The sequence below is a fragment of the Salvelinus fontinalis genome, chromosome 18 (assembly GCF_029448725.1).
Source record: "Salvelinus fontinalis isolate EN_2023a chromosome 18, ASM2944872v1, whole genome shotgun sequence".
NCBI lineage: Eukaryota > Metazoa > Chordata > Actinopteri > Salmoniformes > Salmonidae > Salvelinus > Salvelinus fontinalis.
The window spans coordinates 5,225,638-5,369,816 of NC_074682.1; the positions used below are offsets into that span (position 1 = coordinate 5,225,638).

The 144,179-nt window shown below is 44.3% G+C and overlaps 2 protein-coding genes across 12 annotated transcripts in view; one reads left to right on the forward strand and one right to left on the reverse strand.

Annotated features, from left to right (window-relative positions):
- LOC129814842 (inhibin beta B chain-like) overlaps positions 1-2,771 on the reverse strand; it is a 9,617-nt gene extending 6,846 nt beyond the window's left edge. Inside the window, exon 1 of the mRNA XM_055867918.1 lies at positions 1,917-2,771. Coding sequence (XP_055723893.1) covers positions 1,917-2,415 — 499 coding nt within the window. The 5' untranslated portion in view covers positions 2,416-2,771. The remainder of the gene's footprint in view (positions 1-1,916) is intronic.
- Positions 2,772-20,943: 18,172 nt separating this feature from the next.
- LOC129814844 (R3H domain-containing protein 2-like) lies at positions 20,944-87,170 on the forward strand. Of its 11 annotated transcripts, none has more exons than XM_055867920.1 (26): positions 20,945-21,455; positions 21,637-21,718; positions 58,994-59,258; positions 59,402-59,630; positions 61,198-61,239; positions 62,283-62,490; positions 62,916-62,994; positions 63,459-63,518; positions 65,641-65,781; positions 65,991-66,099; positions 66,411-66,506; positions 66,938-66,969; positions 68,089-68,142; positions 71,978-72,213; positions 72,393-72,583; positions 72,788-72,865; positions 74,184-74,480; positions 76,983-77,121; positions 78,597-78,760; positions 79,337-79,509; positions 80,255-80,352; positions 80,684-80,853; positions 80,979-81,126; positions 84,911-85,002; positions 85,146-85,230; positions 85,544-87,170. In XM_055867920.1, exons 4-26 carry the CDS (start codon positions 59,436-59,438, stop codon positions 85,915-85,917), a joined length of 3,261 nt encoding a protein of 1,086 aa, XP_055723895.1. In that variant the 5' UTR covers positions 20,945-21,455; positions 21,637-21,718; positions 58,994-59,258; positions 59,402-59,435; the 3' UTR covers positions 85,918-87,170. The 11 variants fall into 11 exon arrangements, with proteins under 11 accessions (XP_055723903.1, XP_055723902.1, XP_055723895.1 ...); XM_055867921.1 differs by having other exon boundaries at positions 21,640-21,718; XM_055867923.1 differs by having other exon boundaries at positions 20,945-21,054; positions 21,640-21,718.
- The last annotated feature ends 57,009 nt before the right edge of the window (positions 87,171-144,179 follow it).

Consider the following 144,179-nt stretch of genomic DNA (forward strand, 5'->3'; position numbering starts at 1 on the left):
TTCTGAGATCCCCAAAGATTGGAAAGCTGCGGCGGTCATCCCCCTCTTCAAAGGGGGAGACACCTTAGACCCAAACTGTTATAGACCTATATCCATCCTGCTTGCCTTTCTAAAATCTTCGAAAGCCAAGTTAATAAACAGATCACCGACCATTTCGAATCCCACCGTACCTTTTCCGCTATGCAATCTGGTTTCCGAGCTGGTCATGGGTGCACCTCAGCCACGCTCAAGGTCCTAAACGATATCATAACCGCCATCGATAAAAGACAGTACTGTGCAGCCGTCTTCATCGACCTGGCAAAGGCTTTCGACTCTGTCAATCACCACATTCCTATCGGCAGACTCAATAGCCTTGGCTTCTCAAATGACTGCCTGGCCTGGTTCACCAACTACTTCTCTGATAGAGTTCAGTGTGTCAAATCGGAGGGTCTGTTGTCCGGACATCTGGCAGTCTCTATGGGGGTGCCACAGGGCTCAATTCTCAGGCCGACTCTTTTCTCTGTATACATCAATGATGTCGCTCTTGCTGCTGGTGATTCTCTGATCCACCTCTACGCAGACGACACCATTCTGTACACATCTGGCCCTTCTTTGGACGCTGTGCTAACAAACCTCCAAATGAGCTTTAACGCCACACAACACACCTTCCGTGGCCTCCAACTGCTTTTAAATGCTAGTAAAACGAAATGCGTGCTTTTCAACCGATCACTGCCGGCACCCGCCCGCCCGACTAGCATCACTACTCTGGACGGTTCTGACCTAGAATATGTGGACAACTACAAATACCTAGGTGTCTGGTTAGACTGTAAACTCTGTAGACTCACATTAAGCCCTGCCTTATCTCAGCTCACTGGTCACCATAGCAGCACCCACTCGTAGCACGTGCTCCAGCAGGTATATTGCACTGGTCATCCCCAAAGCCAACACTTCCTTTGGCTGCCTTTCCTTCCAGTTCTCTGCTGCCAATGACTGGAACGAATTGCAAAAATCACTGAAGCTGGAGACTTATATCTCCCACTCTGACTTTCAGCGTCAGCTGTCAGAGCAGCATACCGATCACTGTACCTGTACACAGCCAATCTGTAAATAGCACACCCGACTACCTCGTCCCCACATTATTACTTACCCTCTTGCTCTTTTGCACCCCAGTATCTCTACTTGCACATAGATCTTTCTATTTTTCGTTTGTGTTATTGACTGTACATTTGTTCGTGTAACTCTGTGTTGTTGTTGTTTTTGTCGCATTGCTATGCTTTATCTCGCAGTTGTAAATGAGAACTTGTTCTCAACTGGCCTACATGGTTAAATAAAGGTAAAAAATAACATAAAAAACTAAAATACAGAGTTTACAGAGGTGTATAGAGTGCAGTGATGTGTCCTTTAATGAGCATTGGTGGCAAATCTGATGGCGGAATATTAAAGAACATCTAGCAGCTCGAGAGCACCCTTACCTGCCGATGTATAAATTACATCTCTGTAATCTAGCATGGATAGGATGGCCATCTGATTAACAAATACAATAAGAACGGTAGCATATTAAACTAAATTGAGGGTCTTCAATGTAAGTACAGAATAATACAAAATATTCTGAGACCAGGTTGAATCACGAAGTTCATTTGAATTTCCTGACGCATCTGGAAAATGATTGCCAACAAAATAGTGATCAAGTTAAGATTAGACATCTGTAGGCCTACCTTGATATTCCCCAGTTATCTCAAGTCAGGGTTTCAATGTAAATGTCTGAGCTCAGTATTTTAATTGACATGGCTTATTTCCATTTTTCCAAAAGCGCTTTCGATTCAGTCAGTAGTCTACATCGGAGGTAATAACCAAACGCCCAATAAAGTCCATAAGAAAGTAAACAATAGTGACACTAGTGGAGGCTACACTATAATGTTCAAAATAACTTAACTTACCAATTTCTGCGAAGCTCACCATTTCATATCCCTGATCTTTTGTATCATTGATCTTCATTTCAAGTTCAATGGTGCCGTCCGGTCTGACTCGCCCCGCGTGCAGTTTGCGGAGAGCCGTGATAAGCGCAGCGCGGGGCACAGTCGAGGTGATGTTCGGTCTCTCTTTCAGGTGCAGCTTGTTCAAGATCTGTTGCTTGGCGATCTCAACCAGGAGCCTCTGCTCCGAATCCTTCTCCATCGGCGGAATGCCACAAGACGCGCAACCAGGCGTTGTAGCTGCGGTGGTCGCAGCCTCCAGTTCCTTCACCAGCAGAGACGTCATCAATGAAAACATTAGAAATGTGGAAGAAGAGAATAGCATGTTGGTGGGCTCTCTAGACACATGGATACTATGCATTTTAGAGGCAGGCGCAAGTGTAAGAACCGATAATATTAAACAGAGCATGTTTGAAAATGTTGTTCCACGAGTTCCTTTGGATGCTGATCTATTTGCATTCATCAAGTTCCTGAACTGTTCTAGTCAGAGGGACCTTGTTCCTGCAGGTGGTTACCTCGAAGACAAGGATGAGAGAGCGTGAGTGGTACTTCAACAACTAATGATGCTTCACATAACTGGGGTAATCCACCAAAAGTTGTGACACGTTATAGGGACACACCAATGAGCGCATCAAGGAAATGACAGCACTGTCTCTGACTCTCTCTGACAGGACACACACACACACACACAAACACAAAAAAAGAGAAAGACGGCGGATAGCATGGCACATGCGCTTTAGCGCACAGTGATCAAATTGGCCACATTATTACGCACAGTGCCTTGAAGGATAAGAGAGGGTATATTATCGATCACAGTCATCACTACACTATATCACCGAATAATAAACTCCAATTGCCAAACACTTGTGGCATGCCACGTAGACCAGTAAGCGTAGGCAACTTTGACGCGTCATTATTTGAATAATGGCATGGAGCCAAGGTATTACTCAGCGCGACGCGTCACGAACTGTGAACTTTACCCCAGGTAGTTACCCCTCTTTTTACTCCAGCTCCATCTGGTCAGATAGCTTGATAATGCAAATCAGCACATATAGGCCTACAATAAATAGGAAGGGGCCAGTATTGATAACTGAAGTACTCTCTCAATTAGAATTTGAAATTGTACTTATGTTAATCGAAGTCTTGTATATTCTATTCTATACTTTTTCTGTATCATGTATTTAACCATGTGAATCATTTGCTTTATCTTGGCCAGGTCGCAGTTGTAAATGAGAACTTGTTCTCAACTAGCCTACCTGGTTAAATAAAGGTGAAATGAAACAGAAATTAAACGTTTTTTGGCCCAATGCCCATTGCCAGGGTCTGAATTGGATGGTCATTATTATGGGCTATGTGTACTGTAAAACAAGGCTTGCCTTTTTAGCCAAATGCAACATGGTGTCCAATAAACTCACAATACACAGTTCGAAGTTATTAATGGCTCCATGGTGAACAAGCATTGCTGCAATTGGCTTGAAATGGGATTGACAGAGATAAGCAGCTATTCATACAATGTTAGCGCAATATTAGCCTGCATCTACAAGAAGAGATTATGAATAAAAGACAGATTTTGTACCAAGCATATTTCGGTGTATGTAGGCCTTGGCCAATAGGCCTGCCTCTGCCTGCCCACTCACTGCACACTAACACCACAAATAACCTATCTGAACCAGGTCAATGGCATTCACAATAACAGCTCAATAGAAGACACTCACATAGTGTAAGGAATGATCCTAAATCGTCGGCCTATGTGTCATCGAAATTCAAAAGTATTATCTTGGTGGATGAACATTGGCCAAGATACTAATTTCTGATTTGAACCCGAGTGGAACCAGGTGTGTAGTTCTATAATAATTCACATGGTTATTTTATCACATCTCAATACTTGCCTTGCATGATTGCCATCCCTGTTCAGATTTTATCACATTCCACTCCTTGCTACTCCAAACATTGGTCAAATGATTCTTTGGCAAATGACAGGAATGGATTGGAGTGGAATGTTCGCTGAAGAGACTGGTACCCAGACTAGTACTTCCTCGCCACCTTGTGGGGAGTTGTGGATACTAGAATGAAACTACAACAGGCATCGCAACACTAGAGGCTACAACAGTACGGTACACATTTTTATTAGTGTGGCTTGTGAAAGGACATATTTTTTGCTCGCGCTACAGACAGCTAAATCGGTCCGCTAATACGTGACTAGTAAATGCCTAGTGCACAACTTTTGTAAAGAAAATATGTATCACAAACATTTTGGGGGGGATTTCCAGGGTGTGCTGCAGCACTCTCGTCACCCCTACTTCCCGCAGCTATGCACTTCAATATTGTAAGAATTATTTCTGACTGCTTATTGTTATTGTGGGGCTTGCGACGCAAAAGCCCCAGCTTCAATCTTCGAAATTCTTCTTCTCCTTTAGAGCGCTACTCCTCTTACACAGTTCAATCTAGAAACGCCGTTCAAACTTTAAAAACGTGTAGAATGGTCACGCTTAAGTTGCTTGTATACAACTTTTTGATATATTTTCTACTTTTTTTAAATATGAAACGTTTTTGTCCTTTTTGACCATCCACTTTCATGGCATTTCCTCAACATTCTAAAGCTCCCCATTGTGACATGATCACTTCCAACTTCCATCCACTGTCAATGTAACTTTCGATGCATATCATTTACTTTAACCACTTGGCAACAATTTTGTCAAAAAGTTAGAGCGTTTACATATTTGTCTACTTCTCTGTTAATCAAATCTGGCGTTTGAACAAAAAAAATGATATTCTGATCAAATGTCACAGCTGTTTTAGTAACCCTATCAACAACTTTTTCTGTAACTGTTTTACAAACAACTGCTGTTTTCACCAGTCCCCCAAAAAGTCAGACAAAAACAGAGAGGGTCTGTTGCACCAACATGCATTTACTCTTAAACTGGGTTAACTCAAGGTTTATCTATTCATCTTGTTGCACCACATTTTAAACCTAGTTTTAAATGAATCCAAGTTAAATTCAATCCTTCCTCTAATCTAACTTTAGTTTTCACTTACAACTTAGATTCATTTAAAGCCTGTTGCTCAGTGAATAAAAAAATATATATATATATATATATAAACTTAGCTTGGAGATTAATTCTAAACTGCCACTTGAGGTAGTTTGACTGATAAAATGGCAGCATATCTACTGTGGAGAGACCATAACGGCAGAGTTCCTCAGAGAATAACTAGAGACAGGTTGAATCCTGTTGAGTTTTTTGATAATGGTGAGTTTTCAAGGAGACACCGCTTCTCCAAGGTCTCTGTAATGCAACTGTAAAGAAAGGTTGCACCAACCATTAAGCATGGGAGTGATAGGAACGCGGCTGTGCCCCCACTACTTCAGCTCTTGGTGGTCCTACGGTTCTATGTGACTGGATGTTTCCAGATGGTGGATGGGGACCTTTCTGGACTCCACAAGTCAACTGTCTGCAGGATTGTAGTCAGAGTGTCCATTGCTTTTGCCAGTCTGAAGAATCAGTACATAAGGTTCAAGCCTACATAGGAAACAGCAGCTGGATTTTACAGGAGAGATAGATTCCCAGGTGTACTAGGGGCAATAGACTGTTCACACATTCCTATATCCAACCCTGGTGGTGAGAATGGAGAACTATTCCGTAATCGGAAAGTTCACTGCTCCATCAACGTGAAGGCTGTCTATGACTGACAAAGGTCAGCTGGCCAACATCGTAGCTAGATGGCCAGGATCCACCCATGACAGCAGAATCTTTGACAATGCTGGAAAGGGGGGCATATGAAGGCCACCTACTCGGTGACAATGGATATGCCTGTCGTGGGTACCTTATGACTACCCCTTTTAAAACCCCAGACATCTGAAGAGAGAGAATACAACACCTCTCATATAGAGAGTTTTTGGGAGTGTGGAAAAAAAGATTCCCCTGCCTTAAGGAGGGGCTCCGCACGAAGATGGACACTACCCTGACAATCATTATTGCAGTGGCGGTTCTGTATAACTTTGGCAAGTGACAAGGAGACGAGTCACCTGAGGAGGCTGAGGAGGACCTACCTGAGGAGAATGAGGAAGATGGCCAGGTGAAAAATGCTGCCAATGCAAATGGGAATGCTGTGAGGAGAACCTTGATTGAGAACCATTTTGCAGCCTAAGGTGTGTATAATGTAACATTGGTAACATGTAAAAAGCAATATTATATTTTGATCGACACTTACAATTCCTAATTAGGCTTTCTGTAATCAAATGTATTATTAAGACTTTGTTATTCTCAATACCATACAGGGTGGAACTGGAAGCACCAGTACACAAGAGTGGGGACAAGACTGGAGGACTCAAAATTGCTTGGGAAAGCATTGTTTTAATAAATTATTGTTTAAATAAATAAAAAGATCAGCATTCTTTACAGAGTGGGCATTTGTTACCCTGCAGGAGTTTCGGTTTCTGAATTTGCTCTTTTTGTAAATTCAGGACCTCAATCTGCAGTAGATTTTTCTGCACATCTATCACTCCAGTGTTATTAATGCTATATTGTAATTATTTCGGCACTATGGCCTATTTATTGCCTATATCCACAGTAAAACGAGTCCTATATCGACATATCCTGAAAGGCCGCTCAACAAGGAAGAAGCCACTGCTCTAAAACCGCCATAAAGAAGCCAGACTACGGTTTGAAACTGCACATGGTGACAAAGATCGTACTTTTTGGAGAAATGTCCTCTGGTCTGATGAAACAAAAATAGAACTGTTTGGCCATAATGACCATCGTTATGTTTGGAGGAAAAAGGGGGAGGCTTGCAAGCCGAAGAACACCATCCCAACCGTGAAGCACGGGGTGGCAGCATCATGTTGTGGGGGTGCTTTGCTGCAGGAGGGACTGGTGCACTTCACAAAATAGATGACATCATGAGGCAGGAAAATTATGTGGATATATTGAAGCAACTTCTCAAGACATCAGTCAGGAAGTTAAAGCTTGGTCGCAAATGAGTCTTCCAAATGGACGATGACCCCAAGCATCCTTCCAAAGTTGTGGAAAAATGGCTTAAGGACAACAAAGTCAAGGTATTGGAGTGGCCATTACAAAGCCCTCACCTCAATCATTTCACGACTTCTGCCGAAGTCGTTGCCTCTCCTTGTTCGGGCGGTGCTCGGCGGTCGTATATCGACATATCCTTGAGCTTGTATCTGGCCACGGCCAGTACCATCCGACCGGGAGAAGAGTTGCGACGGAGATACTGCTGGCTGCCAGGGTTTCCTCCTTAAACTGAGCTTGTATCTGGCCACGGTCTCCCCAGTACCATCCGACCGGGAGAAGAGTTGCGCCCTCGTCTCATGCCTCACCGGGAAAGTCCGGGAGTGGTCCAGCGCTGTGTATAGAGAGGAGGATGCGGCGTTGGACCATTTTGAGGAGTTCACCTGTCATTTCCGGAGAGTATTCGACCACCCACCCGAAGGCAAAGTGGCGGGTGAGCGCCTCTATCATCTGAGGCAGGAGACGAGGAGTGCACAGGAGTTTGCTTTGGAGTTTAGGACCTTGGCTGCCGGCGCTGGATGGAGCGACAGGGCCCTGATCGACCATTACCGTTGTAATCTACGCGAGGACGTCCGTCGGGAGCTGGTCTGTAGAGACACCACCCTCACCTTCGACCAGCTGGTGGACATGTCCATCAGGCTGGACAACATGCTGGCTACTCGTGGACGTCTAGATCGGGGTCTGGTTGTTCCATCCTCCCGCACCCTCTCTCCCGAACCTATGGAATTGGGACGGATGGTGCGCAGGGAGACCGGAGGGGGTTCCCGCTCAAGCACCACCTATGGTCGCAGAGATCACACTGCTGGTCCGTGCCGGGTTGGTTCCTCTGGGAATAGAGAAGGCAGACAGGGCACTCTGGCATCACCCCAGGTGAGTAGGCACCATTCTCATCCAGAGCCCTCTGTTGCACTAATGTTTGTCTCTGTCACTTTTCCGGATTTTCCCTGCATTCCCAGTATAAGGCGCTAGTAGATTCAGGCGCGGCTGGGAATTTCATTAATAAAATTTAGCTCATAGTTTAGGGATCCCTATTGTTTCTGTGGATATGCCTTTCCCTATTCATGCCTTAGATAGTCGACCATTAGGGTCAGGGTTTATCAGGGAGGTCACCGCACCTTTGTATATGATAACGCAGGAGTGTCACAAGGAGAAGATTAGTCTTTTTCTTATTGATTCCCCTGCGTATTCTGTGGTGCTAGGCCTACCCTGGTTAGCTTGTCATAACCCCACTGTTTCTTGGCCACAGAGGGCTCTCACGGGGTGGTCGCGAGAGTGCTCAGGTAGGTGTTTAGGGGTTTCCGTTGGTGCTACTACGGTGGAAAGTCCAGACCAGGTCTCCACCGTGCGCATTCCCCCAGAATATGCTGATTTGGCTCTCGCCTTGTGTAAAAAGAAGGAGACTCAATTACCACCCCATCGACGGGGGGATTGTGCCATAGATCTCCTGGTAGACGCTGCATATCCCAGGAGTCACGTGTATCCCCTGTCGCAAGCGGAGACGGTGGCTATGGATACATATGTTTCTGAATCCCTGCGTCAGGGGTTCATTCAGCCATCCATTTCACCCGTCTCTTCGAGTTTCTTTTTTGTGAAGAAGAAAATAAAATAAAATCACGGTGAAATATAGTTACCCGCTACCTCTGATAAATACTGTTATTGAGTCAATGCACGGGGCACGCTTCTTCACAAAATTGGATCTCAGGAGTGCGTACAATCTGGTGCGTATTCAGAAGGGTGATGAGTGGAAGACGGCATTTAGCACCACCTCAGGTCATTATGAGTACCTTGTCATGCCATATGGGTTGATGAATGCTCCATCAGTCTTCCAATCATTTGTAGATGAGATCTTCAGGGACCTGCACGGGCAGGGTGTAGTGGTGTATATCGATAATATTCTGATATACTCCGCTACACGCGCCGAGCATGTGTCCCTGGTGCGCAGGGTGCTTGGTCGCCTGTTGGAGCATGATCTATATGTCAAGGCTGAGAAATGCTTGTTCTTCCAACAATCCATCTCCTTCCTAGGGCATCAGATTTCCACTTCAGGAGTGGAAATGGAGAGCGACCGCATTACAGCCGTGCGTAATTGGCCGACTCCAACCACGGTAAAGGAGGTGCAGCGTTTTTTAGGGTTTGCCAATTACTACCGGAGGTTTATCCGGGGTTTTGGTCAGGTTGCTGCTCCCATTACCTCACTGCTAAAGGGGGGCCCGGTGCGCTTGCAGTGGTCGGCTGAGGCGAACAGGGCTTTTGGACACCTGAAGACTCTGTTTACCTCGGGGGCTGTGTTGGCTCATCCGGATTCCTCTTTGCCATTCATATTGTAGGTGGACGCATCCGAAAGCTGGGATAGGAGCAGTGCTCTCTCAGCGTTCGGGTGTGCCTCTGAAGCTTCGCCCCTGTGCTTTCTTTTCGAAGAAGCTCAGCCCGGCGGAGCGAAACTATGATGTGGGGGACCGGGAGCTGTTAGCTGTCGTAAAAGCCTTGAAGGCGTGGAGGCATTGGCTTGAGGGGGCTCAACACCCTTTTCTCATCTGGACTGACCACCGCAATCTGGAGTACATCCGGCAGGCGAAGAGACTGAATCCTCGCCAGGCAAGGTGGGCCATGTTTTTCACTCGTTTTGTGTTTACTCTTACTTACAGACCAGGCTCCCAGAACGTCAAGGCAGACGCATTGTCTCGGCTGTATGACACAGAGGAGCGGTCCATGGATCCCACTCCCATACTCCCAGCTTCGTGTTTGGTGGCGCCAGTAGTGTGGGAGCTGGACGCGGACATTGAGCGGGCGTCACGTGCAGAGCCCTCTTCTCCTGAGTGTCCAGCTGGTCGTCTGTACGTTCCGTCTGCTGTCCGCGACCGATTGATCTATTGGGCTCACACGTCACCCTCCTCTGGTCATCCTGGGATAGGTCGGACGATGCGCTGTCTTGATGGGAGGTACTGGTGGCCCACTTTAGCTAAGGACGTGAGGATTTATGTTTCCTCCTGCTCGGTGTGCGCCCAGTGCAAGGCTCCTAGACACCTGCCCAGAGGTAAGCTTCAACCTTTACCCGTTCCTCAACGGCCGTGGTCGCACCTGTCGGTGGATTTTTTGACTGACCTTCCACCTTGACAGGGTTACACCACGATCCTGGTCGTTGTGGATTGGTTTTCGAAGTCCTGTCGTCTCCTCCCTTTGCCCGGTCTCCCTACGGCCTTACAAACTGCAGAGGCCCTGTTTACACACGTTTTCCGGCACTATGGGGTGCCTGAGGATATAGTGTCTGATCGGGGTCCCCAGTTTACATCAAGGGTCTGGAAGGCGTTCATGGAACGTCTGGGGATCTCGGTTAGTCTTACCTCAGGTTTTCACCCCGAGAGTAATGGGCAGGTGGAGAGAGTTAACCAGGATGTGGGAAGGTTTCTGCGGTCCTATTGCCAGGACCGGCCGGGGGAGTGGGAGAAGTTCGTGCCCTGGGCAGAGATGGCCCAGAACTCGCTACGTCACTCATCCACTAACCTTACTCCTTTTCAATGTGTATTAGGGTATCAGCCGGTTCTGGCTCCTTGGCATCAGAGTCAGACTGAGGCTCCTGTGGTGGACAATTGGTTTCGGCGCGCTGAGGAAACCTGGGAGGCAGCCCAAGGCGCCAGAAAATTGGCGCAGACCGTCGCCGCAGTGAGGCCCCGGTGTTCGCACCAGGGGACAGGGTCTGGCTCTCGACCCAAAACCTGCCCCTCCGCCTGCTCTGCCGGAAGCTGGGTCCGCGGTTTGTGGGGCCGTTTAAAGTCCTGAGGAGAGTGAACGAGGTATGTTATAGGTTACAACTGCCCACTAATTACCGTATTAACCCCTCGTTCCATGTGTCTCTCCTCAGGCCGGTGGTGGCTGGCCCGCTCCAGGAGGCTGAAGTGCGTGATGTTCCTCCGCCTCCTCTAGACATCGAGGGGGTCCCGGCGTACTCTGTTCGATCCATTTTGGATTCGAGACGTCGGGCGAGGGGCTTTCAGTACCTCGTGGACTGGGAGGGGTACGGGCCGGAGGAGAGATGCTGGGTTCCGGTGGAGGACGTGTTCGATCCTTCCATGTTAAAGGAATTCCACCGCCTCCATCCGGATCGCCCTGCACCTCGCCCTCCGGGTCGTCCCCGAGGCCGGTGTCGACGCGCTGCTGGAGCCACGCGTCAGGGGGGGGGGGGGTACTGTCACGACTTCTGCCGAAGTCGTTGCCTCTCCTTGTTCGGGCGGTGCTCGGCGGTCGACGTCACCGGTCTTCTAGCCATCATCGATCCATTTTTCATTTTCCATTGGTTTTGTCTTGTCTTCCCACACACCTGTTTTCAATCCCATCCATTACCTGTTGTGTATTTAACCCTCTGTTTCCCCTCATGTCTTTGTCAGAGATTGTTTATTGTTAGTGTTGTGTTTATGTGTATAGGTGCTAACTTCTGACCCACAGGGAATGTGATGAAAGAAATAAAAGCTGAAATAAATCATTCTCTCTACTATTATTCTGACATTTCGCATTCGTAAAATAAAGTGCTGATCCTAACTGACCAAAGACAGGGAATTTTTGCCAGAATTAAATGTCAGGAATTGTGAAAAATTGAGTTGAAATGTATTTGGCTAAGGTGTATGTAAACTTCCGACTTCAACTGTATAAAGCCCTTTTTACATCAGCCAATGTCACAAAATGCTATACAGTGTCGTGTCTTTGGCATCATTAAACTGAAGATGAATCTTTATCAAAAATTCTCTGTAATTATTATTACGCGATTAAACTGATTAATCATGTAGTCGGGGCACCAAGGAAAATATTCAGATTACAAAGTTATAATTTTCCTAATTACTTTCAGATATGTTAATATCTGATCACTTAGTCTTCTGATTAATGACGTATTCTTTACCTCACGTTAGTCTCATTCCAAAAGTTGTAAATTGTTGGTTATCTGCTCGAACCCAGTCTTCACTATGAGTCATCCATACATCAATTGTCTTAAAATCATTTATTTACTAACTAAGTAATTCACAGAAATGCATAACAAACAGTAGATATGTTTACAAGGAAAAGATAGGAGAATGTGCCCTAGTGGGCTAAACCGGCATGGCGGCTTGTTAGACAGAGTGATAATTATAACAATTGAAATGCTAATCCTTTGCACAATCAATATATATATTTACGCTCAGTGTGTCGTCGGGATCTCTGTTGAAAAGTTAGTTTCTGTTGGAGAGTCTGTCCGCCCTCTCTCTGTCATGGTTAGAATGGATAGTTCAGAGTGACATTCATTCATGTCGTTATAGAATAGGTGTTTCGGCAGTTGTCGGTCTTTGTGTTCAATGATACCAAAGTCCTAGCTGCAGACTAGTAATTAATATCAAAGACTTGTTCTTATTCTGTCGGTATCGATAGTCTAAGAGTTTAACCACGTGGTGTGGTTAAAATATTCAGCCATCTACTCAAACCTTAGGTTTATGGTCTCCTCTCAAACCTTGGCCCTCTCGTTATCGAGGTAAGCTGGTCTGGTGATAGAAAACCCGGGTGGGGGTTTTATTCAGAAGAGCAGAAAAGGGCCTGTCCCAGGATGCCCGACCATAACTGTGCTCATGGGCGGTCCTCTGATTTAGTTAAACTCCAAAGGGAATTGGAGTTTCCTTCATTAAACAGTCCAAAATCACATTACACAATTTGACAAACAGTATCATCCTCACTCATTCATCATATACAACAATTAGATGTAAGCCTCATAACTGAGGCTATTATATAAACAGCGTTTTGGTAATGTGGCCGTATTGTCTCTCATGAGTTTCACAAATTGTACCAAACGGACCAGTTCATAGCTGGATTCTTCACCGATCTTTTATACGTTCTCCAGAACATAAATACTGTTCGGACCTCCAGTTCTGTGAGGTGGAAGAAATTCCTTTGTTCTCTCTATGACACTCACTCTCTCTCTATACTGTCTGGCCATGAGGCAGGATCTTCCCCAGGAATTTATGACCTCTCTGACCACAGCAGCCTGGTTGTAGGAGACAGAGAGAAATGGTGCTGAGGTAGGGGGATGTGCTTGCTGTGTCAGCGAGCAATGCAGATGCAGAAGCAGGGTGGCTAGGAAAAATTCCCTAGAAAGGTAGGAACCTAGGAAGAAACATAGAGAGGAACCAGGCTCTCTTCTGGCTGTGCCGGTTGGAGATTAAAACAGTACATGACCAAGATGTTCAAACGTTCATAGATGACAGCCGGGTTAAATAATAATAATCACAGTGGTTATTACCTCAGGAGTAAATGTCAGTTCATTCAGAGTTAGAGACAGCAGGTGCGGTAGAGTTATTTATTCTTATTTATTTATGCTTACTAAATATTGGTGGTTCTACAGTAGTTGTCCGTCGACATCATAGGGGTTATGGAGAGGTGCAAACTGCTGGGGAATCATTTCGCATATCTTCTGAGAGAGTGGATCAATTACCTTGGACGGAGGCCCCCCTCCGGTCTGAAATAGCCCCCGCCTCTCCTCTGCCACATTCTTTTTGGTTTTCAGTTTGAAGTTTTTTCAGCACATCTTCATCCGATTTGGGTCCATCTTCGCTTTAATCTGTGTCGATTCATTAACTCTTCTTTCTTTTTGACAGTCGTGTTGTCTGTCTTTTCATCCTCCAGTACGTTACTAAATTCCTCCATCAGCGCCGACAAGAGTTTTTCTTTCATGAGCGGAGAAATGTGAACTTCTTTGACGTGCAATGATCAGGTGGCTAGGGGACAAATAATAAAATGCCTTAATAACATTAAGTAATGACAACAATAAATTATATTTTATGCTATTTTAGTTTATAAACTAGCTGCTGTAGCTACCGTTAGCTAACAAATACATTTTTGGTCTAGTACTGGCAAATAACGGATTTTTATTTCAAATCAGCCAACCCATGATAACCTTTCACGATGGAGTTACAGTAGTTCTAACATCATTACATTGTTATTAATCACAGTTTAAAACCGTTAATCATAGATTTACTCATCCAGATTTAAAATGAAGTGGTGCAACACATATCTGATTAATTATAAACTTAGATTTACAAAACCTAGATGAGCTCTAATCTTAGATTAATTTAAACCATGTTGGTGCAGCCCACCCAGAGGGTATGACATTTTCCTCTGATTTTCAAAGCAGAATACATTTTAGCAATAACTTGTATCAATCAGTAGATAAAGCTGTTTAGCTGTAAATTCCTGTAAATTCCAAATAAAACTACATCACGTTTTGAATTTCACCTTCCTTGCGTTGTCTAAGAACACTATCATGAATCTTGCAAGTACGTTTTGTGGGTCAGAGTGCAGTATTTATTTAGTATTAAAGGCCCAAAATACTGTAAGTTAGCATGTTTCTTACACATAGGGAGCATTGTTACCAAGACAATTGTTGCCTAGCAACACTTCGGTCAGCAGGAGAGAACGTCAGCAGGAGAGAACGTTTTCATAGCTCGACAAAATCACATGATCGGTGAAACGGCTTTAGACCAAATAGCTATTGCAAAGAATTCGAATGCTTCCCCGGTCTGGATGACCTGGAATGATAAAGAGAAGATATCTCATGCTCACTAGCTTAATCCTCCTTCTCAGGATCGTGCTCCATGCTCTAAATAACTCAACTGTACCCCTCTGATTGGATAGAACAGATTAGGAATAGCTTCTACCAAAAAACAGTTACAGCTGTTTGTCGGAGTTTAGAGTGACAAAAGTGGTTAGCTAACGTCTACTAACTGCTCTCTGTGTCATCATTAATTAAGCAGCCCGAACAGAGCCGTTGCTATGGATACTCACAGACAGAGGGCAAAGGTTATGACGAGGGTGAAGAGAGTGACCACAATCACACAACTTCTGACTACACAACTACTGACCACACATCTAATCACCACAACTACTGACCACAACTACCTGGCCACAACTACCTGGCCACAACTACAACACAACACGACTGACCACAACCACAAAACTACTGGTCACAACAACAAACCTACTGACCACATCTACTGACCACAACTACTGACCGCAATTACTGACCAAAACCACACAACTACTTACCACAACTACTGAACCACACACCTACTAACCAAAACAACTGACCACACAAATGCTGAACCACACAACGAAGGACCACAACCACATAATTATTGACCACAACAAAACAACTGACCACAACTACACAACTAATGACCACAACTACTGCTCAGCACTAGCTCTTGTCCAGCTCTGGTCCTGGGCATAGCTAGCTAGCTCTGGCTCGCACTAGCTTTGGTCTAACTGGTTTGCACCATAAATTATAACTCGTTAATATGTATAAATGAGCATACAATACCTAACAACAATAATTGTAACTCTTGAACCGTTCAAGCTAGATACACCAAACCAACTTTCATATGTTCGGGCTATCCTAACTTATCATGTACCTACTTTTTCAAATATAACACAGTTACCACAGTTACTACCGCAGACACTACCACTACGATAATGTTTTTCAAAACCATACATACTTTAAAACATTTTTGCTTTAAATAGTAAAAGTAAAAGGTTTTAAACTTCCACCACAAAAACACTTTTAAAGAGCTTTAGCAAGCCCCAGAACTTTACATGTAAAAAGTTATTGTGAAGCTTGCAAATCAAAATCTCCAGCTTCAATCATTTGACATACTTCTTCTTCTTCGTCTTCTTCTTCTTATTTAGCACGCTACTTCTCTTACACCATTTCAGCTAGAGATGCAGCTCAAACATTAAAATGTGCATAATGGTCATGCTTGAGTTGCTCGTATACAACTTGTTGAAATCTTGTATACTTTTTGAAATATTAAACTTTTTGTCCTTTTCGTCATCCATCAAAAAGGCATTATTGCAGGCCCCATTGTGACATTATCACTTACAACTTCCATTCATTGTAAATGCAATAATGCCATTTTTGACACAATTCAGCTACTTTGAGCGCTTTGCAACAACTTAGACAACATTTTGAACGTTTACATCTTTGTTTACAATCTCTGTTACTCATATGGTGTTTCAATCCCAAAGAATATTCTGATAAAACATTACAGCTGTTTTAGTAACCACATCAACAACATTTTCTGTAACTTTTTTGCAAACAACTGCCATTTTGACCACTACCCCAACAAGTCAGCAAAAACAGAGCATTTGACATTTTAGGAATAGCTTGAATCAGACAGTAGATAGAGCTGTTTTAGTTAGCCATCAACTACTCTTTTTCTAGATGCAGCAAGTCATGTCAACAACAGCTGCAACAACAGCTACAAATTCCAATAAAACTACATCACGCTTTGAAGGTCACTTTCTTTGCTTTGTCTAACAACAGTATCATGAGTCTAACAAATACGTGCAGTATTTATTTATTTAGTATTAAATCACAAACGTACTATATGTTAGCATGTTTCTCACACTTGCTTTAGCCATAAGGGAGCAATGTTTCCAAGGCTACTGTTCCCTAGCAACGCTTTGCTCGGCAGGAGAGTACGTCTTCATAGCTAGACAAATTCCCATGATTTATGAATCTGTTCGGACCGAACAGCTAGTGCTAAGATTTCAAATGCTTCCCTGGTCTGGACGACCTGGAATGATAAAGATAATATTTCTAAGGCTCAATAGCTTTGTCCTCCTTCTCGGGATCATGCTCCATGCTCTAAATAACCCAACTGGCTAGTTTGCCTGTCTCTAAAGACACAGGTGGGCTGTACCCCTCTGATTGGATAGAGCGGATTAGGAATAGCTTCTAGAGTGACAAAAAGTGGCTAGTTAACATCTACTAACAGCTCTCTGTGTCATCATTGAGCAGCCTGAACAGAACCGTTGCTATGGATACTCACAGCCGCAGAAGGCAACAATTATGGTGAGGGTGAAGAGAGTGACCACAATTACTGACCACAACCACACAAATATTGACCACACAACAACTGAACCACACAACTGCAGACTGCAGTCACACAACTACTGAACACAATTACTGACCACAACCACACAACTACTTACACAACTACTGACCACAACCACAACACTACTGACCACAACCACAACTTCTGACCACAACCACACAACTTCTGACCACACAACTACTGACCAAAACCATACAACTTCTGACCACACAACTACTGACCAAAACCATACAACTTCTGACCACATCTAGTGACCACAACCACACAACTACTGACCACAATCACACAACTTCTGACCACATCTAGTGACCACAACCACACAACTACTGACCACAATCACACAACTTCTGACCACACATCTAATCACCATAACTACTGACCACCACAACTACTGACCACAACCACCTGGCCACATCTACTAACCACAATTAATTACCACAACCACACAACTATTGACCAAAACTACTGATCACAACCACACAACTACTGATCATACACCTACTTATATAAACTACTAACCACTACTGAACACAACTATTGACCACAACTTAACAATTACTGACCACAACTACTGACCACTAAACTAAGGACCACAACCACTGAACACAACTACTGGTCATTTAGCTATTTTATTTGCAATTTTAGGACCCCTTTAGGTATCAAAATTAAATATAAAAAAACTATTTGATAAAATATAGATTTTGGTCTTTACTTCTAAAGCCCATAGAAACACTTTCAATGACATTAAAAAATGGCAAAAAGGATAGTAAACCCAAAAAATCTAAAGAAACAAGGTTTTGAAGTGTCTGTCCTAAATCTAGAGGTTATAAAAAAACTAATTTCACACATATTTAACACATTTTTGGGGTAGGCACAAAACTACCTTTGTTCTTCCATTAATATAAAACAAAAAAACTGGTACTGGTTACCTTCAGACCCGTGTTCCGTGACACTTTTGGGGGTCGTAAAGCAAAATGGAGAACACCATCGTGTTCGTGAGAATCTCCTCTTATTGGGGTCCCATTATTTTGTAGCCCAAATGGTTCGGACGCTACCAAACAGAAGTTGGCACATCGATGGTACCGACTTCTGACACTTTTGGAGGTCGTAAAGCATAATAGTTTATAGGTCAAACCTTTCAGACGCTACAGACGTTTTTGTGAGGAGACCGATTTTCGGGATGTCTCATGGTCTGACAAACACGGCTCTAGCTCTGCCACCTTTCACCGCAGATGCGGAAGTGCATCATTGGCAGATGTGGGTGATTGAGACCAGAGGAGGCTGGTGGGAGGAGCTATTGGAGGAGGGGCTCATTGTAATGGCTGGAAAGGAACCATTGGAACAGAGTAGGTTCCGTGTGTTGGAAGTGTTTGTTACCGTTCCATTAATTCCATTCCAGCCATTACAATGAGCCCATCCTCCTATAGCACCTCCCACCATCCTCCTCTGATTGAGACACATCCAATGCAAAACCCCCAGATATATCTAGCTTAAACCGACAGATTTTGATGGGGATTTTTTTGTTATGTAACTTAGATGGATGCACCGGTGTGTCAATCAACTCTAGGTTGTTAAATAGTAAAGTAAAATTTTTAAACTTCTACCACAAAAATACTTTTAAAGAGCTTTAGCAAGCTCCACAACTATACTTGTAAAGTTACCATCTTGTTATTATTACAAGTGCTCAGCACATATGGGAACTCCTTCAAGACGGTTGGAAAACCATTTCAGGTGAAGCTGATTGAGAGAATGCCAAGAGTGTGCCAAGCGGTCATCAAGGCAAAAGGCGGAGAATCTCCAATACTTTCTCAAACACTTTTTTGGTTACATGATTCCATGTGTTATTTCATGGTTTTGATGTCTTCACTATTATTCTACGATATAGAAAATAGTAAAAACAAAACAACTTGAATAAGTAGGTGTTCTAAAACTTTTGACCGGTAGTGTAAATTTGCAGAAATTCGCATAAAATAACCAACCAACAGTAACTCTTGAACCGTTCAAGCTAGAGACACTAAATCAACTTTCACATGTTCAGGCTATCCTAACTTCAAATTATTTAACACTTTTATCAATTATGATTGAATAAATGTGCATACATCGGCGTGAAATAACCCACAAACAGTAACTCTTGAACCGTTCAAGCTACAGACACCAAACCAACTTTCATATTTTCAGGCTACCCTAACTTTTCATCTATCTACTTTTTTCAACTAAAACCAGTCACCACCATTACTACTGCAGACATTAGCACTACTATAACATATTTCAAAACCATACATGCTTTATAACAAGCTAGCAAACACACCACATTTTCTTCAGGAAATGTACTTTTCAGTGATCACCTAAAGATCACTGTTACCTAAAGAGTTTACGAGACAGAGCTACAGCTAGCTATCAGTAGGTCTACATACAAACCTGTTGGTCCCATGTTTCATGAGCTGAAATAAAATATCCCAAAAAATTTACATACTCACAAAAAGCTTATTTCTCTCATATTTTGTGCACAAATTTGTTTACCTTGTTAGTGAGCTTTCTCCTTTGCCAAGATAATCCATTCACCTGACAGGTGTGACATATCAAGAAGCTAACTAAACAGCATGATCATTACACACGTGCACCTTGTGCTGGGGACAACAAAAGGCCACTCTAAGATGTGCAGTTGTCACACAACACAATGCCACAGATGTCTCAATTGCGGGTGCTATTTAATGAAGCTGCCAGTTGAGGACTTGTGAGGCATCCGTTTCTCAAACTAGACACTAATGTACTTGTCCTCTTGCTCAGTTGTGATCCGGGGCCTCACACTCCTCTTTCTATTCTGGTTAGGGCCAGTTTGCGCTGTTCTGGGAAGGGAGTAGTACACAGCGTTGTACGAGATCTTCAGTTTCCTGGCAATTTCTCGCATGGAATAGCCTTAATTTCTCAGAACAAGAATAGACTGACGAGTTTCAGAAGAAAGGTCTTTGTTTCTGGCCATTTTGAGCCTGTAATCAAACCCACAAATGCTGATGCTCCAGATACTCAATCTAAAGAAGGTCAGTTTTATTGCTTCTTCAGCTTCGTTTTCAGCTGTGCTAACATAATTGCAAAAGGGTTTTCAAATGATAATTTAACCTTTTAAAATGATAAAGTTGGATTAGCTAACACAAAGTGCCATTGGAACACAGGAGTGATGGTTGCTGATAATGGGCCTCTGTACGCCTACTATGTAGATATTCCATTAAAGAAAATCTGCCGTTTCCAGCTGCAATAGTCATTTACAATATATTTCTCTGTATTTCTACATCTACAGTGTAGATGTATTTCTACATCTACACTGTATTTCTGATCAATTTGATGTTATTTAGATGGGAAAAAAAGTTTTTCTTTCAAAAACAAGGACATTTCTAAGTGACCCCAAACTTTTGAACGGTAGTGTACATTTTACAGACACCGTATGTTTTACATTTGTTATCTTGTTGTTATTAGTCCCACCCTTCAGCTCCATTCAACCCTTAACACCATCCATATTGGATTTCTTTTTGCCATATATTTTTTAACTGTGCTGCTTCACAAAAGTACTGTACCTTTCTATTCTCATAGTTTATACAGATTGTAAATTAAAGATACATTTTTTTGCTAAAATAATTATTATATTATTGATCGATTGACTATGACTTTTAAAATCACCCAGTATTGCTATCTGCAATTCTTCAGCCATTCCTAGGCCTGTGACCAAAAACGAGCTACATATGGACAGTACCAAAATAAATGATCTAATGACTGCCTCCTCACAGGAAAATCTGCAGAGCTGGGAAGAATAAGAGTTACAAGATGTTTGAATGATAGTGACCCGTCCTCCCAGGCTGCTGGCCTGGAGTAGGAGCAGATAATTTGTGGAATAGTGGTGAGGTTTTAATGGGTACTGGGTTAGTTGGTAGGGCAATTTTTCACAAAGTGTAACGAATTCATCCTACACAATAGAGTAGGGGGCGGCATGCACCTATACCATTTGTTTGTGGACCGCAATAATACAGAAGAAGATGAAGAAGTGTTCGAGGGTAAAGGCTGAAGGGGGGCGTTCCTGTAGAGAATGCACATGCAGGAACACCCCGAATTGCGGGTCGCAATCACACAGTATTGGAAGCCGGAGCTGAAGGGAATCTCGTTTTTCTTTATTTTATCTAAAGTGTAAGGTTCTCGTTATTTCCGTTTTAGAAGTTATTGGATGCTTTCTCTCTGATTTGATCTTCAACGTTCGATGTAGATACCTCTCACGTGTGTGCGGTTTTGAGTCGATAGCGTTTGACAGTGCAGTGCCTTTCACCGTGAGCCAACTCAGCCAGGGCAGCGTTTGGTTAGCCATGGAGCCAACGTTACTAATTAACTAGCGATTTATTGTTACCATTATTAGTTAGCATTGGGTAAACCATTCGGAGGGTGGTTGACACGCGGTATCGCTAACGAACCGCATACATATTGGCATTTCTTCAATTGGCTCATAACCCATGATCCTGTCATTGATATTTTTTTAATCGAATTTGTTCTTATGTTAGCTAACGTTTTAGATAATTAGCTAGCTAAAGGAGCAGGTGAGCGGACACCTTGTTTGACAGCTAAGTTACTGTTACCGTTAGATAAGAAGAAAAGGCTAACTTTGTTGCTGCGTATTGTCCGTTTAGCTAGCTAACGTTAAACATTTGGGAACTCAGCACTACACTAGCAGCTGCTGCTAGCTTACCCTACACTAATGTTAACCTGTCTGTGTACCAGCAGTAGCTAACGCGTTAGCAGCCTTCAACTCGGGAAAACAAACATCGAAGAAGCTTTCATTGAGAGAAGACTCATCTAAACGGTAAACGAGAGTTTATTCTATATTCTACCAACCACTGTAAATTAGCTAACTAGCTAGTCTACCTAATGTACTTGCCAGAAGATACCGACCCTATCGTGAAGCTATTTTACACTGAGATGCACTGAGGTCTGAACTCAGTCATGGTTACTACATTATTAAGACACAATGGAGCTGGTGTGAGATATGGGTTGGAAAACGTACCTCAATGCAGGGATGGGATATGCCACTGTACTCCTCATCGTACCTATAATCAACACTGCTCTTTAAATACTGCTCGTTTTTCCTGAAAACTGCCCTTTTTGTCCTCCATGTTAACTAGCAGTAGCCACAGCATCCATTATGAAATTACATGTTGGGTTGAACAACAAATGAGCTGATTGGCTGACACTGCCACTATCAGGTGGCTCCTGATAGTTAGCATTATGACGAAAAGGGCAGTTTTCCTGGAAAACCAGCAGTATTTCAATCTTCTCGATGTGGACGAAGTTAACTTGGAGTACAGTGGCATATCCCATTCTTGCATTGAGGAAAGTTTTCCGACCCATATCTCGTGTCGGCTCCACATTGTCTTTAATGTAAACATGATTGCATTCCCGAACGCCGTGTTTTTCAATGTAAATGAGCATAACGGTAGGGTCGTTGTCTTGACATGCGGCACTTGGGGTGGACACCCACCTCAATCAATGAGAGAAGATTTGAAATAGACAAAATGGTGACGAACACATTGGATTACCTCATGGAGCAAAACAAATAATTCGTTTAATAACGGAGCATTTTTTTCACTTCAAATGAACCCCCTGCTACTAGACATTGAAGTTTAGAAGATGTTTTGTCTTCCAAGTCACTGTGCTATGCTTTACACAAACTACTTTGTAACGGCTGTATGGAAAGCATAGCTATATCTTGTTATGGTCTCAACATATGCAGTGCCAAGCACTGTGTGTGTGTGTGTTAGTCATTGCCCCTCTACCTGTATTTGTGGGAGAATAGTTGATTTCTGGATGCTTTGTTGGATACCCTACATATCAGACAGTGTACTAGGAACTGTGTTGTGGGAGAGATTGAAAGCTTTACTGGAAATATAGCCTCAGCCTGAGCCTACATGTTTTGGGAAGCACTATTAAAATACTCTTAGTTGTAAAGGGGATCAAATACCCATCATATGCTATACAGCCTAAACTAACAGTACTCCACAATCTGGTTTGAATATCACAGAATAGCATGGTCTATTAGATTAGTTAATGTAGCCAACTTCAGTCCCCTCCCTCCCTCAACTCATCTTGCCTAATGAGCACATAAGAGCTTGGATAGGAAAAGCATGTAGTGCAGATGACTGTACGCTGCTCACTCTCTGTGCAGCAGCAGCATATAGTCAATTGGTGTCCGAATGTTATGGGTGGGGCATGTGGTTTTTAGAGAATAGCTTGTGTGCTTTTAGGAGCAGGCTTGTCTTCGATGGGTGAACCATTGATTCAACAGTCTGCTCCTAATGAAGCGGCGGTGTGGTGGGAGCTGCCTGCTGTGGCTGCCTGTCTCTTGTCATCCCACCTCAATTTGCTATTGCACTGGTGGCTGTACCCTAACTATCATTTGGTACAGAAACACACATGGAAATATGCAGTTTCCCTTGTCAATTTGTCCTTATTTGAGCCTGTGTAGTTGACTTTTTTTTGATTGGAACGTGAAAAGGCTCAAGAGGCATTTGATTTTCTATCCTTAGTTTGTACCATGTGTTATCTAGCCACATTAAAAAAATGATAATAATAGATGAACGGGTTTGACTAGATTAGGCTATAGATGGAAGTAGTATATCATAAATATAATTTTTTGAGACGGAGATTTGATAGCCCTGAGTAAATGTGATTCCAGTGATGAGTCATCTCATTCTGTTCTACCCTGTTCAAAGGCACTTACATATTTTGTCTTGCCCATTCTCCCTCGGAATGGCACACATACACAATCCATGTCTCAAGGCGGCTTAAAACCTCTTCTTTAACCCGTCTCCTCCCCTTCATCTACACTGATTTGAAGTGGATTTAACAAGTGACATCAATAAGGGATCATAGCATTCACCTGGTCAGTCTGTCATGGAAAGAGCAAATGTCCTAATGTGTTGTACACTCAGTATCCTATCTATCTGAAGAACTAAAAATCACCGAAATTAAAGCTAGACGGGGAGATCTGAAAATACCCATATCGGTGTTAATTTTGTTATGTTTGAGCAAAGAACACAGCATAAGCCATGGCAAAATTCATTGAATTCAATTGAACTTGCTTTAAAACTGCATTTTTCTCTCCGATGCATTGCAAAATGGGAATTATTGCAGGAAATCAGCTTTAAAAACAGAAAAGAAAAAAATCTCTGCTCCATGGATACATTTGCAGAATAGCAGGAAGCTGGCTTAAAAGTGCAACTGTTTCTATACCTTTTTGATGCGGATAAAATCCTGGGGTAGATTCACCGCCATAGAACCCTATCCCTACTCATCAGTTTGCCTACCTGAGATCTGCTTCTGTGTTTGCAGCAGTGGAGATGGTGGCTTTTGCTAGAGAGATGTGAAGAGATATTTATAGATCTTTGCCTGAGCACAGAGCTGGTGCTACTGCTGCTTCCCCCCCCCCCCCCTCTCTCTTCACCCTCTCCCTCCCTCTCCTTCTATCTACCCCCTCGATTTATCTGTATCTCTCTCCCTCTAGCTGTCTTTCCCTCCACGCCTTGCTAGATGTATATAATCCTTCCACTGCTTGCTAGATGTAAATAATTGATCAGAACTGGAGGCTGGGAGGGAATAGGTGACTGGTTGCAGGGCTCTGGGTCCAGGTTGACATTGGACATGTGTGTGTTGGTGGCATGGCTGTGGGTCCAGACTGGATCAGACCTGTCATTACTTTCAGTAGCTTGACTTACATCCAATTGACGACACATTTTAATGCGAATATTCCAAAATCTGTATGAAAACATTATGCACATTGTCCCACAAGATGTTTCCATCAAATGTACTTTTTGCAGATGAAAGGCTGTGCGTGATGATGTAGTGCATATGAAAAGAAAAAGAAATTGTGGTTAAATTCCCATGTACTGAATTAAAAAATACAAGTTACAGGGGTTTCCATCGCATTTTCAATTCTACTGATAGTTTTATCCCAAAAAAGGTTGCGTTATATAGCGACTGTTCCCACTCTGGTCTTGGCACGTGCGCTCTAGCCAACAGCTCACAGATACAGTGCAGGTATAGCCTACATGATGACATTTGTTATGGACAAAGTAGCAAGAGCATTTTTTGTTGTTGTCAAACTGCAGTCAAGAATCGATCGTCATGTCACCAGAATAAGACCCTCGGTATTTATTGGAAAGGAGCATCAAGCTCATCGCTGTGCACTTTCCCCACCCTGTGAAGTTCATCACTTATTTAATCTGTAATTTGTAGCCTAATAAACTGCATACTTTCCCAAGTCGTGGGGGGGGGACCCCACAACATATCATCGCGTGACTCCAAGTTACTTCGGTATGATGGTTATTATATAAATATTTGCACATAAAATAATTTCCCACCGCCAATTCTCGCATAAATAATTTTCCAGGCAGAGAAAGATCCCACCTTGTCTCGTGTATTTTATTTTGTTGACATTAGCTGTTTGTCAGGCCTGTCGTGACATTATTTTATTCAACATGTACTGTTATCGCATAAAAAGGTTGGAAGGCAGCAAAACCCTCACTGTGAGAAGACGGGAACCAGTATCGAGGGGGAGAGAAACTGGATCATCTGTCATCACTATTAGATGTGATATTTCAGTCACAAGATGTCCAAACAAAAGCACGCAATAAATCCATTGTTGTGAGATGTATACATTTGGGGCAGCAAGTAGCCTAGTGGTTAGAGCGTTGGGCCAGTAACCGAAAGGTTGCAAGATCGAATCCTCGAGCTGACAAGGTAAAAATCTGTCGTTCTGCCCCTGAACAATGGCAGTTGACCCAGGCCGTCATTGTAAATAAGAATTTGTTCTTAACTGACTTGCCTTGTTAAATAAAGGTAAAAAAAAATGTTTAAAAATGAAAGGAAGAAATATATGTACTAAAAAATAAATGGCAATAAGATTTGGCTACAGCTGCTGGTTGTTCTGTGTTTTGGGGGATTGGACATGTTATGACTACGCTAGGAGTGTGAATGGTTAAACATTAAAACGAAATTGGGATATTAACTTTCAGAAAACAACGGAAAAATGTTTCTTCCGCAAAATGAAAGGTGCCGTTATCACGAAACTACCAATAACAGGTCCCGAATCATCATAAAGGGAAAAATAAAAATGTAACATACCTAATGCAACAATGCTGTAACATTAGTATGAGATTAGCATCTTTCAAATGAAATGCCATGAATATAAGGTGCGTCACGTTGTTATTTTTAAAAATGGCAGTATGTGACAGCAGCGAAACAGCCTGCTCTGCCCCCAGTACAGTATCGAGTCTGCTGCTGCTCTCTGTGCTTTTAGCTGACCCCGTAGCTATATATCTTTATATATTTATATCTATATACTGTATCGAATTTTATTTCTATGTACTGTATACGTTTTTCTTTCCTCCGCTCCTGACTGCATAGGCTGCTATAGAAATTGTATGACTAGAACGTACATCCCATTCAAGTCAGTGATGGCATAATGGGTGGTTATAAACGGTTATGACAGTTTTATTTGAATGATTGTCTTCATCCATAACCGTCGATTTTATACGGTAATTGTGCAAGCCTTAATTTTTCCTTGCAGTGCCCAGCTAGCTAAAACTCCATCCCTGTGTTTGTCAGTGACGCTAGCTAGAAGCAAGCAGGCTACAACAATTTTAAATCAGCTGATGAAATTACTTGTGACCGATATAGCCTACTTGTACAGGAATAGAGATGTTTTGTTTTTACAACTTTCTCACTGTCTATCAGAGCATGCGTCAGTCTGCCCCAGTGCCTGCGTCTCATTGTGAGTGAGCCATGCACAATACAGGTCGCGGGAGACGATGCTTGATTTTTAATTTTGGAATATTGATAAGTGGCAGTTGATGTCAAGTGCGCGTTGTCTCAATGCTCATTTAAGTTAAAACACTTAACAGACTAGATTGATCACAAGGGCAAGTGGCGACTCGATAAAGGGCTTATGGGCCAAGTGTTTGGTTTGAGATTCAGCCTGTGACTACATTTGATAGAATGTAATAGCCCCCTAGCGGTCATACAGAACTGGACTATCATACGCAATAGGACCAAAATCTGCATGTGGAATTGTAATGTTTTGATTTTGTTTGAATTAAGCCACAATATTGTACATTTTAACTAGCCTAACTTTTGCCATATTTTTGTCATGATGCATGAGAGCGTGTGCATGCATGCATACATAACGGGGTCTGCGTGTGAGCGAGGTGCATGCAGTTAGTTCATACTTGTGTGTTAGGCCTGGGTGGTATCCAGATTATCTTCAAACTGACCTTGTGCCATACTGGCATATTCGGTAATACCGGCACTAAACACAAGGGGCGCTTTAAAAAAATAAAAAACACAGCCTTTGTACTCCGAAGGTTTGCAATGCTAACAAATGCATATAAAATGCCATAGAGCATGCCAACTAAATGCTAATGAGTGCATTGCGAACAATTTATATAGTGTCTGACCTAAAGTATTTGCAGGACACATCTCAGCTCATATTTATTCAAGTAACAAAACAAATCTTTGCTGTTACCAAGCAATGCTTGATTTTGTAAAAAGCTCACCACTAAATAGCATGTTATCAGCATGTTAAATGTGCAACTGAAGGGAAAAAAATTCTAGACCACCTTTGCGTACATACCCCAACCAGAAGCCATGCATTACAGGCAACATCCGCACTGAGCTAAAGGCTAGAGCTGCCACTTTCAAGGAGCGGGACTGTAACCCAGAAGCTTAGAAGAAATCCCGCTATGACCTTCGACGAACCGTCAAACAGGCAAAGCATCAAAACAGGACTAAAGGGAAGCACAGCCAAGAGCTGCCCAGTGACACAAGCCTACCAGACGAGCTAAACTACTTCTATGCTCGCTTCGAGGCATGTAACACTGAAACATGCATGAGAGCATCAGCTGGAAGACTGTGATCATGCTCTCCGCAGCCGATGTAAGTAAGACCTTTAGACAGGTTAACATTCACAAGGCCGCAGGGCCAGACGGATTACCAGGACGTGAACTCTGAGCATGCGCTGACATACTGACATTTTCAACCTGTCCGAGTCTGTAATACCCACATGTTTTACGCAGACCACCATAGTGCCTGTGCCCAGGAAAACTAAGGTAACCTGCCTAAATGACTACCGACTCGTAGCACTCACGTCTGTAGCCATGAAGTGCTTAGTAAGGCTGGTCATGGTTCACACAATGACGGCCTATCGGGGAACAGTGCCTTGTTCAGGGGTAAAATGATCTTGTCAGGTCGGGCATTCGATCTAGCAACCTTTCGGTTACTGGCCCAACGCTCTAACCACTAGGCTACCTGCCTAGTAGTTTGTTCAGGCATTCTTGAGTCTGAAGCAGATATGCACCCTTTTTAAACATTATTTGATTTATATCGTGATAATATTTGTTATCGAATGATTTAAAAAAAAACAAAAAAAAACATTTTTTTTTTTTTTTTTTTTTTTAGATATTGTGATAATTTATTTGCCATATCGCCCAGCCCTATTATCAATCATTGTTTTTGAAACCAGTGGACAGCCAGTGATAAGCCAGTGGAAAAATGTGCTCTTGCAACAGCTGCATAGTGCGGATCCCAGCCTATGGAATAAAAGTGGGGCTTTAATTCATGCTGGTAAGATAAATCCATTGGAATAATGGACACATGCTCAAACTCGTACACGTTTGATAGACTTAAAGGGGCAATCTGCCAGCAAGCAAGTGCTCAGCATATGTGGGAACTCTTCAAGACTGTTGGAAAAGCATTCAAGGTGACTACCTCATGAAGCTGGTTGAGATAATCCCAAGAGTGTGCAAAGCTGTCATCAAGGAAAAGGGTACTTTGAAGAATCTCATATGAAATATATTTTGATTTAACACTTTTTTTGTTTGTTTACTACATGATTCCATATGTGTTATTTCATAGTTTTGATGTCTTCACTATTATTCTACAATGTATAAATAAAGACCCCGGAATTAGTAGGTGTGTCCAACTTTTGACTGGTACTGTATGTGTGAAATGTGTGTTGATTTTAGAATGTACCATTATCATGCACTTGTCTCGAAACAGGGGCAGCGGGAAAAATACACTTAAATAGCGAATGAATGACGCTTATCTTGTGTTTCATTTCCATTCTAGCCAGGTAGGCTATACTCTGGTTGTAAAGATAAGCAATGTGCTTAATACTAGGAAAGGTGAGAAATAAATATACACTGCTCAAAAAAATAAAGGGAACACTTAAACAACACAATGTAACTCCAAGTCAATCACACTTCTGTGAAATCAAACTGTCCACTTAGGAAGCAACACTGATTGACAATAAATTTCACATGCTGTTGTGCAAATGGAATAGACAAAAGGTGGAAATTATAGGCAATTAGCAAGACACTCCCAAAAAAGGAGTGATTCTGCATGTGGGGACCACAGACCACTTCTCAGTTCCTTTGCTTCCTGGCTGATGTTTTGGTCACTTTTGAATGCTGGCGGTGCTCTCACTCTAGTGGTAGCATGAGACGGAGTCTACAACCCACACAAGTGGCTCAGGTAGTGCAGCTCATCCAGGATGGCACATCAATGCGAGCTGTGGCAAAAAGGTTTGCTGTGTCTGTCAGCGTAGTGTCCAGAGCATGGAGGCGCTACCAGGAGACAGGCCAGTACATCAGGAGACGTGGAGGAGGCCGTAGGAGGGAAACAACCCAGCAGCAGGACCGCTACCTCCGCCTTTGTGCAAGGAGGAGCACTGCCAGAGCCCTGCAAAATGACCTCCAGCAGGCCACAAATGTGCATGTGTCAGCATATGGCCTCACAAGGGCTCTGAGGATCTCATCTCGGTACCTAATGGCAGTCAGGCTGCCTCTGGCGAGCACATGGAGGGCTGTGCGGCCCCACAAAGAAATGCCACCCCACACCATGACTGACCCACCGCCAAACCGGTCATGCAGGAAGATGTTGCAGGCAGCAGAACGTTCTCCACGGCGTCTCCAGACTCTGTCACGTCTGTCACATGTGCTCATGTGCTCAGTGTGAACCTGCTTTCATCTGTGAAGAGCACAGGGCGCCAGTAGCGAATTTGCCAATCTTTGTGTTCTCTGGCAAATGCCAAACATCCTGCACGGTGTTGGGCTGTAAGCACAACCACCACCTGTGGACGTCGGGCCCTCATACCACCCTCATGGAGTCTGTTTCTGACCGTTTGAGAAGACACATGCACATTTGTGGCCTGCTGGAGGTCATTTTGCAGGGCTCTTGCACAAAGGCGGAGGTAGCGGTCCTGCTGCTGGGTTGTTGCCCTCCTACGGCCTCCTCCACGTCTCCTGATGTACTGGCCTGTCTCCTGGTAGCGCCTCCATGCTCTGGACACCACGCTGACAGACACAGCAAACCTTCTTGCCACAGCTCGCATTGATGTGCCATCCTGGATGAGCTGCACTACCTGAGCCGCTTGTGTGGGTTGTTGACTCCGTGTCATGCTACCACTAGACTGAGAGCATCGCCAGCATTCAAAAGTGACCAAAACATCAGCCAGGAAGCATAGGAACTGAGAAGTGGTCTGTGGTCACCACCTGCAGAATCACTCCTTTATTGGGGGTGTCTTGCTAATTGCCTATAATTTCCACCTTTTGTCTATTCCATTTGCACAACAGCATGTGAAATTTATTGTCAATCAGTGTTGCTTCCTAAGTGGACAGTTTGATTTCACAGAAGTGTGATCGACTTGGAGTTACATTGTGTTGTTTAAGTGTTCCCTTTATTTTTTTGAGCAGTGTATATAAATCTGTTCTGAAAGACCCCAGAGTCTGTAGCACCACTAAGCAAGGGGCACCACCAAGCAAGCAGCACCATGAAGACCAAGGAGCTTTCCAAACATGTCAGGGACAAAGTTGTGGAGAAGTACAGATCAGGGTTGGGTTATAAAAAAAATATCAAACTTTTAACATCCCACGGGGCACCATTTAAATCCATTATTAAAAAATTGAAAGTATATTGCACCACAACAAACCTGCCAAGAGAGGGCCGCCCACCAAAACTCAGACCAGGCAAGGAGGGCATTAATCTGAAAGAGAACAAAGAGACCAACGATTCTCCAATCTCCGCAGCTCCTTCAGGGTTATCTGTCCATAGGACCACTAAGCCGTACACTCCACAGAGCTGGGCTTTACGGAGGAGTGGCCAGAAAAAAGCCATTACTTAAAGAAAAATGTAATGTAGGAGTAAATGTAGGAGACTCGCCAAACATATGGAAGAAGGTACTCTGGTCAGATGAGACAAATTTACATTTTTGGCCATCAAAGAAAACGCTGTGTCTGGCACAAACCCAACACCTCCCATTACCCCGAGAACATCATCCCCACAGTGAAGCATGGTGGTGGCAGCATCCTGCTGTGGGTATGTTTTTCATCGGCAGGGACTGGGAAACCGAATTGAAGGAATGATGGATGGCACAAAATACAGGTAAATTCTTGAGGGAAACCTGTTTGTCTTCCAGAGATTTGAGACTAAGACGGAGGTTCACCTTCCAGCATACTGCTAAAGCAACACTCGAGTGGTTTAAGGGGAAACATTTAAATGTCTTGGAATGGCCTAGTCAAAGCCCAGACCTCAATCCAATTGAGAATCTGTGGTATGACTTAAAGATTGCTGTACACCAGCAGGAACCCATCCAACTTGAAGGAGCTGGAGCAGTTTTGCCTTGAGGAATGGGCAAAAATCCCAGTGGCTAGATGTGCCAAGCTTACAGAGACATACCCCAAGAGACTTGCAGCTGTAATTGCTGCAAAAGGTGGCTCTACAATGTATGGACTTTGGGGGGATGAATAGTTACCCACGATCATATTTTCTTATTTTTTTGTCTTATTTCTTCTTTAACAAATATTTTGCATCTTCAAAGTGGTAGGCATGTTGTGTAAATCAAATGCATGTTGAGTAAATCAACCCCCCACAAAATCTATTTTAATTCCAGGTTGTAAGGCAACAAAATAGGAAAAATGCCAAGGGGGTGAATACTTCCGCGAGCCACTGTACATACAGTTGAAGTTTACATACACTTAGGTTGGAGTCATTAACTCGTTTTTGAACCACTCCACAAATGTATTGTTTACTTCTCTAGGATAGGGGGCAGCATTTTCACGTTTGGATGAAAAGCATACCCAAATTCAACTGCCAGCTACTCATCCCCAGAAGATAAGATATGCATATTGTTAGTAGATTTGGATAGAAAACACTCTGAAGTTTCTAAAACAGTTTGAATCATGTCTGTGAGTAACAGAACTTATTTAGCAGGCGAAACCCCGAGGACAAACCATTCAGAATTTTGTTGTTGAGGTCACTCTCTTTTCAATGGATTTTCCTTGGGAATACAGATTTCTAATTGACCTTCTTGCAGTTCCTACCACTTCCACTGAATGTCAACAGTCTTTAGAAATTAGTTGAGGGTTTTTCCTTTGTGTAATGAAGAAGTACTGCCATTTTGAATCAGGGTCACTTGTGTCCTGTTTGTTCGAGGCGCATGACCAGAAGGCTAGCTACAGTTTGTTTTAATCCTGTATTGAACACAGATCATCCCGTCTTCAATTTTATCGATTATTTATGTTAAAAAATACCTAAAGTTGTATTACATAAGTAGTTTGAAATGTTTTGGCAAAGTTTACAGGTAACTTTTGAGAGATTTTGTAGTCATGTTTCACAATTTGGAACTGGTGTTTTTTCTGGATCAAACGCACCAAATAAATGGACATTTTGGATATATATCGACGGAATTAATCGAACAAAAGGACCATTTGTGATGTTTATGGGACAAATTGGAGTGCCAACAGAGGAAGCTCGTCAAAGGTAAGGCATTAATTATATTTTTATTTCTGCGTTTTGTGTTGCGCCTGCAGGGTTGAAATATGCTTCTCTCTCTTTGTTTACAAGTGGTGCTATCCTCAGATAGGCTTTTCGGCGAAAGCAAACAATGCTTCTATTTGAATTCTGACAAGTTGGCTGGATTCACAACCAGTGTAGCTTTAATTTGGTATCTTTCATGTGTGATTTCATGGAAGTTAGATTTTTATAGAAATTTGAATATTGCGCTCTGCATTTTCTCTGGCTTTTGGCCAAGTGAGACCGTAGCGTCCCCCCTAATCTCAGAGTTTTGGATATAAATATGAACTTTACCGAATAAAACATACATGTATTGTGTAACATGAAGTCCTATGAGTGTCATCTGTTGAAGATCATCAAGGTTAGTGATTCATTTTATCTCTATTTCTGCTTTTTGTTACTCCTCTCTTTGGCTGGAAAAATGGCTGTGTTTTTCTGTGGCTATGTACTGACCTAACATAATCGTTTGGTGTGCTTTCGCCGTAAATCCTTTTTGAAATCAGACATTGGATTCACAACAAGTGTAGCTTTAATTTGGTGTCTGTCATGTGTGATTTCATGGAAGTTTGATTTTTATAGTAATTTATTTGAATTTGGCGTTCTGCATTTTTACTGGCTTTTGGCCTATCCCAGAGAAGTTAACAAACTATAGTTTTGGCAAGTCGGTTAGGACATCTACTTCGTGCATGACACGAGTCATATTTACAACATTTGTTTACAGACGATTATTTCACTTATAATTCACTGTATCACAATTGCAGTGGGTCAGAAGTTTACATACACTAAGTTGACTGTGCCTTTAAACAGCTTGAAAAATTCCTGAAAATGATGCCATGGCTTTAGAAACTTCTGATTGACTCAAATTATGTCAATTAGCCTATTGGAGGTGTACCTGTGGATGTATTTCCAGGCCTTCCTTCAAACACAGTGCCTCTTTGCTTGACATCATGGGAAAATCAAAAGAAATCAGCCAAGACCTCAGAAAAAAAATTGTAGACCTTCACAATTCTGGTTCATCATTTGGAGCAATTTCCAAACGCCTGAAGGTACCACGTTCTTCTGTACAAACAATAATACGCAAGCATAAACACCATTGGACCACGCAGCTGTCATACCGCTCATGACAGCAAAGGACCTTGTGAAGATTCTGGAGGAAACGGGTACAAAAGTATTTATATCCACAGTTAAACGAGTCCTATATTGACACAACCTGAAAGGCCGCTCAGCAAGGAAAAGCCACTGCTTCAAAACTACCATAAAGAAGCCAGACTACATTTTGCAACTGCACATGAGGACCAAGATCGTACTTTTTGGAGAACTGTCCCCTGGTTTGATGAAACAAAAATATAACTGTTTGGCCATAATGACCATCGTTATGTTTGGAGGAAAAATGGGAGTGCTTGCAAGATGAAGAACACCATCCCAACTGTGAAGCACGGGGGTGGCAGCATCATGTTGAGGGGGTGCTTTGCTGCAGGAGGGACTGGTGCACTTAACAAAATAGATGCCATTATGAAGGAGAATTATGTGGATATATTGAAGCAACATCTCAAGACATCAGTCAGGAAGTTTATGCTTGGTCGCAACATGGTCTTCCAAATAGACAATGACCATGAGCATACTTCCAAAGTTGTGGCAAAAGGGCTTAAGGACAACAAAGTCAAGGTATAGGAGTGGCCATCACAAAGCCCTGATCTCAATCCCATAGAAAATTTGTGGGCAGACCTGAAAAAGTGTGTACAAGCAAGGAGGCCTACACACCTGATTCAGTTACACCAGCTCTGTCAGGAGGAATGGGCCAAAATTCACCCAACTTATTGTGGGAAGCTTGTGGAAGGCTGTTACTAGAGTGTATTGTCGTGGAAATTCTACACAGGGACACTCAAAGTCAATCTTAAATGAATCATTGTTTATTAACAGCAAGCTGGAAAGGTCACAGTCAAACTTAAAAGCATAAAGTACCGGTCTGAAGTGAGCTCCCCCGGGGCAGTCCTGTTCTCTTATATAGTGCTTAAGTTATATTTGCATTATTCATCGTTCTTAATTCATCATTAACGTTTGGTTCATGCATGTGACCGACCAATACTGGTTCATACATGTGACAGACCAATACCTCACGAGGCTTCTCCTCTCCAAGCGGAGACTTTAACTGAGATATCCCTTTCCGTTCTCAAAACAAAGTTCTGGGCGTACTACCAAATTGCACATACTGATAGTGAGGATTCCTCCCAGGCACGTTCAATCAGTCACTTGCATGAACACAGAAGTTGGTTATTAGAAAAGCACAAACATAACATTTTCCATTGCATTATTTTCATATGTTTTACTGTTTAGAAATGGAAGCACTTTGTATATATATATTTTCCCATGTAAGTATCTGGACAATCCACTTACTGTATCAAAGTAGTCAAGAGTTTAGTATTTGGTCGCATATTCCTAGCACGCAATGACTACATCAAGCTTGTGACTCTACAAACTTGTTGGATGCCTTTTTGTAGTTACTTTTGGTTGTTTCAGATTGTTTTGCCCAATAGGAACAGAATAATGAATGTGTTGTCATTTTGTAAATAATAATAGGATGTTTTTCAACACTTCTACATCCATGTGGATGCTACCATGATTATGGAGTATCATTAATGAATTGTGAATAATGATGAGTGAGAGTTAGAGGAACAAATGCCCCCCCCCCCCCCCAAAAAAAAAGCCAACCCCTCACCTTTGCCATTAACCAGGGGTATGATCTTTGTTCCTCAAACTTTTTTACCGAAACACAGCCAAAAAAACCTGTAAATGTTTAGTCACACGCTTGATGTCAGGGGTCGCGTTAACGCAGGATTTTGCATTTTTCACACAGAAAAGGAAAGCGAATATATCTTGCTGCTTTTTGTAAATGCAGATCTAAGATGCTTCTTATTTGTCAACTCTGCTCAGGTTCAGTAAGGGTTTTGCTCCAGATCATCTATGTGAAAGGCCTAATTTCATGCTTCAGCTGCACTATCTTTGCTCACATCATTGGATCACCAGACAGCGCTCTGAATGACATGTAGGCTACTTTTCTCTGGTACTTTCCTCCATTGTAAATTGCAAAACGGTTAATGTAGCTGGCTACATTCTTTCAATGATAAACATTAGAAATATGATGGCCGTGCATTGTTAAAAAAAAAAAAAACTACCTTGCTTTTTCGTTAGCTAGTTTACTTGTCTGACTGCTAGCCATATAGGCAGAGTTGCAAAGAAAAGCCATATCTCAGACTGGCCAATAAATATAAAAGACTAAGATGGGCAAAAGAACACAGACTCTGGACAGAGGAACTTTGCCTAGAAGGCCAGCATCCCAGAGTTGCCTCTTCACTGTTGACGTTGAGACTGGTGTTTTGCGGGTACTATTTAATGAAGCTGCCAGTTGAGGACTTGTGAGGTGTCTGTTTCTCAAACTAGACACTCTAATGTACTTGTCCTCTTGCTCAGTTGTGCATCGGGGCCTCCCACTCTTTCTATTCTGGTTAGAGCCAGTTTGTGCTGTTCTGTGAAGGGAGTAGTACACAGCGTTGTGCGAGATCTTCAGTTTCTTGGCACTTTCTCGCATGGAATATCCTTCATTTCTCATAACAAGAATAGACTGACGAGTTTCAGAAGAAAAGTCTTTGTTTCTGGCCATTTTGAGCCTGTAATCGAACCCACAAATGCTGATGCTCAACTAGTCTGAAGAAGGCCAGATTTATTGCTTCTTTAATCAGAACTGTTTTCAGCTGTGCTAACATAATTGCAGAAGGGTTTTTCAAATGATCAATTAGCCTTTTAAAACTTGGATTAGCTAACACAGCGTACCATTGGAACACAGGAGTGACGGTTGCTGATAATGGGCCTCTGTACGCCTACTATGTAGTATTTTTCCATAAAATAATCTGCCGTTTCCAGCTACAATAGTCATTTACAACATTAACAATGTAATGTCTACAATGTATTTCTGATCAATTGGATGTTAATGGACAAAAAAAAAAAAATCTTTAAAAAACAAGGACATTTCTAACTGACCCCAAACCTTTGAACGGTAGGTTATATGGTTTAAAATGCGGTGCAATTTCGCCAGCTATTTCTGGAGAAGTGCAAATTTCATCTGTAAGATGGTTCCTGCAATCAGTATAATGTTAAGTGGACATTCCTTCCCTTTCTCTTCATATTAGATATTTATCCAGCTCCTATGAACAGTTTGGATGTGCGTAAAACCCTCCGGTTTGTTGCCTTGTCTGTATTATTATGCGCCCACAGGGAGCAAATGTGTTGCTTATAACTGTATTTAGACACAGCCTATTTAAAACAAGTTTTTTTTTTATTAGAATTATACTCTGTCTTTTTAGGCCTTATCAATAGCCCGGTGAATTGAATCTTGCTGATTTGACTACGTTGGCATGTCCAGACAGCAATTTGCAATTAGCCCCTATATGTGTGTAAATCAGTGTAATGCTATAGCCTGTGTTTTTAACCATTTATTTCCATATTGGAGCAATACATTTTAGAACAATGTGGACTGCAAACATGTTCAAAATATTAAGCAAATGTGGGACGTATAATGAACTAGGTTATTATGGAGTAACAGAGTTGAGAACGAAATAGGATGAAAGACCATAAATACGCAACTTGGAGCAACCACATATTTAGCCATGGAGCATGTTCTGATTGGCCAGTGAGGGGGCAAGCCTCGACACACCCACAACTTGTTTAATAATCCCAACCCCGGCCCTTTCACGGCCGCTACTGCTCCCGTAATTCCGGTGAAACATTTCATTTGAAATCCAAAATCCTGGAGCGTAGAGCGAAATGTACAAATGTTATCTTCACTGTCAAAAAATGTGGTGTTATGTCTTACGGTTTTTGGTTTACCTTGATGCTGGAGCTCCTCTCCATCGTTTAATAAACTAAACAATAATACTTGTGACTGGGGTGGCCAGTGGCACTGTTTCCCCTAATGCGGATCTCAGCTTTAAGCTGATATTGACACATTTTACAAGGAATTTAATGCCCACACTTAATTCAGTGTATCTGTCTGGTTACTTCTCAAGGGAAACTGAAATTCAAATGTTCTGAGTTGACCCCCAATCCTGCTGTTCTGATGACCCTTTTCAAGTCCAATCCAGCCTCCCTTTCTGATGCTGCTGAACTTTTGACTGCCTTTAAACATGCTGTGCTGCTGTGAGGGCTTGTTGCAGGCAGGGAGAACTAAGGAAGATGATTCAAATCCATTCATCCTGTCTAGGGAATTATCTTTTTCCCCCGCTAATGAGGTCTTTCTTTCTGCTCGTCCATACCCCTGCAGTGCATTTCTCCTACCCCCACCAGTTTGTTTTACATCCAAACCCAAGGGCACGGAATGAAGACTAGTGTAACAGAGAATCTAGCGTAGTTGGTTGTAATTGAGGACTTGACGGTTAGAGATGGTCACATGGCTTGCTCTTGTGGATCTAGGTTATATGTGGCTTCCTACACAGCAAGGAGGGATGCAATGCAAACCTTGAGTGGGTGAATGGAGGAGTTAACATTTCATTGTCCGGTTTTCGTCGTTGAAGTGTCTTGCCATCGCGCTGCTCCCCCAGTGACACAGTCCTTTAAACAGCTGGGTTTCCTCACTAGCCCTGGGCTGCCTGTCAGCACAATTATATTGTTACTGAGAGAGAAAGGGAGTGCGAGGAAGGGAGGGTTGGGGAAGGAGTAGAGTAAGGCAGAGCAGTGTGCACATGATATAGTGAGAGGAGAGTGCTCGCTCGCTCTCTCGCTCACCGTCTCTGTGCTTGTACACTTCATTCAGAAAAAGGGGCAGTCAAGAGAGGGTCCTTCCTTCCTCGTTTCCAGAACCCTCGACGTAGAATAGCTCCGACATGTACAGCTAGCTAGAACAGACGGAGACGACCGACAAGACCGTGAGTGCTCCCAGACCATGAAATAAGCTTTAGGCTAGCGGTAGCTAGATGACCGCGGGGGACGGATGGATTCTCCTCGGATACAGTCGGTGTTTATTGAGACGAAAGTGACGTCGGCGATCTGCTAGCGTAGCGCTATGTTGTAGCCTGTCGTTCCACCCGATCGTTCATCCTGCAAAACCTCTGCATGGGAGCTGCAAATCTCTGAACACAGTAAGCAAGCGATGTGCGTGTGCGTGTGCGCCACTGTGTGTTGTATTATTCACATTTACCAGTTACGCGGGGTGTGTCAAAGTTAAACTTCAAACTATTATTCGGTGGATTGCCTTAGCTTATCGCCTCTTATCCGTCTCTGTTCGTGTCCTGTCTTTTGTAACGTTGCTAAAGTGTGATTTAGCTCGCTGCGTGGCTCTACGGTAGCTGACATCTATCTGGAGCTTAGCATAGCTTCTATAAAGTACTGTTTTACAGGGCTGGGAATCGCCAGGCACCTCCCAATATGATATTATCACGATACCTAGGTACCGATTGTCATGTGTTTTTGATTCTGTGACTCTTCATTGTGGTTCGATGTTCCAAATATATTGCTCACCATGCGTCTGCTGCAGGGAGATGGGAACATTAGAAAACACGTTTTTTTTGATCAGTCAAGGAAATAGAAGTGCCGAAAACAAATTGGGCCCCTATTTTAAAAAGCTATTTTGGAAAATGTTGGTGCAGATACAGCCAATTAGCGCAAAAATATTATTGCGATATGACATATCATCTAAAATAATATCCCGGTGTGTAACTTTCGATTTGTCCCCTTCTATTTACCCTTCTGTAATCTGTTCACCTGCATTGGTTTTTAGAGGGTTTGGAGGTACTGGTTTTAAGTGTGACGTTAATGAAGTCACCGACTATCTAACTATGTCTATGGACTGTTCCATTTTATTAGTGGTGCATGTAGGCTATGCTGCATAATTATGGCTTTATATATTGTGCTAGAGGGTGAGTGAGTGGGTGGGTGGGTTGGCTAGTGTGAGAACACACACTTTGGTGAAGACAGTGCTGAGTTAATGAGGAATTCCCTGCTACTGTGTTGTCCTGTAGGCGGGTGGGAGGGGGGGCAGGGGTGGAGAGTTGACAGGAAGGGTCCGTCACTTTGGAACCTGTCATAGAGCAGAGAGGATGGAAGGGAGGAAGTAGAGGGAGGGATAACAGACTGAGCCAGGAGAGATGGAGACAGGGAGTGAAAGAAGGGGGGAGGAAGGGAGTGGGAGCGAGGTCACCCCGTTGGTGGCTTAGTTGGTTTTGTGCATCTATGCAGAGGAGAGGAAAGAAGAGGGGGGGGGGGACACTGAATTCGTCATAAGGAGCCTCCTATCCATGGAGATGTGAACTGTACTGTAGCTATATGTGACCGCAAATAGTTGATTCTTACAAAACATTGGGTGGGAACATCTGGCTAACCATTAAGACTAACACAGAACATAATGTGCTAGGAACAGAGAGGGGGGCGGAGAGATGGGGAGAAAGTGGGTGCAGGTGACAGAAAGAGGGTGGGTTGGAGATGGAGGGAGAAAAGAGTGTTTGCTAGAGGGAGACAGCGAGAGAGAGAGAGAGAGAGAAGAGGAGCCCTTGCGAGAGAGGCGGGGAATCTCAATTGCGTACTCCCCGCTTCTTCTCCTCGCTTCCTTTCTCCTTGCCTCCTTCACAAAACCCATTGGATGAGAAAGCCAGAGGTCCTTCTCCTACAATGGGTTTTGAGAAGGAGGCGAGGAGAGAGTACGCAATTGAGATTCTCCCAGAGACTGAGAAAGAGAGCAGCAGCAAAGCCCTCTTGAATAAAAAATCTGCTGCTATTTATAGCATAGTGTCTTCTCTCCCTCACACCAATCGCTCTCTCTCTCGTTTCTCTTTCTGTCTCATTTGCTCTTTCAGGTGAATGAAAACCTGCCGCCTTTACCCCGTAATGCTTGGTCTCGCCTCTGTATACTATTTAGCCATTTTCCCGAGCCTTCTTTGTCAGCATGGTGTTTGTGACTGTCACTTTGTTACTATCTGTTTCTATCTAATGTGGGGAGTGTTAAGCAAATCTATATCAGGTGAGACATGGGAGATATTTTGATGGGTGTGTATCCGATAGTATGGATTAAATAAGGTGTTGCATAGGTTTTAGATGTCAATATCAGGGGCTTTTAACTTCTTTTAATATGTGGGACGCTAACATCCCACTTGGCCAAAAGCCAGTAAAAATTCAGAGTGCCAAATTCAAATAAATTACTATAAAAATCAAACTTTCATTAAATCACACATGAGACACCAAATTAAAGCTACACTTGTTGTGAATCCAATGTCTGATTTCAAAAAGGATTTATGGCGAAAGCACACCAAACGATTATGTTAGGTCAGTACATAGCCACAGAAAAACACAGCCATTTTTCCAGTCAAAGAGAGGAGTAACAAAAAGCAGAAATATAGATAAAATGAATCACTAACCTTTGATCTTCATCAGATGACACTCATAGGACTTCATGTTACACAATACATGTGTGTTTTGTTCGGTAAAGTTCATATTTATATCCAGAAATCTGAGTTTAGGCGGGACGCTACTGTCTCAGAAAATGCAGAGCGCTATATTCAAATAAATTACTATAAAAATCAAACTTTCATTAAATCACACATGAAAGATACCAAATTAAAGCTACACTGGTTGTAAATCCAGTCAACTTGTCAGAATTCAAATATGCTTTTCGGCAAAAGCATACAATGCTATTATCTGAGTTAGCACCATTGTAAACAAAGAGAGATAAGCATATTTCAACCCTGCAGGCGCAACACAAAACACAGAAATAAAAATATAATTCATGCCTTACCTTTGACGAGCTTCTGTTGTTGGCACTTCAATATGTCCCATAAACATCACAAATGGTCCTTTTGTTCGATTAATTCCGTCTATATATATCCAAAATGTCCATTTATTTGGCGCGTTTGATCCAGAAAAACACAGGTTCCAACTCGTGAAACATGACTACAAAATATCTCAAAAGTTACCTGTAAACTTTGCCAAAACATTTCAAACTACTTATGTAATACAACTTTAGGCGTTTTTTTTACGTAAATAATCGATAAAATTGAAGACGGGATGATCTGTGTTCAATACAGGATTAAAACAATCTGTAGCATGCTTTCTGGTCACGCGCCTCTATTTAACAGTACACAACAAGTGACCCTGATTTCAAAATGGCCATACTTCTTCGTTACACAAAGGAAAAACCCTCAACTAATTTCTAAAGACTGTTGACATCCAGTGGAAGCGGTAGGAACTGCAAGAAGGGCAATTAGAAATCTGTATTCCCAATGAAAATCCATTGAAAAGAGTGACAACAACAACAAATTCTGAATGGTTTCTCCTTGGGGTTTCGCCTGCTAAATAAGTTCTGTTATACTCACAGACATGATTCAAACAGTTTTAGAAACTTCAGAGTGTTTTCTATCCAAATCTATTAACAATATGCATATCTTATCTTCTGGGGATGAGTAGCTGGCAGTTGAATTTGGTTATGCTTTTCATCCAAACGTGAAAATGCTGCCCCCTATCCTAGAGAAGTTAAGCTGCTATTGATTTGCAATATGCACCCGAGAGCTTGGCATTAATATTTTTTAGCCACTTGTCCTTTGGACAAGTAGCAGGGCACTATGCTGATTTAAGTAAAACATTATTTTTTTTTTACAAGGAGCATATGTGCACCAAAGTTGAAAAATGTATGCACACAGACATTTAGGAGCACAATGAAAACATTTGAGGTAATACAGCTAGAATCCTTCATTTTTCTAGGCGCACTGGTGCTCTTAATTAAACATTCCAGGTCATTCCAGGTCACACACACAAATATTTACGTGTGTGTATATACGAGTAAAATGGTCGCACTGTAAAGCCCTGAGTATGCCAGATTTTTCTTTTTACTTATAATTGTCTGTCACAACATGGGCCAAAAGAGTGACTCTATTCAACATTGTCCATGTCCTGATAGCTACCATAGAGGGGAATCCCAGTTTTCCAACAGTGTCAATTTTTTCCCATTATTGAGAGATTTACAACCAAAATATATAGGATTGTATTATTAACGCGCACCAGTTCATCAACTGCGTGTTAGCCGTTTGCGGTTATTCACGAGTGCCGATGGAAAGTTTCATCAGACATAACAATGACATTAATACATGCTATTAGCTAAATAGTTAAGTACCGACATGACCAGCCCAGCTACACAATGTTTTAAATAGGTTATGTAGTAGACTATCCTTTAATTTATAAGCTACCTGCTGCAATGTCTCTCTCTCCTCGAGCCCACTGGCACACATGCAGGTAAAGCACACACCTTGACATTTCCAGGATTTTAATGACCGAACGAACCCTGTTTGCCTACAAAAAATGATCTTGAGAAGGCACAACATGTCATTTTTCTGTCACGGATGGGCTATTGCAGGCGACGACCACACCGAGTTCCACTCCTATCAGATAAAAACAAGAAAAGGTGGCTCCAGTGGGCATGTCGGCGAATCCCAGTTCCTTTTGCGTCATGCAGATGGCCGTCAGGATTTGGCGTAAGCAGCGTAAGTCCATGGCCCCATCGTGCTTGGTGTCAACGGTACAGGCTGGTGGTGTAATGGTGTGGGGAATGTTTCCCTGTCACATGTTTGGTCCCTTGATACCAATTGAGCAACATTTCCATTCCCTGAAGAATTCAGGCTGTTCTGAAGGCAAAGCCTCAATTTCTCTGGGAATGGAATTCACAAGGTGTCAAGTGTTCCACGGGGATACTGGCCCGTGTTGACTCCAATGCTTCAAGTTGGCTGGGTGTCCTTCGGGTGGTGGACCCTTCTTGATACACACAGGAAAACTGTTGAGTGTGGAAAATTTCAGCAGCGTTGCAGTTCTTGACCCAAACTGGTGTGCCTGGCTAGGGCTGTGGCCATAATGAAATGTTGTCAGCTGGTTATTGTCATGCAAAAGTCTGCCGTTCCTACGGTAATTGACCGTTAATTAACATAAACCGGTTTAGCATCTCCAGGCCTCCACACATACAAGCCACTGATGAGTGCTTTTGGAACGTTACATTTTAAAAAGTCTGATAAATCAGTTTATTTTTGTCTGTTCTAAAGAAACATGCCATGAAGAAAATGTATTTCAGAAGAACAGAATATGAGTTGGCCTACTGTAGGCCTATGTTATCTGGCTATGCTCCGTGCTGTAGGCTTGTTCATTTAGCTGACAAGATAAGCTTGAGTCCCATGCCATTATGTTATCTGATTCTATAGTAAGAATAATTGAATTGAACTTCGCTGAATTAAATAGAAACAATGTTTTCCCATTTACAAAGAAAGTGTGCATATGAAATGGCTATGTTGAGCGTACATGTGATAATTTGAAACCGGTCCTATATGCTAGATTTGGAGTTATTTGGCAAATTTACTTGTGAATGATACAAACCTTAGAATGTCTTAGAAATAAAAACATATATGGGTTACTATTGATGATTTGAAAAAGTCACACAAAAAAAACTTGCGCTCTGTTTGTCTCTGGCTGCACAGCTGTTCTTTCATCAAGTGATCTTATTTTCACCCATCAGACTATTCTTAATGTAATCTTGTCTTTAAGAAGGGCCCGTTTTCAAATGGGCAGCAACAGGGTCAGGGGGGGAAAAATACATGTCATCTGCAGCCTAGTGAATGGAGGCCGCATGCTTTCCCGCCGCTCCGTTTTGTGGGCTACTTCGGTTTTTATAGCGGAGCATTTACTTAATATGAGCACCTGAGAAATACATTTAAGAATAACTTACCCCGTGCTTAATTTGGGAAACGAAGTGAAATCTGTTCGGGAACATCAATAGGGACATGTTTTCGTCTGCGTGCTCAATAAAGGAAAACAAGGAGAGAGAGGAGGAGATGGAAACGCGTGGTGGTGAGATTCTGTACAGCTGAAGGTAATGTCACTCAATTAATTAAATATAAACAATTCCCTATTACTAGGCTATTCAAAATCAAATACAAATTCACTATAATTGTAGGCTACCTGTAAGCAACACTGCATAATCAAATCAACCAACAGCATGTGCTGGGCACAATAAAAGGCCACTCTAAAATGTGCAGTTTTGTCACACTACACAATGCCACACATGTCTCAAGTTGAGGGAGCATGCAATTGGCATGCTGACTGCAGGAATGTTCAGCAGAGCTTTTGCCAGAGAATTGAATGTTCATTTTTCTACCATAAGCCGCCTACAACCTCATTTTAGGGAATTTGGCAGTACGTCCAACCGGCCTCACAACCACCGCTCACGTGTAACCACTCTATCCCAGGACCTACACATCCGGCTTCTTCACCTGCAGTGAGAACAGCCTCCCTGACTGCTGATGAAATTTAGGATTGTTTCTGTCTGTAATAAAGCCTTTTTTAAGGGGGAAAACGTATTCTGATTGGTTGGGCCTAGCTCCCCAGTGGGTGGGCCTGGCGCCCACCCTTGGCTGCGCCCCTGCCCAGTCATGTGAAATTCATAGATTAGGGCCTAATTATTTTATTTAAATTTAGATGTTCTACTATAAACTCAATAAAATCTATAAGTGTTGCATGTTGTGTTTATATTTTTGTTCAGTATATATTCCGGTCTCTTACATTGCGTGTTCTGATATTACGATAATTTTTCTGTATTGTATAAAACAATTTTTCTATAGGTATTACCGCACTGTTGAAGCTAGAAACACCTGCGATAACATCTGCAAATCTGTGTACACAACCAGTAAAATTTGATTTGATTTGGGTTGATTCTCCAGGGGGCAGAGCGCTAGGCTGGTGGGAAGGGAACAAAAGGACTGGCTGAAGAACCTACAGGTTTATCTATGGGCTAGTGCTGAGCGATTTAGTGTTTTTTGAGGTTGTTTCTGTTAGATTTGTACAAAAAAAACATTGTTTTCCACTTTGGTTTTGATAAAAAATTTAAACGTGCATTATGAAAAATGTACATTGAAATGATTTTACAGCTTTTTAATTCAAAAACCCAAAATAGTGAACGTTCATTAATTTGCCAAAATATTCCATTGACTCTGTCAGGTCCACATTGTGTAGACATCAACAGAAAAATACTATGAAATAATCAAATATTTCAGTTGTGTATATTACTTCGTTTTTTTTGTTGATGGCTTTATTCTTTTTAACGATCACGCAACGTCATCTTATCTCTGCTTAGGGAGTGGCAGCCAGCCAGACAATGTTATCTCTGCTCAACATACTGTACTGTCTTTAGTTATCCTATTTAGCTAGGCTAGCCTGCCTAAGTATGCAGCAGAGCTGTCTGACAATCATTTTACTAGTTCTTTAAAGTACACTGAACAAAAATACACTACATGACCAAAAGTCGACGAACATCTCATTCCAAAATCGCGGGCATTAATATGGAGTTGGTCCCCCATTTTGCTGCTGTAACAGCCTTCAGTATTCTAGGAATGCTTTCCACTAGATGTTGGTGGATTGCTGCGGGGACTTGCGTCCATTCAGCCACAAGCATTAGTGAGGTCGGACACTGATGTTGGGCGATTAGGGTTGGCTCGCAGTCGGCGTTCCAGTTCATCCCAAAGGTGTTAGATGGGGTTGAGTTCAGGGCTCTGTGCAGGCCAGTCAAGTTCTTCCGCACCGATCTCGACAAACTATTTCTGTATGGACCTCGCTTTGTGCTCGGGTGCATTGTCATGCTGAAACAGGAAAGGGTCTTCCACAAAGGCACAATCGTCTAGAATGTCCTTTGTATGGTGTAGCGTTAAGATTTCCCATTACTGGAACTAAGGGGCCTAGCCCAAACCATTATTCCTCCATCAAACTTTACAGTTGGCAGTATGCATCGTGGCTGGTAGCGTTCTCCTGGCATCCGCCTAACCCAGACTTGTCCGTTGGACTGTCAGATGAAGGGTGATTCATCACTCCAGAGAACACGTTTCCACTGCTCCAATGACTGCGAGCTTTCTACTACTCCAGCTGACGCTTGGCATTGCGCATGAGGATTTTAGGCTCGTGGCTGCTAGACCATGGAAACCCATTTCACGAAGCTGCTGTCAAACAGTTATTGTGCTGACGTTACTTCTTCCAGAGGCAATTTGGAACTCGGTAGTAGAGCTGTGGCGGTCACACAATGTAATCAGCCGGTGATTGTCAAGCGAATAACTGTCGGTCTCACGGTAATTGACCGTTAATTAACATAAACACATTTAGCATCTCCTGTCTTCCGCTCATAGCCTACAAGCCACTGATGTAGACCTTTTTAGAACATCTACATTTTAAAAAGTCTATAGCCTACACCTTCACAATAAATCCATGATTTATTTTAGACAGGTCTAAAGAAATATGATAAGAAAATGTAATCTTTCAGAAGTATAGAATAGCACACTCTGCTTTGTCCTAATGTTTCGTCCTGATCTGGCTATACTATATGGCTGTGAGCTATAGTAGTTCATTTAGCAGACAAGATTTGGTTAGAATTCGGTGGCATTATTGTATATTATGTTATAGTATGAAGAAGACAATTGAACAAAGCTGAATAAAAGAGGATATTTTCTCCAAACGATTTGAGGGAGTGCGCACATGCGGCTATTCTGTGTTGAGGGGTTAACAAAGAAATAGGTACTCCTATATGCCTTAGAGTTATTTACGTATGTTTAGTAAACTCAGCAAAAAAAAAGAAACGTCCTCTCACTGTCAACTGCGTTTTATTTTCAGCAAACTTAACGTGTGTAAATATTTGTATGAACATAAGATTCAACAACTGAGACACAAACTGAACAAGTTCCACAGACATGTGACTAACCGAAATGGAATAATGTGTCCCTGAACAAAAGGGGGGATCAAAAGTAACAGTCAGTATCTGGTGTGGCCACCAGCTGCATTAAGTATTGCAGTGCATCTCCTCCTCATGGACTGCATCAGATTTGCCATTTCTTGCTGCGAGATGTTACCCCACTCTTCCACCAAGGCACCTGCAAGTTCCCAGACATTTCTGGGAGGAATGGCCCTAGCCCTCACCCTCCGATCCAAAAGGTCCCAGACGTGCTCAATGGGATTGAGGTCCGGGCTCTTCGCTGGTCATGGCAGAACACTGACATTCCTGTCTTGCAGGAAATCATGCACAGAACAAGCAGTGTGGCTGGGGGCATTGTCATGCTGGAGGGTCATGTCAGGATGAGCCTGCAGGAAGGGTACCACATGAGGGAGGAGGATGTCTTCCCTGTAACGCACAGTGATGTGATTGCCTGTAATGACAACAAGCTCAGTCCGATGATGCTGTGTCACACCGCTCCAGACCATGACAGACCCTCCACCTCCAAATCGGTCCCGGAGTACAGGCCTCGGTGTTGCTCATTCCTTCGACGATGAACACGAATCTGACCATCACCCTGGTGAGACAAAACCGCGACTTGTCAGTGAAGAGCACTTTTTGCCAGTCCTGTCTAGTTCAACGATGGTGGGTTTGTGCCTATAGGCGATGTTGTTGCCGGTGATGTCTGGTGAGAACCTGCCTTACAACAGGCCTACAAGCCCTCAGTCCAGCCTCTCTCAGCCTATTGCAGACATTTTGAGCACTGATGGAGTGATTGTGCGTTCCTGGTTAAACTCGGGCCGTTGTTGCCATCCTGAACCTGTCCGGCAGGTGTGATGTTCGGATGTACCGATCCTATGCAGGTGTTGTTAAACGTGGTCTGCCACTGCGAGGACGATTAGCTGTCTCCCTGTAGCGCTGTCTTAGGCGTGTTTCGAAGCACCTCTCACTCACATGGCTCTCCATCACGTGATCAGGCCTTTCTCACAGGCTACAAGTGAAGACGGACACTTCAGGGACGCAACTGCACATGTCCTTATCCAATTCCGAGGTGCATATTGAAGATATCATCAGCCAACAAGATGAGTAGGCTAGTGCTTTTGCTGCTCGTTAGGCCTATGTCAATCTACTATCCCCAATCGTACAAAAGTTGACATTCTGTGCGGGAAGTAAATATTCCCAACATAGTCTTGGACAGTTGTGGGATCCGATGGATCCCAAATTAATACAACCACTAGCATAAAAAAAAGCTGACGAAACAGATTTGCTTATTGTTAATAGCCTAATAGTTTATTTATTCACATAAGCGCAGGAATGCACACACGGCAGTTGGCTATATCAAATGTATTTATATAGCCCTTCTTACATCAGCTGATATCTCAAAGTGCTGTACAGAAACCCAGCCTAAAACAGCAAGCAATGCAGGTGTAGAAGCACGGTGGCTAGGAAAAACTCCCTGGAAAAGGCCAAAACCTAGGAAGAAATCTAGAGAGGAACCAGGCTATGAGGGGTGGCCAGTCCTCTTCTGGCTGTGCCGGGTGGAGATTATAACAGAACATGGCCAAGATGTTCATAAATGACCAGCATGGTCAAATAATAATAATCACAGTAGTTGTCAAGGGTGCAACAGGTCAGCACCTCAGAAGTGAATGTCAGGTGGCTTTTCATAGCCGATCATTGAGAGTATCTCTACCGCTCCTGCTGTCTCTAGAGAGTTGAAAACAGCAGATCTGAGACAGGTAGCACGTCCGGTGAACAGGTCAGGGTTCCATAGCCGCAGGCAGAACAGTTGAAACTGGAGCAGCAGCACGGCCAGGTGGACTGGGGACAGCAAGGAGTCATCATGCCAGGTAGTCCTGAGGCATGGTCCTAGGGCTCAGGTCCCCCGAGAAAGAGAGAATTAGAGAGAGCATACTTACATTTACACAGGACACTGGAGAAATACTCCAGATATAACAGACTGACCCTAGCCCCCCGACACATAAACATATAGGCCTATAAGCGTGAATGTTCCATTAGCGGGAAAACACCATTATAAAAATTGACCACAAATGTGATTATGCACGTAATGCTTTTATTATAAAGGTGCATTTTTATGGAGAAGATTATCTTCCCCAAACTTGAATCTCATGTGCTGCTTGTATATGGAAGTTGGGCTCTACGCCCCAAGTAAAGTGGATTAATGTGCTTAATTTTAAGCAGTTGTTTGGACACTTTAGTTGTGATACAAACCGTATCAAATCATATAGGCCTATGGGCTAGGCTACATAAGGTGTGGGACTATGATTCCAAAAAGTCAAAAGAAAAATGGCATTGTTTCCTGCCTTACACTGGGCATCATTCACAATTGATAATATATAATTCACAAGAGAGGCTAATATTGTCACCCATCAGACTATTATTGATTTAATCTTGTCTTTACATATACTAAATGGCGTGTGAAATTTGTATGGACCATTATCATGCACCTGTCTCGAAATAGTGGTAGGTGAAAAAAAAAAAAGATGTCATCTATGAACTTAAATAGCGAATCGAGGCCGCTTTTCCCGTGGTTCATTTTCATGTCAGCCAGGTAGGCTATACTCCTGTTGTAATGATGAGCAATGTGCTTAATATTAGGAAAGTTGAGGTAAAAATATAGTAGGCCTAGAAAGCTGATGGTATCCTCTTTTTAATAGAGGCCATCACTCTGTTTTGTCATGCAAATTGCATAGCCTATAGAAACGTGCTACGCGTTTCGGCTGGCTGGTCTGACGATCCCGCAGGTGAAGAAGCCAAGGTGTGGAGGTCCTGGGCTGGTGTGGTGACACGTGGTCTGCGGTTTTTGAGACTGGTTAGACGTACTGCCAAATTCTCTAAAATGACTTTGGAGAGGCGGGTTCTGGAAGAGAAATTAACATTCGATTCTCTGGTACCAGCTCTGGTCGACATTCCTGTTGTGACACAACTGCACATTTTAGTGGCTTTTTTATTGTCCCTAGCAATAGCTGCACTTGTGTAACGATCATGCTGTTGAATCAGCTTCTTGATATGCCACACCTGTCAGGTGGATGGATTATCTTGATAAAGGAGAAATGGTCACTAACAGGGATGTAAACAAATGTGTGCACAAGATTGACTTAGCCACAGAGGATCATTTAGCTTTGTTAAATAAATAAAAATAGAGGTGAATTGTTTCAAATCAGATGCGCGTTGGCCTCTGCCTATTTGGGAAGCCCACAATATGTGCAGTGCATGTGGCCAGTGAAAAGCATGGGAAATATGTGTGAAGATGTCTTGAGTATAAAGGGAGGGATGTTTGGCGATGTTATGGCGTGTTTCTCTCCAGAATGCATGCACTTCGCTCTCCAGAATGCTCTTAAAACGTCATAAAATACCTGAATGCCTGCTGAAAAACCTTTCGGGAAACTGAAGGCCGGAATGGGCTAGTTGAAACAGTGAGTACGGCTACATGAACACAATTGTGATTGTTTTGGATAATCAGATTATTACAATAGTTGTAATAAAATATTTACATGCTACTGCATTCTGAGTTCGGACGTATAAAGTTTGTGTCCTTCTAAGAGGCATACATTCAGTTGTTCCAAATTCACTTTACTTGCGCTAAAGAGGGCGGTTTCGCTCAGCTGAGCAGATCAAATACACCGCTGGAACACTGATTTAATCTGTTTACGTGTCCTAATAATTTGAAAGTTTGCCAATAAAACCAGGTTTTAATCAGTTTATGCTTGCTTTGATTTTGGTCTTAAGCCGATTTTAAAGATGAGCAGAGTAAGGTGTTTGTGACTCTTGCGTAATATGCCTACTGCCATAATCAGTTTCATATCGAATTGTTAGCGTGCATGTAAACCTACTCAATGTTGCAAGTTCTCTAGCAGGCTGGACGGAAAAATGGTAGGATGAAATTGTAAGCTTCCGCCTACTTGAAACTCGCGCGCTGTGCACGGTCTTTACTATAACACCCATTTTTAAAACATATGTGCACAAGCGTGTGCACACACTGGTCCCGTGAACCCCCCTCCTATTGAAATCAAATGCCCATCCAACTGATCCGTTCCGGCACGGGCCCTGGCCTCGTCCGCTTGACTGATATTGATCTATTGTAGGTTTCAGGGCAGGAGGTTTCAGCCTAATACATCACACCACACAGTAGCTATTGCATTTCAGTAACTTGGAACAGCACAGGGAGATATAGCCCATTTTAGGCTGCACACAGGTTTTAATGCGTATTTTCATTGTTGGGTTGTGGTTACTTTCAGCCAGGCCCTGGATGGAAACCACTGGACAGTAGTGATGGGGGGGGGAATCGAGATAATATTTTTGATGATTTTATCATGCCTTTTTGACTATTGCAATATTATTGTTGCGCTAGTTGTCTGTACCTTCACCAAAACTCCCGTATTTTTTCCTTCATTGCTTGTTCCCCATCTTTTAAATCAGGCTGACAATTTTGTTTCCAGCACTTTTTTTCCCCTTTGGCTGATCAACTCATTTTCTCCAAGCTGTCTTTTTGTCCCTCTGCAGCAGCCATATGGTGAGCGGTATGTTTTGACGATGGAGTCGCAATACATATAGAATCGTTAGTATTGCAGGACGTCTCGTATCGCCACCTATCGCGATATCATGTCGTGAGGTCCCTGGCCATCCCAAGCCCTACTGGACAGGATTGCTGCCCAAGTCTGTAGCCCTATCTATCGTTGGATGTCTGGGGTTGAGAGGGATGTAGCAGGGGGCCTGGCTGGATGGATGGATGGTGTCCTCTCCATTCTAATCATCCCCTCTTTCCCCTGGGGGCTGCAGTCCGGCTCAGGCATTCCTGGAATGGATGTGTAAAGGGAGGGAAGGAATTCCACACCGACCCCATACACTGAAGCCTACTGTATTAACTAACTTTGAGACCAATTGTAAGGGCCATGTGTTTTAACTGGCAATGTTCGGAGAACTATTTTTAAGGCATTTCTGAAACATTTGGTGAATGCTTTCGGCTACGTTGGCACAGTATGTGGAAAGTAGGGAATCGGCCTAATGATGTGTGGGACTCAGGCTGGGCTGAGTAGGCTACTAGCTGTCCGTATGCAAGTGAAAGGACCCCGGAAAAGGGAGTTCACCTCCCGATCTGTCGAGGTTTACTAGTTAGCTCTTCAGACCTCACTCCTTCTCCCTCTCTCTGTGTTTGTCTGCTCCTCAATCTGCTTAGTTCAGGGTTTACTTGGAACAGAGCTGCTGCAACCCGCACCAGTTCGCTTATTCACCAACATAACACAGAACATAACAGAGCAGAGTGTGTGAGGGAGTCAACCATCTGTACCAGGATTTACGTTAGCCGGTAATAGCTGGCTTTTGGCCCAAATTAAATTAAAAAAATTAAATAGAAAAGCCGAGAAATGAAATTGGTGCCAGCCCAATTGTCTGGGAGAAAAATAATAGGCTTTTTAGCCTATTCATTGATGGAAATACCAGTCTATGTCAATACATTTGACTTGTCATGCTTATCAGTCTTGTAGGTTAATTTGCATAATTCAGTGGTGTTAAATTGGCCTGTGTGCTCAGTATATTCGTGCATGTGTCTTATCACGCGGGTACAGATGGGGGCCTTTGAGTGGGACATCTGTCAGGCAGCGCGAGAGCTGACACACAAACACTAAATGCGTAGGCCACGGAAGGTAGGCTCCATCTGCACGTCACGCAACACTTTGCTATGAGCTGGAGGCAGTATGCGTTTTAAAAACATACACTCGATTGTTTGAAACCGGTATGTTTTGTCTTTTTACTACATATTACGAGGCAGGTCTTACCTTGCTTCGAAGTAGCCTAGGCCAAATCAGACCGTATCCGCGGAGGCAATTATTTGATATCAACTTTCTTTCATTGTCCAGTAGCCAAACGCACAAATACAGTCATATCAGCAACCCATGCTAGTTGTTTTCATTTTAGATCCCCTCTATTTTCTAAATGTCTAAACGATATTTGACATCTGTCTCGTGGAACCGTGCTTTTGACAAGTTTTTTCCTCCTCTAATTGCATGATGGAACAAACATTTGCGCTTAGCCTACTGCGTTGTGCGCATTGCTGCGTTTATAATGTGGATAAATACGTTTATCAACATTTTTAAGTTAAAGGTTCTGATCTGTTACATCAGACTCTTGCTTTTTATCTGGTTTTGGGGTGTAGTCTACTGGCTTTTTGAATTTAGGATCTATCATCCCACAACTGTAAATGTGGATAGAATAACCATCTTCAAAGTGCGCGTGAGAATTCGGTACAAAGGGCCGCGCATCGTTGCATCAACTTTCATGCGCTGTTAATATGAATGACCGTAATCTAAAAGGGATGCATGTCATTCTGAGCACAGTGGGTGGACACCCTAATCAGGTTACGCACCCAATGCATATAAATGTTCCGGTAAATTTAAAGTTCTGCCTGTCAAATGTCCGGTGAAACGCTGAACTGTACATAAACCAGTGTGCGAAACACTGATGTCTTTATCTCTGTGTCTGAGCTGAACTCCGTCAATGCACAGAGCCAGGTAATTGGCGAAGGGGAAGGAAGCAGGGTGATAAAGCCTAAAAAGAGAGGTGTATGTGTGTTTGGCAGGCAGGCAGGAACGGGGGCTACTACAGAAAGTAGTCTTGGTGACAGAGCCTGTTGCCATGGAGCTGGGCCTCCCATTGGTGGAGGCATGGGCCAATCACACAGCAGCACAGTCTGTTTCATCATTGAGAAGAAAAAAAATGCTGCTCTCTACCATTTCTCTCTCTCTCTCTCCCTCTTCCTCTCATCACTGACTGCTCCTCCTTCCTATACTAGAAAAAGGGCAGGAATTACATAAGGTTTGTAATGGGAGCGGGACTAGCTTCTGATGTTTGTCTTGACACACATTTTGTGTGAGTGAATGAAAATGTAGCAACCGGTCCGTTGCAGGCAGCATCTTTTTGAATGAGGCTAATCAAAATACACGCTCATTGGCACAGATTTATCCTAGATTTCAACACGTGTAGCCTAGCCCTAACCTCGCGCAGTGCCTAACTCCAGTGCCTGCAACTCCACTGGTATTTTAGTGTCTTGAATCATCTGCCCGTTTGTTAGGAAATGTGAATGTAAAGGCTTGTGGACATGAAAGGATGCTGCGCGGTGGAGTCCCCCTGTTTGTCCTCTGTGGGTAGCAGTGCTGCGAGGCGGTGACTCATACAGTTGTTTTTGGCTTAGGCTACATCCCAGTCCCAGTAACACACTCATCTGCACTAGTGTTAACACACTCCTATGTGTACTTGTGACTCGCCCCTTTCTCCTTATATTCTAATGGTGACGATGAATGATATTGACGAGTGGCTGAAGATAGTTGCGAGGTAGGCAACAGGCTAGTCGATTGTTAGTAGGTCATGAGGAAGCGCTCTCATTGGTAGTGTCTGTGGTCTTCTGTTGTCTATTGATGACTTGACTTAATGCTGTATGATAGGAAGGATTATTTAGGCCAAGCTGTCTTGGCCTAAATAACCCCCGTCTTTCTCTCGCTCTCTATATCTATTGCTCCCCCGCACACATTCCACCACTACTTCCCTCGTCAATAATGCATAGAAAGATCAGTATCTTCCTTTCTTTCTCTCCTCTCTGTCATTCATAATGAATGAGGGAGGTGTGACATCCTGGCCAACACCTTTTGCTCTCATGTGCCATCTCTTCATATAACTCGCTTTCTCTCTCCCCCTCCCCCTCTCTCAATCCTGACCCTGCCACACACTCTTTCCCTCTTCTGTGTCATAGAGGATACCCCTGCTCTGTCCCTCCTCTCTCCCTCCCTCTCTCTTTTCTCTGCAGTGTTCTTTTTTCCTCAATGTCTTCTCTTAAATTGTCAGCCTGCTGACGCCATCCTCCTCCTCTGCTCAGCCCACTCACTCCTGTGGGACACGCTCAGCTCTGACTCATTCACTCTCTCCCCCTTTCTCCCTTTGCTCATCACTCTCTCCCTCGCTCCATCACTCTCTCCCTTCGCTCCGTCGCTCTCTCTCCCTTCGCTCCGTCGCTCTCTCTCCCTTCGCTCCGTCGCTCTCTCTCCCTTCGCTCCGTCGCTCTCTCTCCCTTCGCTCCGTCGCTCTCTCTCCCTTCGCTCCGTCGCTCTCTCTCCCTTCGCTCCGTCGCTCTCTCTCCCTTCGCTCCGTCGCTCTCTCTCCCTTCGCTCCGTCGCTCTCTCTCCCTTCGCTCCGTCGCTCTCTCTCCCTTCGCTCCGTCGCTCTCTCTCCCTTCGCTCCGTCGCTCTCTCTCCCTTCGCTCCGTCGCTCTCTCTCCCTTCGCTCCGTCGCTCTCTCTCCCTTCGCTCCGTCGCTCTCTCTCCCTTCGCTCCGTCGCTCTCGCTCCCTTCGCTCCGTCGCTCTCGCTCCGTCGCTCTCTCTCCCTTCGCTCCGTCGCTCTCTCTCCCTTCGCTCCGTCGCTCTCTCTCCCTTCGCTCCGTCGCTCTCTCTCCCTTCGCTCCGTCGCTCTCTCTCCCTTCGCTCCGTCGCTCTCTCTCCCTTCGCTCCGTCGCTCTCTCTCCCTTCGCTCCGTCGCTCTCTCTCCCTTCGCTCCGTCGCTCTCTCTCCCTTCGCTCCGTCGCTCTCTCTCCCTTCGCTCCGTCGCTCTCTCTCCCTTCGCTCCGTCGCTCTCTCTCCCTTCGCTCCGTCGCTCTCTCTCCCTTCGCTCCGTCGCTCTCTCTCCCTTCGCTCCGTCGCTCTCTCTCCCTTCGCTCCGTCGCTCTCTCTCCCTTCGCTCCGTCGCTCTCTCTCCCTTCGCTCCGTCGCTCTCTCTCCCTTCGCTCCGTCGCTCTCTCTCCCTTCGCTCCGTCGCTCTCTCTCCCTTCGCTCCGTCGCTCTCTCTCCCTTCGCTCCGTCGCTCTCTCTCCCTTCGCTCCGTCGCTCTCTCTCCCTTCGCTCCGTCGCTCTCTCTCCCTTCGCTCCGTCGCTCTCTCTCCCTTCGCTCCGTCGCTCTCTCTCCCTTCGCTCCGTCGCTCTCTCTCCCTTCGCTCCGTCGCTCTCTCTCCCTTCGCTCCGTCGCTCTCTCTCCCTTCGCTCCGTCGCTCTCTCTCCCTTCGCTCCGTCGCTCTCTCTCCCTTCGCTCCGTCGCTCTCTCTCCCTTCGCTCCGTCGCTCTCTCTCCCTTCGCTCCGTCGCTCTCTCTCCCTTCGCCCCGTCGCTCTCTCTCCCTTCGCCCCGTCGCTCTCTCTCCCTTCGCCCCGTCGCTCTCTCCCTTCGCGCTCTCTCCCTTCGCGCTCTCTCCCTTCGCCCCGTCGCTCTCTCCCTTCGCGCTCTCTCCCTTCGCCCCTTCGCTCTCTCCCTTCGCGCTCTCTCCCTTCGCGCTCTCTCCCTTCGCGCTCTCTCCCTTCGCGCTCTCTCCCTTCGCGCTCTCTCTCATCCCGCTCTCTCCCTTCGCCCCATCCCTCGCTCTCTCCCTTCGCCCCATCACAAATTATGCTTTATTACCAACGCGATATTGAAAACACATTGTTCGTGGCCGGTGTTTGCTTTTTTGTACAGTTTTGACAGTGCTACTGTATCTTTTTGGACACGCAAAGACCCAAACGGCATTCCATAGTATGTATGTCGTGAAGCTAATAGCAGTGACTATTACTGTGTAACTCCGGTAGGGCAACATCTGAAAAATGCCGCACTTGGTAGTGTGTACCGGTGCTCGACCAGTCGGCAAAAGCCAACATCACCCACGACAGAACGGTTGGTTGACAAGGGCAATGAATTCCATTATCTTGGCTTTAATGGATTTTGCCTTTTGAGTTGTCTCACTGAAATGTTCTTACTCATTAAAATGACTGCTCGACTTGTTGACTGCTCGATCCACACAGCAGACATTGTGGGCTAGGTTAGGAATGCTGTGTTGCACGTGTAGCGCACCATTTTACGCTGCGTTATTATGTTGTGTACCTACGTTTATATAGTTAAGCACGGTAGCTTTGACATCGGTTTTTAACATCGGAGTTAAACTAGACATCGGCCGATACGAATGTTGGCATTTTTAGCTAATATCGTCCGATTCCGATATGTTCACCACTATATCATGCATCCCTAATGACCAGCTCTCACCGGTTCATCCATACAGGGTTGTACAGAGCATCTGTGTGGGAATAGTGCCAGGGAAGCTAAACCATAGAAAGGATTGCTATCATACCTTGTCCATAGACTGCTTGCAGGGTAAGGAAAATAAACTAATTTAGGAATTTGAGTGAACTATCCCTTTAAAAGATGCTGTGTAGGCTTTTATTAACCATTGCAAATGTCTTGTGTTACCATTGAGACCATTTTACGTGTCTTTCATTCGTTTTTAGAAAGCTGTTATGTGACGTGGGTGATTCGAGTCCCTTCTTCGTGCTCTCCTCGGCTCCGTTTTCTGTCATCTACATATTCATTTCTAAAATCAATCTTCCTTTCGCTCTCTCCATCTCTCGCTCCCCCCTCTCCACACCAATGGCAACAGCTGAGAATGACGTCACCGTCTCCCTGGCAACTCTGCCTGTGAAGAAGGGAGGAAAAAGCAGAAAGAGAGAGAGGAAATGGTAGCTGAGAATAGGCTGGCTGGCGTAGCCCGGTTCATTCATAAGTGCCTCAATTTCACACTCATTCAGTTTTTCTGGCAGAGAGGGAAATAAGTGTTTTGTTTTAGCACAGAATGTCCCTCTCTTCTGCCCATTAGAGCCACAGTCTCTCAGCCATGTTATTCTCCACACAAAAAATTACACATTTTGTTCTGCTCAGACCTTTTATCTAGTCATTCGATAATGTTGACGTGTGAGAGTTTTGCAACGTGTCCGTGTCTCCCTGTCTCTAGCTGCGTAGATATAAGGCTGTTCTGTGGTGCAGAGTTGCATAAGCCGGGACTCCTCAGCGCCGAGTGCGGTTGGTTGGCGTTCATCCGTGTGCGTGCCCTGGTCATTGATGCTGTGCCGCTGCTGCTGCCTCAGTGATGACGCTGTTGCTGTGCCTGGGTCTTCCCCTGCTGTGGGAATCCCTGCATGCCATATTGCCTCCTCCTATCTGCTGCAGCAGCACAAACACACACACACAGCCTCCTGATGAGGTCAGAGGAAACTGTGTTAAAGCTGACGTGTGTGTTTGTGGGACAGATGGCGCGTTTCTCAAAGCTTCTGGTGTTAGTCGTCCTATGTGTTTGTTGTCGAGTAGTGAGAGCGCCGCCTGTCCTGAAGGTGTTAGCAGTATGTCGTCATGGTAACGTTTAGTGGAGTGCTGTTTATGAGTGGGAGAGAGAGACATGCCGTCTCACCTGTGTCAGTTGGTGTAAATTTGTTCAAAAACCAAAAGTTTCTGAGCGAAAACCATACTTTTTTCAGCCCTGGTCTGCAAGTGGTCATTCATGCATTGGCTGAATTCCTACTTCCACAGCCAGCCCTATAGTTTTCTCATCCCACGCTTTGAGCAGCGAGTCAGACTGGACCCAGTTGTAACTGTTAGTGACGTCATTCTGTCTTCCTGTTATCCCCAGGGGTCGTGGCTGGTGGAACTGTCTTCAACATGCTGCTTCACTGAGACGGAAGGATAGCTAGACGGAAGGACAGACAGACCCAGTCAGCGGGTGCTCCCCCCCCCCCCCCCCCTTCCCCGTGCCAGCTGCTTCTCCCACCGGCTACCTCCCCCCTGTACAGAACTTGCTATGGAATGCCCTCACCTAGCGGACTAGCACAGTCCTCTTTAGGACCCTTACCTGGGAACCCACTCCATAAGGATTCAGCATAGCTGATCTGTCTCAGGTACTGTTCACTGTGTACATTAACTACATTGTCCGTGTCTCCTGATTCTTACCATGTTTAAGGTTTTCCTTGGCCCTGCACTGCATTGAAACTCAGGACCGTTTAATGGATCTATCCTCTCTCTCCCCCTCCTTATCTTGAAGTCGTCTCTGGCTCCTCCTACCCTCCCCTGAGAAGATGTCTGTGAGCCTGGCCGGGGAGGATAACCAGACGGAGGGTGAGAGTGGAAGTAGGGGAGTGCTCCACGATGACTCCAGCAACAGAGGGAAGCTCTCCCCATCCCCTGAGCCCTGCCAGGGGAAAGAGGGCACTGGGACTGGAGGCACTGGGGAGGGCATGGAGGCAGAGGAGAGTGCCACACAGGACTCACAGGTAACTGACCTCCAGGCGACTTTGGATGTGTCCCAATAATCGCTCCTTTCTCCCGAAGTGTGATGTTGTTCACTTTTCTTCATGGGTTTGAAAAGGAAATGACTGGTATATGGAAACTCTAGTCCATGCCAACATTAATCCAATGCTTTTTAATGTGTGGGTTGTCGAGTGAACGAGTGCACACTTCTGGAGGAAGGAGAGATTATTGCGAAGCACCCTTTGCCTCCTCGGGCACTGCACTAGAGTTCCAATTTCTGGAAAGGTTTTTAAGGAATACTACAGTCCAGAATTGAATGTCTGCGAATTTCGTGGCTGTTTAGATTAGAACATAGTCAGCCATTTATATTGTGATGACAAAGGAAATTTTAGCTGGTATCTTTTTTTCCCCCCTGCTCTGTTTGAACTTAATCTCCCATCATGCATTGTGTAGTTGCTTGTGGCCATGATGTGTGTGTGTGCTGCAATCTTGCGAGAGGAGTGAAGTGGGGGTGGGTTGGCAGGGATGGATGTGATTTACAGTTGAGACAAATTCCCCCTTCTATGGAATGCCTGTCATTGAAACATTACAAACAAATTGCATGTTATCTTCATGCCTTGTTTGAGTATTGAATTTGAAGCATTAGGTGTCTTATCTAGCTAGGTCGATTCACTGTAGTTAGCCGCTACCTGCTTTGTCTGGCTCGCTGACTAGCTAGCTAGTGACTATGCTGTTCCCGGACAAGCACTCCAAACGGGTTAAATAACAGGTTAGACTGCAAAACGACATATTACATGGCATGTCGGGCGTGTCAGTTTGCAAGAGTGTCTAGCTAGTTGTGTTTCTGCTTGCTCGACGCATGCAGCTGACTAGTTCTGCCTGCTTGTGCTAGCTAGCAACATAGCTAGCCATTTGTTAGCTTGCCACTTGGTCCAGTCAAAGGTAGCTAGCTAGTTTGTTGAAACAGTAAAATATTTTTGCTAGCTGTGCTTCTAGCTTCAAACACCATCTACATCTCAATGGAGTAGAAATGTCAGGTGTACAGTACTTTATCAGCAACGTTATATTCCATCTTGTGCCAATCCAGTGGTTTCGCCTACCAGCTGTGCAGCGCGGGCTACACGGAGAAGCAGAACAATTGGTAGGCGGGAACGACTTGATTCGCACAAAATGGAATAGAAGCTTGCAGAGAAAGTTCGTTATTACACTATTTCATGTTTACAACATCTAAAGACCTGCATCACTATACTAAGAACTTTGCCATTTCTAAAAGGACGTATTTGGGTGTTTTTGGGAGCCTTTATTCATGTTTTTCCGGAGCCCCCATACTGCACAATGAGCAATGGGGAAGTATATTGCGGTTGCGGTAAGTGAAATTGCAAAAAAAAAAGGTGGTTGGACCCTTCCATAACATGCCATTTACATTAATAGAGATTTGGTTCTAAAATAGTGAACCAATCCTTTTAACGTTTTTTTCTCTCACTAAAATACGTTTTTCACAAACGTTATTTAACGCTGTCAATCATAAGAAATGGTCATTTTGAGTGTAGCTAGTATTCTTAGTATTACCACGTTTTTCTCCCCTTGCAGAGAAGGGCTCAGAACCACGGCCATGGGCGGAAAAGGGCCAGGGTAAGGACCGCATTATTCTGTCTGTGGCATTGTTGTTGGTTTAAGTTTGCATATCATTAACCTAATCCAGGAACTTAAGTCCACCCGTTAGAAAGGGTCCTACTAGCCCCATCATCCACAACGTTCGCTCATGGCTAGTTAGAAGGTTAGATAGACCAGGAGAAGTCGCAGAGGTGAGGCCTCCCAAGGCTTTAGCTCAGCTTACCTCGTGTATTTATAATCTAACGTTTGGATTATGAAGGCTGTACATCTCAAAAGGATCATATGCATGTCTGCTAGTGCTGAGCGATTAGTGGGTAGTTCTTCAAAGTAGATAAGGCATACTGCTCAATACAAGCGATCTATCAATTAGATGTATTGTCGGGTAGACATAGTGCATTCGTGAAGTATTCAGACCCCATCACTTTTCCCACGTTTTGTTACGTTAAACTTATTTTTATTAAATGGATTGATGAGGGGGGGGGGGAAATCTATATAATACATTTTAGAATAAGGCTGTAACGTAACAAAGTGAAGCGGTCTGAATACTTCCCGAATGCACTGTACCTAAGTAACTGTCTATATCCCTCTCGTTCTTGAAGCATTCTGTCACTCCTTTCCTCGTGTGTCTGCCGGCCCCACAGGCTTGCCCGGGCAAGAACCAATGAGAACAGGCAGCTAGGTGCAATGGATTCCGGTCACTGTAGTTAAGTGCAGAAAACGTGGTGATTTAACTATGAATATTGGCCCGTTGAAGACTACACCTTCCTGCAACGTCACAGTTTTATGCTTGATACGATTTCTCTCCACAGAAACGGCTCATCGAGCTCACAAAAAAAGTAAATGGGTTTTCATATAATTGAGCCGACGTAAATAAACGGACATTTCAGCTAATCGCTCAGCACTGCCCGGCATGCTGCTTTTATCTCTCACATCAGTTAACTTTGACCTTCTTTACACTACAACATTTAACAAATGTTTAAAAAGTGCAATGTGTTTGGTCTATTTGTATCGAAGGACCAACGAGCTATACGTTTCTCCTTCCTGGTTTGCGTGTATGATAGTCCAATGCCAAGCTGAAGCTGGTGAGGAGCCTGGCGGTGTGCGAGGAGTCATCGGGTCCGTTCTGTACTGACGGACCTCCAGACCAGGACATCATCCAGCTGCACATCAGCTGCCCATCAGACAAGGAGGAGGAGAAGTCCTCCAAGGATGAGTACGAGAACGAGGAGAAGAACAAGGACAAGGCCCCACGCAAGATGTTTTCACGAGGTAAGCTGTCTTCCCGGGGGGGGGGGGGGGTTGTCCTTACAATATCAGTTCAGGAGTTAGGGTTTCTAAATGTAGAGCTGTGGAGGGATATGCAGGGAGTGTTTTTATTATTATTAGGGAGAGTGTGTGTGTGTGTGTGTGTAAAAAAAAAAAAAAAAGATCTGCCATTCGTGTGTTCAGAAACGACACGCTGTGAGCCAAGCAACTCTGACCGTGTGCGTGCACACGAGCGTGATGTACACGCTTGTGCGTAGCAGAAAATAGTTGACATGGAAACAATCCTCTAAGTGCGTGTTGAAACCACACACCCTCTCTGACCCCTCTGACTGACGCTTTGTGTGTGTGTAGATGCTCCGGATTGCATGCGTGCGGTTTGTAGATGGTGTGTGTGGTGTCATTTTTTTCTCTGTCTCTTTCCCCTCCAGACTCCAGCCAGGAGTACACAGATTCCACCGGCATCGACGTGCACGAGTTCCTGGTCAACACACTGAAAAACAACCCCAGGTAACACACACACACACACTTAAAAACAACCTGAAGCAGAGGAACCTTATCGATCTCCTATCACAGCCACATCACGAAATGGCATCTAGATGTAGTCTGTTGCTATCTGAGCCCGCAGGTCACCCTAGTATTGGAAATGGATTGAGAAACTCTGCTCTAAGGGCCGAATCGCAACTCAAGTTTTTTTTCTCTCCTCACAAATCTATCATCAATGCATGACTTAAGTGAAAATCCAAGTTACGTGCACAGATCTCAAGTTGGGTTCCGGGCTGTAAGCGAATGCCGCTGCAGCTGTAGTAATCCTGTGGTGGTCTGGACGCTACAGTAGCTGCCCAGCCTCGGTCAGGACGGCTTGCTTGGAGTATTCACTGCGGTGAATGGAGCCTTTGATCTTTGTATGAGTAGTTGCCGCTCTCTCTCGGTCTGTCTGTCTCCCTCACTCTCCCTCTCTTTCTCTCCAACAGGGATCGGATGATGCTGCTGAAACTAGAACAAGATATCCTGGAGTTCATTAATGACGACGAGTGAGACACATTCCCTATATATACATATAGTACACTAAAGTAGCGCACTAAAGTAGTAGATAGGGAACATGATGCCATTTGGGATGCATACTACATCCCTACTACAACTCAACTCACTCTACTTACATTTTAGCTTTCTATGTCTGTCCGTCACAGTATTTTTAGGTTGTATATTGTACTAGTATATCAGCCTGGAACTCTGTGTCCCTCCTGTCGATTTGGATAGTATCCAGGGTTGGAAATTAACACCTGCCAAATGCGGGGAGATTTGGTCATTGGCGGGTAAGAATGTATATTTTACCAGCCACGTTGGCAGCTGGTCACACAGGACCATTTGGGAACATTGTTTATTTTTTTTTTTAGCTAAATGCCGCATGTAGAAGAAGTTGGTCAAATTGACAAGGAAGGCTACTGAAAATGTGACTTTGTCCTTGTGTTTCATGGCCAGTTCTATTGTTTTGTTCACACGCTAGGTGGCTGTTCAATGCCGCTAGGAAGACAGGTTTCTTTCATCAGAGACAAGCGAGTACCCAGGTTACCATGGTAACTGCTCGTCCCTTAAGGGTGGCGGCTTTACCTTTTTGGTCTCACCTAAGGATTGAGCATGGATCACTCATAAAAAGCTGTACTCATGAACTTTTAGTGATTTCCTATCATTAAAACACTCAAATGCTTTTGTACTCCCGATTTATGTATTTGTGTCGTGCTGCTACATTTCTACTCAGGAGCACATCGTGAACTCCAGCGTGGTGCCCTGGGGCCGGATTCACAAAACCTTCTAAAGAAGAAATTTCTCAACGTACATTTTTTCCCTTTACTATAGACTTATGAAGAAAGTTAAGCAAAGTTGCTATTTCTCAATAAAGTTCTTGGAAATGTTCTTTAATTTTTTTCCCCAAGACAAGGGCAGCTAAACCCTTGTCTTGAGACTAATGGATACTTTTGTGACCCTGAACGTTTTCTTGCGTCACAGACAGTTGGCTACCGGATATTTAAATACAGCAAGAAAACAAATTAAACACACATTATCTAGCTAGGTAGTAATTAACAATATTTTACAATATTCTAGACGTGTTTAATAGCTAGCGCTATCGCGTCAATTTGCGTCAATCCACATTAATGGTCTCTCAGCTCCCTTCTTAGCAGCCGACTTGCTGTCGGATCACATATTTTTTACGGCATCACTGTCCTTTGCTATACCCCCGAATGCAGAGACAGACTCTGCCACTCTCGCCCATCCTCTCTTTTTGGTCTCTGCAGTGACCCCGCAGTTGTCAAGTCTCCCCAACAGCAACCTTTTCCTGGCTGCTATTTCCTCCACTGTCACTTCAAGCTCTTGTTTGCTGAAGTTTTTTTGCGCTCTCCTTGGTTATCCATTTTTGATTTTGATAAAGCTAACGTTAGTCTGATGCCTATAATGTGTGAAAAATAACAAAATAGCAGTCCTATCATCCCTGTCGCATAGGCGTATTTATTGGTTTCAAGCACGTCACTAATGTCAATGTCAATAAGGTATTTACGAAGTTCCTAAGAAAATTGAGGAATTGCATTTACGATCTATCCTATGAGCTTATTTTTTTCTTTATGAAACTTCATACGTTTTTTTCTGAAGAAATGTTTTGTGAATCCGGACCCTGAACTATAGCCGTTTGTGTCAGGGTAGGCACTTAGTTGATTCTTGATATTCAGTTGTAGAACTGTTTCTGCTTCTACTATTGTATCTAAATGATTTATTTGTACCCCATTTACTTCTTACTAGTAATACATTTATTGTTTTAGAAAAAGAGAAAGCACGGTCATCTGGATTTTGTTTATATATGTAAGACCTGTATTGCGGAGAACATATTTTGTCAGGGAAAGAATCTTGAGTGGCTGGTGGACCAAAACGTTTATTTACCACACAGATGGTGTCTTTACTCTCATCTCGAGTTTATTTTGTTGTTTTGACTATATTATTTTGTGGACTATTACCCTTTAAAACATCTAAGAAAGACGTGCAGAGACACTGCACTTCCACAAGGGTATCATTACTAGACTGATAGGTTGGTGTCCATCACAGATATCCTATTCAATGAGTTATAATATGTAGTTCTATGGTGTCATCTTCTCCTTTCCCATCCAGTAACCAGTACAAGAAGTTCCCCCAGATGACATCGTACCACCGCATGTTGCTGCACCGTGTAGCTGCCTACTTTGGCATGGACCACAACGTAGACCAGACTGGCAAGGCCGTCATCATCAACAAGACTGGCAACACACGCATGTGAGTGGGAGAACGGTAGACATTTTGAAGACCACGAGTGGAACTTAAATGGCAATGACTAGAAGTTAGAGGACAATTAGTAAAACATAGAAGGAAACGACTAGAAGTTAGAGGGCAATTAGTAGAACTTTGTAAGACAAAGAAACACATAAATAAAAAATATCTTCCATTGTCCCACCAAGAGTTGCTGAATATGTTTTCTTCTTCAGCCCAGATCAAAGGTTCTCCGAGCATATCAAGGATGAAAGGAATTTGGACTTCCAGAAGAAGTTTATCCTCAAGAGAGACGATGTTAGTATGGACAAGGATGATAATCAGGTGATGATAGACACTTCAAGTGTCGCTTTTTATAATGTAGTGATTTAAAAAAATACCTTAATCATTTTTAAAAAGTATTTCTTGCTCTCTTTAGCTTTGTTGATCTTTATACAGCACAAGATATGAGAAGGCTGAATATCATATATCCCATTGGCTTTAGTATTGATAACAAATCGATGAATAATAAATCGCATGTTTTACCTTACACTTACTGTATTTTTGTGACGATGCTCTGAAGAGTATTCAGTGAACACCACTTCTGTCCAATGAGGTTGCTGATCCCGCCCCTCTTTCCTCTTGTCCAATCGCAGATCCGTGTGCCGCTGCAGGACGGGCGGCGCAGCAAATCAATAGAGGAGAGGGAGGAGGAGTATCAGAGGGTGCGAGACCGGATCTTCGCCCGAGAAGTAAGTGGTGGGGGCACACTCGACAGTCGAGATGGGCAGACTAACTTGTTAACTTGTCCCCCCCACTGTCTGTTCCACTAACCATTCCTCCCATTGTATGAACTAACAGCTAATTGTATTAACTTGTGGGTGGAGAGAGAACGGCTTACTTCCTACAGTAGAGGCTATTCAGGTGGAATAGAATTAGAAGGCAGACTAATAAGTGAAGTGAATATTCTTGGAGGTCATGAGTGAACCTTAGGTAACCTTAGCTTATACAGTACTTGACAGAATTGACACGAGTCCGTTTTCATTGTCCAGGCAGTTACTGTAAATGAGAATATGTTCTCAATAAACTACCCGGTCCAATTATTGCTGATAAATAAATATCGTTTTGGGATCGACTAGCTGTAGCTATTCGTGTAATGTACAGGTGTCTCTTCCTTTTTCAGTCCTCTCAAAATGGATACATCAACGACAACAGGTAAGCTCACAGTAACAGTACAGTATGCATCACAATGGACAGCTTCATGTGTGCACTTGTAAAGGGACCCTGGAGTTAGTCCCTGGCCAGTTTACTCCCCTAGGTGGGTAGGAGAAGCAGTCCGGGTGGCCTGGTCACACCGGGGGCTCTCGAACCCTGTTCTAAACCCCCTTGCACCATCAAACTAGGCCACCAAGTTACATTTAGGTGTATTTCAAGAATTCAAAGTTCACATGCAATAATGCTGGCAATATAATCATTCTGACAGTATATATATACGTTGACGTTTCACGGACCAGGGTTAGGTTTTGTTGAGTTGGAATTAATGATTTGTATAAACCCTGGATTGCTGATGCTATGTAATTGGCCATTGAGAGGCTTTGAAGCAACCAGTCGGCCATATTGGCACTCCCCAGTAGGTAGCAGTCCTCCACGGAAACAAAAGGAATTTTATAGTATTTCAATTAAATGTTACAAGACAAAATGACATGTATTTAGATATGTTGTTGTAGTGGGGACAGTAACAATTAGTCATCTCTAAAAATTATACTTTAATGATTAAAAAAAAAAAAAAAATGATTTTATTGCTAGCTCACATAATTTAATAGTCTGCATTAAGGTGTCTGTAATAGAATAAATGTGGCAAAAACGAATTTAGACATTAATGAATACATTTCTATAACTTCCTAAATATTTTTTACAACGGTGGGGGAGTTCCAAGATGGGAGCCATGGTGGCTTCAACACAGCGCTCCCTATCAATCATCTAGTGTATATATAAATCATTAGTTGGAATGTGGGGTGAATTGATATTCCTGTGTAGCTGAGAATAGTTTTCCAAATGTATTCCAAACAAAAAAGTACAGCTTTCAACCCCTCTCCCTTTCTGATAGAGATGAACGATTTATTAAACAGATGTACCGAGAGAAGGAAATAAGTAGGATAACTTTGTTCCTTGTTTTGAGCTGTCACCATGTTTTGCTCTGTGTGCATTATTTCTCTGTTCTGGGGGTTAGATGCAGTGCAGCACTGTTACCTACCTACCTACCTGGCCCCCTCTCCCATACCCACCCACTAACCCCCGGCCTTGCCTTTCTCTCCTTCCACTGTCACCCAACAGACTTTCCACTGAAGGCTACTCCTCTAGCTCTCAAAAGCGGAGACAGATCTTTAGGTACTGACACAACCGGGTGACGTGTGACTCTAGTCGTCTGTGATTGTGTTGCCATGCCCATCTACCCTCTGTCTAGTGGTGGTTTTATGACTGACTGGGTGCGTCCGGAATGGCACCTTATTCCCTACATGGTGCACTACTTTTTGACCAGAGACCTATGGGCTCTGGTCAAAAAGTAGTGGACAATAAAGGGCATAGGGTGCCATTTTGGATGCAGTCACCAGGTGTTCTTGCTTGGCGTGGGGTTGGCACTGTGAGGTCCGTTGCATGGCTGCTTTGTGGTTGGTTTTTCTGGGAGTGGGTACTACTTATTATCTACCCGTCATCATCACTACTACATCTTTTATAGTACTCTACTACTGCATTGCATCCCCCTATTTTTTTGTTGATTTGGTGGTTGTTAATCTGGTTTGGTTTTGTTACCCGTTCATCTTTGCTCTACTACTTGTACAGCAGTTGTCTCTACTACTACTACTGTCTGCGGTATCCTAAGGAGAGATCTCTCTGTGTTGGTTGTGCTCTGCAGCAGTGAAACAATCATACTGAAACGTCTTTAGCCGACTTAGCTCAGTAATGTTGAGAAAGGGATTTGAGGTAGGTTGTAATTAGTTCCATAGACATTAGTGAAAGGAACGTTTGACTCTTTTTACTGACTCATGTCGTTCAGTCAAAAAGAATGACTCTGTTAATTTGATTCAGTAATGCCCAGAGCTCGCAGGACCCCTACCGGCGAAAGACGAGCTAAAAACTCTGAAATACTCGTGATTCTACAAGCCTCTCGTTCACCATAGCGGGCTTAATTGGAGCTGCTGTTTGCGACAGACACAAAAGTGTGCTTTAAACAATGTACTGTACAAATGCGATTTATTTCTTGAAACGAGGCCTAGTTGTGGCCACAACCGGACTAGATTGTAAACGACTTTTGGCGGAATGACTTGACTGCCGCGAAGAGCAGGTGTTCCTAATGTTTGGTTTTCTCAGTGTAGTTATGGTCTGATTTCCCAAAGGGAGGACGAGGTAAGGGCCTTGTATGCGTTTCTGTGTGCGGCGTTAGGGTGATGTACGGTTTTGTCGCCTCTAGTTGCACAGGTGACATGCTGATCAAATGTCCGTTTCCCTGCATTAAAATCACCGACTCTGGATGTGCAATTTTCTTGTTTGCCTATGGCCCTATACAGCTCGTTGAGTGCCAGCATTCATTTGTGGTGGTAAATTAACAGCTACAGTATACTAAATATATATTAACTTTCTTGGTAAATAGTATGGTCTGCAGCTTATAGTGAGGTATTAAAAAAAATAAAAAAATAACTTCAGTCTTCCTTAACATTAGAGATCGTGCACTAGCTGTTGTTAACAAAGGGGCACACCCCTCCCTTCGTCTTACCCGAGTCTGCCATCTGCTCTTGATGCATAGAAAATATAAAAAGTATACTGAACAAAAATATAAACGGAACATTCAATGATTTTACTGAGGTACAGTTCATATGAGGGAATCGGTCATTTGAAATAAATAAATTAGGCCCTAATCTATGCATTTCACATGACTTGGAATACATGTATGCATCTGTTGGTCACAGATATAGATACCGGTTAGGCGTACGGCCAAATTGATAAATTAACATTAAATGATCTGGCAACAGCTCTGGTGGACATTCCTGCAGTCAGCATGCCAATTGCATGCTCCTGTGGCATTGTGACACAACTGCACGTTTTAATGGCCTTTTATTGTCCCCAGCACAAGGTGCACCTGTGTAATGATCCTGCTGTTTAATCAGCTTCTTGATATGCCACATCTGTCAGGTGGATGGATTATCTTGGCAAAGGAGAAATGTTGGATGTTAACAAATTTGTGCACAAAATTTGAGAGATACGCTTTTTGTGCTTATGGATCGTTTCTGGGGTCTTTTATTTCAGCTCATGAAACATGGGACCAACACCACATGTTGCGTTTATATTTTTGCTCAATGTAAATTATCCATGTCCTCGTTCAGCCACGACTCTGAAAAACGTAGAATATTTGTTTTTCTTGTCCCGTTGATAGGATAGTCTCGAATGGAGCTCATCCTGTTTTTTCTCCCGTTTTTTTCTCAATTGGCATTTTGAACAGAGGGCAACGGAGGTCTATTTTGTCAGCCGGTGATTGTCAAGCAAATTACTGCCGGTCTCACGGTAATGGACCGTTAATTAACATACACATTTAGCATCTAATGGCTTCCACACGTAACCTACAAGCCACTGATGCAAACGTTTTGTAACATCTACATTTTAAAAAAGTCTAATAAATCTGTTTAATATAGCCTATACCTTCACAATAAATTCCTGATTTATTTTAGACATTTATTTCCAATAGTCAGTCATCGCACCCCACTGTATTTCAGTTGACTTTCATTTTCTTCTGTTAGTCAGAAATCCAAGCGTTTGTTGTCTGAATACTCAAACACTGTCATCCCGTTACTGTCCCGAAAAATGCATTTGTCAAATTTGATTGAGATGCAATAAAAATGCATATTTGATTAAGATAGAAGGGAAAGTAAGCCGTAGGACGTAAACATAGCAACAGTGAGCCGATGTCGGGGGTAGTACAGTAGGTTATGACGAGTTGATAGCGTCCTGGTCGTCGCTGGATGCATTCCAATAAGGCCAGGTGTGATTGATCGTCTTGGCAGCGGCCCTCGCCCAGGGTGACAGCACTCTGTGAATATTGCAACGAGACACTGTGTTTCTATCCTAGACGTTAAGACCCGGGTAGATGGTGATAGCGCTGACATATTCCGATGGGGAAACTCCCGGCGGCGCATGAAGAGAATTTGAGGCGCGCCGTATTGACGAGTGGGGCTGAATGGCACCAGAAAAAGCACTGAGGATCACGCCGAACGGGTGAAGGAGGCCAAAAGTAGCAAAGGGTCGTTGTGGATGTAGTAGTTTTCATCCTGGTCTGAGAGAGATCCTTGACGTCTATGGCATGAGGGCGTGAGCCTCCTCGTAGCTTGTCGGCCCGCGATTAGTCTGTGTCAGTACGTGGAACTTTATGATTACATTCGTCGTCACAATGGATCACTATTTAATCCAAATAGGCGTCGCTAGGTTGCTACGCAGTAGCCGACCAGCAGAGCTTGTGACTTCACGCTTCAGACCGCACCCGGGGGGGGCCTGGTTTCTATATACCACACCATAGTTAGAACAAGTTGTGGTCACAGTGGTTTATTTTATATATGTGTGTGGGCGTGTTTTGTCCATTGGCCTTATTGTATTTGTAGTGGTGTGTCAGGTGTGAGTTATGGACCTTGTCTCACACCCTCATTCTGCTGTCCTTATGTCTTTTTCTCCTCCTTTGTTCTTTCCCCTTGGTGTCGATTGGATAAAGCATCGGTCACCTGCATGTGGTTCTCTGTGTTGGGTTTTGTTGTGTGTGTGTGTGCTGGTTGGGGGAGGGTGCACTACAGTGTGTGGTGGTAACTGTTTAGTTTGTTGTCTGAATGTTGGTTTCACCAGCCAATGGACGTCTTTATCGCGTTTGCATTTTGGTTTGTTGAATGCGGTTTACGGATGTCAACGTTGTGAACGGAGAGTGCCCCGTGGTGGCGGTGGGGTCGTAGCGTTCTCACGCCCTGTCAACGTGCATGCTCTTCACCTGTTGCTGATCACCCTGTGCCTCTGTACCCCGTTTCTCTCTCCTGCCCTCTTTCTCGCCACCGCTGTTCCTCTCCCTCATCTACCCTACCCCCTCCATCTCTCTCCCTCATCTTCCCCTTTCTCCCTCTGTCCTTCTCTACTCTGCCCCTTTCACTCTTTCTCTTCCCCCTTCACTTCCCGCTCTCCTCTCTCCCCTTTCTAGGGGTAACCGTGAGAGCTCCAGCCGTGCTTCCAGCAGCCGCCAGAGCAGTACGGACAGTGAAATGAAGTGCCTGGAGCCGAGGCCCTGGAGCAGTACAGACTCAGACAGCTCCAATAGGACCCTGCGGCCCCCGGTCACAAAGGCATCCAGCTTCTCTGGCATCTCCATTCTGACCAGAGGAGATAGTCTGGGCAGCAACAAGAGCTCACAGGGTTCCTGCAGGGGCTCACGCACTGGTGCGTATTTTACGCCGCGTACGCACGCACACACACACACACACACACACACACGTCTCCATACTGACCAGAGGAGCCAGTCTGGGGAGTAACGAAAGCTCACAAATTGTAGAGGAAAGAAATGCTGAAGAGAGTGCGGAAATGTTGAGGAACAGACGGTACGGTTTTATCTCCTGCAGGTCTGCCCCTGGTGAGTCCAGATGGGTGTCCTCAGCCCCCGGCCCCTCAGCCTGGCCCCTGCCCTGGGGGTCGCAGCCTGCTGCCCTGCCCCTCCCAACAGGTCCAGACCCAGCCTCCCCAGACCGCCCTGCTGCCCACCCCACAGCAACACCCCTTGGGCAACCATAATCACAACCACATTATGGCTCAGGTGAGGAAGAAGCTCATGGTATGAACTTAATTTCCATTTTTGTATGAAAATGTAACTGGAAATTAGTATATTTGTGCATTCTTCCCGCTTCTTTTGCCAAATAACTGCACTCTATGTCCTTACCTGAACTCTGTCTGCATCTCCTCCTCCTCCTTCTCCCTCTCCCTCCATCTCTCCCTCTGTTCGCCGGTGGGGTCTCTGCAGCCAGCTCAGCCCGTGTCCTACTCCTCATCCTCCTGTTCCCAGGTTCTGCTGCCCGTCTCTCCTCCCCAGCAGTACCTGGTACTACTACCAAGCCTGTCTCACCACATGCACTAACAGATACGCCATGAACACAGGCCCGTTTGTAAGGCCGTTGGTGTAAACGGGGAATGATCATGTTGCCATGTCATTCGTCTAATGACTAATAGTGATTTGTTTGTGTGACTGATAGTGAGAAAGGTATGGAAGGCTCAGTAGCAGTGGAGTGTACTGTAGCCATTATACACTTACCGTCCAGTTTATTAGGTACAGCACGCCATTCACAAATGGATGAGTCACATGGCTTGTCACATAAAGCGGGCAGAATGCATCGAGGCATTAGAATGGGCAAAACGAGTGACCTAAGAGACTTTGAGCGTGGTATGATTGTTGGCGGCAGGCACACCGGATCCAGCATCTCAAACGTCCTCCTTCCTGGGATTTTCACGCAAGACAGTGTTTAGGGTTTGCTGAGATTGGTGCGACAAACAAAAAACATCTAGTCAGCGGCAGTGCTGTTGTCGAAAACAGCTCGTTGATGAGAGAGGTCGAAGGAGAATGGCAAGAATCGTGCAAGCTAACAGGCGAGCCACAAATAACGATGTAGTACAACCGTGGGGTGCAGAACGGCGTCTCGGAATGCCGTTTTTGTTAGGGGGAGGTAGTTGCAAAAACGTTGGAATGGTTTACGCGACCGACATTGGACAATTGAGGAGTGGAAAAACATTGCCTGGAACATGACAGCGAGTTCAGTTTACTTTAGTGACCTGCGCATTCGCTAGACCCTCAACCCAAAAGCGCATTTTGGCATGAGATGGAGAACTGGCTGTTCACAGCATGAACGTACCGTTGTCCAATCTGCAGCAACTGTGTGATGCATGAACTAACATCCCTGTGGAACGTTTCCGACACCTTGTAGAATGCCCCGGATAATTCAGGTTGTTCTGGAGGCAAAGGGGGGTCCGAACCAGTACTAGATGGATGTACATAATAAACTGGCCGGTGAGTGTATATACTGTTATACAGTGGGGTCCAAAATTATTGATACTGAGCTTTATTCTATGCGTACATTTTTATTGTATTATTATATTATTTTATACTTCTACTCAAGAGAAAGTAATAAAAACAATTCTCTAAAAGCTAGGGGTCAATTGACGCCCCTCTTTTCAATACCTCACCTCGCGAGGATAAAGGTAATTTTCTAAAACATTTTATGAGATTGGAGAACACGTTGGGAGGGATCTTAGACCATTCCTCCATACAGAATCCTTCCAGATCCTTGATATCCTTTGTGAACTTGACCCAGTAAGTTTACGGTTTTCAACCCACCAGTAACTCTAACCCCTCGTCTCTCTCTCAGGGTGAGGAACTGGCTCCCCAGTTCAGCCAGATGACTCTGAGTAGACAGGGTTCCAGCGAGGCCCCAGAGCCCCCCACCATGTACCAGACCCAGGGGCCCACTGTCCTCACCCAACACCCCCCACCCCAGACTGGCTACATCATGGCCACCACAAGCCAGCCCCTGGCCCCTCCGTCTGGCTACCAGCCTAACACTGGACACCCCCACCCCCCTCCTCTTCCACCACCTCCCTCCCAGACCGTCATGCAGCCCCCTCCACCGCCACAGGGATACATGCAGCCACCTCCCCCGCAACAGGTATTATATTGTTTTTTGTTGTAATCAGATGTTTGTAAAGCCCAAATATAATGAATACAGAGCTGAAGTTGGAATATAAGTTGACCAAAAGTACACACACAGCTTGAGAAGCTAGAGAGAGTCGAACACTTTTTGTTCGACAACTTTACCATCAAGTGTAAGAAAGTGTCAATGGTGTGATTCCTGTGAAATCGCAGCTGGATTCACACACGGCGACTGTGTGACAGTGTCTCTCTCCCACTCAGTGCTGTGTGACTGGCTGTGAAGTCTGCGCTCTCTCTGTGCTCTCTTTTCTCTACCTCTACACCTCGCTACATGTCTCTGCGTCTCCCTGCCTCCACCGCTGCGTCTCCCTGCCTCCACCGCTGCGTCTCCCTGCCTCCACCGCTGCGTCTCCCTGCCTCCACCGCTGCGTCTCCCTGCCTCCACCGCTGCGTCTCCCTGCCTCCACCGCTGCGTCTCCCTGCCTCCACCGCTGCGTCTCCCTGCCTCCACCGCTGCGTCTCCCTGCCCCCACCCCTGCGTCTCCCTGCCTCCACCGCTGCGTCTCCCTGCCTCCACCGCTGCGTCTCCCTGCCTCCACCGCTGCGTCTCCCTGCCTCCACCGCTGCGTCTCCCTGCCTCCACCGCTGCGTCTCCCTGCCTCCACCGCTGCGTCTCCCTGCCTCCACCGCTGCGTCTCCCTGCCTCCACCGCTGCGTCTCCCTGCCTCCACCGCTGCGTCTCCCTGCCTCCACCGCTGCGTCTCCCTGCCTCCACCGCTGCGTCTCCCTGCCTCCACCGCTGCGTCTCCCTGCCTCCACCGCTGCGTCTCCCTGCCTCCACCGCTGCGTCTCCCTGCCTCCACCGCTGCGTCTCCCTGCCGCTGCCTCTCTCTCTCGGTCTCCCTGCCGCTACCTCTCTCTCTCGGTCTCCCTGCCGCTACCTCTCTCTCTCGGTCTCCCTGCCGCTACCTCTCTCTCTCGGTCTCCCTGCCGCTACCTCTCTCTCTCGGTCTCCCTGCCGCTACCTCTCTCTCTCGGTCTCCCTGCCGCTACCTCTCTCTCTCGGTCTCCCTGCCGCTACCTCTCTCTCTCGGTCTCCCTGCCGCTACCTCTCTCTCTCGGTCTCCCTGCCGCTACCTCTCTCTCTCGGTCTCCCTGCCGCTACCTCTCTCTCTCGGTCTCCCTGCCGCTACCTCTCTCTCTCGGTCTCCCTGCCGCTACCTCTCTCTCTCGGTCTCCCTGCCGCTACCTCTCTCTCTCGGTCTCCCTCTCCCGCTACCTCTCTCTCTCGGTCTCTCTCTCCCGCTACCTCTCTCTCTCGGTCTCTCTCTCCCGCTACCTCTCTCTCTCGGTCTCTCTCTCCCGCTACCTCTCTCTCTCGGTCTCTCTCTCCCGCTACCTCTCTCTCTCGGTCTCTCTCTCCCGCTACCTCTCTCTCTCGGTCTCTCTCTCCCGCTACCTCTCTCTCTCGGTCTCTCTCTCCCGCTACCTCTCTCTCTCGGTCTCTCTCTCCCGCTACCTCTCTCTCTCGGTCTCTCTCTCCCGCTACCTCTCTCTCTCGGTCTCTCTCTCCCGCTACCTCTCTCTCTCGGTCTCTCTCTCCCGCTACCTCTCTCTCTCGGTCTCTCTCTCCCGCTACCTCTCTCTCTCGGTCTCTCTCTCCCGCTACCTCTCTCTCTCGGTCTCTCTCTCCCGCTACCTCTCTCTCTCGGTCTCTCTCTCCCGCTACCTCTCTCTCTCGGTCTCTCTCTCCCGCTACCTCTCTCTCTCGGTCTCTCTCTCCCGCTACCTCTCTCTCTCGGTCTCTCTCTCCCGCTACCTCTCTCTCTCGGTCTCTCTCTCCCGCTACCTCTCTCTCTCGGTCTCTCTCTCCCGCTACCTCTCTCTCTCGGTCTCTCTCTCCCGCTACCTCTCTCTCTCGGTCTCTCTCTCCCGCTACCTCTCTCTCCCGCTACCTCTCTCTCCCGCTACCTCTCTCTTCTCGTCACACTGCCCTCCAGCCAAGCCAGTAACGAGGCGTTTGGATCCATAAAAGATTCATTTATATTCTGGAGGACAAAAACCTCCACGTCATTGACCCTACACTGGGGTTCCTACAATGCCCAAGTAGGAATTTGGCAAATAGCTGCTCTGATATCTCTTGCTGGCTTCGTGAGGAAGTGGCAGTTCTTTCACAGTAAGGAGAATACCATGGGCAGAGTGAGATTTCTCCAGAGCACTAGTAGTGCACTAGTAGTTCCTGTAGTGTGCCCTTCATGACAGCCACTAAAGCCATAAGGCAGCATGGCTTACAGATCTTTCTCTCTCGCAGAACTCAACAATTAGGGCGCTAACTCCGACGGAGTCAAGCTCGTAGGGTGGAAAGCAAACACCCTGCACCGCCTGGGATAGTTTGTTGGATGTGCAAATAGTTGATTTCTAGTTTGCTTCTCTATTCATTCACCTTGGTTGGAAAGTTAATTTTTTTAACTGAACGGTGTGTTTCTCCCCTCCCTCCCTCTACCGAACCCCTCCGCAGATTCATGTGTCGTATTACCCACCTGGGCAGTACCCCAGCACGGGGCAGCAGTACCGGCCTGGACCCATGACTCACCAGGTTTCCTACCCTGCCCATACCCAGCACTCCCAGCCGATGCCCCAGCCCACACAGCAGTCAGGTCAGTACCATGCCCATCCCTCTCATCTACCTATCTGACTGTCTTTAAAGTGCCGTGCAGTTTAAATTACATCCGTCCTTGTTCTCACACACCAATTTAGATTCATCTACTTGAATATAGCTGTTATTGAGAACCATTTACCCAATTTTTAAACAGGATCATTAGCATGTCAAATTTCGGATGTTTGAGGGGGGCCAAACGCCAACTACGTTTCTACACTTCATATTAAAATGAAGATGCACAGTTGCGTGAGAACCTTGCTTAGATCCAGTAGTGTGGGTGAAAGGTAAGCAGGACTGGGGAAAGCCAGGACTCCTGTACACTGTTTTTCCTGAATAAACATCTATTAACAGTGTGTTGCGTTTTAGGCATTAAAACCGTCATCAAGGCGTTGATGACCGAATCGCTGCCTACCTGATTTGGCAACACTGTATACGGGAGTCCGTTGGGCTACCCAGTCAACACGATCAACAGAAACACCACCAATAAGGTTCAGATATGTCAAATATTTCAAATCAAATGTTATTTGACATATGCGCCAAATACAACAGGTGTTGACTTTACAGTGAAATGCTTACTTACGGGCCCTTTCTCAAAAATGCAGTTAAGAAGAAAGACAAAATGTATAAAAAAATAGGAAATGGTAACAAAAAAAAACATTAAAAACAATAACTAGCCTATATACAAAGAGTACCGGTAAAAGGTCAAAGTGCGGGGGCACCGGTTAGTTGAGGTAATATGTACATGTAGGTAGAGTTATTAAAGTGGCTATGCATATATGATAACAACTGAGAGTAGCAGCAGTGTAAAACGGGGCGTGCAAATAGTCTGGGTAGCCATTTGATTAGATGTTCAGGAGTCTTATGGCTTGGGGGTAGAAGCTGTTGAGAAGCCTCTTGGACCTAGACTTGGCGCTCCGGTACCACTTGCCATGCGGTAGCAGAGAGAACAGTCTATGACTAGGGTGGCTGGAGTCTTTGACAAATTTTAGGGCCTTCCTCTGACACCGCCTGGTATAGAGGTCCTGGATGGCAGGAAGCTCGGCCCCAGTGATGTACTGGGCCTTACGCACTACCCTCTGTAGCGCCTTGCGGTCAGATGCCAAGCAGTTGCCATGCCAAGCGGTGATGCAGCCAGTCAGGATGCTCTCAATGGTGCAACTGTAGGACTTTTTGATAACTCTTTACACAAGGATCAAGGTCAGCTAAATAATGGTTACCATGATTATACTCGTAGGACCCTGAGCATTAAGGCTGCAACAAGCCTACCCCCTGCTATACTGTCCTTGGCAACGTTTTAAGCTCCAGACCCGGGTCTTCCTTGGATTTAGGTGTCCATTCCTTTCTTTCCAGATAGCCTGTGTTGACATAACCATGACGTGATATGGTCGTCACCAGTAGGTACAGGGTTAATAGGAGTGCAGCATTCCCAGAATACACACACACACCTGTATTAACCCACCATGTTGTCTCCAGCAGGTCTCCAGACCATGATGCCCAGCCAGCAGCCCCAGTACCAGGGGATGATAGGAGTACCCCAGCAGCCCCAGAACCAGACCCTCATCACTTCCCAGAGGCAGGGCATACAAGGACAGATGACCGGGATGATGGTCCAGTACCCACAAATGCCCTCATATCAGGTACAGTAGGCCCTCAATTCAAGTCAATTCAATACAACTTGATTTATTCCCTCAGGGGCAATTAAGAAAGGCAAAATGCCTGTCTGAATTGTTCTTTGGGGGGGTACATATAGGTCTATTGGATTGACTTTAATTCCGTGCACGACGATGTGCATTCTTAAATCACGCCAAGTGTACATGAACTTTTCAGAGTTCCTCAAGGCTTTGTTTTGATTGAATATGCCACCTCTGTGATGCTATTCCTAGTGTCAATTTTTTTTACTGCTATGTCGACGATAGACAGCTGTACATTTCAATGAAACATGGTAAAATCTCTACAACCCTTTTCTTGATCAAAGTCTTAACCGGTTTGTGACTCTTGTCTATTTTAAGACGTGGATCTAAAGAGGAGCCAGACATCTTCTCTCTCCGATTATGAATATTTCTGAATGCATTATTTAGTTCAAAGACCAACCCCAGAACATAAGTGAACCCCACTAACCTTTCCCGAGTCAAGTATTCCACAGTGTCATTAGTTTACGCCCCGTTCTGGCTAAGCGATATCTACAGTATATCACCTTCTACATCTCCCATCAGGTGCCGGTGGCCAATGAGTCTCAGCAGGCGGTACAGCAGCAGTACCAGCAGCAAGTCATGGTGCCAGTCAGCCAGTCTCTCCAGACTGTCCAGGGGGTACAGGGACCCATGCCAGGCCAAGGAATGCCCATATACTACAGCGTCATCACCCCCACACAACAGAACAGCACAAGGTAGATGTGTCAAATATGATGTATTATATAAGTGCTTGGTATTGTATAGGGGGAGAACTCCACTACTCCCAACATGTCACACACACCTGGGTGACGCCACAGCAGACATTTTGAGCTAGAACCCCAGATAACTTGTTCTTAATAAGTATTAGTTACAGCTCACTTGTAGAAGTAACACAATTGTAATAAAGTACGCTTAAAAAAACAAAAGCATTACATATCATTTGTCTGAACTCCCGAAGCAGAGTAATGGTCTGAATCCATCCAGGTATGAATTAAGTTGTTTAACACTGTCTGTTAACAAGACGTGTTCTGCCAGTGCGTCTATCTCTAACACGCTCTCCTGCTGACACGTCAACCGCTTGAATGCACGCTTAAGTGTTTGACACCCTGAGGTCATTACAAACTATTGAATAGGATAGAAACTCACAAGACTGGAATCAATAAGCAACCTCTTGAACACTTGAATCTGTATTTTCTGTGACTCTCTCTCTCTCACACACACACACACACACACACACACACACACACACACACACACACACACACACACACACACACACACTTCCTGCTTTCACATTCCTTCTACACGCTTGCTAAACAAAATATTTGCATTGTAATTGAAGCCTAGCAGACCGCAGCTTGTCGGCGTGATATGCCTACCGTCTGTGCATGTGGAGGGCTGCCAAGTGCTTACACAGTGTGTGTGTGTGTGTGTGTCGCTGTGTGTGTGTGTCTCTCCCAGCCCATCAGTGGGGTACCTGCAGCCCAACTCAGAGCAGTACCAGATGAGCCAGTCTCCATCCCCTTGCAACCCTCAGCAGATGCAGCAGCAATATTCAGGTGACTGTTCATCTGGTTCACAAAGAGATGTTTTTTGGACTTTGTTGATTACGTCAACCAGCTGTGTTTAGTACTGGCCTTGACATATAAGCCTAGACTCTAGACCAGCGTTGCGTTTAGGAGGTTGCGACATACTGTACATGGTCCATTGCAAATAGAAATGCCACAAAGCGAGCTAACATTATTCTTAACTTTATGGAATGTCTGTTCTCCACTATATATATTTTTCCGGACACTTGACAACATCGTGTCATACTAAATGTGACCTTGCCTGGATTGAAGAACACTGCTGTGCTCTGTAACTTCATTCAAATTTGTCTGTGTGCTACAGGAGTGCCACCCCCAGGCCCCGGGGTGATGGTCATGCAGCTTAGCGTCCCCAACGGGCCGCAGCCTACCCAGAACCCTCCTCTGGTACAGTGGAACCCCTGCAAATACTACAGCCTAGAGCAGAGGCCCAGCAAGCCTGGAGAACTCTACAAACCCGACAACACACAACAGGTACACTATACCACTATATGCATACCTCTCTCACTCACATACATGCAATACAGCATACCCATACTGTGTAGCATTCATGTAAAGGATCCTTGCAGAGTTCTGACCCCTCCCCCTTTCCTTTCCAGGCCAGTACTCAGATGAGCAGTCCCCTGGCCTCCCCTACCCAGTCCCCCACTCTCTCCCCCTCAGGCAGCGTGAGCAGCGTCTGTCCTGGCCTCGGCCCCCTGCCCCTACTGTCACAGTTCCCCCGGCCCGGACCAGGGCCTGCGCAAGGTAACAGCACACGGGTACACACACACACACAGACATGCAGTCACACGCAGTCACGCTTGTGCACACACATATGTATTTGGGGCGGCAGGGTAGCCTAGTGGGTAGAGCGTTGGACGAGTAACCGAAAGGTTGCAAGTTCAAATCCCCGAGCTGACAAGGTCCAAATCTGTCGTTCTGCCCCTGAACTGGCAGTTAACCCACTGTTCCTAGGCCGTCATTGAAAATAAGAATTTGTTCTTAACTGACTTGCTTAGTTAAATAAAGGTAAAATATAAAAAATGTATATACAATGCATTTGGAAAGTATTCAGACCCCTTGACCTTTTCCACATTTTATGCCTTATTCTACAATTGACAATCCCCCCCCCCCCTTATCAATCTACACACAATACCCCATAATGACAGTAATTGTTAAATTGCTGCACATTTATTAAAAAATACATTGAAATCACTTATTTAAGTTATTATATAAGTATTCAGAACCTTTGCTATGAGACTCAAAATTGAGCTCAGGTGCGTCCTGTTTCCATTGATCATCCTTGAGATGTTTCTACAATTTGGAGTCCACCTGTGGTTAATTCAATTGATTGGACATGGTTTGGAAAGGCGCACACCTGTCTATATAAGGTCCCACAGTTGACAGTGCATGTCAGAGCAAAAACCAAGCCATGAGGTTGAAGGAATTGTCTATAGAGCTCAGAGACAGGATTGTGTCAAGGCACGAATCTGGAGAAGGGTACCAAAACATCGTTGTCCATTTGGAAGACCCATTTGCGACCAAGCTTCAACTTCCTGACTGATGGCTTGAGATGCTGCTTCAATATATCCACATAATTTTCCCCTCATGATGCCATCTATTTTGTGAAGCGCACCAGTCCCTCCTGCAGCAAAGCACCCCCACAACATGATGCTGCCACCCCCGTGCTTCACGGTTGGGATTGTGTTCTTCGCCTTGCAAGCCTCCCCCTTTTTCCTCCAAACATAACGATGGTCATTATGGCCAAACAGTTCTATTTTTGTTTCATCAGACCAGAGGACATAAAATAAAATAAAAGTACGATCTTTTGTCTCCATGTGCAGGAGCAAACCGTAGTCTGTGTTTTTTATGGCGGTTTTGGAGCAGTGGCTTCTTCCTTGCTGAGCGGCCTTTCAGGTTATGTCGATATAGGACTCGTTTTACTGTGGATATACAGTGGGGCAAAAAAGTATTTAGTCAGCCACCAATTGTGCAAGTTTTCCCACTTAAAAAGATGAGAGAGGCCTGTAATTTTCATCATAGGTACACTTCAACTATGACAGACAAAATTAGGGGGAAAAAATCCAGGAAATCACATTGTAGGATTTTTAATGAATTTATTTGCAAATTATGGTGGAAAATAAGTATTTGGTCACCTACAAACAAGGATGATTTCTGGCTCTCACAGACCTGTAACTTCCTCTTTAAGAGGCTCCTCTGTCCCCCACTCGTTACCTGTATTAATGGCACCTGTTTGAACTTGTTATCAGTATAAAAGACACCTGTCCACAACCTCAAACAGTCACACTCCAAACTCCACTATGGCCAAGACCAAAGAGCTGTCAAAGGACACCAGAAACAAAATTGTAGACCTGCACCAGGCTGGGAAGACTGAATCTGCAATAGGTAAGCAGCTTGGTTTGAAGGAATCAGCTGTGGGAGAAATTATTAGGAAATGGAAGACATACAAGACCACTGACATACAAGACCACTGAAATTGACAACTATGCAACCAAACATTTCGGTACAACAGAAAAATAAGATACAGTGCTTGATTTTTTGGGGGGATTTTGCCAAAGTAGAGTGAAAGATAAACTGAAATAAAATAACCTTCACATCCATACTGTGCTTGTTAAGCTTAAGGTCATCTCAGTGAGAGAGCAGGTTACCACGACAATAATGATAATCAGTGGTAATCAGTGGTCTTGTATGTCTTCCATTTCCTAATAATTGCTCCCACAGCTGATTTCTTCAAACCAAGCTGCTTACCTATTGCAGATTCAGTCTTCCCAGCCTGTCATAGTTGAAGTGTACCTATGATGAAAATTACAGGCGTCTCTCATCTTTTTAAGTGGGAGAACTTGCACAATTGGTGGCTGACTAAATACTTTTTTGCCTCACTGTATATACTTTTGTACCTGTTGTTCTGGGTTTGATTTGCACTTCTCGCACCAAAGTACGTTCATCTCTAGGAATCATCGCGTCTCTTTCCTGAGCAGTATGGCGGCTGCATGGTCCATGGTGTTTATACTTGCGTACTATTGTTTGTACAGATGAACGTGGTACCTTCAGGCGTGGAAATTTCCCCTGAAGGATGAACCAGACTTGTGGAGGTCTACAATTTATTTTACTGAGGTCTTGGCTAATTTATTTAGATTTTTCCCATGATGTCAAGGCCTGGAAACAGGTACACCTACAATTGACTCAAATTATGTCACAGCCTATCAGAAGCTTCTAAAATCAAGACATCATTTTCTGGAATTTTCCAAGCTGTTTAAAGGCACAGTCAACTTAGTGTATGTAAACTTCTGACCCACTGGAATTGTGATACAGTGTATTATAAGTGAAATAATCTGTCTGTAAGCAATTGTTGGAAAATGTACTTGTCATGCACAAAGTAGATGTCCTAACCGACTTGCCAAAGGTGTAGTTTGTTAACAATAAATTTGTGTAGTTGTTGAAAAACGAGTTTTAATGACTCCAACCTAAGTGTATGTAAACTTCCGACCTCAACTGTATGAAAGCCTTCAGACAGATTTAAACAAGTTTAAGTGAGTTTCCCCACGGAAGAGATATGAGAGCGTTCAAGTTTCCCCACGACTGCGCCACAAGCGGGCATGCGTTGTCCCCCAGCCAATCGCGCAGACCGAAGAGCCGGTGATGAAGGAGTTTGCTTCTGCTGCAGTCGGAGCTGTACAATATAACGCTTTGGTTAAAACCCTGGTCCTTTATCTTTCACCCACTTCCACACTGACCTGTTAATGACCTTTCCATTTCGTCTTTGGCCAGCCACCAATAGGCCCCGAGAACCTGACTTTGCATTACTCACTTTACCCTTATGGCTGGCACTGACCCAGACACACACACAGACATACCCCTCACTAGTGCAGAGCAATTCGTGCTTTTTGAGGTTGATTACGGTGCAATTTTTCTTCTAAAACATTAAATGCACTATGTATTATGTGGGTAGAATGCTGTAACACAGAATAAAACAATTAATTAAAGTCACATGATGGTTATGACTGCCCCTATACTGCTTATCACTTAAGAACCATCATTTATTTACTTTAATACAATATTTCATGTGTGTATATTACGTTTGTTTTATTTGATAGACTTTATTTCATTCCAGGTATTTTAATACCTATAGAGCTGCTACTTATGCCGTGTGACAAAATCACTATTTTAGTAGTTCTTCAAAGTAAATCAGGTTTATTTTTGACTGACTGCTGAATACAAAACTATCAATCACTTCGATCATGTATTTTCTCGCGCATTCTTGTAACAGACCGGACAAGTACTGTAGGCGCGCAATGGATTAATACAGTCATAGTTTATCGCATTTTTTTGTTGTAATTAACTATGTGGAATACTGGCCTGTTTGAAACGGCAACTCCCTACTCCATTGCACAGTTTGGGTTTGATCTGATTTACCTCTCGCTCACAGAAGAAGAACAAAAACGAAATGGAATGCAAATAATTGAACCGACATTAGTCAATTCGTTTTTTTATCATATATATGTTTGTGTTGTGTCCCGTGTGTGTGCAGGTGATGGGCGCTACTCTCTTTTGGGCCAGCCTCTCCAGTATAGCCTATGTCCCCCCCTCATGCACAACCAGACAAACTACAGCTCACATCAGGTACTACTCCTCTCCATCCCTCCGTTCTCACCCTCCTTGAAGCACACTGCCGCTTCCCCTCCATCCATCCAACCCTCCACTCCATTCCTGCATATCTACTGGCCTGTAACCTTGTTGACACTTTAGCTGTTGGTGTGTTGCAGAGCCAAGTAGGAATGAAGCATGGCGCAAGAGGGAAGAGGCAGACACTGAAGTCTCAGTCTACAGACCTGGGCACCACTGACGTAGGTAAGACAACAGGCGCAGACGTCTTCGTTGCGGTCTATGTGGTATATCTGCAGTATATTTTGTACTTTCGACTCAAGGTTTGTGCCTCCTACGATTCAATACACTTGACTTACGTCCTGTACGCACACGCACGCACACACCCACACACATTCAGAACACAAATACTTGATTTTTGTATTAACTCATTTATTTCATTTTACCAGGCAGGTCAATTAAGAACAAAATCTTATTTACAGTAAATGGCCTGGAATGGGTCTGAATGAATAGAGTAGTTGTATTAGTGTCTGATCTCTCTCCTCCTCCCTGTCTCCAGTGGTGAGTCGGGTGCTGGAGGTGACCGATCTCCCGGAGGGCATTAGTCGTCCAGAGGCTGAGAAGCTCTTCAACCAGCTTTCCATGTGTGGTGCCAAAATCCAGTGGCTCAAGGACCCGGTGGCAGGGGGCCGTGGAGGCTATGGTGGCCCGGGAGTGCATCACGGTCATTGTCCTGGGGCTGGAGGGGGGAAGGGCGACGGCCCCGGCGGTGACCCAGCTCACCTCTACACGGTGGTGGCTGTGTTCCCCTCCACCATGGCTGCACAGAGTGCTTCTTTTAAACTCAACAACAGTGGGGTCAGCCTCTTCAAACTGAGGGCCGCCAAAAAGAACTATGACCTGAGAGTACTGGAGAGGGCCAGCTCCCAGTGAAAAGAGAGGGGGATGAAGAAAAATACTTTTGGAAATGAGGAGTGTAGAGGATTTGGACTGAGGGGACTGGACAGTTTTTGGACAGACGAGAAAAGATGGATAAGACGTCACACATTAAAGGGATGGGGTGGACACGGAACACAAATGGAGAGGATGGTGTTTGCAAATTATAAAAGAATTGTTTTTGTTTTTGATTGTTTTATTTTATAGATACCCGAAGAGCACATAAGACACGTGAGCATGTGGATCACTGTTGCCATGTATGGGTGCCATCACACACACACACACACACATTCTTATGTACAGACAGGCAACAGGATCACGTAGCACACACCTGAACACACTGGACAGTTCAACCTCAGTCCATCCTTCCCCTGCTCTCCTCCAGCCTTCCTCCTTTTTCTGTCTATTACTTTCTCTTTCCTCCTCCTCGCTCTCCCTCCCATCGCCCCGCTCTTAGGCGCACACATTTATGCACAGTCACTCTTTCTATTTTTTTTCTATTCCTCTCTCTTACCCTCTCGCCACTTGTCTCATACTCTTTCATGCTCTCTTCCTCTGCATACCCCCACTCACTCCTCTCTCCTCTGGCTTTCTGTTTGCCTTATACTGCTGTTGTGGGTTTCTGTATTGCGCTATTTTTCTCAGAAGAGTATTGTTCTTTTGCGGTTCGATATATTTATATAAGTGATGTAAGGAATAAATCTATATATTCAGTGATTATTTTTTCTTTTTTTCTTCAGTGGGTAAGTTTAGGATCCCCTTTATGATACCCTCTCAACCTGTTCCTTCTGCCCCCTTTTCTCCTACCTCACGACTCCAACTTACCCATTCCTACCCTACCCCTCTACCATATCCTCCTCTACCCTTACTCTCCCACCCTACCCCATTGTCCAAATGTACCCCCACCCCACTCCCCATAATTAGCCCTTTCCACCGCCCCACTATCCCAAATTACCCCATTCACCCCTACCTTACGACCCCAATTTAACCCATGTGTCCCCCACCCCAACTACCTCGTTCTCCCCTACCCCTCTTAACCCAATATACCCCACAACTTACCTCATTCTCCTGTTGACCCTCTAACCCACTCTCTCATCCTCATTGTGCTTGTGTTTTTCGTTGACAGCTGTGCAGAACGTATCAGAATAAATAGTTAAAAGTGCACAATGATTGCATAATGTCTGCTGTAAATTTTATTTAATGTTATTTTTTTGGTTTGTTTTTAAAAATATAAAAGCAAAAAAATAAAAGTCTTTGTCGTCATTGTTTGAACAGATCCGGGTGGAATCTTTGCTGTTAGATTTATTAAAGCAATTTGAATCATGAGATTGAGGTGTGTTTTGCAGTTTATGGAACACAGACTTTCTTCTATCCAAGGAATTTAAGAAGTTCCGGGGGTATCAAGAAGCATCTGACAGTTGCTCCTTTTTAAATTCCTTCTGTCCCATGGAATTAAATAGAACACTGTATTATACACTCAGTGGCCAGTTTAATAGGTACACCCATCTAGTACCAGATCAGACCCCTCTTTGCCTCCCGAACAGCATGAATTCTTCGGGGCATTGTGTTAAAAAGCTGCTCAATTGGTTTCAAATCAAATGTTATTTGTCATAGGCGCTGTATACAACAGGTGTAGATCTTAGTGAAATGCTTACTTCCAAGCCCTTAACCATGGACACGCATCAAGACCCTAACGTGTGCCAGGATACATACCCCACACCAGGACACCACTGCCACCAGCCTGTACTGTTGACACCAGGCAGGATGGGACCATGGACTCATGCTGCTTACGCCAAATCCTGACTGCCATCAGCATGATGCCACAAGAACTTGGATTCGTCGGACCAGTCAATGTTTTTCCACTCAATTGTCCAGTGTTGGGTGATCGCGTGCCCACTGGAGACACTTTTTGTTTTTAGCTGATAGGAGTGGAAGCCTGTGTGGTCGTCTGCTACAATAGCCCATCCGCGAAAAGGATCGGCGAGTTGTGCGTTCTACGATGCCTTTTACGACTGCGCTTTTATTTAATCTGTGCTGTTATTTAATCCGCCTGTTAGCTTGCACAATTCCTGCCATTCTCCTCCAACCTCTCTCACCAACGTGCCGTTTTAGCCCACAGGTCTGGTGCTGCTGACTGGATGTTGTTTTGTTTGTCGCACCGTTCCCTGTAAACCCTAGACCAGGGGTGTCAAACTCATTCCACGGAGGGCCTAGTGTCTGCAGGTTTTTGGTTTTTCCTTTCAATAAAGCCCTAGACAACCAGGTGTGGGGAGTTCCTAACTAATTAGTGATGTTAATTCATCAATCAAGTACAAGGGAGGAGCGAAAACCCGCAGACACTCGGCCCTCCGTGGAATGAGTTTGACACCTGTGCCCTAGACACTGTTGTGCGCGAACACTTTTCTGAGATACTGGATCTGGCACGCATGGCACCGAAGATCATACCATGCTCAAAGTTGCGTAGGTTACTCATTTTGCCCATTCTAACGTTATATTGAACAGTAACTTGATGCCGGTCTGCCTGCTTGAAATAGCAAGTCACTGCCACATCGGGGCGGTGTACCTAATCAACTGGCCACTGAGTGTATACAGTGCATTCGGAAAGTATTCAGACCCCTTTTTCCACATTTTTGTTACGTTACAGCCTTCTAAAATGGAAAAAAGGAAAGCTGTCACCATCCCTACTGTGAAGCATGTGGCAGCACCATGCTGTGGGGATGTTTTTCAGTGGCAGGGGACTGGGGGACTAGACTGGATCAATAAAAATATGAATGGAACAAAGTACAGAGAGATCCTTGGTGAAAACCTGCTCCATATTGCTCAGGACCTCACTGGAGCGAAGGTTCACCAACAGGATAAGGACCCTAAGCACACAGCCAAGAAAATGCAGATGTGGCTTCGGGACAAGTCTCTGAATGTCGTTGAGTGGCCTAGGCAGAGACCGGACTTGAACCCAATCAAACATCTGTGGAGAGATTTGAAAATAGCTGTGCAGAGACACTCCCCATCCAACCTGACCAAGCTTGAATGGATCTGCAGAGAAGAATGGAAAAAACTCCCCAAATACAGGTGCGCCAAGCTTGTAGCGTCATACCCAGGAAGACTCAAGGCTATAATCGCTGCTAAAGGTGCTTCAACAAAGTACTGAGTAAAAGGTCTGAATGCTTATGTGAATGTGATATTTCAGTTTTTACTTATTTTTTTAAATACAATTGCAAACATTTCTAAAAAACTGTGTTTTTGCTTTGTCATTATGGGGTATTGTGTGTAGTTTGAGGAAAACAATTTAATCCATTTTAGAATAAGGCTGTAGCGTAAAACCAAAAAAGTGTGCGAAGTCATTGGGTCTGAATACCTCCCAATGCGCTGTAGCTCTATGTTCTATCCCTTCTAGAATCCTGAAGTGAGTCACCTGTTGACGTCAACATCACTGGACAGATCTAATGACTTTGTACACTTTTTAGAGATGGTTCAATCTCACTGTCCAGTTCACTGTTGAAGGTACAACAACGCTGTTTGAGATCGGGGACATGCATACTAGAGTTTAATTTGATTTATTAACCATGTTTACCATGTGAAGCTGACGCAAGGCCCTGGGTGAGGTATTAGGCCTCAATACAAACACTCAAAACTTGACTTCTAAATGACCAGATGGTCACCAATGTCATTGATTGGAAATTCACATTCTAAGTTTTGTGAGTCATATAATATATATACTTTGGGTAAGCGAAGGTTTCTCGTATTTTCTGCTACTCTGCTGTCTGACACACACACACACACACACACACACACATGCCCTATTACATGCTCACACAAACTCCACAAGAGACCGGGTTAGGCTACACCATTACTCACTCAATCTCCACCTGTTGAACCTCATTTGGACAGTTGACTATATTGCTGTCCCAAATGGCACCTTGTTCCCTACATAGTGCACTAGGACCAGGGACCTGGTCAAAAGTAGTGCACTATGTAGGGAACAAGGTGCCATTTGGGAAGTTGACTATGTAAAGACCCAAACAAAGGACCAGGGGAATAAACGGGAACTGATGCACAGTGCCTACGATGCCGGCCCATGTTTTTATAGGACAGAGCTTGGGTTGAGTGGACCGTTCTGGCTGGCTGGACCTCTTCTTCAGCTGGTGAGGAACTTTCAGAAGCAAGGTGATCTCACCCCATCGTCAAAAGGAAGTTGAGAATTTTGGATGCCTTTATGCTGTAATATGTAACTTGTCATAAGAATATATACAATTAATTTTGTACATTATGTATGTCGTTACCCTTGATGTACCCCGTTCTGTTGTCCACTTGTGTACTAAATTGACTGTAAATGGTCTATAATAAGTACCATGATCATAGATTTATAGAACTACTTTGGCTACAGCAAATGCCAAGATGGCTAGCTACATGTCCTAATGTATGACATGGGAACATGGTAAATACACGGTAGTCGCAAATGAATGTATTTGTTTGTTTTATGGCACAGTAGTCACAAGAGCAGCAGTAGCAGCTTTAGCAGTGGCTTGTTGGTCTCAACAGCATCTCACAGCGCCCTCTGCTGTTCCACAGACACCAAGACTTGACCAAAGAGCATAGCAACACAGTGGCTACGTTTGACACTTCATATCCTCTTTTAACAGATTTGTTTTTAAATCCAGCGAGATTTTAAAATGGGATTATTTGTCTCATATTTTTCATTTATTTGTTGTCCTACTAATGTATTTGTTGCAAATATTTTGTACTTGACATGTATTGTTCAGTCCTACGTTCCAAATTGGACGATGAGGACTCTGTGGATATCCATGACAATCCTCCAGCCCCTCAGAACTTAGTCAGAGGAGGCGGAGAACACAGTGGGACCTGCACTGTTGGAGCTGTGTGTCAGGCTGACAGAAGTAGTGCACTATATAGGGAATAGGGTGCCATTTGAGATGCAGGTTGAGTGTTCTCAGTCAGTCTGACACACAGTGGTCCCCACATTCCCCAATTAGGTAACACACCAAATAATGTGTGAACAATAGGCAGGTATTACACAGTTAGTGAGAATTGAGCTACTCAGCCTGGCAACAGTTTTAATACCGGTTGTGTAGGGGGTTGGGCTTTCAGTGTGTGTTTGTCGAGTTTATTTAGAAACAATGTCACTCTCCATTAATAGTAAATGGCATTTCTCTGTTGAAGGTTATTGTAGGAGCCCCCCCACTAATTCCCCAGATCAAATCAAATATTTTAGCAGATGTTATTGCGGGTGTAGCGAAATGCTTGTGTTCCTAGCTCCACAAGTGCAGTAGTATCTAACAATTTACAACAATACACAAATCGAAAAGTCAAATAATGTAATTTATAAATATTAGGATGAGGAATGTCAGTGGCATTGACTAAATACAGTAGAATGGAATACAGTATATACATATGAGATGAGAAAAGCAGTACGTAAACATTATTAAAGTGGTAAGTGTTCCATGTCTGTGTATGTAGGGCAGCAGCCTCTAAGGTGCAGGGTTTTGTAACTGGGTGGTGGTAGCCTGCTAGTGATGGCTATTTAACTGTCTGATGGCCTTGAGATAGAAGCTGTTCTCTCGGTCTGTTCTCTCGGTCCCAGCTTTGATGCACCTGTACTGACCTCGCCTTCTGGATGATAGCGGGGTGAACAGGCTGGGGTGGTTGGTCCTTGATGATCTTTTTTATTTTTATTTCATCTTTATTTAACCAGGTAGGCTAGTTGAGAACAAGTTCTCATTTACAACTGAGACCTGGCCAAGATGAAGCGAAGCAGTGCGACACAAACAACAACAGAGTTACACATGGAATAAACAAACATACAGTCAATAACACAACAGAAAGTGTCTATATACAGTGTGGTTCAAATGTAGTAAGATAAGGGAGGTAAGGCAATAAATAGGCCATAGTGGTGCAATAATTACAATTTAGCAATTAAACACTGGAGTGATAGATGTGCAGGAGATGAATGTGCAAGTAGAGACACTGGGGTGAAAATGAGCAAAAAAATAATTAACATTATGGGGATGAGGTAGTTGGATGGGCTATTTACAGATGTCTATGTATAGGTGTAGTGATCTGTGAGCTGCTCTGACAGCTGGTGCTTAAAGTTAGTGAGGGAGATATGAGTCTCCAGCTTCAGTGATTTTTCCAATTAGTTCCAATCATTGGCAGCAGAGAACTGGAAGGAAAGGCGGCCAAAGGAGGAATTGGCTTTGGGGATGACCAGTGAAATATACCTGCTGGAGCGCGTGCTTCGGATGGGTGTTGCTATGGTGACCAGTGAGCTGAGATAAGGCGGGGCTTTACCTAGCAAAGACTTATAGATGACCTGGAGCCAGTGGGTTTGGCGACGGATATGAAGCGAGGGCCAGCCAACGAGAGCATACAGGTCACAGTGGTGGGTAGTATATGGGGCTTTGGTGACAAAATGGATGGCACTGTGATAGACTGAATTTAATTTGCCGAGTAGAGTGTTGGAGGCTATTTTGTAAATGACATCGCCGAAGTCAAGGATCGGCAGGATAGTCAGTTTTACGAGGGTATGTTTGGCAGCATGAGTGAAGGATGCTTTGTTGTGAAATAGGAAGCTGATTCTAGATTTAATGTAGGATTGGAGGTGAGAGTGAGTCTGGGAGTCTGGAAGGAGAGTTTACAGTCTAACCAGACACCTAGGTATTTGTAGTTGTCCACATATTCTAAGTCAGATCATCTCAAGACATCCAATCATCTCAAGACATCCATCAGGAAGTTTAAGCTTGGTCGCAAATGGGTCTTCCAAATGGACAATGACCCTAAGCATACTTTCAAAGTTGTGGCAAAATGGCTTAAGGACAACAAAGTCAAGGAATTGGAGTGGCCATCACAAAACCCTGACCTCAATCCTGAAGAAAAATTGTGGGCAGAACTGAAAAAGCATGTGCGGAGCAAGGAGGCCTACAAACCTGACTCGGTTACTTCAGCTCTGTCAGGAGGAATGGGCCACAATTCACCCAACTTATTGTGGGAAGCTTGTGGAAGGCTACCCAAAACGTTTGACCCAAGTTAAAACCTGTTAGGGCTAGGGGCAGTACCCTGAATTTCTGGATGACTGACGTGCCCAAAGTAAACTGCCTCTTACTCAGGCCCAGAAGCTAGGATATGCATATACTTTGAATAGAAAATACTCTGAAGTTTCTAAAACTGTTAAAATAATGTCTGTGATATAACAGAACTGATATGGCAGGCGAAAACCCAAGGAAAATCCATCTGGGAAAATGTTTTTTTTTTTTTTTTTAGGTCACAGGTCTTTTCAATGCAGGCCTATGGGACAAAAAAATAGCTCCCAGATTGCAGTTCCTATGGCTTCCAGTAGATGTCAATAGTCTTTAGACAGGGTTTCAGGCATGTTTCTTGAAAAACTAACAAGTAGTTGTAATTTATCATCAGGACAGGTTGACTTTTGGCACGCCTGAATGAGGGTGCGCTCTTCGTTATTTTCCTTTTCTATTGAACACCGTTCTTTCCGTCTGAAATATGATTGTTTATTTACATATTAGGGTACCTGAGGATTGATTAGAAACATTGTTAGACTTGTTTGGACGAAATTTACCTAAAATCCTTTTAGCTTTTTGGATTCCTTTGTATGCATGTTGAAGGAGTGGATTACTGAAATCAATGGCACCAACTAAACAGACTTTTTGGATATAAAGAAGGACTTTATCGAACAAAAATAACATTCTTTGTATAGCTGGGACTCTTGGGATTGCAAACAGAGGAAGATCTTCAAAGGTAAGTGATTTATTTTATCACTATTTGTGATTTTTGTGAAGCCGGTGCTGGTTGAAAAAGTATTTTGATGTGGGGCGCTGTCCTCAGATAATCGCATGGTATGCTTTCACCGTCAAGCCCTTTTGAATTCTGACAATGCGATTAGATTAACAAGAAGTTAAGCTTTTAAATGATGTAAGACACTTGTATGTTCATGAATGTTTAATATTACAATTTCGTAATTTGAATATGGCGCGCACCAGCTTCACCAGATGTTGTCGATTTTGATCTCCCTAGCGGGATCCGAGCCGTAAGAAACAATTTAACTTCTCTAGGGTATGTGGGACGGTAGCGTCCCACCTCGTCAACAGCCAGTGAAACTGCAGGGCGCCAAATTCAAAACAACAGAAATCCCATAATTTTAATTCCTCAAACATACACCATTTTACACCATTTTAAAGATACAATTGTTGTAAATCCAGCCAAAGTGTCCGATTTCAAAAAAGTTTTACAACGAAAGCACACCAAACGATTATGTTAGGTATGAGCCAAGTCACAGAAAAAGACTGCCATTTTTCCAGCCAAAGAGAGCAGTAACAAAAAGCAGAAATAGAGATAAAATGAATCACTAACCTTTGATGATCTTCATCAGATGACACTCATAGGACTTGTTACACAATACATGTATGTTTTGTTCGGTAAAGTTCATATTTATATCCCAAAATCTGAGTTTAGGCGGGACGCTACTGTCTCACTTGGCCGAAAGCCAGAGAAAATGCATCGCGCCAAATTAAAATTAATTACTGTGAAAATTACTATAAAAATCTAACTTTCATTAAATCACACATGAAAGATATCAAATTAAAGCTACACTGGTTGTGAATCCAGAAAACATGTCAGAATTCAAATAGGCTTTTCGGCGAAAGCATACGATGCTATTATCTGAGGATAGCCCCATTTGTAAACAAAGAGAGATAGGCATATTTCAAACCTGCAGGCGCGACACAAAACACAGAAATAAAAATATAATTCATGCCTTACCTTTGACGAGCTTCTGTTGTTGGCACTCCAATATGTCCCATAAACATCACAAATGGTCCTTTTGTTCGATTAATTCCGTTGATATATATATCCAAAATGTCAATTTATTTGGCGCGTTTGATCCAGAAAAACACAGGTTCCAACTTGCTCAAACGTGACGACAAAATATCTCAAAGGTTACCTGTAAACTTTGCCAAAAAATGTCAAACTACTTTTGTAATACAACTTTAGGTATTTTTTAACGTTAAAAATCGATACAATTGAAGACGGGATGATCTGTGTTCAATACAGGAAGAAAAAAACTCAAGCATGCTTTCTGGTCTTGCGCCTCTATCAAAACAGTACACATGAAGTGACACTTTTTCAAGATGGCCATACTTCTTCATTACACAAAGGAATAACCTCAACCAATTTCTCAGGACCGTTGACATCCAGTGGAAGCCGTAGGAACTGCAAGCATGTCGCTTAGAAATCTGGTTTCCCAATGAAACCTCATTGAAAAGAGAGTGACCTCAAAAAAAAAAAGAAATCTGAACGGTTTGTCCTCAGGGTTTCGCCTGCTAAATAAGTTCTGTTATACTCACAGACATGATTCAACAGCTTTAGAAACTTCAGAGTCTTTTCTATCCAAGTCTACTAACAATATGCATATCTTATCTTCTGGGGATGAGTAGCTGGCAGTTGAATTTGGGTATGCTTTTCATCCAAACATGAAAATGCTGCCCCCTACCCTAGAGAAGTTAAAGGCAATGCTACCAAATACTAATTGAGTGTATGTAAACTTCTGACCCACTGGGAATGTGATGAAAGAAATAAAAGCTGAAATAAATCATTATCTCTACTATTACTCTGACATTTCACATTCTTAAATTACAGTGGTGATCCAAACTGACCTAAGACGGAATTTTTACTAGGATTAAATGTCAGGAATTGTGAAAAACTGAGTTTAAATGTAGTTGGCTAAGGTGTATGTAAACTTCTGACTTCAACTGTACATGTAGGCAGGGATTAAGAGAAAGTGACTGGTAGCAGGATAAATAGTAATAATTGTTGTTTTATTGGACCTTTTATTGAACTAGGCAAGTCAGTTAAGAACATATTCTTATTTTACGATGACGGCCTACCCCGGCCAAACCCTACCCTAACCCGGACGACGCTGGGCCAATTGTGCACCGCCCTATGGGACTCCAGATTCCGGCCAGATGTGATACAGCCCCGGATCAAACCAGGGTTGTAGTGACACCTCTAGCACAGAGATGTAGTGCCTTAGACCGCTGCGCCACTCGGGCGCCAATAATAGTAAACAGTATGGCAGCAGCATAAGTTGTGTGTGTAGTGGTGAGTGTGTCTATGTAAGTGTAATTGTGTGTGTGTGTGTGTTCAAGAGTGTCAGTGTAAGTGTTGATATGCGGATATGCATGTACACAAAGTTGAAAAGTGACTGGTAGCAGTAATATATAAATAATTATGGTAATATACTAATGGTTATAAAAAGGAGTAGTGGTGACCATTAGTAGGATAAATAGTAATGACAATCAATGAACAGCAGCGTAGTGGTAATAATGAATCGAATCAATAATCATTTTAGCAGCTTTGTAGGTGTGGGGGGGAGCAGTAGCTGTTAGCCATTTAACAGTCTTATGGCCCGGGGATAGAAGCTGTTTAAGAGTCTGTTGGTCTGAGCCTTGATTCACCGGTACCGCCTGCCAGATGGGAGCGTAGAGAACAGTCTCGGGTGGCTGGAATCTTTGGCAATTTTTGGGGTCTTTCTCACCCTGCCATCAGGGTGGTGAATACTAGGAGGAAGAGGGAGTAGGAGGATGGGGAGGAGATGGTGGTGAGTCAGACTACAGTCTTGTCTAACGCCATGCAGAGTTCCATCTCTGCTCACACACTCAGAGATACCTCAGAGGCACAGCTGGCATACCTTACACAGCATGCTAACAGGGGATAAACAGGTGCCAGGGCTAAGCTTTTACAAGTGTTTGTTCGTTCTGATAGGGAGCAGTGCTTGTATGACTATACATGGGATTGTTAAAGAATGGTGTGGCTGACATTGTGTGTGTTGTGTGATGTTTCACAAAGCAAACTGGGAGGGAAACAAGGACGGAGACAGCTGCCGCAGATGACAAGGTAAGAGAGAGTGATGATGATGATGATGATAGTGAATGACTGGCTGCTGTGCGTTGTCAGAATAAGAAGCCTCAGCCAGAGGGGAAGCTAGGTTTATTATCTGCCTCACTAATACCTGGCTCTGTATTGCATCAAGGCTGTGGAGAAAGAGAACCTGGAGTCATCACTGCCTAGTAATTATACTGTAGCCTATAGTAATTCATACTTCATGTTCACCGAACTCCATGCACTGATTCACTCTCTCGGTGTCCTGATGTCTCTCCATCTTAATCTTCATGTCAATCTTGATCTGTGTGTTTGTGTTGTAGTGCAGGGGACCGGATCACAGTGATAGATGACCCCAATGAGGGTGGAGGGTCTGAATTTTTATTTTATTTATTTTTTATTTCACCTTTATTTAACCAGGTAGGCAAATTGAGAACACGTTCTCATTTACAATTGCGACCTGGCCAAGATAAAGCAAAGCAGTTCGACACATACAACAACACATAGTTACACATGGAGTAAAACAAACATACAGTCAATAATACAGTGAAAAATAAGTCTATATACAATATGAGCAAGTGAGGTGAGATAAGGGATGTAAAGGCAATAAATAGGCCATGGAGGCGAACAAAATACAATATAGCAAGTAAAAAAAAAAACACTGGAATGGTTGGTTTGCAGTGGAAGAAGGTTCAAAGTAGAGATAGAAATAATGGGGTGCAAAGGAGCAAAATAAATACATACAGTAGGTAAAGAGGTAGTTGTTTGGGCTAAATTATAGATGGGCTATGTACAGGTGCAGTAATCTATGAGCTGCTCTGAAAGCTGGTGCTTAAAGCTAGTGAGGGAGATAAGTGTTTCCAGTTTCAGAGATTTTTGTAGTTCGTTCCAGTCATTGGCAGCAGAGAACTGGAAGGAGAGGCGGCCAAAGGAAGAATTGGTTTTGGGGGTGACCAGAGAGATATACCTGCTGGAGCGCGTGCTACGGGTGGGCGTTGCTATGGTGACCAGCGAGCTGAGATAAGGGGGGACTTTACCTAGCAGGGTCTTGTAGATGACCTGGAGCCAGTGGGTTTGGCGACGAGTGTGAAGCGAGGGCCAGCCAACGAGAGCGTACAGGTCGCAGTGGTGGGTAGTATATGGGGCTTTGGTGACAAAACGGATGGCACTGTGATAGACTGCATCCAATTTATTGAGTAGGGTTTTGGAGGCTATTTTGTAAATGACATCACCGAAGTCGAGGATTGGTAGGATGGTCAGTTTTACAAGGGTATGTTTGGCAGCATGAGTGAAGGATGCTTTGTTGCGGAATAGGAAGCCGATTCTAGATTTAACTTTGGATTGGAGATGCTTGATGTGAGTCTGGAAGGAGAGTTTACAGTCTAACCAGACACCTAGGTATTTGTAGTTGTCCACATATTCTAAGTCAGAGCCGTCCAGAGTAGTGATGTTGGACAGGCGGGCAGGTGCAGGCAGCGATCGGTTGAAGAGCATGCATTTAGTTTTACTTGTATTTAAGAGCAATTGGAGGCCACGGAAGGAGAGTTGTATGGCATTGAAGCTCGCCTGGAGGGTTGTTAACACAGTGTCAAAAGAAGGGCCAGAAGTATACAGAATAGTGTCGTCTGCGTAGAGGTGGATCAGAGACTCACCAGCAGCAAGAGCGACATCATTGATGTATACAGAGAAGAGAGTCGGTCCAAGAATTGAACCCTGTGGCACCCCCATAGAGACTGCCAGAGGTCCGGACAACAGACCCTCCGATTTGACACACTGAACTCGATCAGAGAAGTAGTTGGTGAACCAGGCGAGGCAATCATTAGAGAAACCAAGGCTGTCGAGTCTGCCGATGAGGATGTGGTGATTGACAGAGTCAAAAGCCTTGGCCAGGTCAATGAATATGGCTGCACAGTACTGTTTCCTATCGATAGCGGTTAAGATATCGTTTATGACCTTGAGCGTGGCTGAGGTGCACCCATGACCAGCTCTGAAACCAGATTGCATAGCGGAGAAGGTATGGTGGGATTCGAGATGGTCGGTAATCTGTTTGTTGACTTGGCTTTCGAAGACCTTAGAAAGGCAGGGTAGGATAGATATAGGTCTGTAGCTGTTAGGGTCAAGAGTGTCTCCCCCTTTGAAGAGGGGGATAACCGCAGCTGCTTTCCAATCTTTGGGAATCTCAGACGACACGGAAGAGAGGTTGAAAAGGCTGGTAATAGGGGTGGCAACAATTTCAGCAGATAGTTTTAGAAAGAAAGGGTCCAGATTATCTAGCCCGGCTGATTTGTAAGGGTCCAGATTTTGCAGCTCTTTCAGAACATCAGCTGACTGTATTTGGGAGAAAGAGAAGTGGGGAAGGCTTGGGCGAGTAGCAGAGGGGAGGGCAGTGCTGTTGACCGGGGTAGGGGTAGCCAGGTGGAAAGCATGGCCAGCCGTAGAAAAATGCTTATTGAAATTCTCAAATATAGTGGATTTGTCGGTGGTGACAGTATTTCCTATCTTCAGTGCAGTTGGAAGCTGGGAGGAGGTGTTCTTATTCTCCATGGACTTTACAGTGTCCCAGAACTTTTTGAATGACAAATCGATCCCTAACCCGTACTACATTTAATGTAGATCTAAAAGGATTGGATAGGTTTCAGGACAAACGGTAGTAGATCCAGTGGTGTGTATACACGGGTGCCAAGGGAAGCCAGGCTTCCCCAAATAATTGACCAATACATAAATTACATTATAAAATAACGTCTCATTCTGTGTTTTGATAAAGGGGCTGAATCTCCCCGGAGAAATAATCCAAGCGAGGGAAACAGTGCCCCATCTGCCTCAGTATGTGTAGCCCATGTATCTGATGCAGTCCAGACCAATAGAGTCTTGTTGCCGCCGTAGCATTTGATTGATTGTTACGGCGGCAAAGCTGTCATCAAGGCAAAGGCTGGCTACTTGGTTACTACATGATTCCGAATGTGTCATTTCATAGTTTTGATGTCTCCACTATTATTCTACAATGTAGAAAATGTAATCAATGAAGAAAAACCCTGGAATGAGTAGGTGTGTGAACTTTTGACCGGTACTGTATGTGTAGTTTAATTTATTCCTCCAGTGATAGTTGTATTTTTGTTGTCACTGCCTTATTGTATATCACGGTGGCGTATGAACGAATGGGTTATAGAGCAAACAACCCAATTATCACAACATGGGTTGTAATATGGCTTTTTTACTGACTTGGCTTCCTCGGTAATTTTACCCACGCACCCCTACTGTGTAGATCCACCATGCCTTATCAAACGTGGACAATTTGGAATTGCTTATACCTTTTAAGAAGTGCGCAGGCTTTAGGGGCTAGGGGTTGATCTGGAACTCGGCAGTAGGCAAATCTCACAGGACACTGCTAGCCCTTCTTACTTAGCACATACGATGGGAAGTGAAACTTGTATCACTTCAACTCGCTCCCTACCTGTGTTTTTCAGCGTAAGATAGGGAAGAGGGCTGGCTTCCTGACAGCTAACTACGTCATTAGGGTGCGTTTCGGGAAGTTGTGCAAGGTGATGCGTTCCTTCGTAGGCAACCAAGTGCAATGCCTGACCTTCACTGGGAAGAGTCTACACTGTTGTTTGCTGTTTTCTTCAGTCTTTTTCTTATTTATCTTTAGTTAATTTTCTTGGTTGTTGGTGCGTTGGGGGAGGTTTGGGGTGGGGAATGGAATTAATTGTATATATATTTCTCCTTCTTGGGGGGGTGGACTGTGGGAGGGGTCTCGGATGGTTGAGGGACAGCTATTGGGGAACTGTGGGGGGATCTTGGAGGGTTCGGGTTCATGTTTTTTGGCCTGGTGGGAGATCTGTCAACGTGCCCTTAAGCAGGGCATTGACCCTGGATGCTTCTGTATGCCGCTCTGAATGGGAGTCTGTTGGATGAATGTGTAGGGGTCGGAACGAGACAGACAGGCAGGCAGCGTTTCTCAGTCAGTTGAAATTATGAATCAGCCAGCATCATTTTTATGGATATATACAAAGAATTGTCAATTGAAAAAAGGTCAAACGAAACTAAGTGCAGCTAGTTTGCAGTCTTTCCAGCTTCAGTTTGAAGTGATTGTTTTAGCTGTGTTGTTGGCTAGCTTCTCTGAACAATAGTGTCCTGACCAGAGAGCACATTTTCTACGCCAGGTGAAATCACGCCTCATTAGCTCATTGTTATGGATGTATCCAAATACACGTCATTAGAAAACAGTTTTAACAATGGCAGCTACTGTTGTTATTCTGTCTGCACTGTTTGACTATAAGTTAGCCGTAGTTGGCTAGCTAGCAAGCAATGGGTAAGAACGTTGCCAGTCAATTTGGCAATGGAACATTTAGAACGAACTACTGGATCGTGCGTTCATAGATACAGAATAAAAAGAACGAACGACTGGGTCGTGTCTCTAGCAACCCTAGATTTGTGTCGGGACTATATGTTGTGGAAGGATGAAATGGTACGAATAAATGAATCAACATTTTTTTTTTTTATGAAAATATGTCGACAATTATTTGAATATGTTGGTAACCTGTTGTATAAGGGTGATAATGCCCCCAAAGCCCGTGTTTGTTGGATATATTGGCACGGTTTGCTTCCCCGAGACCAAACAACACCCGTGCCAATATATCCACAAAACACTGACTTCTCGGGCATTACACACATATTGAGCTAATTTGCATCATTCCTCTGGCTACATTGGTATTAGAGTTAACAGTAAATCCGTCTTGCCGTATCTTTCTGTAATAAGACTGAAGCTAGAGTTGCTCTTCCAGCACAGACCGCAGATAGTATTGTAATGAACCAGCAGGGAGCAGGTCTCGGACCCTTCGACCTTCTAGCCCTAATTCCGGCGCCCTATCGACTGTGCCGCAAATGCATGCTCGAACAGCAGAGTCGATTTCCGTGTTTATAATCCGAGTCGTTACAGTATTCTATTATGGATATGTTACCATTCATTTGTAATTAATTGTAATTCATTTCTAACATTACAAGTCCTACTGTAGTCTTCGATCTTGGTCTGCCTGGCTCCCATTTGGATCAATAAATGCTGAATTATGGATTTATTATTTTTAAGGTCAGCACACTTTGGCACAGGGCTACAGTATTGTAACGACCCTGGGTTTATAAGCGCGGAAATCGACTCTGCCGCGTGAGCATGCTTTTGCGGCACAGTCGATAGCGCGCTGGACTTCGGGCTAGAAGGTCGAGGGTTCGAGACCTGCTCCCTGCTGTTTCATTCCAGTATATATGTCTGTTGTTTGGAGTCGCCATGGATTGTGTTATCTGAGTCTAAGTTAAAGACCAATCCAGACCCAATACACTGACCAGGCAGTTTTGAATCACTGTAGCCTGTCCAAGGCCGCTACTCCTTCTTAATTTATTCGGGGAATTGATTTGGCGTATGCGTGAGGTTAAAGACACATGCTGAGTCTATACTACTGAATTATATATGAAATCAATTATAGATGTGGATTTCTGTAGTTTTTTCCCCTCTAGTCCAGGTCCCTTATTCACAAGGTCTCAGCATAGGAGTGCTGATACAGGATCAGATATGCCTTTTAGATCCTAATGAATACGATTTTAAGGACGGGGGACTTGATTCTAGATCAGCACTTCTCCTCTGTCTGTTTTCCCAGATCGTAGTGAAGAAAGGAGAGGAGGTGAATGGGTATCTGAAAGTCAACACTGTATGGAAGCTGGGCTTATTCCCTGCCAATCTTCTGTAGATCTGAGGCCCCCTAGAGCAGGCGTTCCCACACTTTTTAACTCAGTGGGGTAGCCAGAAGACAGCTAGCTTCCGTCCTCCTCTGAGTACATTGACTTCAATACAAAACCTAGGAGGCTCATGGTTCTCACCCCCTTCCATAGACTTAAACAGTAATTATGACAACTTCTGGAGGACGTTCTCCAACCTATCAGAAATCTTGCCGCATTAATTGACATGTTGTCCACCCAATCAGATCAGAGAATGGATCTAGTACTGAAAGGTAAAGCTACAGCTAGCTAGCACTGCAGTGCATTAAATGTGGTGAGTAGTTAACTCAAAGTGAGAGAAAGACAATAGTTGAACAGTTTTGAAAAAAGTAATTTCTTCAAAAATGAAGGAGAATCAAGATAGAGATATTTCATCATTTTTTTCACTCTCAGTTAACTAGCATATGCAGCTATCTAGTTTAGCCTTCTCAAACACCTGGCTCAAACAGAGGGATGCTACATTAGCTAACTGGCTATGGCTAACAAACACAACACTGGAACTCTTTCAAGCCAAGGTAAGCTTTTGGTTTTACGAATTTCTTGCCACCGGGGCCCACCAATGTAACTGCTTGCTGACTGTACACTGTACTGCATGATTGTAGCAGGTTTACTAACGCGTTACTGTGAGCTAATGCATTTCTGTACATTGCGCTGTAATGTACAATTGACCTCATTTTAGCACCCAAGAAATGTAATACTTCCAGGTCAACTGTAATATGAATTTCCTGCAAAATCAATGACGAGACCTTTATGGTCTCTGCATGATTGAAGAAGGCAATGAGTTCCCTCGTGTCTTTAAAAAAAATGACGGGTAGGGAAGCGAAACCTACTGCGTGATAGGGAAAGGGGGAGATAAGCTGTGTGGGGAAACAGCTTTTTTCACCCGATCTGTCCAAAAATTTAAATAAAATGTAAATAAAACACTATGTGACATTACATACCTATTTGAAGGTTTGTGTCGAATTTGAGTCAGATTTTTAGGGCGGCGCTAAATTTACCTTCAGAAGTGAACAGCGGCTGTCTCGGCTTTTGAGAGTCATGATGGCTTGCAGCGATGACGCAAAAAATGAATGCATTCAGTTGTACAATTGACTCGGTATCCCCCCTCACCCTGTATCTGTCTCTTTCTTGTTTTAAAACTGCGAGAGAACCACGACACCTGGTGGAGTGAGGCTGTACCACACAGAATGAGTTGCATTATGCGTGCTGTACGTTACATCATGACATGTCACAATTTAATGTACAGCGCCAGAGGTCAGGTTTTTTTTCAACTTTTTTCCAACACTATCGGGCCATTACCATGTCAATCGACGCTTGAATAGAGATGTAGTTCACACCGCAGATTCTGATGCCAACACAGTCCCATTTTAGTTTTCATTGCAGCCTTGTTTGAATGCCGCGGTTGAGCAAATCTGTACGGAATGGGGTTAGTCAACAGTAGTTCTATCAGCTATGTTGACTATGATGGTACTTTAGTTAATGTGGTGACAATGATGTAGGCTGTGTGTAGTGGTTATGATATGGTTTGGGTTGTAAAGGTTTTTTGCCTTGTCACATAGCTTATGCATTTTGCATTGAAGTCCACAAGAAGGAAAAAGGTGAGAGGAGGAGAGGATGTAGATACCCAAGTTTACCTAAATTTGTCCAATAGAAACTCTTGTTTGTTGTTTGTAACTGTTGGACTAATGATTATACCCTAGATTATACCCTAGATCAGCTAGATGCAGGCAAGAGTGTGCAAGGCGGTATTGAATGTGTCTGTCCACGTGTCACTGTCACCTCAAATTTTTCCACCTACGTTGTAAACTTTTGTTCATGGGCTTGGTTGTAGCAACCTCAGGATGGGTTTAAGAAAAATTGGAGTATCATGTAGTAGCCTAAACCTATCACTGTTACGTCGAACTGGGTGAATGGAATATGAAGGACAGCCATCCAATATGCTGTAATAGAAATAAGGCCATGCTCATGAAAAAAAATATTGCCCTGCCTCATCTTAAACGGCACCGACCGCCACTAGCATTCCTGTGATATTTGAGTGACTCAAACACTACAAAAAAATCTGTTGAATAAAAACATTAACTGACATGGACTAGTTGATCTGGTCATTTCTTACAAGTTATAAATAGCTCTCTAAGGAATGCAATGACTGACGAGAGGACAACTGATGATGCACTGCTATTACAACTTTCAAGAGTAAATTGAGTTCCGGATTTTAAAAAAAACATATAGAAACATAGAAATACAATATTTCTTTCAGTTTGAGAACCACTGGACTAAAGCACAGTTTGAGAATGTAGGAGCACTTTTTCCTCACATAACATGGCTTTATGTCACTGCACACTGTGAGCCACTGTAATAAACAGACTTGTATTTGGCGTTTTGTATAAAATACAGAGGCTAACCACACCCGATACAGTAGGACAAGCTTTTAGCTTTGCTTACCATGACTTCTAAAGCTACTAGCATCATTACTGTAATTGGTCCTATGGGATCAGACTTGTGATAACGGTGCTCGTGTTTTTATCAAGAATGCGCTTACTACTTGGCACCATGTGTAAAGTATAATCATTTATTTCCTGTGGATTTTGCGAAGGACAGTTGTGTGTGGTATACCGATATCAAACTGCTCTCACCAAAGTCTTTGGAGTATCCTATACTTTTAAATGCATGTGATACAGTACATGTAAGAGTGCCTTTAAAAAAAAAAAACGATTGGCCACCCCTGAGTTATAAAAAACAGTAGTGGGAGTTGTGTGCTTGTTGGGTCAGAGGCAGATCATTTTGGGAATGCCAGCTCTGTCTCCCATTGGGCATAATATTCAGTCTGAGTGACGGGCACAGAGAGACGGACAGGGACAGATTGGCATTCCAGCTCTATAATCAATCCCCCTCTCTAGTTTTCGCTCGGTCTCTCTTGCACTCATTTGTGTTCTTTCTCTAGTTATCTCTCTCACTCCTTCTCTTTAGTGTTCTTTCTCTATGACTCTCTCTTTCGCCATCTACCCCCTAAACCTCCTCGTCGTTGTAATGTAAACTACTATGCCTAATTAGATTAGCTTCAGCACTCAGTAATACTCAGACACACATACACACAGAGAGAATGTCAAAATGGCTTGAGTGTTGTGTCACGCCTCCCCTCAGAGAGAGAGAGAGAGAGAGAGACGTATCTGACACAGGTAGCCGCCGCTAGGCTTGAGCAGCCTTCTGATTGGACGACAGAGGAACCCTTCAGACACGGGTCACTTCCCCTTAGAAACAGCCACGTTGCTCGTTGCCGAGACGGCAGGATGGGGAGACTTGACATCACATCTGTCATGTCATCTCTGACCTCTAACCCCTGCCACACTAGACAGACAGACAGCAAGAAAAGAGGCAGGCAGGAGCATGGCAATAGGCCATCGCAATGACATGGCTGTGAGTTGAGATCTATGCAGTTGTGTGGAAGAATCATAGGACAAAATGTTTTTCTCCATCTCCGTGTGAGTGGGTTCTTGCTGTGTTATTGAAAGGGTGCCACACAACTCAATGTTTCATAGGGTGTCAAGTTCATCTGAAACATTTCAAAAATAAGTTTTATGATAATTCAGTATTATAACATTCCCTGCTGGCACAAAGGTTCTGAGAACCATATGTTTCTTAGAGCTTGGTGAGAACGTAGTTGTCCTATGGTTATTTTGCATACAATTTCCCCACAACATTCAGGGAATGATGCAGGATACCCAGTTAGCACATATCATTTAGAGAACCATATCCTTCTTAGGTGGGAATTTCATCACGTCAGCATAACGTTTCGATTGTAAAGTAACGTTCTCAATTTGTTCCGAGAATGTAAAGAAACAACATTCTTCTGTGAGAATTTCATTAATTCAACATAACATTTTTTTGTAGGTTTCCTCATGGGTCTATTAATAATCATTTTAAAGTCATGTTTTCAGAACGTTCAGAGAAAGTTAAGAAACAACATTCTTCTGTGGGATTTTCATTATTTCAGCATAAAGTTTTCTACAGATATCCTCATGTTTCTATTTAAAGTCATGTTCTCAAACCATTGAAAACCTTCAGAGAAAACATTAGTCATATTAACATTAGTTATTTAATAACATACAATGCATTTGGAAAGTATTCAGACGCCTTGACTTTTTCCACATTTTGTTATGTTCGAAAATCGGCACACAATACCCCATAATGACATAGCAAAACCAATAATTTTTCTGCAAGTGTATAAAAAATCCGTACTTTGTTGAAGCATCTTTGGCAGCGATTAAAGCCTTGTGTCTTCCTGGGTATGACGCTACAAGCTTGGCACACCTGTATTTGGGGAGTTTCTCCCATTCTTCTCTGCAGATCCTCTAAAGCTCTGTCAGGTTGGATGGGGAGCATCACTGCACAGCTATTGTCAAGTCTCTCCAGAGATGTTCGATCGGGTTCAAGTCCGGACTCTAGCTGGACCACTCAAGGACATTCAGAGACTTGTCCCAAAGCCACCCCTGCATTGTCTTGGCTGTGTGCTTAGGTTCGTTGTCCTGTTGGAAGGTGAACCTTCGCCTCAGTCTGAGGTCCTGAGTGCTCTGGAGCAGGTGTTCACTAAGGATCTTTCTGTACTTTACTCCGTTCGTGTTTCCCTCGATCCTGACTAGTCTCCCAGTTCCTGCTGGGTACTAAGGAGGGAAATCGATGAGGACCAACAGCGTAATGCTATAGAGGAACAACATACTCCATCACGGAAAAATCCGACAACCTCACAAAATAACTTTTAAGAAAAACAGATTCATCTATAGACACAGACGATTTACTTACCGTTGAAGTAGAGGCTAGTGCTCTGGCTGGAATACATGCAACACTGGAAAAGTTGTGTGAGGAGGTAGCAGGGCTGAGGGGGAGTTTGGAATGTAGCCAGAGTGAAATTCTCACGCTCCAAGGAGGGAACAAGGCACTCACAGCCAAGGTTAAAATCCACAATTCTAACATGGATTGTCTACTCAGGGAAAACAGGGTGATGAAGGAGTCGCTACTAGACATACAAAGTCATAGCATGCGTGAAAATCATGCAATAATCCGGAGGGTGCGATCGGAGAATTCATGCAATCCGCCTTGAAACTTCCTATAGAGGTTGTAAACAAGGTGGCTTTCCACCGAGTTCACAGACTTGGAGCTCGGAGCAACAAGACCAAGGGTCCCCGACCAATCCTCGCGAAATTTGAACACTACCAACAAAAGGAGCTGATCAAAAGCAGGGGAAGGGAGCTTAAAGGGACCAAATTCGGTCTCAATGACCAATTTCCAAGGGAGATAAACGAACGTCGTAAGAGACTGTATCCGGTACAAAGACAACAAAGGGAGAACGGTAAGCGTGCCTTTCTCATTGAGGACAAACTCTTTGTAGATGAACAGCTATTCCGAGACAGCTCCATAACACCGTGGCTGTACTAAAAAAAAAAGTATGGGAGCTGTAAAAAATATCTTAACACTACGAAGTGGATATGAACACCACAAGTATTCAATTACATGCTCGCTTACACATACCGACTTATACATACACACACACCTAATCTCGCTCTCTCTCTTTTCTTCCTCTCTCATCTCTATTGTCGAGAACTGTTTAATAATTTAGTGTTTCTTGTTTCTCTGTCTTTTTTATGTATTTGTATAAAAGTGTATATATGTTTACAACAAGCAAGGGGAAGATATCAGAATAAGGGCATTTGGGGAATAACATATTGTACGGAAAACAGTTGTACTGTAGTGAAGCCGTCTCTAGAGTAATGCAAAGTCTTTCATGATCATGTGAAACATCAATTGCTTAGGGAAATGCTGGGATGTGTTTTTCAATTATGTTTAAAGGTAATTATGATGCAACTATGACGGTGATACGATATGGATTACAATTATCATCATGAATATTAAGGCTATTCGCACTACATGTTACACACATCGACACTCAACCACGCAAATTGGTGGAGTTATTATTTATTTGGACAGCATACATTATAGTCTTACTCTTATACCGACATTGTACATAATCTCACTAAATCACATCCAATATCATACACATCAACCTACTCAGATTTACTACACAAATAATATCTTGTCTCAATTTTCAAACATCTGTGGCATTGGCTCACAGGCAAACAGGCAAGGGAATAAAACAAATATTGCTAGAACCTATTTCGTGAATTCTAAATATCAGACATTTGAAAGCTCTAATACCTCATAATACCTCTGATGGCAGTAACTTTACAAGCACTAATTATGGTCAATTTAGACTGAGAATAGTATCTAGTTATGTTAAGAGGTGAAATAAGTATAGCCAGTTATAATTGTAACGGTTTAGCAGATTATAAAAAAGATCAGTCTTTACGTGGCTAAAAGAAAAGGATTATAACCTATACTGTTTACAGGAATGTCACGCCCTGGCCTTAGTATTCTTTGTTTTCTTTATTATTTTAGTTAGGTCAGGGTGTGACATGGGGTATGTTTATGGTTTTGGGTGTTGTTTATGGTAAAGGGGTTGTGTATAGTATATGGGTTTGTGTGGAGTACATGTTTCTAGTGTTGTCTATGTATGTTTAGTTGTCTAGGAGAGTCTATGGTTACCTGAATGAGTTCCCAATTAGAGACAGCTGATTTCGGTTGTCTCTGATTGGGAGCCTTATTTAGGGTAGCCATAGGCTCTCATTGGTTGTGGGTAATTGTCTATGTAGAACGTTTGTAGCCTGTATGTATGTGCACAACGTTTGTAGCTTCACGGTCGTTTTGTTGTTTTGTTAGTTTGTAAAGTGTTTTGTGTCGTGTTCATCTTCGTTGGTGTTAATAAAAGAAGATGGCTTATTTTCCAACTGCTGCATTTTGGTCCGTCAATCCGCCACACGATCGTGACAGAATTACCCACCATAGGACCAAGCGGCATGACCAGCGGCAACAGGAGCAATACAAGGATTTATGGACATGGGAGGAAATTTTAGACCGGGAGGTACCAGGAGAATATAACCGCCCCAAAGCTGAGCTGGAGGCAGCGAAAGCAGAGAGGCGGCGATATGAGGAGCTAGCTCGGAGGCAGGAAAAGGAACCTACAAAGGATCTGGGTTACACTACGTGGGAGGAGATCGACAGGTGGGCGATCAACCCAGGGAGAGTGCCGGAGCCCGCCTGGGATTCTCTGGCGCAGTGCGAGGAGGGATACCGGCGAATGGAGGCAGCACGACGAAGCGGTAGGAAGCCTGTGGGAAAACCCCAAAAATTTCTTTGGGGGGGGCTTAAAGGGAGAGTGGCGAAGTCAGGTAGGAAACCTGCGCCTACTCCCTGTAATTACCGTGGAGAGCGAGAGTACGGGCAGACACCGTGTTACGCAGTAGAGCGCACGGTGTCTCCTGTACGTGTGCATAGCCCGGTGCGGGTTATTCCACCTCCCCGCACTGGCAGGGCTAGATTGAGTATTGAGCCGGATGTCATGAAGCCGGTCCTACATATCTGGCCACCAGTGCGTCTCCTCGGGCCGGTTTACATGGCACCAGCCTTACGCATGGTGTCCCCGGTTCGCCTACATAGCCCGGTGCGGGTTTTTCCACCTCCCCGCACTGGTCGGGCAACGGGGAGCATTCAACCAGGTAAGGTTGGTCAGGCTCAATGCTCAAGGGAGCCAATACGCCTGCACGGTCCGGTATTTCCGGCGCCACCTTCCCGCCCCAGTTCAGTGCCACCAGTGCCTACACCACGTAACAGGCTTCCAGTGTGTCTCCAGAGCCCTGTTCCTCCTCCACGCACTCGTCCTATGGTGCGTGTCTCCAGCCCGGTATCACCAATTCCGGCACCACGCACTAAGCCTCTTGTGCGTCTCCAGAGTCCTGTGCATCCTGTTGCTGCTCCCCGCACTAGCCCTGAGATGCGTGTCCCCAGTCCGGTGCCACCAGTCCCGGCACCACGCACCAGGCCTACAGTGCGCCTCAGCCGGCAGGAGTCTGCCGTCTGCACAGCGATGACTGAACTGCTCGTCTCCCCAGCGCCATCTGAGCCATCCGTCTCCCCAGCGCCATCTGAGCCATCCGTCTCCCCAGCGCCATCTGAGCCATCCGTCTCCCCAGCGCCATCTGAGCCATCCGTCTCCCCAGCGCCATCTGAGCCATCCGTCTGCAATGAGCCTGCAAAGCCGCCCGTCTGCCATGAGCCTGCAAAGCCGCCCGTCTGCCATGAGCCCACTGAGCCGTCCGCCAGACAGGAGCCGCTAGAGCCGCCAGCCAGACAGGAGCCGCTAGAGCCGTCCGTCAGACAGGATCTGCCAGAGCCGCCAACCAGACAGGATCTGCCAGAGCCGCCAACCAGACAGGAGCAGCCAGATCAGTCAGCCAGCCATGAGCAGCCAGATCCGTCAGCTAGCCATGAGCAGCCAGATCCGTCAGCTAGCCATGAGCAGCCAGATCCGTCAGCCAGCCATGAGCAGCCAGATCCGTCAGCTAGCCATGAGCAGCCAGATCCGTCAGCTAGCCATGAGCAGCCAGATCCGTCAGCTAGCCATGAGCAGCCAGATCCGTCAGCTAGCCATGAGCAGCCAGATCCGTCTGCTAGCCATGAGCAGCCAGATCCGTCAGCCAGCCATGGGCCATCCCTCAGTCCGGAGCTGCAGTCCCTCAGTCCGGAGCTGCAGTCCCTCAGTCCGGAGCTGCCATTCTTCAGTCCGGAGCTGCCCCTTATCCTGGTGCTGCCCCTTATCCTGGTGCTGCCCCTTACCCTGGTACTGCCCCTGACCCTGGTACTGCCCTTTACCCTGGTACTGCCCCTTACCCTGGTACTGCCACTTAGTCCGGAGCTGCCCCTTAGTCCAGAACTGCCCCTTAATGCAATGGGGTTAATGTGGAGAGGGGTCATTTTGAAGAAGCTAAGGAGGTGGTTAGGGACTGTGGTGAAGTGGGGACCACGACCAGAGCCGGAGCCGCCACCGTGGAGGGGAGCCCACCCAGACCCTCCCCTAGACTGTGTATGGTGCGCCCGGAGTTCGCGCCTCAAGGGGGGGGTTATGTCACGCCCTGGCCTTAGTATTCTTTGTTTTCTTTATTATTTTAGTTAGGTCAGGGTGTGACATGGGGTATGTTTATGGTTTTGGGTGTTGTTTATGGTAAAGGGGTTGTGTATAGTATATGGGTTTGTGTGGAGTACATGTTTCTAGTGTTGTCTATGTATGTTTAGTTGTCTAGGAGAGTCTATGGTTACCTGAATGAGTTCCCAATTAGAGACAGCTGATTTTGGTTGTCTCTGATTGGGAGCCTTATTTAGGGTAGCCATAGGCTCTCATTGGTTGTGGGTAATTGTCTATGTAGAACGTTTGTAGCCTGTATGTATGTGCACAACGTTTGTAGCTTCACGGTCGTTTTGTTGTTTTGTTAGTTTGTAAAGTGTTTTGTGTCGTGTTCATCTTCGTTGGTGTTAATAAAAGAAGATGGCTTATTTTCCAACTGCTGCATTTTGGTCCGTCAATCCGCCACACGATCGTGACAAGGAAACTCACTCTACATCCTTAGATGAAGTTGCGTGGAAAAAGGAATGGGGTAGTGAAATTTTCTGTCATGGACAAAGGAACTCAAAAGGTGTGATGATATTAATTAACAAAAATTTCGATCAGAATGTGCAAATTGTCAGGAATGATACGCAAGGAAGGTGGATATTTTTAATATGAAAGTGGACGAAAAAGAGATTTGGCTCATTAGTCTATATGGTCCAAATCAGGATGATCCATACTTCTTTGGAAATATTTATACTAATTTATTGAACTTACAGGCAACAAATGACCAAATCATTATGGTAGGAGGCTATAACACAGTGTTAAGTACCTCAATGGACTGTAAATTTAATCTCTCTACAAACTGTGCAGTTGTTGTTACACGTGGTCTGCCACTGCGAGGACGATCAGCTGTCCACCCTGTAGCGCTGTCTCCCTGTAGCGCTGTCTCACAGTACTGAATTTGCAAAATATTGCCCTGGCCACATCTGCAGTCCTCATGCCTCCTTGCAGCATGCCTAAGGCACGTTCACGCAGATGAGCAGAGACCCTGGGCATCTTTCTTTTGGTGTTTTTCAGAGTCAGTAGAAAGGCCTCTTTAGTGTCCTAAGTTTTCATAACTGTGACCTTAATTGCCTACCTTCTGTAAGCTGTTAGTGTCTTAACGACCGCTCCACAGGTGCAATTTCATTAATTGTTTATGGTTCGATGAACAAGCATGGGAAACAGTGTTTAAACCCTTTACAATGAAGATCTGTGAAGTTATTTGGATTTTTACGAATTATCTTTGGAAGACAGAGTCCTGAAAAATACATTTTTTTTCTTTTTTTGCTGAGTTAAAATAATGACTATGAATTGAGTGGGTTGAGATTTTTAAATATAAAAACACTAAACCTCTCTCTAAAAGCTTCACTAATTCAAAAGTTTTACTTGAACCCTAAATGGTTCTCAAGTAGATTACTAAGAAAAGCTCATCCATTGTTTAAAAATGATATTTTTGCCTTGGCACAGATTGCCCTGTCTCATTTTTGATTAATTGAAAATGATACATTTCAAAGTATCTCTCTTTTTCAAAGAAGCATTGCAGAGCTGGCTACAATTTCAATTTCCTCACCCTTTAAAGATAGAACTCATATTACAACAAATATTATGGCTGAACTCATGTGCTGTTTGATAAAATACCTGTATTTATGGGAAAGATGTTTGAAAAGGATATTTTGTTCTTAAATTATATTGTAAATTGGAATGGTAGAGTTATTTCCTTCATGTAGTTATCAGAATTGTACGGGAAGGTCTGCTCAACCTAGAGTACAACCAATTGATTACAGCATTACCCCAAAAATGGAGGAGGCAGGTGGCAGCGGGAGGAGGTAGGGAACTGGTCTGTCTGCCCAATATAAACGATCAAAACTGGCGGAGGAACGAAAATAGCATAAATAGGAAAGTATACCAGTTTCTTTTGAGGACCAGGATGTTGACAACTGTGTCATACAGATTGCAAAATAGTTGGGAAGAGATTTTTGGTTTTAACTGATTCCATGGTTGATATATAAAACGACACAAGATTCAAGACTTCGTGCTTTTCATGTAAAATGATTATATAGAATTCTTGCCACCAATAAAATGTTGAATATTTAGGGCATAAAATCATCGAAGCTCTGCAGATTTTGTTGTGAGGATACAGAATCAATAAACCATTTATTTTGGTATTGCCATCAGGTAGCCTGTTTCTGGTCTCCGGTTCAGGAATGGCTGAAAATGGTTAGCATTGATCTAAAATTGACCCTAGAAATAGTACTGTTAGGAGATCTGGAGAAACCGGGTCAGTCAATTACAAATATATTAATACTCTTAGCAAAAGTATTTATCTTAAACTTACAATATGTGGATTCTATTCGATTGGATAGATTGAAAATGTATGTTAAACATCACAGCATAGTTGAAAGATATATGTTGCTTAGAAATCCGAAGAGGGTGGCCAGCAGAGATAGGTGGGATGGGTTGAGGGAAGCTGAGGGTTGCGATGTGGAATTGGAGACAAGTGGGAGTGGAGTTGCTGTGCGGGAGATAGAATGATGGTAAAAGATAAAAACAATTTTTTTAAACATAATAAAAAGTATGTTTGAATGACACTAAGGGGCAGTGTTTTTACAGCTAATGAGGCTGATGCCGTGTAGGTGTTTGTACACATGCATATACACACAATCTCATTCAAATACACACACACACACACACACACACATGTAATAGTGCCAGACATGCACACAAACATATACAATTGACATTGCTGTTATGATTTTAGTTGTCCTTTGTTAAAGAATATTTTTTTAGCATTGTTATTTGCTGTTTTCTTCTGTCTTTTTCTTTTTTCTCTTTATTTCATTTTCTTGGTTGTTGGTGCATTGGGGGGTTCTTGGTGGTGGGGAATGGAAGTAATTGTATTTTTTATTTTAATTTTAAAATATCTTCTTGGGGGGGGGGACTGTGAGAGGGGTCTCGAATGGTTGAGGGATAGCTATTGGGGAACTGTGGGGGGATCTTGGAGGGTTCGGGTTCACGTTTCTTGACCTGGTGGGAGATCTGTCAACGTGCCCTTAAGCAGGGCATTGACCCTGGATGCTTCTGTGTGTTGCTCTGAATGGGAATCTGTTGGATGACTGGTGTGGTGTAGTTGTTGAGCGGCTTCACTGCAAGTATATTGTATGTTTCGGATATTCAATCAAAATTAAATGGGAAAATTAAATAAACACTTCGACCTCATGGCTTGGTTTCGGCTCTGACATGCACTGTCAACTGTAGAACTTTATATAGACAGGTGTGGGCCTTTCCAAATCATGTCAAATCAATTGAATTTACCACAGGTGGACTCCAATCAAGTTGTAGAAACATCTCAAGGATGATCAATCGAAACAGGATGCACCTGAGCTCAGTTTCGAGTCTCATAGCAAAGGGTCTGAATACTTATGTAAATAAGGTTGTTTTTTATTTGTAATAATTTTGCAAAAAAAATCTAAAAACCTGTTTAATCTTTGTCATTATGTTGTATTGTGTGTAGATTGATGAGGAACATGTTTAATACATTTTAGAATAAGGCTGTAACATAACAAAATGTGGAAAAAGGGTCTGAAAACCTGCCGAATGCAATGCATACATTCTGTTCTCAGTGTCAACAAAACTCCCTCTATCTTGTTAAGTGTATTCAGGTGTGATGGCCAGGCCCATTAAATTGACCACACCTGATCTTAATGAGTGCTTGTTTCCTTCGAAATGGGATCTGTTTGAACAGCTTTGTATGAGTTCAAAAAACATGGCTTGCTAGCTCCATCCTGGTGGCGCATAATTCCAGAACAGAAGAACATAGGTTTGAATCTCACTGACGCTGTGCCACAATAAAGACCCGTTTGCAAAGTTAATGCCTAACAGTTAAGCTAGCAGTGTTAAGTCTTATTCTAACATGTTCTCAGAATGTTATTTAATTACCTTCAAATAATCTGTAATTTACATTCTCAGAACGTTAATAGAACCTTCCAGGAAAACTTTCTCAGAACCATAGTAAAATGTTCAGAACATTCAAGTAACCTCAGAATGTAATTTCCCTGAATATTTTTTAAAAGTTATGTTTTACCGGTCAGGAAAATTATGGTTACATCCCCAAAAATGTACGTTCCCACAACTGCCAAGGAACCAAATGTGCAAGCTGGGGGTTGTTCAATTACACATATTTATGACTTGAAATTAGAGACGACCACACAGTGACTGTACGTAGGGTGATTTCAGAAAGCATTCATACCACTTGACTTATTCCACAATTTGTGTTACAGCCGGAAAACAAAATTACTTTTCCCCCCCACCCATCTACACACAATGACAGTAAAAACATGTTTTTAGACATTTTTGCTAGTTTATTGAACATTAAATGGAGAAATCTGATTTTCATAAGTATTCACACACCTGATACACTACATGTTAGAATCCCCTTTGGCAGCGATCCCAGTTGTGAATCTTTCTTTGTAAGTCTCTAAGAGCTTTGCACACCTAAATTATACAATAATTCCACGTTATTCATTCATCTTCAAGCTCTGTCACGTTGGTTGTTCATTATTGCTAGACAGCCACGTCTTGCCACTCAGGAACATTCACTGTGCTCTTGGTAAGCAACTCCTGTGTATATTTGGCCTTGTGTTTTAGGCTATTGTCCTGCTAAAATGTGAATTTGTCTCCCAGTGTCTGTTGGAAAGCAGACTGAACCAGGTTTTCCGCTAGGAAATTGCGTGTGCTTAGTTCTATTTACCCTTTTCTTTTATCCCCAAAAAACTCCCTTGCCGATGACAAGCACACTCATAACATGATGCAGCCACCACCATGCTTGAAAATATTCGATTTGCCCCAAACATAACGCTTTGTATGCAGCACATAAAATGTCATTTCATTGACACATTTCTTGCACTTTTACTTTGGTGCCTTATTAGAAACAGGATGCATGTTTTGGAATAATTTTATTCTGTACAGTCTTCTTTCTTTTCACTCTGTCAGTTTAGTATTGTGGCGTAACTAGAATGTTGTTTCCTATCACACACATTCAACTCTGTAACTGTTTTAATGTCACCGGCAAATTAGGAAGGACGCCTGTATCTTTGTATTGACTGGGTGTATTGATTTACCATCCAAAGTGTAATTAATAACTTCCCCATGCTCAAAGGGATATTCAATGTATGCTTTTTTTTACCCACTTACCTATAGGTGCCCTTTGCAAAGTATTGGAAAACCTCCCTGGTCTTTGTGGTTGACTCTGTATTTGAAATTCACTGCTTAACTGAGGGACCTTGCAGATCATTAATTGCATGGAGTACAGAGATGAGGTAGTCATTCAAAAGTCATTTTAAACAACATTATTGCACAAAGAGTGAGTCCATGCAACTTATTGTGACTTATTAAGCAATTTCTTTCTCTCCTGAACTTATTTAGGCTTGCCATAACAAAGGGCTTGAATACTTATTGACTCAAGACACTAACTGCTTTTCATTTGTGATCAATTTGTAAAACTCTTTAAAAACATAATTCCACTTTGACATTATGGGGTATTATGTGTAGGCCAGAACACAAAATCTCAATTTAATCCATATTAAATTCAGGCTCTAACACAACAAAATGTGGAAAAAGTTAAAGGGTGTGAATAATTTCTGACAGGACAGTACATACCCCAACCAGAAGCCATGGATTACAGGTAACATCCGCACTGAGTTTAAGGCTAGAGCTGCTGCTTTCAAGGTGTGGGACACCTTATTCCTTATGATTCTAAGAAATTCTTCTACAACCTCCGACGAGCCATCCAACAGGGAAAGCGTCAATACAGGGCTAAGATTGAATCCTACTAAACTTGCTTTGACGCTCGACGGATGTGGCAGGGCTTGCAAACTATCATGGATTACGAAGGGAAACCCAGCCACAAGCTGCCAAGCGACGCAAGACGCTAAATGCCTTCTATGCTCGCTTTGAGGCAAGCAACACTGAACCATGAATGAGAGCACCAGCTGTTCCTTACAACTGTGTGATCTTGCTCTCCGTAGCTGATGTGAGTAAGACCTTTAAACAGGTTAACATTTGCAAGGCTGAAGGGCCAGACAGAATATCAGGATGCGTACTTAGAGCATTTCCCTTCGTCTGTCCGAGTCTGTAATACCAAAATGTTTTAAGCAGACCACCATAGTCTCTGTGCACCAGAAAACGAATGTAACCTGCCTAAATGACTACAGACCCGTAGCACTCAGGTCTGTAGCCGTGAAGTGCTTGGAAGGCTGGTCATGGCTCACATCAACACCATTATCCCAGAAACACTAGACCCACTCCAATTTGCATAGCGCCCTAACAGATCCAAAGATTATGCAATATCTATTGCACTCCACACTGCCATTTCACACCTGGACAAAAGGAACACATATGTGAGAATGCTTTTCATTGACTACAGCTCAGCGTTCAACAACATAGTGCCCTCAAAGCTCCTCAATAAGCTAAGGACCCTGGGACTAAACACCTCCCTCTGCAACTGGATCCTGGACTTTCTGACGGGCCGCCACCAGGTGGTAAGGGTAGGTAACAACAATCCACCATGCTGATCCTCAACACAGGGGCCCCTCAGGGGTGTGTGCTCAGTCCCCTCCTGTACTCCCTGTTCACTCCCAGGCATGACTCCAACACCATCTTTAAGTAAGCCAATGACACAACAGTGGTAGGCCTGATCACCGACAACAATGAGACAGCCTATAGGGAGGAGGTCAGAGCCCTGGCCATGTGGTGCCAGAACAACAACCTATCCCTCAACATGTTCAAGACAAAGGAGATGATTGTGGACTACAGGAAAAAGAGGACCGAGCACGCCCCGATTCTCATCGACGGGGCTGTAGTGGAGCAGGCTGAGAGCTTCAAGTTCCAAGTACACCAAGACAGTCATAAAGAGGGCACGACAAAACCTATTCCCCCTCATAAGACTGAACATATTTGGCATGGGTCCTCATATTCTCAAAAGGTTCTACAGCTGCACCATCGAGAGCATCCTGACTGGTTGCATCACTGCCTGGTATGGCAACTGCACAGCCTCTGACCACAAGGCACTACAGATGGTAGTGCGTACGGCCCTGTACATCACTTGGACCAAGCTTCCTGCTATCCAGGACCTCTATACCAGGCGGTGTTAGAGGAAGGGCCTAAAAATTGTCAGACTACAGCCACCCTAGTCATAGACGGTTATCTCTGCTACCGCACAGTAAGCGGTACCGGAGAGCCAAGTCTAGCTCCAAGAGGCTTCTAAACAGCTTCTACCCCCAAGCCATAAGACTCCTGAACATCTAATCAAATGGCTATCCAGACTACCCCCCCCCCCTCCCTTTTACATCGCTGCTACTTTCTGTTGTCATCATCTATGCATAGTCACTTTAATAACTCTACCTACATGTACATACTGTTGAAGTTGGAAGTTTACAGACACCTTAGCCAGATACATTTAAACTCAGTTTTTCACAATTCCTGACATTCAATCCTAGTAGAAATTCCCTGTTTTAGGTCAGTTAGGATCAACACTTTATTTTAAGAATGTGAAATGTTTCTTTCATCACATTCCCAGTGGGTCAGAAGTTTACATACACTCAATTAGTATTTGGTAGCATTGCCTTTAAATTGTTTAACTTGGGTCAAACATTTCGGGTAGCCTTCCACAAGCTTCCCACAATAAGTTGGGTGAATTTTGGCCCATTCCTCCTGACAGAGCTTCTGTAACTGAATCAGGTTTGTAGGCCTCCTTGCTCGCACACGCTTTTCAGTTCTGCCCACAAATATTCTATAGGATTGAGGTCAGGGCTTTGTGATGGCCACTCCAATACCTTGACTTTGTTGTCCTTAAGCCATTTTGCCACAACTTTGGAAGTATGCTTGGGGTCATTGTCCATCTGGAAGACCCATTTGAACCAAGCTTTAACTTCCTGACTGATGTCTTGAGTTGTTGCTTCAATATATCCACATAATTTTCCTGCCTCATGATGCCATCTATTTTGTGAAGTGCACCAGTCCCTCCTGCAGCAAAGCACCCCCACAACATGATGCTGCCACCCCCGTGCTTCACGATTGGGATGGTGTTCTTCGGCTTGCAAGCCACCCCCTTTTTCCTCCAAACATAACGATGACTACTGTGGCCAATCAGTCATATTTTTGTTTCATCAGACCAGAGAACATTTCTCCAAAAGTACGATCTTTGTCCCCATGTGCAGTTTCAAACCCTACTCTGGCTTTTTTATGGCGGTTTGGCTTCTTTCTTGCTGAGGGGCCTTTCAGGTTGTTGATATAGGACTCCTTTTACTGTGGATATAGATAATTTTGTACCTGTTTCCTACAGCATCTTCACAAGGTCCTTTGCTTTTGTTCTGGAATTGATTTGCACTTTTTGCACCAAAGTACCTTCATCTCTACGAGACAGAATGCATCTCTTTCCTGAGCGGTATGACGGCTGTGTGGTCCCATGGTGTTTATACTTGCGTGCTATTGTTTGTACAGATGAACGTGGTACCTTCAGGTGTTTGGTAATTGCTCCCAAGGATGAACCAGACTTGCGGAGGTCCGCAATTTCTTTTGCTGAGGTCTTGCTGATTTCTTTTGGTTTTCCCATGATGTCAAGCAAGGACGCGTTGAGTTTGAAGGTAGGCCTTGAAATACATCCACAGGTACACCTCCAAATGACTCAAATGATGTCAATTAGCTTATCAGAAGCTTCTGAAGCCATGACATCCTTTTCTGGATTTTCCAAGCTGTTTAAAGGCACAGTCTTAGTGGATGTAAACTGGAATTGTGATTCAGTGAATAATAAGTGAAATAATCTGTCTGTAAACAATTGTTGGAATAATTACTTGTGTCATGCACAAAGTAGATGTCCTAACCGACTTGCCAAAACTATAGATTGTTAACCAGAAATGTATGGAGTGGTTGAAAAATGAGTTTAATGACTCCAACCTAAGTGTATGTAAACTTCCGACTTCAACTGTATTACCTCAGTTTCCTTGACTAACCGGTGCCCCTGCACATTGACTCTGTACCGGTACCCACTGTATTGCTATTTTACTGCTGCTCTTTAATTACTTGTTACTTTTATTTCTTATTCTGCATTGTTGATTAGGGGCTCGTAAGTAAGCGTTTCACTGAAAGGTCTACACCTGTTGTATTCGGCGCATGTGACTAATACAATGTGATTTGATTTGATTCACTGACTAGCTGTGAACTGTCTTCACTGACTTTTCAACCTCTCCCTGACCCGGTCTGTAATACCAACTTGTTTCAAAGAGATCACCATGGTTCCCTTGCTCAAGAATGCCAAGCTAACCTGCTATCACTCCGTAGCACTTACATCTATAGCCATGACTGTTTCAATGCTTTGAAAGGCTGGTCATTGTTCACATCAACACCATCATCCCAGATGCCTTAGACCTTCTCCAATTCGCATACCGCACCAACGGATTCACAGATAAAAATGAATTTACCACAATCAATTTCAATAGAAAGTTAGCAAAAATAGATAACATTCTGCAACCATGGCGAGGTAAATACTTGGCAATTTATGGAAACAATCACATAGATGAACTCTTTGGTCCTTCCACAGCTTACTTAATTACTAATGGCACAGCCTACATCAGACAACTCGTTTTTTAAGTCAAATAAGCAAAACTTTATTTTAATATTTGGGGGATTACTGAGCAGGACAAAATTAAACATGCCTATTTATATAATAAATATGAGTTTGGGGGGCTACAACTATTATATATTAAAGCTTTAAACCAATCACTAAAAGCCTTACGCATACATAAGTTATACTTGAACACAAAATGGTTCTCCAGTAGATTATTAAGGAAGGCATATACATTGTTAAAAAAATTACTTTTTGCCTTTATACAGATTACGACTTGAAATGTTGTTTAAAGTATAGCACTTTCTTAAAAAAGTCATACAAAGTTGGTTACCATTTCAGTTTTATTCTCCAGAAAATATCTAATCTAATCAAATCAAATTTGATTGGTCACATACACATATTCTGCAGATGTTGTTGTGTTCCTAGATTCCACAGTGCAGTAGTATCTAACAATTCATAACAATACACACAGATCTAAAAGTAAAATAATGGAATTAAGAAATATGTAAATGACTCAAATACAGTAGAATATAATACAGCAAAGCATTAGGTAAACATTATTAAAGTGACTAGTGTTCCATTATTAAAGTGGCCAGTGATTTCAAGTCTATGTATACAGGGCAGCAGCCTCTAAGCTGCAGGGTTGCGTAAACGGGTGGAAGAGGGCTAGTGATGGCTATTTAACTGTCTGATGGCCTTGTAATAGAAGCTGTTTTTCAGTCTCTTGATGCCAGCTTTGATGCACCTGTACTGACCTCGCCTTCTGGATGATAGCGGGGTGAACAGGCCGTGGCTCGGGTGGTTGATGTCCTTGATTATCTTTTTGGCCTTCCTGGGACTCCTGTGTTGAGGTTCAGTGAAGTAGAGGTGCTGTTTCCTACCTTCACCACCTGGGACGGCCCGTCAGGAAGTTCAGGACACAGTTGCACAGGGCGAGGTTCAGACCCAGGGCCCCGAGCTTAATTATAAGCTTGGAGGATACTATGGTTTTGAATGCTGAGATAGTCAAAGAACAACATTCTTACGTACTTTAGGTTATTTCTCTTGTCCAGATGGGATAGGGCAGTGTGATGGCGATTGCATCGTCTGCGGATCTATTGGGGCAGTAAACAAATTGAAGTGAGTCTACGGTATCAGGTAAGGTCTTCGAAAGCCAAGTTAACAAACAGATCACCGACCATTTCGAATCCCATCGCACCTTCTCCGCTATGCAATCTGGTTTCCGAGCTGGTCATAGGTGCACCTCAACCACGATCAAGGTCCGTGTCAATCACCACATTCTTATCGGCAGACTCAACAGCCTTGGTTTCTCAAATGACTGCCTCGCCTGTTTCACCAACTACTTCTCAGACAGAGTTCAGTATGTCTCAAATTGGAGGGCCTGTTGTCCGGACCTCTGGCAGTCTCACAGGGTTCAATTATCGGACTGACTCTCTTCTCTGTATACATCAACGATGTCGCTCTTGCTTCTGGTGATTCTCTGATCCACCTCTACACAGATGACACCATTCTGTATAGTTCTGGCCCTTTTTTGGACACTGTGTTAACTAACCTCCAGACGAGCTTCAATGCCACACAACTCTCCTTCCGTGGCCTCCAACTGCTCTGAAATGCAAGTAAAACTAAATGCATGCTCTTCAACCGAAGCATCACTACTCTGGACGGTTCTGACTTAGAATATGAGGGACAACTACAAATACCTAGGTATCTGGTTAGACTGTAAACTCTCCTTGACTTCAGATCAGATTGTTCCAACATCAGATGGGATGCCTTTTATTTTATTTTTCCTCGTGTTCCAAGAAGTCGTATTATGTTGTATGCTGTTCACATTAAGCATCTTCATTCCAAAATTAAATCTAGAATCGGCTTCCTATTTCACAACAAAGCATCCTTCACTCATGCTGCCAAACATACCCTCGTAAAACTGACTATCCTACTGATCCTTGACTTCGGCGATGTCATTTACAAAATAGCTTCAAACTCCACTCAGAAAATTGGATGCAGTCTATTACAGTGCCATCCGTTTCGTCACCAAAGCCCCATATACTACCCACCACTGCGACCTGTATGCTCTCGTTGGCTGACCCTCGCTTCATATTCGTCGCCATACCCACTAGCTCCAGTCATCTATAAGTCTTTGCTAGGTAAAGCCCCACCTTATCTCATCTCACTGGTCACTATAGCAGCACCCACCCGAAGCATGTGCTCCAGCAGGCTGTCACGCCCTGACCATAGTTTGCTTTGTATGTTTCTATGTTTTGTTTGGTCAGGGTGTGATCTGAGTGGGCATTCTATGTTGTATGTCTAGTTTGTCTATTTCTATGTGTTTGGCCTGATATGGTTCTCAATCAGAGGCAGGTGTTTGTCGTTGTCTCTGATTGGGAGCCATGTTTAGGTAGCCTGTTTTGTATTGTGGGTTGTGGGTGATTGTTCCTGTTGGTGTGTTTTAGTTTTCACTATTTCGGGACTGTTGCATCTTCGTTTATTTCGTCTGTTTATTGTTTTGTTCTTTATTTAAAGTATTCAAATAAATATGAATATTCACCACGCTGCGTATTGGTCCAACATTTCTTACTCCTCAGATGAGGAGGACGAAAACTGCCGTTACAGAATCACCCACCACCAAAGGACCAAGCAGCGTGGTAACGGGCAGCAGCAACAGCAGCGATCGCAGGACTCCTGGACCTGGGAGGAAATTCTGGACGGCAAGGGACCCTGGCCACAAGCTGGAGAGTATCGCCGCCCCAAGGCTGAGCTGGAGGCAGCGAAAGCAGAGAGGCGGTGGTATGAGGAGGCAGCACGAAAGCGCGGCTGGAAGCCAGAGAGGCAGCCCCTAAAATTTCTTGGGGGGTGGCACACGGGGAGTGTAGCTAAGTCAGGTAGGAGACCTGAACCATGCTTACCATGTAGAGAGAGCGTCCGGGCAGACGCCGCGTTATGCTGAAGAGCGCACGGTGTCTCCAGTACGTGTGCATAGCCCGGTGCGGTACATAGCAGCACCTCGTATCGGCCGGGCTAGAGTGGGCATCGAGCCAGGTGCCATGAAACCGGCTTTACGCATCTGGTCTCCAGTGCGTCTCCTCGGGCCGGGGTACATGGCACCAGCCTTACGCATGGTGTCTCCTGTATGTGTGCATAGCCCAGTGCGGCCTATTCCACCTCGCCGCACTGGCATGGCTACGGTGAGCATTCAGCCAGGTAGGGTTGGGCAGGCTCGGTGCTCAAGACCTGTAGTGCGCCTCCATGGTCCGGTCTATCCGGTGCCTTCTCCACGCACCAGCCCTCCTGTGGCAGCCCCACGCACTAACTCTCCTGTGGCAGCCCCACGCACCAGCCCTCCGGTGCCGGCACCACGTACCAGGCCTCCAGTTCCCGCACCCCGCACTCGCCCTGAGGTGCGTGTCCCCAGTCCGGTACCACCAGTTCCGGCACCACGTACCAGGCCTACAGTGCGCCTCCAGGATCCAGTATGCCCTGTTCCTGCTTCCCGCACTCGCCCAGAGGTGCGTGTCCCCAGCCTGGTACCACCAGTTCCGGCACCACGCACCAGGCCTACAGTGCGCCTCGTCTGTAGGAGCCGCCTGAGCCGCCCGTCAGTCAGGAGCCGCCTGAGCCGCCCTTCAGTCAGGAGCCTCCTGAGCCGCCCTTCAGTCAGTAGCCGCTTGAGCCGCCCTTCAGTCAGGAGCCTCCTGAGCCGCCCTTCAGTCAGGAGCCGCCTGAGCCGTCCTTCAGTCAGGAGCCGCCTGAGCCGTCCTTCAGTCAGGAGCCGCCTGAGCCGTCCTTCAGTCAGGAGCCGCCTGAGCCGTCCTTCGTTCTTTTGCCGCCTGAGCCGTCCTTCAGTCTGGAGCCGCCTGATCCGTCCTTCAGTCAGGGGCCGCCTGAGCCGTCCTTCAGTCAGGGGCCGCCTGAGCCGTCCTTCAGTCAGGGGCCGCCTGAGCCGTCCTTCAGTCAGGAGCCGCCTGAGCCGCCCTTCAGTCCGGAGCTGCCCTTCAGTCCGGAGCTGCCCTTCAGTCCGGAGCTGCCCTTCAGTCCGGAGCTGCCCTTCAGTCCGGCGCTGCCCTTCAGTCCGGCGCTGCCCTTCAGTCCGGAGCTGCCTTTCAGTCCGGCGCTGCCCTTCAGTCCGGAGCTGCACCTCAGTCCGGAGCTGCACCTCAGTCCGGAGCTGCACCTTTGCTTTGTATCTTTCTATGTTCTGTTTGGTCAGGGTGTGATCTGAGTGGGCATTCTATGTTGTATGTCTAGTTTGTCTATTTCTATGTGTTTGACATGATATGGTTCTCAATCAGAGGCAGGTGTTTGTCGTTGTCTCTGATTGGGAGCCATATTTAGGTAGCCTGGTTTGTATTGTGGGTTGTGGGTGATTGTTCCTGTTGGTGAGTTTTAGTGTTCACTATTTCGGGACTGTTGCGTCTTAGTTTATTTCGCCTGTTTATTGTTTTGTTCTTTATTTAAAGTATTCAAATAAATATGAATATTCACCACGCTGCGTATTGGTCCGACATTTCTTACTCCTCAGACGAGGAGGACGAAGACTACCGTTACACAGGCATGTTTCACTGGTCACCCCCAAAGCCAATTCCTCCTTTGGCCGCCTTCCAGTTCTATGCTGCCAATGATTGGAACGAACTGCAAAAATCACTGAAGCTGGAGACTCATCTCCCTCACTAACTACACGAGCTGTCAGAGCAGCTCACAGATCACTGCACCTGTACATAGCCCATCTGTAAATAGCCCATCCAACTACCTCATCCCCATACTGTTATTTATTTTATTTTTTTGCTCCTTTACACACCAGCATCTCTACTTCCACATTCATCTTCTGCACATCTATCACTCCAGTGTTTAATTGCTATATTGTAATTATTTCGCCACTGTGGCCTATGTATTGCCTTACTTCCTGTATCCTACCTCATTTGCACACACTGTACATAGACTTTTTCTATTGTATAATTGACTGTATGTTTGTTTATTCCATGTGTAACTCTGTTGTTGTTTGTGTCGCACTGCTTTGCTTTATCTTGGCCAGGTCGCAGTTGTAAATGAGAACTTGTTCTCAACTAGCCTACCTGGTTAAATACAGGTGAAATTTAAAAAAATAAAAAGGTAGTGGTGATATGATCCTTAATTCATGAGAGGCCTCTCAAGCACTTCATGATGACACAAGTGAGTGCTACTGTGCGATAGTTACTTAGTTTAGTTACCTTTGCTTTCTTGGGTACAGGAACAATGGTGGAAGTCTTGAAGCAAGTGGGGACAGTAGACTGGAACAGGGAGAGATTGAATATGTCCATAAACACTCCAGCCAGCAGTTCTGCGCATGCTCTGAGGAAGCGGCTAGGGATGCCGTCTGGGCCGGCATTCTTGCAAGGGTTAACACGCTTAATTGTCTTATTCAGTTGGCCACTGAGAAGGAGAGCCCACATTCCTTGGTATCAGGCCAAATTGGGGGAACTGTGTTATCCTCAAAGCGGGTGAAGAAGGTGTTTAGCCTGTCCGGAAGCAAGACGTCGGTGTCCGCACCATGGCTGGTTTTCCCTTTGTAGTCTGTGATTGTCTGTAGACCCTGTCACATACGTCTCGTGTCTGAGCCGTTGAATTGCAAACATTTTGCCTGTTTGATTGCTTTACAGAGGGAAATAACTACGCTGTTTGTATTCGGCCACTTTCACCTTGCCATGGTTAAATGCGGTGGTTCGCGCTTTCAGTTTTGCACAAATGCTGCCATCTATCTACGGTTTCTGGTTTGGGTAGGTTTTAATATTCTCCAATGCCATCACCAGGTTTGCTGATGAAACAATGGTGAGGCAGCCTATAGGGAGGAGGCCAGAGACCTGGCAGTGTGGCGTCAGGACAACAACCTCTCAGCAAGACAAAGGCGCTGATCGTGGACTACAGCAAACGGAGGGGCGAGCTCGCCCCCATCCTCATTCATGGGTCTGTAGTGGAGCAGATCGAGAGCTTCAAGTTCCTGTGTCCACGTCACTAAGGAATCCACTAAGGTCCACTGTCACGCTCGTCTGAATGAATGGACCAAAGCGCAGCGTACTTAGAGTTCCACATGTTTAATAAAGATGAAACTCAACAAAAACAATACTAAAGAAAACGAAACGTGACGTTCTGGGCTGCTCACAGGCAGCTACACTAAAACAAGATCCCACAAACAACAGGTGAGAAAAGGACTGCCTAAATATGATCCCCACTTAGAGACAACGATAGACAGCTGCCTCTGATTGGGAACCATACCAGGCCAACATAGAAATACAAAAACTAGATTACCCACCCTAGTCACACCCTGGCCTAACCAAAATAGAGAATAAAAAAGCTCTCTAAGGTCAGGGCGTGACATCCACACACACCCGCACAGTTGAGAAGAGGGCATAATAGCAAAGTATTTTCTTTAAGAATGTAGTAAAGTAAAAGATGACATGAATTTAAATAGTAAAGTAAGGTACAGATACCCCCAAAAAACAACTTAAGTAGTACTTTAAAGTATTTTTACTTAAGTATTTTACACCACTGCTCTATACCAGGCAGTGTCAGAGGAAGGCCCAAAAAATTGTCAAATACTCCAGCCACCCAAACCATAGACTGTTTTCTCCGCTAAAGTATGGCAAGCGGTTCCAGTGCACCAAGTCTAGAACCAACAGGACCCTGAACAACTTCTACCCCCTAACAATTAGACTGCTAAACAGCTAATAAAATGGCTACCCGGACCACCTGCATTGACTCTCTTTTGCACGAACTCTCTTGCACTGACTCGATACACACACACACACACACACACACACGCACGCGCACGCGCACGCGCACGCACACGCACATGCACACGCACACGCACACACACATTACATCCGCCCCCACACGCATAACATGCACACACATGCATACTGATGACACACACTTTCACCACTTTCACACTCACCACATACGCTGCTGCTACTGTCTAGCTATCCTGTTGCTGAGTCACTTTAACCCTACCTATATGTAACATAGCTACCTCGTACCCCCGACGCGGTACTGGCACTCCCTGTATATTATTTTTTACTCGTTATTTACTGTGCGTTCATCCTTTGTGTCACTATTTCTATAAAAAAGTATATGTATCTTTATATTTAACCCATAAGTAAGCATTTCACTATTAGTCTACACCTGTTGTTTACGAAGCATGTGGCAAATAGGATTTGATCTGAAACACTCACAATGACGCTACAGAGATTGCTGTGATAACTTTTTCCACCAGAGGATGCTGTTATACCTATAAATCCAGATATTCATCCAACCCAGCATCACACAGTAATATAGAGGGTGTATACAGTGATATAGAGGATGTATACAGTGATAAGAGGATGTATACACAATTAAGAGGATGAATCTGAGGATGAATCTGTCTGTCTGTAGAATTTCATCCCTTAGTAAAAACACTGAGAACACACATGGTAACCTTGATATAGAATTGGACTGATACCTATCCAGGTCAGATAGAACGTTGCTGAATCATTCCCCCCCTCGGCTCTCCTCCACCAAACTGGCCTTGCGAAGGGTCCTTTTCGACTTCAACCGGATGGTGAACTAAGCCCGAGCTGACATTTTGAAATGAGGTGGTGTTTTTTTTTTGTCCTTGTTTTCTTGTGGTCATTTATTTTTTGATTTGGTCTTGAACAATGTTTTTCATACAGAATATTACCAAAAAAGCATGTACAGCTAGATTGAATTGTAATCTTTTAGAACCAACTGGTAAGCCACTAAGCCAGGTCATCACAGGCTGACCCACAGAATCAAACAAAAAGAGGTATAACATGTATCTGCAAGACGTAGAAGAATGTACCTGAAGTACTACTACTACGAATAATAATAAAATCCTGAAACTGTATTTTACAGTTCCTCTTTGCCTGCTAGAGCAGGTATTGATTTTAGAACTATCTTCCCTGTGTTGTTTCTTCTTTTCCTAACCTCTCAGAGCAACAAAACGACATTTAGGCATTTGCTAAGTTGAGGTAGTATTATATATTTTTTAATGTTTTCCTGCTTCTTGGAGGTATTGGTTTTATATTTGTGTGTGTGCGCACATGCGTCTATGTATGTGTCCTTGCTTTCTGCAAACATGTCCCACATCCCCAAAATTATGCCAGAACCTCTAAAGCATAAGATTATAGCTCAATAATCATTTATTTTAGTAATTGTCGAAGAATACAGTGCTTTCAGAAAGTATTCAGACTTGGATTTTTTCCACATTTTGTTGTGTTACAGCTTGAATTGAAAATGGATTATGGATTCATCTCTCACAAGGACCAGGGAGGTTTTCAAATGCCTTGCAAAGAAGGGCACCTATTGGTAGATGGGTAAAAGAAAGAAAAAAAAGCAGACAGTGAATATCCCTTTGAGCATGGTACAGTTTTTAATTGAAAGTTATTAATACACCCAGTCACTACAAAGATACAGGCGTCCTTGCTAACTCAGTTGCCGAAGAGGAAGGAAACCGCTCAGGGATTTCACCGATGACTTAAAATAGTTATAGAGTTTAATGGCTGTGATAGGAGAAAACTGAGGATAGATCAACAACATTGTAGCTACTCCACAATACTAACCTAAATGACAGAGTGAAAAGAAGGATACCTGTACAGAATAGAACATATTCCAAAACATGCGTCTTGTTTGCACTAAAGTAATTCTGCAAAAAATGTGGCAAAGCAATTCACTTTTTATTCTGAAAACAAAATCTATACTGTAGGCCGTCATTGTAAATAAGAATTTGTTCTAAACTGACTTGCCTAGTTAAATAAAGGTTTAAAAAAACAAGAAAAATAAACAAGACAGTGAATGTTCCTGAGCGACCGAGTTACTTAAATCTATTTGAAAATATATGACAAGAACTGAAAAGGGTTGTCTAGCAACCGTTTTGACCGAGCTTGAAGAATTTTGAAGAGAATAATTGGCAAATGTTACACAATCCAGGTGTGGAAAGCTTTTAGAGACTTACCCAGAAAGACTCACAGCTTGTAATTGCTGCCAAATGTGCGCTTGCTTCTACAAAGTATTGACTCAGGGGTGTGAATAATTATGTAAATGGTTTATTTATGTATTTAATTTTCATTAAACTTCTGAAGGCGTGTGTAACTCTTTTTCCATTTCCTCTCATTTTTCACTGCAGACTAAGTCTTGTTCCAAATGGCACCCTATCCCCTATAGTAATTACAGTAGTGCGCTATGTAAGGAATAGGGTGCCATTTGTAACTCAGAAAAATTCAATGATCTAATCTGAAATGTCTGATTTATTCATCTTCATTACTCAGCCATTCAGAATGATATTGCAATCTTGCAATTTACAAAATGTTATCTCTTTTTATCCCAGAGGTCCAGTAGTCCACACAGCTAGAGGGCTGGATCTGTTTCTGCGACTGGCTTGGTGCTGGTCTGGCCAACTATGGGACAGAGGGCTGAGGCAAAGAATACCAAGCTACTGGGGGTCGGATGGTAGTCCAATACCTCATTCAAGGAGTGGTGTGCTTGTGTGCACATTATTGCCCTGTGTGTGTGTGTGTGTGTGTGTGTGTGTGTGTGTGTGTGTGTGTGTGTGTGTGTGTGTGTGTGTGTGTGTGTGTGTGTGTGTGTGTGTGTGTGTGTGAGAGAGAGAGAGAGAGAAGGCACATAGAGAAATGGCTGGAGGAGGGCTGGAAGCAATTACAATCAGGGGAGGCCCATGGCCGTGAGCCCACACCTGCGCTGGCACCGCCCCGGGCCTCAGGGGAGAGAGAAGGTGACAAGATGAGGGATCATCATCATTACCATTATTTATTTGCTCTTAGCTCCGGTCCTCTCTGAGCAACTCTGAGGACACTAACTAATAGGATTCAGGAATTACAATGAGTCAGTGCACACACACACAAAAAAAAATGCACACATCGATTTGGAGTATACTGTACCAGCAAAGAGCTACAGTCCCATGTAAATATGTAGACATTGTTTGTGTGGGAAGGAAATGTGTCTACTGCTATGTACTGTTAAGTCAGGAGGAGTAGACTACTAGGGTAAGATCATTGTCATCTGTTGTTACCGGGTGTGTGGTGTGGAGTCAGAAGTAGCAGAGATGTTGTTACCGGGTGTGTGGTGTGGAGTCAGAAGTAGCAGAGATGTTGTTACCGGGTGTGTGGTGTGGAGTCAGAAGTAGCAGAGATGTTGTTACCGGGTGTGTGGTGTGGAGTCAGAAGTAGCAGAGATGTTGTTACCGGGTGTGTGGTGTGGAGTCAGAAGTAGCAGAGATGTTGTTACCGGGTGTGTGGTGTGGAGTCAGAAGTAGCAGGGATGTTGTTACCGGGTGTGTGGTGTGGAGTCAGAAGTAGCAGGGATGTTGTTACCGGGTGTGTGGTGTGGAGTCAGAAGTAGCAGGGATGTTGTTACCGGGTGTGTGGTGTTAAGTAGAGTGGAGTATCAGACTACGGTCAGTGAGACCATAACTCATGTGGCTCTCTATTCAGGAGACACCTACGGGCCCACATTACACCACCGAGACTCAATCACACCACACGCTAGATCGATACTCATACAGATGGGGGGGGGGGAAGAGGAGATTGGGGGATGAAGAATGAGAGCAGGTTTTCCCACGATCTCCTAGGGCCTGTTTGCTGGCTGTGACTTTTATTAGAGACCGTCACGGGAGGAGGGAACGGGGGAGGGAGGGATTAAGAGAAGCAGACACGGCTGGATGGTAGGAAGTGTGCAGTCTGCTGAAGAGTGTCCGGTTTTCCCACAGACTTTTCACCTTTTGTTGCTAACAGAACTTGGCCAGAGTCACGCCGGCTCTACCGCTCTACTATAGTCTCTCTCGTGTGTGAAGGAACAATGTCAACCGATTTGATTTACATTGAGAAGATAGAAAAACAAGCCAGCATCTCGATGGTATTTGCCCACTCACTTTCTCCTCACCCTCTCCTCTCTCTGTCTCTCTCTAAAGCCCCCTCTCTCTCCCCCGCTCCACCCCTCTATCTCTCCCCCCCCCCCCCCTCCTTCCCCCATCACGTCATCTCCCGTCCCCCTCCTCTCTGTCATCCTCCTCTCACGGTGTTGAGTGATGGCCTGCTGATGGCGAATGCTCTGCCATGAAAGATGAATGTGACAAGCAGATGGTTTTGGTTGTCGTCTCTTTAATCACAGACACTCAGCTGGGCGTGAAGGGAGAGCTTTGTCTTGTCACGCCGACCAACAGAAAGCGACACGACACTGGAGAGACACACATTTATCCACACTGCCATTCAGAGGACTATTAAGAGAGAGTTTTTTTTGAAAGGGAGGTAAAATGTAAATCAAAGTGAATTTTTTGAAGTGGTTGAAATATTTTTTGGAAAGAACCAGGTTGAAGATAGATGTTTGGTGTAAATAATTGTCAAATTTGTCAGAAATGTCTTTATTAATCGGGAGTGATTTGAGACACTGAGTCATAAATGAAAACATAGGTAAACTGTCATCTAGTTCAATGCATCTCTAGAGTATTCATTGTTCTCCTCGAGTCCATCAGTTGATCTCTGGATCTATCCATCTTTAGTTGCTCTGTTGCTCCTCACTGTGCACACCAAGAGGGTGGTGAGAAACAGAGGAAGGGGAGAGAGGCGGTGTGGATGTTTGCAGGTGGGAATCCTATCAAGTCCCTGTGTATGACACACATACACAGTCTTGATAGGAAACAAACCATAAGAAGCTATATTCTCTCCTCTGGCCGTCTAACCATGGCTGCCAGTAAGGCGGACTGGTCTACGGTTCCCCAGTACAGACAGACAGAAGAAGCGGAGGAGGGGTTTCATGTAGAGTTGAATAAAAGAGAATGTTCACTGAGCAGAGAGAAGACTCCAGGACACACATTAGGAAGAGAGAGGCAATCACCATTTCATCTATGCCTGATCCAACTCCCGTCCTCTTTCTCTGTCTCTCGATCTCCCTCTCACCCCCTCCTCATCTCTCGCTTCCTCTTTCCCCTCTCTCTCTCGCCCCCCCACCTTCTCCCTTTTTCCCACCTCTTTTTCCTTCTCTCCCCCAGAGTAAACAGCAGTCCAGGGTTCACCTCAGAGTGAAAACACACCATGGTTTACAGTGGTGTGAGTCCTCTCAACACCAGCTGAATACTGATGAACACTGGGGCGAGAGTGTAGTGTCATCATTGTGTCATCACAGAGTGGACCACAGCTTTATTACACTGGAGAGGAACACACACACACACACACACACACACACACACACACACACACACACACACACACACACACACACACACACACACACACACACACACACACACACACACACACACACACACACACACACACACACACACACACACACACACACACACACACGAACGAGAGGAAAAGAGACACGCATACAGTACCTGGTATTATGCTATAATGGAGGATGTCCCTATCTTTATCTCCCTCCCTCTCTTTCTCCTTGTCTCCCTTTCTCTAACTCCCTCTCTCTCTCCCTAAAGACTTTCAGCCAGGCACCTCACGACCTTATAGAGCCAAACCAGCTCTGACAGCCCTGGCCCTGTTCACACACCCGCGCTGTCTCTGGGGCAGACCACACTCTGAAACAATTACCACCTTAATTGACAGTTAATTAATCTAAAGTAAATTTAACCTTGCCACGCTAACCTTGAGAGTGAAGGCGATGGCAGCGGCGACATAGGTGAGAGAGAGGGACTGATGGATGGGTGTGGGGTGGGGAGTAGGAGGACTGAGAAGAAGGGACTGTTCAGAGGGTGAGTGTGGTGGCAGTGAGGGGGGGGGGGGGGTGCTAATCTGTCTACTCATCTCTGGACTATAGTCTAAATCCCTGGTGGTATCTTCCTGTCTGAGGTAAGGGAGACCTTAGTGACTTGCTGGGGATATGTGTCTTTTTCTGTTCCACTCTGCATCTTCAGCCGTATCTTACTTATTGTCCTTTTGATCTCTCTTCTATCTTTCTCTTTTCTCTATATACACAACATCAGCAAAATTATGGAGACACCTGCTTGTCGAAGCGTTTCTTTACAAAATCGTGAGTATTAATATGGAGTTGTTCCCACTCTTGCTGCTATAACAGCCCCCACTCTTCTAGGAAGGCTTTCCAAAAGATGTTGGAACATTGCTGCGGGAACTTGCTTCCATTCAGCCACAAGCATTAGTGAGGTCGGGCACTGATGTTGGGCGATTAGGCCTAGCTTGCTGTCAGCGTTCCAATTCATCCCAAAGGTGTTTGATAGGGTTGAGGTCAGGGATCTGTGCAGGCCAGTCAAGTTCTTCCACACTGATCTCGACAAACCATTTTTGTATGGACCTCGCTATGTCCATGAGGACATTGTCAGGCTGAAACAGGAAAGGGCCTTCTCCAAACTGTTGCCCCAGACTTGGAAGCACAGAATCATCTAAAATGTCATTGTATGCTGTAGAATTAAGATTTCCCTTCACTGGAACTAAGGGGCCTAGCCCGAAACATGAAAAACAACCCCAGACCATTATTCCTCCTCCACCAAACTTTACAGTTGGCACTATGCATTCGGGCAGGAGTTCTCAAGGCATCCGCCAAACCCAGATTTGTCCGTCGGACTGCCAGATAGTGAAGCTTGATTCATCACTCCAGAGAATGGGTTTCCACTGCTGAGTCCAATTGTGGCGAGCTAAACACCTCGCCAGCCGACGCTTGGAATTGCGTATGGTGATCTTAGGCTTGTCTGCGGCTACACGGCTATGGAAACCCATTTCATGAAGTTCCAGACGAACAGTTCTTGTGCTGATGTTGCTTCCAGAGGCAATTTGGAACTCGGTAGTGAGTGTTGCAACCGAGGACAGACACTTTTTGTGTGTTACACGCTTCAGCACCCGTCGGTCCCGTTCTGTGAGCTTGTGTGGCCTACCACTTCGTGCCTGAGCCGCTGTTGCTCCTAGGCGTTTCCACTTCACAATAACAGCACTTACAGTTTACCGGGGCACCTCTAGCACCTCTAGCAGGGCACCTCATGCTCAACCTTCCAGTCCTTACAGACCATTAGTAGACGATCATGACAGTGTCCCCTCCAACGCAACCATCCCACTAATGTCATGTCAGACAGCAGAGCTTACTGTATAGGTTAGAATACGCAGCACCACCTCCAAAGGATTACGTTGGCACGAATCATTATGTGACAGGGTAAGGACCTAGGAGAGTAACCCATTTCAATTGCAGACGATTTCTGAGCTTTAGTATTGCTTTGGGACAGACACTAACAACTCTGCTGTTCTCCTGGTTATGGACGGGACGACTGCAGCCATCGTAGAGGGACAGTTGTCTACCATGTTTTCATGCAGTATGTTTACTCGTTTCCCCTGTTGGTCTCTCTCGTTTGTTTCAAATAAGCGCTATTACATTGGGAGGCTAGCTGATTGATTCTTGTTCTGGGTATTGATCAAACAACCTTTGGCCTTCAAAAGCATGTGGACCAATCAATAAATCAAATGTATTTTATGAAGTCCTTTTTACATCGGCAGTGGACAATTCGACATACCACACAATGTTATTCTGTTGGTATTTTTGCCATGTACTGTACCTCGGGCAAACATCCCAGCAAACACATGAGGTTCTGCAAAGCATATTGTCAGACCTTGACGAGAATGTGGTTGTTTTATTGTTATTTTGCATATACAACTTTCTGGGAATGGTGTAGGATAGTTGCTTGGCTTTGAAACAGTCTCAGCCCATTTATGGAACTTGACAACAACAAAATACGTTAAGCAGCTGGTTTGACATTGGGAATGTTCTCAAATAGTTCAGAGAACGTTAAGAAACAACAGTCTTCTGTGGGAATTTCAGTACTTCAGCACAACGTTTCCTGCAGGTCTCCTTATGGTTCTATTTAAAGTCATGTTCTCAAATTGTTCCAGAAGCGTTGGGATTTTCTGGACTAAAGTATAATGTTTCCTCATGGTTGTATTTAAAGCCATGTTCTCAAATTGTTCCAAGAACGTTAAAAAAATACGTTCTTCTGTGGGAATTTCAGTACAATGTTTCTTACAGGTTTCCTCACGGTTCTTTTTAAAGTTTATTGTTCTGAGAACATTGAGAAAACTTTCCATAAAAACCACAAGAAAACTTTAGTAATGTACAGAGAATGTTTTGAGAAAGTGAATTAAAAACATACAATCTGTTCTCAGAACGTTAAAAAAACGTTACATAAAAACCACAAGAAAACATTCTTAGGACGTTCTATGAATGTTCTAAAAGTTATTTAAAATCCATATACATTCTGTTCTCAGCGTCGAGAGAACTCTGTCTTCTGTCTTGTTATTGTGTTCAGGTGTGTTGGCTGTGCCCACTAATTGGTCACACCTGATATTAATGCATACTTCTTTTCCTTTTAAATGGGGTCTGTATGATTAACTAAAATGAACAGCTTTGTGAACAAAATATTATACAGTGCATTCGGGAAGTTTTCAGACACCTTGACTTTTTCCACATTCTGTTACGTTGCAGCCTTATTCTAAAATGGATTAAATAAATGTTTTTCCCTCATTAATCTACACACAAAACCCCATAATGACAAAGTGAAAACAGTTAAAAAATAAATATTTTACAAATGTATACAAAATAGAAAACAGATACCTTATTTACATAAGTATTCAGACCCTTTGCTATAAGACTCCAAATTGAGCTCAGGTGCATCCTATTTCCATTGATCTTGCTTGAGAAGTTTCTACAACTTGGTTAGAGTCCACCTGTGGTAAATTAAATTGCTTGGACATGATTTGGAAAGGCACACACCTGTCTATATAAGGTCCCACAGTTGACAGTGCATGTCAGAGCAAAACCAAGCCATGAGGCAGAAGGAATTGTCGGTAGAGCCCTGAAACAGGAGGCACAGATCTGGGGAAGGACACCAAACAATTCTGCAGCACTGAAAGTCCCCAAGAACACAATAGCCTCCATCATTCTTAAATGGAATAAGTTTGGAACCACCAAGAATCTCCCTATACCTGGCCAAACTGAGCAATCGGGGAAGAAGGGCCTTCGGTCAGGGAGGTGACCCAAGAACCCGATGGTCACTCTGACAGAGCTCCAGAGTTGCTCTGTAGAGATGGGAGAACCTTCCAGAAGGACAATCATCTCTGTAGCACTCCACCAATCAGGCCTTTATGGTAGAGTGGCCAGACGGAAGCCACTCCTCAGTGAAAGGCACATGACAGTCCGCTTGGAGTATGCCAAAAGGCACCTAAAGACTTTCAGACCATGAGAAACACTATTCTCTGATCTGATGAAACCAAGATTGAACTCTTTGGCCTGAATGCCAAGCGTCACTTCTGGAGGAAACCTGGCACCATCCCTACGGTGAAGCATAGTGGTGACGACATCATGCTTTGGGGATATTCTTCAGCGGCAGGGACTGGGAGACTAGTCAGGATCAAGGGAAAGATGAACGGAGAAAAGTACAGAGAGATCCTTAATGAAAACCTGCTCAAGACCAAAGAATGTGGCGAAGGATCACCTTCCATATCAAATCAAATTTTATTGGTCACATACACAAGGTTAGCGGATGTTATTGCGAGTGTAGTGAAATGCTTGTGCTTCTAGTTCTGTACTGCTTCTAGTGCAGTAATATCTAACAATTCCACAACAACTACCCAATTAACACAAATCTAAGTAAAGTGATGGAATAAGAATATATATACCCTGCTCAAAAAATTAAAGGGAACAATAAAATAACACATCCTAGGTCTGAATGAATGAAATATTCTTATTAAATACTTTTTTCTTTACATAGTTGAATGTGCTGACAACAAAGTCACACAAAAATGATCAATGGACATCAAATTTATCAACCCATGGAGGTCAGGATTTGGCGTCACACTCAAAATTAAAGTGGAAAACCACACTACAGGCTGATCCAACTTTGATGTAATGTCCTTAAAACAAGTCAAAATGAGGCTCAGTAGTGTGTGTGGCCTCCACGTGCCTGTATGACCTCCCTACAACGCCTGGGCATGCTCCTGATGAGGTGGCGGATGGTCTCCTGAGGGATCTCCTCCCAGACCTGGACTAAAGCATCCGTCAACTCCTGGACAGTCTGTGGTGCAATGTGGCGTTGGTGGATGGAGCGAGACATGATCTCCCAGATGTGCTCAATTGGATTCAGGTCTGGGGAACGGGCGGACCAGTCCATAGCATCAATGCCTTCCTCCTGCAGGAACTGCTGACACACTCCAGCCACATGAGGTCTAGCATTGTCTTGCATTAGGAGGAACCCAGGGCCAACCGCACCAGCATATGGTCTCACAAGGGGTCTGAGGATCTCATCTCGGTACCTAATGGCAGTCAGGCTACCTCTGGCGAGCACATGGAGGGCTGTGCGGCCCCGCCAAAGAAATGCCACCCCACACCATGACTGACCCACCGCCAAACCGGTCATGCTGGAGGATGTTGCAGGCAGCAGAACGTTCTCCACGGCGTCTCCAGACTCTGTCACGTCTGTCACATGTGCTCAGTGTGAACCTGCTTTCATCTGTGGAGAGCACAGGGCGCCAGTGGCGAATTTGCCAATCTTGGTGTTCTCTGGCAAATGCCAAACGTCCTGCACGGTGTTGGGCTGTGAGCACAACCCCCACCTGTGGACGTCGGGCCCTCATACCACCCTCATGGAGTCTGTTTCTGACCGTTTGAGCAGACACATGCACATTTGTGGCCTGCTAGAGGTCATTTTGCAGGGCTCTGGCAGTGCTCCACCTGCTCCTCCTTGCACAATGGCGGAGGTAGCGGTCCTGCTGCTGGGTTGTTGCCCTCCTACGGCCTCCTCCACGTCTCCTGATGTACTGGCCTGTCTCCTGGTAGCGCCTCCATGCTCTGGACACTACGCTGACAGACACAGCAAACCTTCTTGCCACAGCTCGCATTGATGTGCCATCCTGGATGAGCTGCACTACCTGAGCCACTTGTGTGGGTTGTAGACTCCGTCTCATGCTACCACTAGAGTGAAAGCACCGCCAGACCAAAACATCAGCCAGGAAGCATAGGAACTGAGAAGTGGTCTGTGGTCACCACCTTCAGAACCACTCCTTTATTGGGGGTGTCTTGCTAATTGCCTATAATTTCCACCTTTTGTCTATTCCATTTGCACAACAGCATGTGAAATTTATTGTCAATCAGTGTTGCTTCCTAAGTGGACAGTTTGATTTCACAGAAGTGTGATTGACTTGGAGTTACATTGTGTTGTTTAAGTGTTCCCTTTATTTTTTTGAGCAGTGTATATATACATATGGATGAGCGATGACCAAGCGGCATAGGCAAGAGGCAATAGATGGTATACAGTATATACATATGAGATGAGTAATGCAAGATATATAAACATTGTTAAAGTGGCATTATTAAACTGACTAGTGATCCATTTACTAAAGACGTCAAGGATTTCAAGTCTGTATGTAGGCAGCAGCCTCTCTGTGTTAGTGATGGCTATTTAACAGTCGGATGGCCTTGAGATAGAAGCTGTTTTTCAGTCTCTCGGTCCCAGCTTTGATGCACCTGTACTGACCTCGCCTTCTGGATGGTAGTGGTGTGAACAGGCAGTGGCTCGGGTGGTTGTTGTCATTGATGATCTTTTTGGCCTTCCTGTGACATCGGATGCTGTAGGTGTCCTGAAGGGCAGGTAGTTTGCCCCCGGTGATGCGTTGTCATTACCGCACCACCCTCTGGAGAGCCTTGTGGATGTTGGGCAGTGCAGTTTCACAGCCTGACAGGATGCTCTCAATTGTGCATCTGTAAAAGTTTGTGAGGATTTTAGGTGACAAGCCAAACATTTTCAGCCTCCTGAGGTTGAAGAGGCGCTGTTGCGTCTTCTTCACCACACTGTCTGTGTGGGTGGACCATTTCAGTTTGTCCGTGATGTGTACACCGAGGAATTAAAAACTTTCCACCTTCTTCACTGCTTTCCCATTGATGTGGATGGGGGGTGCTCCCTCTGCTGTTTCCTGAAGTCCACGATCATCTCCTTTGTTTTGTTGACGTTGAGTGAGGCGTTATTTTCCTGACACCACACTCTGAGTGCCCTCATCTCCTCCCTGTAGGCTGTCTTGTTGTTGTTGGTAATCAAGCCCGCTACTGTTGTGTTGTCTGCAAATGTGATGATTGAGTTGAAGGCGTGCATGGCCATGCAGTCATGGGTAAACAGGGAGTACAGGAGGGGGCTTAGCACACACCCTTGTGGGGCCCCAGTGTTGAGGAGCAGCGAAGTTGAGATGATGATTTCTACCTTCACCACAAGGGCAGCGCCCAGCCACACAGCCAAGAGCCAGAGCTCGGACTTGAATCCGATTGAATAGGAGAAACTCCCCAAATGCAGGTGTGCCAAGCTTGTAGCGTCCTACCCAAGAAGACTCGAGGCTGTAATCGCTGCCAAAGGTGCTTCAACAAAGTACTGAGTAAATGGTGTGAATACTTATGTGAATTTCAAATATATATTTTTTTACGTTTGCAAAAATGTCTAAAAACCTGTTTTTGCTTTGTCATTATGGGGTATTGTGTGTAGAACGATGAGGGAAAAATCAATTTAATACATTTTAGAATAAGGCTGTCACGTAACAAAATGTGGAAAAAGTCAAGGGGTCTTGTCACGGCCGTCAAAGGAAGTAGACCAAAGCGCAGCGTGGTGAGCGTACATATTCCTCTTATTAGGTGATGACGCCGACAAAACAATAAACAATACAAAACAACCGTGAAGCTTAAGGGCTATGTGCCACAAACAAAGTTAACTTCCCACAACAAAGGAGGGAAAAAAGGGATACCTAAGTATGGTTCCCAATCAGAGACAACAATAGACAGCTGTCCCTGGTTGAGAACCATACCCGGCCAAAACATAGAAACACAAAATCATAGAAAACAAAAACATAGAATGCCCACCGCAAATCACAGGTCTGAATCCTTTCTGAATGCACTGTAGTTTCAAATCTGATGCAGTGTCACAATGAAAAATCAGGACATTTCTGGCTTCGTTAAGACTGACTGACCGACCGACTGACCGACCAACTGACCAAAACAGATAGATAGAGGAGGAGAGATGAGTTTTCCAGTGAGCCACCTGTAACCTTGACTCCAGGGGCGCTGGAAGTATCCATTCATTACAGCAGGGGTGTCAAACTCATTCCACGGAGGGCCTAGTGTCTGCAGGTTTTTGGTTTTTCCTTTCAATAAAGCCCTAGACAACCAGGTGTGGGGAGTTCCTAACTAATTAGTGATGTTAATTCATCAATCAAGTACAAGGGAGGAGCGAAAACCCGCAGACACTCGGCCCTCCGTGGAATGAGTTTGACACCTGTGCATTACAGGGATAATGGAGCTCAAAATAAACTCAAACACCTTGGATCACATCTCTCTCTCTCTCTCTCTCTCTCTCTCTCTCTCTCTCTGCATGCTGGGAGTGTTTGGTGCATGCTGGGAATTGAATGATTGATTGAGTGAGTGCGTGTGTTGTGTAGAGTAAGATATTCAGAACTTTCCTTCGGTTTTTTCTTTCTTGGTGGCATTCTTTGGTTTCTTCTGTGCATGATTAAGATTATTATATATATATTTTTTTGTTGTGTGGTAGAATTAAGTATTTAGGTTTTTTCGTATCGAAATTACCTTGATTTTGGCGGGGATGGCTTCCAGAATTGGAATGCCGTCCCTGTCACTTCGGCACGGCTTTAGGTGTGTCACTGAAGCTACTGTCACGGTGGAGGAGTTTCTGGTCGCTGTAGGAGAGAAGGTAGGATACGATAATGTTGCGTATGCGTCACGGATGAATAAAGCGGTGGTGGTATTTCTTAAGGAAGAGCGCCTTGTTGATCGTATGGTTGAGCAGGGCGTACTTCTTAAGGGAATGTTTATTCAAGTTACCCCGCTTTTTTCTCCGTCAACAAGGGTAACGATTTCAAATGTACCACCGTTTATTCCAAATGAGCTATTGGAGCGCGAGTTATTGCGCTTTGGGAAGTTTGCAAGCTCAATTAAGGTTGTTCCGTTGGGTTGCAAACACCCGGCGTTAAAACAGGTTATGTCGTTTCGGCGACAGGTGTTTATGTTTTTGGACTCACCGGAGCAGACTTTAGAGATATCGTTTAAAGTCAAGTATGACAATAGAATGTATATGGCGTATGCTAGTACGGGTAGTCAACGGTGTTTTGAGTGTGGGGATGTTGGCCATAAGCGACATGCTTGCCCGAAAAGGGAGAAGGCAGAGGGAGGGGCGCAGGTGGTCATCGTAACGCCTGGGCCCACTGATGTAGGGAGAGGTGGGCTGACAGTGGTTGAGCAGCCACAATCACCTGTTGCCGAGGAACAAGTTATCCGTGTTGAAGAGCCAGTTCCTCAGACTGGTGAGGAGGTGCCCAGTATGAGTACTGGGGCACAGGAGGGGGTTCATATGGAGTTAATCTCAAAGGTAGTGGAGGAGATGCCCACTACGAGTAATGGAGTACAGGAGGGGGTTCATGTGGAGCTAATCTCACAGGTAGTGGAGGAGATGCCCACTACGAGTAATGGAGTACAGGAGGGGGTTCATGTGGAGCTAGACTCCAAGGGAGTGGAGGAGATGCCCACTACGAGTAATGGAGTACAGGAGGGGTTTCATGTGGAGTTAGGCTCCCAGGTAGTAGAGGAAATGCCCACTACGAGTAATGGGGTACAGGAGGGGGTTCATGTGGAGCTGGGCTCTCATGTAGTGGAGGAGATGCCCACCACGGTTAATGGGGTTCAGGTGGGGCTAGTCTCCCAGGTAGTGGAGGAGATGCCTGGTACGAGTGATGGGGTGCAAGTGGGGAGTGTTGAAAGGGATGTGGTAGAGGGGAGTCAGTGGTCTGTGGCCTCAGCTGAGGAGGATCAGGAGAAGGATATGGATATCTCTTCTGATAGGACAGCAGCTGGTGAGGACTCAATTTATGATCTAGAGGAGGTAAATGGGTTTCTGGATCAGACTTTTGGGAAATCTGTAAAATTGGCAGAATATTTTGATGTTGATAAGTTTGTGAGGTCAGCTGTGATGTTACAGAAGACGGTGGGGTTAGACCAGTTGAGTGAGAAGAAGCGGTTTCGCTTGAGGAAATTTGTTACTGCTGTTACAGCAGCAAAAGGTGGTGGGAAACGTGGTCAGGTTAATAAGAAAAGATTTAAATAATGATGATGATCATGCTTCATAGGGTGTCTTTTTTCTCTTTGGTTTCTCTGTGGTATCTTCTGCTTTTCCTTTCTCTTTTCTATATGGAGGTACTAAGGGTAGGCTCTCTCAATATTCATGGGGGAAGGGACAGAAATAAGAGGGCTTGGGTTTTAGAAGAAATAAAACAGAAAAGGCTTAATGTAGTTTTCCTTCAGGAGACACATAGTGATGAGGATAATGAGGTTGACTGGGGTATGTGGTGGGAGGGGCAGCATATACTCAGTCATGGTACTAATTTCAGTGCTGGGGTGGCCATCTTGTTTTCCTCAGGTTTAGAGGTGACTGTGATATCTACAACAGAGATTGTCAAGGGTCGGGTTTTATTGGTCAAGGTGGATGTTATGGGGTTTTTGTTTGTTTTTTGAATGTTTATGCTCCTAATGAGGGTACCGAGCGTCTTGTTGTGTTTGATAAAATAAAAGAAACCTTAAGACAGTGTGACCAAGAGGGGTGTATGGTTGTAGGGGGGGACTGGAACTGTACTGTGGATTTTACTGTTGATCGCAACGCTGAAGAACCTCACCTGCGGTTAGCCACTTTCCTGTCTGGCTTACTAACTGAGTTAGAGCTTTCTGATGTGTGGAGAGTAAGGAATGCAAAAGTTAGGCAATACACATGGTTGAAAGTGAATGAAGGTCGTGTCAGTGCAGCAAGGTTAGATAGGTTGTACGTATCTGATCAATACTGTAGTAGGGTTGGAAGGTGTGCCATTACTCCTGTGGGTTTCTCTGATCATCACATTATAACTGTTGATATTCACTTGTCCT

Bases quoted from the DNA above. Each gene is read 5' to 3' on its own strand.
- LOC129814844 (XM_055867919.1), top strand. From the start codon at position 59,436: ATGTCTGTGAGCCTGGCCGGGGAGGATAACCAGACGGAGGGTGAGAGT. The intron at 68,143-71,977 runs GTACTGACACAA...TCCCCTTTCTAG, and splicing joins AAGCGGAGACAGATCTTTAG to GGGTAACCGTGAGAGCTCCA. The intron at 74,481-76,982 runs GTATTATATTGT...ACCCCTCCGCAG, and splicing joins AGCCACCTCCCCCGCAACAG to ATTCATGTGTCGTATTACCC.